Source organism: Sciurus vulgaris (assembly GCF_902686455.1).
Source record: "Sciurus vulgaris genome assembly, chromosome: 5".
In the NCBI taxonomy this organism is placed as follows: domain Eukaryota; kingdom Metazoa; phylum Chordata; class Mammalia; order Rodentia; family Sciuridae; genus Sciurus; species Sciurus vulgaris.
This window is the reverse complement of record NC_136465.1, coordinates 44,621,632-44,765,810: the sequence shown is the minus strand read 5'-3', so window position 1 is coordinate 44,765,810 and position 144,179 is coordinate 44,621,632.

Here is a 144,179-nt window from a genome sequence, read left to right as displayed (position 1 = left end):
GAAACCAGAGTCTTCGCTCAAATCGTAATACCTAATTTCTACAATCAGGGTCTCATATGACTTCTAGATGTATTTAGGAACAAATCACTGTGTATATAATAGACTGTTGTGTATTTTCTGCAAGATGGTACTACAGTCTCCCTCAGTTGTTTTCTGTTTTGAGGACAAAGAAGTAAGAAACAAAATTGTTACTACTCTTATAAATAACCTGCTGAAGGAGGTTAACTATATTCAAAATGACCAAATCCTGTTTCTCCCAACCATTCAGGTAAATAGAAATTGCTTTTTTTCCCCCCTGTCCCTGGGAATAGGTATGTCCAAAGGAATCCAAGGGATTAAATATAATCTAAATCCAGGGAGGTCACTTCCACAGGTGTAGACAGTGAGAGACAAAGGCTTATTATTGTTCAGAAGGAAAAAGTAAAAAAAAAATGTATATTTAAAGAAGAACTGGGAATAAATCTACCTTTTGTTTATGAAGAAGATTATTTAGTGAGGAGAGAAAGTTATGGTGGAATGATTTTATGATTTCCTTTTGTCCTCAACAAGTCCCTGTTCATTTATGACAAACGTTAAGTCCGTGCGATGGACAAAAATGTTAGAAAATTTATCGACATAATTCTAAAGAAGCTTAAGAAAACAATGTTTAATAGAATAATTTTGAGCTTTTGTAATGAGTTCATACTGAGCAACTGCTTAGCACAGTTTCTGGTAGAAAAGGTAATAAAAGTACTGGCATTTATTCTTAGTAATACCCACTAGTTCATCTTATTACAAACCTGTTTTCAGTGGAATGATCCACTGGGACCTACAGTGCCTGTGGGAAGAAAGTATATTTACTGAGAAACAAGTTCAAAAAGAGGTAGGTTATATACTGGAAAGGAGAAAAAGAATTAGTATTTAAGGTTCCCTACCATGAGTCAGTCACTGAGCTGAATCTCATATACTTTTTTCATTTAGTTGGAAACTGAAAAGGAAAAATTCTTTGGAATGTTTCTAAGGCCACATCTGTGCAGCAGTGTAATGTGGAGGTCAAACTCCAGACTCTGCAGGTCAGGCTGGAGCCTGACCCTGGGCCCTGGAGAGTCACTTAAACCTGGATGCCTCAAAGTGTGCTTAGGCATATAATAAGGATCAGCACTGCTATCACACATGCTATGGGACTAACTGGGATAATCAATGTAGTAGTCCTAGAACATAACACATGCTCAATGAAGTTAGCTTTCACTATTCAGTAACAATTCACTTTTAAGTACCACGTATCAAAGTACTTGATGTGCTTTCTCTTATTTGATTTTCTCTACTTTCCCATTTCATGCACATACACTCACCCTCACATCTGTAAATGGATCATATAGTTATGACTATCATTCTATGCTCTATGAGGCTTAGTTTGGTATGGCTTGCCATGGATAGTATATGATCCAAAATCACTATATCGCGTCTTAGTCCAGTGCTTTTTTCACTGTAATATTCTGCTTTAGGAATCACTTGAATGATTGACAATTTGTATAAGATAGACAGACAATCTAGATAACAAAGGCCCAATTCTTAAGAAGCTGATGTACACCTTAAAGGGAACTGGATTCAATATTATTTAAACATGGAAATAAATCTCTTTCTAAGAGATGATAATATAATGAAAGAAAATGTTCTGGTGGGTTTATACAGTACTTGTGACTATGTTATGTCAAGTAACTTGTCAAACCACTGAAGCCCATGGGTTTCTACGATGTGAGATAAGAATGAAAAATCACTATGTTTTCTATAGTAATTTTCACATGCAGTTTTATGTTAATCTGTTCATATTCCTCAAATGGAGACTTAGTCTTTGTTATAATCATTCTAATAATGAGGTAAGTCTAAAATGATATTATCAAAGCAGCATGCTACAAAATTTCAAGCAATTCATTTAGATACTCTCATCTAAATGAATATCTAGCTATCAGTACATGTTTCCTAGGTGTTAAGGATATGTGGGGAATAAGACAGACATCTTTCCTGTCTTTCATTTTAGTTAGGAAGACGGAAAACAAAAATGAGACAAAAAAATGTGATAACTTCACATTGTATTAAATGTCACAAAGAAAAAGTAGAATAAAGGAATAAAGAATGATGGTTGGGGGTGGGGCAAGTGATAAGTGAACAGGTAAATCAGGGGCAGCCTCTTTGAGGAGACAGTGGTACAGCGGGGAGCTGCACGAAGGGAGTAAAGAGCTGGATAAAGGAAAATTTCTGGCAGAGGAAAAAAGTGGAAGTCTCTTGTGGCAGAGATAAGGTGAAATGTCTGGGTACCTGGGGCAGCTGAGCAGAAGCTAGAATGACCAGAGGCAAGGTTGGACGCTGGCAGGGTGGAGTCACGTGAGCTCCTGATGTCCGTGGTGGATTTTGTCCTGTCCAGGACAGAGACAGGTATGTGAAAAGATGATTCTAGAAGCTAGGTAGTGAATAGATTGAAAAGAATCAAGTAGGTGAGAAGGAAGAGCTGTTGTGGCGTGACTGACAAAATCCAGGTGAGAGTTGGTGGCGGTGGTGGAATTCTCCAGAAATATGGAACTGATAGGATGCTCACGTGCATAGGGAGATGAGATCAAGCCCATAGGGCTGAGGAGACAGTGTGCAATGGAGAGCTCAAGGTGATCAAAAATGTCACAGTCTGCTCCCTCTGTGTGTGGAGGACAAGTCCCTTCCTGTGAATTCACCAGCATCTTCCCTCCTTCTTCCCCACTTCTTCCTCTCTGACAAATCAAATCACAATTATCTCATAGACTACCTAATTAATAATTACAACTATTTTTACATTCTATAATATTGTGAGTGGCAAAAATCAACAAAAATTAAAAATAAGTAAAACTGCAAGTTTAAAGTTTTCATCTTGACAAAAGATATTAAAGGAGGTAAAAAATAACTGAGACAACATTTAAATTGTCAAATGTGACCTGGAGGATTTACATGCAGTAGGTGAAAATAGTCACAAAAGAAAATGTATAATGGCAGAAACTAAAATTTGATATGAATAAATTGAATAAGAACCAAATATTAGTTGGAAATCTTCAATGGAAAAAAACTGAAACTAATAATTTTAGTAAGTTATTAAAAATGAATCACAGTATGACAAACATATATCATTGATAGGAAACTAAATCAGCCTAATGGAGCTTATTTCCAGAAAATAACTTCTGATGAAAATTTATCAATATCGGCATGATTGTCATTAATATGCCATATTAAAAATGGTTTGGGAATTCCAAATAATGGAGCCAAAATGTTTCTTTCCACCTAACTTGACATATAATGGAAATGGAATACATATTTTCAACTTTTAAAACTTTCTCCGTACTGGGAATATAAAGGTAAGTAAAGAAACACCAAACAAACAGAAAACCAACCAGTTCCTGCCCCTGGATGCTATAGGCTTACAGAATAAATAAATGAACACTCATAAAAATTTCAAAATGTAAAGTACTCTGAAGGAAGCAAACACAATCCTGTTCTATAAAATAACAGAGTGGTTATGCTGGGGCCACTTAGAAAGTATAATAAAAAAATGCCTCAAGGACAATGTGACCAAAGATGTCTCCTAAGGTGGAGAAAAGCCACAGGATTTTAGCATGAGGAAAAGAATATTTGAGTGGGAGCGTCTGCATGCCAGCAATATCTCACAAAGCTGAGCCTAGGTATGAAGAGTACTAGAAGCAGATGGTGCTAGAATCACACAAAGGATTTATTATTAGATGTAAATACCAGGGATTTAGACTTTATTATGTACACAAAAGGGAATCAGTGAAAGAGGCATGCTTCAGGGAAATTGAACAGTAGTTTAGAGGGAAGACAATAAAATGAAGTAATTCAAACAAAAATGGTCAAGAAATAAGAAGTCTACAGGAGTGGTATAGAAAATGAAGGGGGGAAATAGATTTTGCAGATGTAGTGAAGTTTAAAAAATAAAAACAGAGGACTTGGATATGAAGAGGATATAAAGGGTAAGAGAATGGGAGGAGTGTGAGATGATCCCGACCTGAGTCTGTTGGGAAAGTGATGCTATTTACCCAAAGAGAATGTAAGACCAGGAGCAGGTTTTTAGCCGAAGCTTTTGAATTTGCTTACTTGCTTTGACATGTTCAACTTGATGCATTCCTGAGATATACAAGTGCAAAATCCAGCAGAGAAGTGATTATTAGGTCTGCAGCTGAAGAACTCAAAGGAAGGATTGATAACAGCCTGAGAAATATGAGTAGATGAGCTTTGCAGACGGAAAAGGAAAGCAGAGGGTAGAACTACTGGACGGTCTTTAGGGACTGTCTTCTTGAGGTCTCCGCCTAAAACTGTGCCTTGTAGTATGTGTAAGTAAATCTAATACATTTAGAAATGGAGAACAGAAGTGGGTGGAAGGGCCTACAAGGATTGTCGGATGGGGAGATTATGGCGGCATGGTGGCTAAGCTAGAGAAGTTTGAAGGGAGCCTTGAGTAGTGCAGCTACAGTGGGTTTAGGGGTGGGTTCACTGGTTTTCCCTGGTACTGTTCTGTAAGTGTCACTACAGCACTGTTGATAAAATACAATATCCTTGGACACTTGAGACTTTGGTTAGGGTGCTATATATTTGAAGAAGGAAGGAAGACTTTGATAAGCCATTTGATTAGTGAGTTAGAACCAGTATTTGGGACAATGCTCAAACACAAAATAGATATTACTAATCTGCTGTCAAAGGTATGAGCCTGGTTTATCTTTATTTGGTTTTGCTAAGCAGGGTATTCAAGTTTGGGGTAAAAAAATCAGAGTAGCTAGGATTCTAGAGGAGACAACATATGCAGTTGCCTTCTTTCTCTTCCTCGGCCTCTAGGCCTGTCCATGAGGACTCTGCTCCTCTGCTACAGAAAGCTGATGAAATATTTAATCATCTTGGTTAGAAGATGAGCTGTTCCAGGAGAACTGTATTTATATACTCATTTGATGAAGACATTAACACTGATCATAACTAATTACTGCTAAAAAATATGATTCTGGAATTTGGGAATTCTTTGTTGAAGACTTAACAGAGATTATCATTACCCCTTAATAATAATTCATATGTTGGTTTGGAATAACATGCTGTCCCTGAAAATAGAAGCTTTATATTAAAAATTACCTTTAGCTTGAGTTCAGTGTTTACTTTTGTCCCCACATTTAATTCAAAGGTTTGGTACTAAGTTGTCAAAATAGCGTTTTAAAAAGGGGAATATATTGGCATTTTATAATTATATTTTGTTTTCTATAGAAGTATAAGAAAAATTGTTACCTTCATCTTAATAGATAAATGATGCTTTGCTATAAAAAATTTTGAAAGATTTCTATGTGTTCTTTTTAGATATACATGACAGTAGAATATACATACTACACATATATGGAGTATAACTTATTCTAATTAGGATCCTTTTTATGTGCTTGTATATGATGTAGAGTCACCCTATATTGAATGACTTTTAGAACAAGGAGCACTTTGGTTCCTTAGTAAGGGGTAATGTTGGGGACTTCTAACAATCTTGTGAATTTCATAGGCCAGACCTTTAAGTAAGTTAATAAAAAATATATATTTCTTATAGTTTAAAAGTATGAAAAAAAAAAAACTATGGTCTTTAAGAATTTAAAGGGTAATTTTCTTAGGGGAATTGTACTAAGGCAAGTCTTTAAAAACTCTTATTTTAACCTTAGAAAGAATAATAAGAACCAGAATCTCTTGGTCTGCAGTCGCAAATCCACATCTCACTTCTAATTACCTCTCTAAATAGATAATGACAACATTGAGATTTATTCCAAAATATAAAATTATTTTATGAAAAATTGAAATTGATTTCCTATATTTTTCCTTATGAATAAAATGACCCAATCCATAAAGATATTAGTAGTATAAATACATTAAAATTATTAAGCTGATCTGGTGAGATGGTTTTTATTTTTTCAGGGTGATTGGTATCGAATGGGCTTTCAAAGAAGGGTAGAAGATTCAGTTACAGGTCATCGAATGATTTGATAATTTGACCTCAATGTAAAAAAGTATCATTGCAAAGTATTTCCTTTAATCTACTTTTGTAATCCCTCATATATTTCTAATTGGTATTTTTAACTGCAGTTTTATTCCTTCAGAAGTAATGATGCATCAATCAATAGCTGTGTTTGCTGAAATTCTACAGACTTTCATCTTAAAAAACACACATACACACACACACACACTCACACACACACACATTCCACTTTCATTAGAGGAGAAACTGCTAAAGTGGACAAAACATTTCAGAACAGTTTGGCTGGCTATGTGAATGTGGTTTCTTCTGAGAAATTTTACAATTTAGCAATATTTTTTGCTTTTGCAGAATGAAAATAATCTTCCTATAATTGTGAAGCTCTTATTTTGTAATGAAACAAGCACTGTATGTGCTATTAGGTATGCAACTTCTTTAATTCCGTCTTTTCCCTTCTTGCCTTCCTCCCCTCCCCCTCCCACCTTTTTTATTTTTTGTTTTTATTTTTGTAGTGTAGGGAATTGCACCCAGGGTCTTGCCCATACTAGACAAGTGCTGTACCACTGAGCTACATTGGCGCCCTAATATTCTGTATTTTCTTTCACAGCATCTGCTATACTACATTGAAATCTTCATATCCATCCTGTTTTACAGATGAGTAAACAAATCCAGATTCATGCAACTTTCTGAAACTCGTCAAAGCAAGCAGCAGAGCCTAGACTGACTCTTTCTAATTGCTCAGTTTCTGGATATTATTGTATTATATTCTCTTTTGGTTTAGCCATCATTTCTACTAGACTGGGAGGTGTTCTAAATAAAGGGCTTTAAAATGTAACAGTCTATTCTATGTAGAAATTCTGTTGAGATTTTACAAAGTTTTATGCAATGTGGTACTACCTTGACATAGGAAACAAATTTACAAACTAGAAGTAGTACTATTTATATAATATAGACTTAAATGATTGAAATTGTGAAGGAAGAGAGAAATAACTTATGTATAATGAATAATTATGTATCAAAAGCAGAACGTGAATATTGATTAGGGAATATTTCCAAAGCAATGTAATTTATTATTTCATAAATAAATAAAAGTGTGACAATTACAAAGAATCTGATTCTTCCATTTAATGATTTGGGAATATTTCATCAGTGCATTTATAAGTATTTATTGGGCACCACAGAGACATAATTTAGTTTTAGGATTTTGAGAATATCATCCTGTATTGAAAGAGTTTGAATATCTAACTAAGGAAACACAAAATAAATAGAATCTCAGTGCTTACGCAATGATTCAAAAAGTGAATTGAATGCAAGGAGTCAAAAAAGGATGCTACGTCTAAGGACCTGTAACATGAGCTAGGAGAATGGAGGGATGGGGTTTGAGGGAAAACAAATGGAGTGATATTTCAGGCAAGCTTGTTCCAGTGCAGATGTAATATCTCACTGTGGCAACTTCCTTGACAATCAATTGCTACTTGGTATTGTTCATATTATTGAGTGTTCCTTTCTCTGTAACTTTATAAAACTGGGGATATGACTTTAATTGTTCATATCTTGTTTTAATATTTAAATTCCAAGTGCATTCTCTGTTGCTTTTCTTGTGCCGGACTAGCTCAGTCATGGGGTAAGTGGCACAGAGTCAAGACCCAGACTCCGGGAGTAGGATGGAAGCAAGCTTATGGTGATCAGCTTTCAAACTTGCTTATTGTGGGAGCAGTAACACATTATATAGGTTTCTTGCCCAATCATAATGTGCCACCGAGGGTCAGACCACCTGGTTCCTATATGGGTTCCCTTGGTTACATTGACATCAATTTGGGAAAGAAGTGGCATGTCTTACTAGTTGACTGAAGTGGAATGCTCCATCCTGCAGGTGTCCCTGCTAGGCCTGAATGTGCGTAGGTTTTGCTAACACACTGAGAGAGAACATCCAGAGAAAATGTTAGCATCCTTGCTCCTTCCCTACATCCTACAGAGGATGTGCAGTTAAATAGATTAGCTAGTTCACACAAGTCTATTTTCATTCCATAGAATATTATTCAGTCATAAAGAAGAATAAAATTATGGCATTTTCAGGTAAATGGATGGATGGTAAATATCATGCTAAGTGAAATAAGCGAATCCCAAAAAACCAAAGGCTGAATGTTTTCTCTGATAAGTGGATGATAATACATAATGGGGGTGAGGGGGTATAGGGTAAGAGAAGAATAGAGGAACTTTGAATTATATAGAGGGAAATGAGATGGGGGAGGAGACAGGGGAAAGAAAGATGGTGGAATGAGAGACATCATTACCCTATGTACACGTATGATTACACGAATAGTGTGAATCTACATCATGTACAACCGTAGAAATGAAAAGTTGTATCCCATTTGGGTACAATGAATCAAAAAATGAAAATAAATAAATAAATAATTTTAAAAATAATTCATTAATACAGACTACTTACAGGTACCCATCATTTTATGTGATGTCATGAATATGGAGTTAAAAATCAAAGTCTCTAGTTTCAAGATACTAATCATTAATTGGAAGATAGATAATTAAAATTAAATCTTATTAACTATTACATTAGAAATGGGCACAGAAAGCTATAAAGAACATAGGATGTCACCTGATAAAGCTGTAGGGGTCAGTGAAGACTCTTTACTTTGAAGAGGTATATACTGAGCTGAATCTCTATTTTGCTACACAAAGAGGGTGAAAGGACAGAACAACAAAGGAAGTAGGATGAACAAAATATTTGAACAAGGACAGCATGACCATTAGGAGGTTGATAAAAGTCTGGTGTGGTTTGGCAATGGATTTTTTGGGGGGAAGGTGGAATAGGGATAGGGTTGAAAAGAAGGAATGAGGGTGTGTGGAAGAATATGAAGTCTGAGATGTGTGTTGTCAGACTGGAGCATGACAGGTTTTCCATGCCAGCTTTATCTTTGACACATCATAGGACACTTGAAAGAATATGACATCATCAGATTTATAGTTCATAAAATTTGCAATGACAGAGTGAAGAATTGATGAAGAATGGTGCAAGTGGAGGCAGGAAAGGATTATAGTAAAATATAGCAATGTTTTAGAGAAAAGGGTGTGGATAACGTGGGAACAATGAGAATGCAGACAATATACTTGAGAACTATTTAGAAAGTTAGAAGAGCTGATTAGGTTTGGAATGGAAGGAAGTAAAAGGGATCTTGAAAGATAATCAAAAGCCGAAAAAGTAGTATCAGGTTTTGTTTTCTTTTTCTTTTGGTGTCTGAACAAATAAAATTCACCGAGGTGAATAATTTAAGGAAAAGTTTTTTGGATTCCAGGAATGGTAATTATTTTAGTTTTATAGATGTTTTATTTAAGATGCTATGAGTACATGACTTTTAGCAAAAAACACTCTCTATCTTTTCTCCTTTATCTTATATCCAAGATGAAGAGGGCAGAAAATTGGGATTAATATCATCTAACTTTGGAAACAGTAGTCATATCAATTGTTTTTTAAAATCACTTCATTGAGTACTTCATAAATAATTTGAAATTGCATACCTACTGAATACTGTTCATTATTGTAAGATGAACCTATAGACAATGATTTCAGCACTTTCTTCAGGCACAAATGGAAAAGAGCTGTTATGGTCTGGATATGAGGTGTCCCCCAAAAGCTCCTGTGTTGATGAAGGAATATTCAGAGCTAAAATTATTAGGTTAAAATAGCTAACCAGCATAAGAGCTAGGTATAAACACAGTTGTATTTTGTCTCTGTAGTACAAAATATGATAAGAAAATTTTTGTAAACAGGAGTTTCATTCTTTTAAAATATTTTTATTAGTGCATTATAGTTATGCATAATATTGGGGTTCATTTTGACATAATCATATATTCATGGAATATTATTTGTCCTACTTTAGTCTCCAATACCACCTCCTCCTTTCCTTCCCGCCTTCCTACCCTGTTCTCCTTTCTCTATTTTACTGGTCTTCCTTCTATTTAGTTTTTTAAAAAATATGTATATATGCATATATATATATATATATATATATATACACACACACACACACAAACACACACACACATACATACTTGTATATATAAATATAAAGGTAAAAATTACTGTGCTATAGTCATATAGATACAAAGCATAATTTGGTCAATTTCATTCCACATTTCCACCCTTCTCCTGTCCTTCCTTTCTCTCCCTTCATTGCCTTCCTCTACTCCACTAATCTCCCTTCTATTTTTATGGGATTCTCTCTACCTTTCCCCCCCTAATTTGTTCTAGCCTCCTCATATGAGATAAAATATTTGATACTTGATTTTTTTTGTCTGTCTTATTTCACTTAGCATGATGTTGTTCTCCAGCTCCATCCATTTATCAGCAAATGACATGATTTTAACTCCATTGTGTATGTATACCCCATTTTCTTTATCCATTCATCTGTTGATTGGCATCTAGGCTGGTTCCATAACCACCTAGTGGGAATTGTGTTGCTATAAACATTGATGTGACTGTATCACTATGATATGCTGACTTTAATTCTTTAGGGTGAACATGAATGAGTAGGATGTTTGGGTCATATAGTAGTTTCATTCCTACTCTTTTTTTTTTTTCTTTCCCCCCTTCCACCCCATTTTTCTCTATACCTTCCAAAGTTCTTTCATTCTTCTCTTCCCGCCATCACCCCCCTTGTTATATATTGTCATTCCTAGTCTTTTAAGGAATCCCCAGACTACTTTTTAGAGTGGTTGTACTAATTTGTGGTCCTACTCACAATGTATGAGGGAACCTTTCTCCCTACATCATCAGCATTTATCATTATTTGTATTCTTGATTGTTATTCTAACTGGAGTGAGATGAAATCTCAATGAAATCTCATTTCCCTAATTGTTAGGGATGCTGAACAATTTTTTTCAAGTATTTGTTGGTCATTGTTATTTTTTCTTGTGAGAAATGTCTGTTTAGTTATTTTGACCATTTATTGATCAAATTATTTGGTTTTTCTTTTATGGCATTTTTTCAGTTCTTTATATATTCTGGTTATTAATCCCCTATAGGAAAAGCAGCTGGCAAAGATCTTCTTCCATTCTGTAGACTCAGTTTTCATACTCCAAAGCATTTCTTTTGATATGCAGAAGCTTTTTAATTTGTTGCCATTTTACTTCTAAGTGAGTATGTCCCTGTGACTTCTATTCAGTTGGTCTTCAGGTCTGTTTCCATGATAATACCATGCTGTTTGTGTTAGTACAGCTCTGTAGTATAATTTGTGGTTCTGTGTTGTACTGCCTGCAGCATCACTCTTTTTGCTCAGAAAGGTTTTTGGTTATTCTGGATCTTTTATTAAATCCATGTGAATTTTAAGATAGTTATTTTCTAGTTTTGTGAAGAATGTCAATTGGTATTTTGGTGGAAATTGCGCTGAATCTCTTTAACACTTTTGGTAGTATGGCCATTCTAACAATATTATTTCTCCTTATCTATGAACATGTGAGGATTTTACATCTTCTAAAGTCTTTATTTCTTAAACATTCTCTTAAGCTAATAATTTTCATGGAAAACTGTTCATAATAAGAAAAGGAATAAAAACTACTTGTGAAATATGGCACTTATGTTTTTAAATACATAAAAAACATGAGTAATTAGTAATTCTACATATATCATGTGTATTTATATATATAACATGAATAATTTTACACATATCATTAGTAATTATTCTAAATGAATCAATAGTTGCAAAATTTGAAAAAAAATATGACCTTGGGAAGACATTAGCAATCGAGTTGGCATAATAACTTAAGAAAGAGGAGATATATTAGTGCATTTATTAAATGATTGTACTTCCTGAAACCATGGTATATTGATTTTACTCTCTGTCATGTTGCCACCCAAAGGTATTGCCATTTACAAAGAATAGAATGTGTATTAATGAGGGTTCTACCAAAAAATAGAATCATTAGGATACATTTAGATAGACTGGTAACAGTCTGAAATCAGCACCTTTTTTAATGGGGAAACCCAGAGACATTTGTAGTATTACTATATCAATTAAACATCAAAGTCGAATCATTTGTCTTAAAATGAAGAAAAATAATTAGGGTGATAAGAATGGGGAATGAAAATGTAAAATCACCTCTGTGCAGAAAGTACAGTGTAGATCTAGAAATCCCAAAAGGATTATTAAGAATAAACTAGTACAAACACTAAGTATTTCAGTAAGGTAGCAGTATATTAAATTCATACATGAAAATCAATAGTCTTTGATACATAAACATCATTCAGTAGAAGATATTAGGAAAGTGAAGACTCCATCTCTAATAGAAGAAAGATACAAAATCTAGAAATAAAATTAGTAATAAATATGTAAAGTGTACATAGGAAAACACAAAAACAGTATCAAAATGCACAAAAATGTATTTGAAGAACTCAAAACACACCCTTACTTTTTGACAGAATGCCTTCCCAGGTAATTTATTATTTCAGTGTGGTCCTGAGAAAAACACTGGTAATTTCTGAAGAAAACAAAACAAAATGAAACAAAATTCCAATTTTAGAGTTCACATAAAAACAAAACAAAACCCCCCAAAAACCGTAAAATATCCAGGGAAACCCTGGGAAAAAAAGAAAAGGAGCAATGGGTGTTGGCCTTACCAGACACTAAAGCATAACATAAAACTTTGGTTATTAAAACAAACTGGTATTGTTATAAAACCAGACCAATGAAACACAAAATAATATGTTAAGCTGACCCAAGTACATATGAAAAGTTATCACAAAGGTAGCTCTCTCAGAGCACTTGGAAAGGGCTGTGCCTTTAAGAAAGTTTTATTGTTAACACTCACTAAATATATGGAAATAATACAATTGGTTATTTACCTCACTGAGTGAGCAGAACATGATCCAAATGAACTAGAGATACAGACGTGGTCTATAGGGTAGGGAAAAAACTAAATCAGGTAAATGCTAGAAAAAAATAAAAATAAAAAACTTTATAATTAGAGAGTAGAGAAATAGTCTTAATTATAAATTTAAAAAGGACTGATATACTCTGATGGTTTGGATGTGAGGTTTGTCCCCAAAGCTCACATGTGAGATAATGCAAGAAGGTTTGGAGAAGAAATGATTGTGGGTTATAGCCTTAACCTAATCAGTGAATTAATCCCTAATGGGATTAATAGAGTGGTAACTGGAGTCAGTGTTTCATTGTGGGCGTGGCTTTGGGGTATATATTTTGTATTTGGAGCCTGGAGTCTCTCTCTCTCTCTCTGCTTCCTGATCACCATGTGAGCTGCTTCCCTCCACCATACTCTTTGGCCATGATGTTCTGCCTCACCTCGAGCCCTGAGGAATGGAACCGGCCTTCTATGGACTAAGACCTCCAAAATTGTGAGCCCTCTAACAAACTTTTCCTCCTCTACAATTGTGCTGGTCAGATCTTCTAGTCATAGCAGTGAAAAGAGCTGACTAAAACAGATACTTAACATATTGAATAAAAAACATTTGCAGAGAAAGAACAACAAAGTCAAAAGAAAAATGATATAAAGTAGGACAAAACATTTGGAATTTATAATATAAAATATTATTAGAATCTTAACTCAGTGGGGACCTGATCTGAAGTCTGGCTATTTGTTCCAGAAACCAAAAGGAAAAAGTAATGGTGAGATTCAGGAAAGATATTTGTTGTCAAGCACTCTCTCATCCCGAGTTGAGGTCCCCCTTTTTGGTACCTCCTTGAACTTCCTCCAGGGACAACTGGACATCTGTAGGTCCAAATGAAGAGTTAGAATTTTCAGCAAAGGCAGTTTCTAACATCCCTCTTGTAAAAAGACCAATTCCTAAAATAGGGTTCTTAAAAACTAATTTAAAAAATCTAAAATCATAAAATTTGGCAAAACACATGAAAAGACTGTTCACTATAAAAGGCAAATATTTTTCAATTTTACTTATAATAGAATGAAATAAAACCCAAAACACTTCTGACTGTCCAACTGCCAAAATTTAAAAATTGATAAAGTATTCTTATTTTGAAATGGTATAAAAATAGGCAAATTGTTGGGAGTTGAAGGAAATATATGTATTACAAAACTATTGGTACATTTATTCTTTAACCCAGAAGTTCCATTTCTAGAAATTTACCCTAAAGATATGCTTTCATGAATACAAAAAAAAAAAAAAAAAAAACTACTACATTATTTATTGCATTTGATTTGTTAGGATGTTACTGAGACTGGCCCTATTCAAAGAGGCTTTCATAAACTGAGAAATTTTTTCTTTCCTCCAAACATTGGGAATGCATTTAAGGCATTAATACTGAAATCAACTAAGACCTGAACATACCCAGACGTAATTTATTTAAATAGCAAAGTTCTGAAATTGTCTTTCAGGAAAAGCCTCCAGACTTTTCACTAATGATTCTTATGGTTTGGAAGTGGGTTTTCAAGAATGGACATGAACCGAAGAAAGCCAGGTCATCTGGTCAATAAGCTTAAATTCTCCCAGGCAGAACCTAACTCCCCTGAAAGAAACATGTGCTACCTTGTCATTCACCTGGCAAGCAAGGTCTCCTTTTCTCCCTTGCTATAAATTCCCCCCACTCTCCACCTGCTATCAACCAATAGAGCGGGTAGCAGATTAGAATTAATAGTTTCTGGCCTCTGCTAGTTGGCCATACAATAAAGCTTTTTCTTTTTGCAAAAACTTTGTGCTTTATTGTCACTAGACCAAGACTCCCTTGACTTGCCACACTATGGAAACCAATTAGTTGAGTGGCAAGGTGGTGGTAGAGAAAAGAACTGTGTTACAATGAGTTTAGGTGAATAGAAATAGCTTGTCTATTGTGCTAAAGATCATCTTAGTTAACAACAAGTAAAGAGCTCATATAGGAAATTTAAGAAAGTTAATCCTGCAGTGGTCCACTTCTTCGACACACATTCTGATGTTATCTGAAGGTCACCGGAAGTTTTTAGTTCTGAAAACCTGAAGAAATTGCCACTGGTTAGGCGGTCTTATGATAGATTTTTCTTTTGTTCCTTTTTGCTGGAATGGCTGAGTCTAGCGGTTAATAGGTTAATATCTTAAACATTTAGGTGTAGCTTTACTTTAGAATTTAGAATGTTGGGCAAAGGTAAAGAAAAAAAAGTAATTTTGGAAAGGACAATTTGCAAAGGTCAAGTTAATTCATGAGGCAGCTCCAATTTTCTTGCCTTCTATGTGCTCAGGGCAGTGAGTCCTTGCTTGATAACAACATGAGAGCAACTTGCTTTTTAAAGGTTCACTCTACAGTCTAGAGAGTAGAGTTAGAGGAAAAAGATTGCAGAGATCAAATTATTAGAAGGTTACTAGGATGATTATTAATATGCAAAACCATACTACCAGAAAACAGAGGGCATGTAGCTGCCATAGTCTTGGACATTTTATCTGTCACATCATGTTCTGGGGACCATAGGAATTAATCTTAAGATGAGGAAAGATTTGTGGGAGACAGTATAAATTCCTACATAACCATAGCTTTCTAGATGTCCTCTCATTTTCCATCTCTGATAAGTGGAGCCAGTCACTGTTGCTGTAGACTACTGGGGAGGAAAAACTTTTTCTTCCCCTTCCAAGGTTCAGTATTTGGGGGCATGTGAATTTTTAAATTGACAAAAGACAGATTAGCAAGGAAAAAGACAAAGTGTACTTGATACGTACACAAGAGATCAGAGAAAACAGTTAAAAGCAGGTTTAGAGGGCTGAGGTTGTGACTCAGTGGTAGAGTGCTCACCTAGCACCCGTGAGGCCCTGGGTTTGATTCTCAGCACCACATAAAAATAAAGGTATTGTGTCTGCCTACAACTAAAAGATTAAAAAAAATTTAAAAATCAAAGCAGTTAGAATTTGAAACTTATGTTCCATCTTAATAGGGAAAGAGAATGGGCACTTATGGTCATAGAGATGACTTTTAGGCAAAGTCAAATGGGTCTTTAGGAGAAACGATGGGGACATGGTAGTTAAGTGACAATGTCTGTACAGGTGATTTCTCACCTTGCTGCTGAATTCTCCTGCCCCATATCTCTGGTGAGGAAAGTCAATCTAAACTTGTTTGCAATTCCTAGGGAGGGGATTAATGGCAGGTCAGTTCTTTGGGGAGGCTCTGTTATTAGGTAGATGAGTAGAGTTCAGAATAAAAGCTTTTTTTGCACCTGTCGATTCTCAAATTTTTTAGCAAAAAGTAATCCTTAACACCGCAATGGTGGATTCTGGATGTCTTCAGGGCCATCACCACAGTCCTTCATGACTCATGCCAAACTTTAAATTTTAGACATTATATAATAATTTAAAATGTCATCTTCCCCTCCCTTTTCCACGTGTGTGTGTGTGTGTGTGTGTGTGTGTGGTGTGTGAACACACACACTTATTACTACGTGGATAATTTAAGACAAGGGTCAGCAAACTGTCATACTGCACATTGTTGTAAGGTTTGAGAGTTAATAGTTTTCCCATTTTTAAATGGTGAAAAAATATCCAAGAATAATATTTAGTGACATGTGAAAATTAGTCCAAAGTTTTTTTTAACTAGTGTCTTGCTCATTCATGTATTATCTATGGATGCTGCCACACTCCGATAGATTTGAGTAGTTGTGACAAAAACAGCTAAATATTTACCATATTTTCCTTAAAGAAGTATGCCTAGCTGGGTCAAGTATTCCATTTGTTTCACAGAGATATTCCGACTTGAATACCAGATAGAAAATGTACAGAAGTTAGTTATGTGCAAATGCAATTTATTTAAAGTAGTTATCTTACCTTTCTTTGAGTAGATGTATGTAATATGTTTATAAATACAAAATGTTATATAAAAGATGTATAGTTTTTTCTTGGTATCCACAGGGGACACATTTCAGGACTTTTTGTGAATATCAAAATCTATGCTATGCAAGATCCTTACATAAAGTGGCATAGTATATGTATGTAACCTACACATATCTTTCCTTATGCTTTAAGTCATCTGTAGGTTACTTATAACACCTAATACAACACCTATACATCATTTTATTTGAATGGATTCAGTAAAGCATTTTTTACTTTTTTGGAACATTCTGAATTTTAAAAATATATTTAGCTTTTTGGTTGGGTGAATCCATGGATATGGAACTTATGGATATATAGGGTCAACTGTAGTATATTTCACAATCCAAAACAGATTTCTACTTTAGGCATCAATTTTTATGATTTCTGATTGGACTGTGGGAATCATGACATTTGGGTTCTCTACTTTTTTGGGCTTATTTGCAGCTAGATCTGTCCATATGACCTCATTCTGGCCAATGAAATATAAGTACAACTCTGTTGAAGAATGTAAATCCTGGGGGAGCTTTTGTTTTCCTAAAAGTTCTAGAATCTCTTAGCTTTCTGTTACTCTAACAAAATATTGGTGGCAATTAAATTATAAAAAGAAAAGTTTTGTTTGGGCTCATGGTCCTGGGCATTCCATTCTAAGATTGAGTATTCTCATTGCTTTGGGCCTCTGGTGAGGGCACCATGTAATAGCAGGAATCTGAAGCTGAGCAAAACTGCTCACGTCATGAGCCAGCAAGAATATAGCAAGACAGGAAGAGGAAAAAGTCAGGGTCCCATAATCTCCTTTGAAGACATACCCTCTGTGTTAGTTTTTCATTGCTGTCACAAAATGCCTGAGAAAAATAAAGAATGAAGTGTTTATCATGGGTCACAGTTACAGTCTAGGTTGGCTGGCTCCATTGCTTTGGGTCATATGTGACAAGGAAAATCATGGCACTAGCATGTGGCAAAGTTTCTCAACTTATGACAGTAGTAAAGCAGAAAGAAAGCAGAAGGGGTCAGAGATAAGATAAGATATACCCTTCCAGAATGTGCTACCAGTGACCTACCTCTCCCTAAAAGAAGGGACTTTCTTACTTACTCAGAAGGGTTTTTTTTTTTTTTTTTTTACCTCCCAATAAAACCATTAAATTATGAATGTACAAATGGATTAATCCATGGTTGCAGTTAGAGCCCTCATGATTCAATCACTCCCTGAAGCCCCACCTCTGAACCCTGCTGCACTGGGTACCAAGCCTTTCACACATTTCAGATCCAAACTGTAAGTCCCCCCCCCCCCCCAACAGGTCCTACATCCTACAGGTTCTACCACCTCCAAACAGCACCATTGGGGACCAAGACTTTAACACACAAACCTTTGGAGGACATGCATCTAAACCACAGCACCCAATTACCCCTGTTTCCTAAATGCACTCACTTAGAAGACCTATTCCTTTTCCCCCCATGTTTGAATGCAGAAGTAATATCTGAAGCAGTAGCAGCCACACCATGATCATGTGGCAATGCCAAATGAATAGCAAAAACCTTGGTCCTGACATCTTTGAACTGCAGGGATAGTAAGACCTTGGGAAACGAGTGCTAGAATTGGTACAAAATGCACTTATCTGTCCAAGTCATCTGAGATCACAGAAACTTCCTCAAAAAATTAAGAATGTTCATCTACTCCCTTACAGCGAGGAATTCAAGGTACTCACAAGTAAATTTATTTACTTAGAGACTAACACTAAGAGGGAAAATTGAGACAAATGCTGACCTCAGAGATTTCAACTACAATCTTTCTCACAATGTCTTTCCCATCTTTCTTCTGGGTCTTCCGGTTCCTTTGCCTGAGTGCTCTTTGGTGAATCTATTTCTTCTTTTCATCGTGCTATTGCTCAGTTCTTTGCCCTAAGCGGTGTCCATGCTAATTCTTAATAATATGTAGCAATCTCTATTAACTCTAACCAATATCTGATATGTCCATAAATTGTACACTGTAGTGTGAGAATGATTCAGGCAATACCTTTTTTAATTTTTTTTTATTTGTTCTACATGACAGTAGAATGAATTTATGCATTTTGATAAATCATAAATAAATGGAGTATAATTTCTCATTTTTCTGATTGTACATGTTGTAGGATCACATCGGTCATGCAGTCATATAGATACATAATATAATAGTGTCTGTTTCATTCTACTATCCTTCTTACACCCATACCCCCTCCCTTCCCCTCACTCCCCTCTACCTAATCTAAAGTGACTCTATTCTTCCCTAGCACCCCCACCCCTAATTGTGAATTAGTATCCACATATCAGAAAAAAACAATGACCTTTTGCTTTTTGGGATTGGCTTATTTCACTTAGCATGATATTCTTTCTCTAACTCCATGCATTTACTTGCAAATGCCGTAATTTCATCCTTCTTTAAGGATGAGTAATATTCCATTGTTCATATGTACCATATTTTCGTTATCCATTCATCTGTTGAAGGACACCTAGGTTGGTTCCATAGTTTAGCTATTGTGAATTGAGTGCTATAAACATTGATGTGGCTGTATCACTATAGTATGCTAACTTTAAGTACTTTGGGTATAGACTGAGGAGTGGAATATCTGGTCAAATGGTGGTTCCATTCCAAGTTTTCTGAGGAATCTCAATACTGCTTTCCATAATGGTTGTACTAATTTGAATTCCCACCAGCAATGTTTGAGTGTATCTTTTTAAAATGGGATGGATTCAAACTAAAAAACAACTTTTTCTTAGCAAAAGAAACAATAATGTGAAGAGAAAGCCTACAGATTGGGAAAAAATCTTTACCACATGCACCTCAGATAAAACATTAGTCTTTAGGATATATAAAAACTTAACAGTAAAAAACTCCAAATAACCCAATCAATAAATGGGTTAAGGAACTGAACAGACACTTTACAGAAGAAGAAATACAATCAATCAACAAATATGTGAAAAAATGTTCACCTCTAGCAATTAGAGAAATGCAAATCAAAGCTACACTGAAATTTCATCTCACTCCAGTCAGAATGGCAATTATCAAGAATATAAGCAACAACATATGTTGGTCAGGCCATATTTTTCTAATATTACCCCAAATCTGTGCCCATCAATCCTTCTGGGAATCTTAGTCCCATTGTTTAAAAAATTGTGTAAAAGTCTTCCCCCCCGCCCCCTGGCAAAAGAGGTCCAAAACAAAGTACTTGTTCCTTAAAGATGCAAAAACATATAAGAAGAAAAACGCTACTTTTGTAAATAAAAACCTGTGATCAATGGATTGCTTTAGAACTTAAGTATTTACTGATTAATATCTTAAACCAAATATAATTTTTCAGAGGATTTGGTTATGAAAAGATATCTATCATCCCAATTTAATATTTTCTCAATGTCCCAAAAGCCAGTCAGGTATATAAATAATCACAAAAGTTAATATGAGGAAAAGAATACTAAATTTACAAATGGACAGCTTATGTTCAGAAAATTCTAGAAGATAATTAGTTCATAAAATCTTTGCACAAAATCTGGATGACTCAATGAATCATAGGAGTCCAAAGGTAGGTAGATCATTGGTTATTATTCCAATGATATAGAATGATTATAGAATCCTAATTGCAGCACCATATTATGTATCTAATGTCATTTAAATTATTTCCTATTTTTATCACAACCCCAGAATGGTTCAAACAAAATGGTAACAGAAAAAGCAAAGTGTTGTAGGCATTTTAGGTTTTAGCGAAAATGAACACATTTTTTGAATTGAATGAAATATACCATAAATATATTATATATAAAACAATTATAGTGTTTGTACAACAATTAGAGAAATAAAATATGTAGCCATTTAAGACAAAATAATGTACCAATGATACAATTAATATAACCATGTAAAGGAGATTTAAAAATTGGGAAGGATAACATTCCCCAATAAAAATATGTCATCTGTTTAATGAACAAATGAAATTCAACAACGTGCCAAACGAAATGAGCTGCTTCAATGTATTTGAGGAAATTCTCCACCTGCCTCTTTGAAACTTTAGTAGTTGTAATCTTGCTTTTGGCAGACTTATAGCATCTTTTAATTTTTTAATATATCTGAAGGGGAAAAATATCTCCCAGAGACAAATTCTAACAAAATAAAGCCAATTACTATAAAGCAGTGAATTCATGCTGAGATAGTATTCCATTTCTTTCTGTCTTGTATGAGAGCAAATACATTAACAATAAATAAGCATCTTGGACATCAAGTATTGAAGAGAAATTCCTTGTCTGCTGCAAGTTTTAGCAGGCAAGAGGGACCTGCATCAAATGTAAAATGTAGAAGTTTTCCCCCAATTTAGAAGGGTATAATACCAAGTAAATAGAAATAAATTTAAAGATGATTTCTTCTTCAGAAAGGAAAATAATGCTGGCATGTCCATTGTGTAACTCAGGGTAATTCATTTGCCTGTAAAAGAAATGGAACTTGAACTAGTTAAACAAATCAGGGGAAATTAATGTCTTTTCCAACTGGAAACCAGACAACAGAAAAAGATCTGGTTGTAGGAAGTCCTGGATCCAAAGACTCAAAAATATAAGAGCTTTCTTTGTGTCCCCACACACTACTTCTGTCCAGTTGTGTTCATTATTACAGATGGACTTTTCCAGGACCCCAGAAGGAAATTCTTGAAATCTATGAGCTCATGCTTGCAACTTGCAGAGTTGTAAGGATGACTACTCTCTATTGCTGGACTGTGTCTCTCCTTGAACTATTTCCCATTAACAAAGAGATTGGGTAATATGTGACTGCCGCTTGGGTTCCATCTCTGGAGGCACTAGAGTAAACTACTGTGCTTGGTAACTTTCCATCAGAAGCATCTGATCAGGGTGAGGATGGAGATTCAATAAATATCAAAATATTGTCACCCCTTGCTATCCATGGGAGTTTGGTTCCAGGACTCCCTGTGGCTCCAAAAATCAGCAGATGCTCAAATTCCTTACATAAAATGTGGTAGTATTTCCATATAACCAAGACCATCCTCCCACTTAGTTGAAATGATCTCTAGATTACTTATAATACTTAACACAATGTAAAGGCTATGCAGATTCTTATTGTATTCTTTTATGTAAGGAGTAATGACAAGAAAAAAGGTCTGTATATGTTCAGTACAGGTGCAATTTTTCCCAAATATTTTTCATCCATGGACAGTGGAATACATGGGTTTGTAAGCCACAGATGAGGAACCTATGAGCGAAGAGGTCCAACTGTATTCATACAAATATATTAAAGTTTCTTGAAGTTTGCACAATTTTGGCTTTATCCTGTAGAACAATTTTTTTTAATAGTACTCTTAAAAGAGTCAATGATTTAATAATCCTGCTAGTTTCTGTTTTTTAGTTAAGCCCAAATGAGTAATTTTTAGGCTATGAACATCAAGCTGTTCTTAAAGTTGTTCCTCACTTATAAAAGAAGTGAGCTCACATTTAGAGAAATACACTTGAGGAAAATGTTAATATATGAGCCCCAAGTCTGTTCATATCTCCAAGGCATTATCTGAATTCCTAAAAGAGCCTATTAAATGCCATCCGCAGGTCACACCAACCTTTGCTGTGTCCTTACTTCTGGCTTTTCATGTCAAGAATTCAACACAGCCACAGTGCAAGGCCCCACATGTATGTGGAGATTGCCCAAAAAAGCATTTGCCCTTTTCACTAACAGAGTAAAGGTGAGTTAATTAAAAAATGAGGATGCTTTCCACTCTTCCAATTTTCCTGCCCTTTTAAACAACTCAGGCAGGGACTAAGTTAATTAAAAAGAGGTAGTTTCTAGTTTTCTAATTTTCCTAAGGGTTAGAGGACTCCTTGTTATTCTCTGTGAGCATAAATGATGGAAGTTGTTTCTTCTTCTTTTACATCTTTCTTGCTCTACTGAGACATTTCCCCCTGACCTACCATTCAAAATGTAGGAGGACATATTCTTCATCCTTTTATTGAAGGATCCAGCAGTATGTTCTAAGTGTTTCTGACCCAGGATTAAAATTTGCAGACCCTTCTACTTACCCTCTGCCCTTTAAAAGGCATATTATGTAGTTAATTTTAAAACTAGCCACAAACTTTTCCCGTTCTTCTATTTGTGCTGATTGGTAGTGCTCATACTGTCTGACCTACATTTAATGATTTGTTATGGTCAATGGAAACTTAGGAAGTCTGACACAAAGGGAAGCTTGAAAAATCATGTGCTTTGGGGCTTTCCCTTATACCTTGAGCACCATGGACCACGGGTATAGCCCAAGCTAGTCTACTGGAGGATGAAAGATATGTAGCCCAGTCAATCCTGTCACCCTAGCTAATACCCAGACCCATCCTCCAAGCAAAGACACAGGTAACTACAGTTACATGTATGAGTGCATCTGAACCCAGCCAAAATTGCTAAATCAAAAAATCATACTATATTAATGGCTGTTGCCTTAAGTTTCTAAGTTTTGGTGTGATTTTTACATAGTAATATCTAATCAATAAAAAGTGCTATAACTAGATGTTGGCAACTCTCAAATCATGTGACTCAGGGGTGTGTCTAAGTCTCTAAATGCCATCCTCCAAAACTACAAAAAAGAAACTAAAATAGAGAATGAGCAAGAATAAATAAATTAGGAGTGGGAAAGTAAGTGAAATTTCAGAAATAGAAGTGAGTCACCATATGGAGGCTCTGGAAACAAATTTGAAAATGTAAAGTGATGTAAAATCTCTTAGAAAAATAGAAAATAATGGAAGCAAGTTGACTAAATATGATGAAATTAGTTATTTTACCAACTACATATGATATTCTAACTGACAAAAAGCATGTCACAAAAGTCAGGGTGCAGAAAGTGTTAGCTTCTTCCTTACTAAAATTATCTTGGCATCCGTAGTGAATTTGGAAGGAGAAGAAATTTTAAAATGGAATAGCATCATAAAAGAAGTTGAGTTTATTTTTTTAAATTTTTTTATTTTAATTAAAAATCATAAATTTACATAGGGCAATGTTGTTTGATTCATTCTGTTATTTTTTTCCCTTCCCCCTCCCCCCCACCCCTCTTTTACCTCTATACATTCCTTTCTTCCTCCATTCTTACCACCCTCCTTATCCCTAACCCTAAACCTAACCCTAACCCTAAGAATAACCCCTCCTACCGCCCCCCCATATGTCCTCATCCGCTTATCAGCGAGATCATTCCTCCTTTAGTTTTTTGAGATTGGCTTATCTCACTTAGCATGATATCCTCCAATTTCATCCATTTGCCTGCGAATGCCATAATTTTGTCATTCCTCATGGCGGAGTAATATTCCATTGTATATATATGCCACAGTTTCTTTATCCATTCATCAACTGAAGGGCATCTGGGTTGGTTCCACAATCTGGCTATAGTGAATTGAGCAGCTATGAACATTGATGTGGCTGCATCTCTGTAGTATGCTGATTTTAAGTCCTTTGGGTATAGGCCAAGGAGTGGGATAGCTGGGTCAAATGGTGGTTCCATTCCAAGCTTTCTGAGGAAGCTCCATACTGCTTTCCAGAGTGGCTGCACTAGTTTACAATCCCACCAGCAATGTATGAGTGTACCTTTTTCCCCACATCCTTGCCAACACCTATTGTTGTTTGTGTTCTTGATAATCGCCATTCTAATTGGGGTGAGATGGAATCTTAGGGTAGTTTTGATTTGCATTTCTCTTATTACTAGAGATGTTGAACATTTTTTCATATGTCTGTTGATTGCTTGTAGATCTTCTTCTGTGAAGTGTCTGTTCATTTCCTTAGCCCATTTGTTGATTGGATTATTTGTATTCTTGGTATAGAGTTTTTTGAGTTCTTTATAGATTCGGGATATTAGCGCTCTATCTGAAGTATGACTGGCAAAGATATTCTTCCACTCTGTAGGCTCTCTCTTCACATTACTGATAGTTTCCTTTGCTGAGAGAAAGCTTTTTAGTTTGAATCTATCCCAGTTGTTGATTCTTGCTTTTATTTCTTGGGCTATGGGAGTCCTGTTAAGGAAGTCTGCTCCTAAGCCAACAAGTTGAAGGTTTGGATCTACTTTTTCTTCTATAAGATGCAGGGTCTCTGGTCTGATTCCGAGGTCCTTGATCCATTTTGAGTTGAGTTTTGTGCATGGTGAGAGATAGGGGTTTAATTTCATTCTGTTGCATATGGTTTTCCATATGTTCACCATTTGTTGAAGAGGCTATCTTTTCTCCATTGCATATTTTTGGCACCTTTGTCTAGTATGAGAAAATTGTATTTATTTGGGTTTGTGTCCGTGTCCTCTATTCTGTACCATTGATCTACCTGTCTATTTTGGTACCAATACCATGCCGTTTTTGTTACTATTGCTTTGTAATAGAGTTGAAGATCTGGTATTGCAATACCCCCTGCTTCGCTCTTTCTACTGAGGATTGCTTTAGCTATTCTGGGTTTCTTATTCTTCCAGATGAATTTCATAATTGCTTGCTCTATTTCTGTAAGGTACATCATTGGGATTTTAATTGGAATTGCATTGAATCTATATAGCACTTTTGGTAGTATGGCCATTTTCACAATATTAATTCTGCCTATCCATGAACATGGGAGATCTTTCCATCTTCTAAGTTTTTCTTTAATTTCTTTCTTTAGTGTTCTGTAGTTCTCATTGTAGAGGTCTTTCACCTCTTTTGTGAGATTGATTCCCAAGTATTTTATTTTTTTTTTTGATGCTATTGTGAAAGGGGTAGTTTTCCTAATTTCTCTTTCTGAAGATTCATCACTTACATATAGAAATGCATTGGATTTATGAGCATTGATCTTGTAACCTGCTACTTTACTGAATTCACTTATGAGTTCTAAGAGTTTTCTGGTGGAATTTCCAGGTTCCTCTAAATATATAATCATGTCATCAGTGAACAGGGATAATTTGAGTTCCTCTTTTCCAATTCGTATCCCTTTAATTTCTTTGGTTTGTCTAATTGCTCTGGCTAGAGTCTCAAGAACAATGTTGAATAGAAGTGGTGAAAGAGGGCATCCCTGCCTTGTTCCAGTTTTTAGGGGGAATGCTTTCAGTTTTTCACCATTTAGAATGATATTGGCCATGGGCTTAGCATAGATGGCCTTCACAATGTTAAGGAATGATCCCACTACGCCAATTTTTTCTAGTGTTTTGAGCATGAAGGGATGCTGTATTTTATCGAATTCTTTTTCTGCATCTATTGAAATAATCATGTGATTCTTAACTTTTAGTCTGTTGTGTGTGTATCTTCAGGATACATCCAGTTACAAACAGACAAAATGACAAACAAAAAATCTCTCTAATTAGTAAGGGAGTCTGATAAGTCACCTCCCTGAAGCAGAGCCTCCTGGTAACTGTAGTCACATGTGAGTATAGCTGAGGCCTGTAGAGAAGTCACTCAACTGAGCCAGCCTAACACAATATCTAATACACCAGTGACCATATAGTTTACCCATAGTAGCAATAGGTATATCAAAATGGAAAAGCAAGCAAACAAAACCCAAACTCCACATCCCTCACAATTGTTAATGACTTATATGAAGAAAATGAGACCGAAGTACAAAAACATGTTTTGTCACAACTACGAAGACATACTCTGATAGAAGATTTATTTTTTTTGTGTCACTTTAATTAATCAATATTTAATGGAATTCCAATTATAAAATAATTCTTTTTAAAACTGAAAAATTATTTTAAATTTGTTATAAAAGGATAAAGACTTAACCTCAATAAAAGGAAAAACAAAAAACAAACTATGAAAATAAACTTCATTAATTGATATTTGAAGTAACTATAATTCTGTAATGGAATCTATACATTATCAGCATAAGGATAGATCCTAGATCTATAGTAGAACAGATAAATCAACTTTCCCCCCATACGTTCATGTAACATGTTACACTTGTTCAAAGAGAAAAAGTATAAAATGTAAGGATAATAAAAAAAAAAATATTTGGAAGAAAATAAGCCTAGTTACCTAGAACATTTATAGACATAAATGTAAAGGACAAGATAGCAATAACAAAGATATTTTCAGAAAATAAAAACTGAGACCTACTTTACAAGACTAAGGAGAGATCCTTCTTGCCCAAGGCACCAATGCAGATATGCTAAAGATAAATAACTGTAAACAAGATATAACTTTGTATGGATAACATACATCTATAAAAATGGAATTTTCCTACATATAAGTGGAGTTAAATTTTGTATAGATAAACTAAATTTTGTATGAAGAAAAAGAAGAGATGAACAAATGTAGAAAATTAGTTAAAATTTCATTTTAAGTTTTTTGTAGGGTGAGAGGGGTTTAGTTTCATTTTGCTGCATATGGATTTCCAGTTTTCCCAGCACCATTTGTTGAAGAGGCTATCTTTCCTCCATTGTATGTTTTCATATTTGTCTAGTATGAGAAAACTATATTTATGTGAATTTGTCTCTGTGTCTTTTGTTCTGTACCATTGGTCTACCTGTCTATTTTGGTGCTAATATCATGCTGTTTTTGTTACTATTGCTCTGTAGTATAGTTGAAGGTCTGGAATCTCCTGCTTCACTCTTCCTGTTAAGGATTGCTTTGGCTATTCTGGGTGTCTGATTTTTCCAGATGAATATCATGATTGCTTGCTCTATTTCTATGAGGCACATCATTGGAATTTTATTTGGAATTGAATTGAATCTGTATAGCGCTTTTGGTAGTATGACCATTTTGACAATATTAATTCTGCCTTTCCAAAAACATGGGAGATCTTTCCATCTTCTAATGTTTTCTTTACTTTCTTTCTTTAGTATTCTGTAGTTTTCACTTTAGAGGTCTTTCACCTCTTTTGTTAGTGATTCCCAAGTATTTTATTTTTTTTGAGGCTATTGTGAATGGGGTAGTTTTTCTAAATTCTCTTTCAGAGGACTCATCACTCATGAATAAAAATGCATTAGATTTATGAGTATTGATTTTATATCCTGCTACTTTACTGAATTCATTTATGAGTTTTAGAAGTTTTCTGGTAGAATTTTTTTTGGATCCTCTAAATATAGAATCACATAATCAACAAGTAGTGATAGTTTGAAATCTTCTTTTCCTATTTGTATTGCTTTCATTTCTTTGGTCTGCTTAATTTCTCTGACTAGAACTTTAAGAATGATGTTGAATAGAAGTGGTGAAAGAGGGCATCCCTGTCTTATTCCAGTTTTTAGAAGGAGTCCTTTTGATTTTTATCCATTTAGAATGATGTTGGCCTTGGTCTTAGCATAGATAGTCTTCACAATGTTGAGGTATGTTCCTACTATCCCTATTTTTTCTAGTGTTTTGATCATGAAGGGCTGATGTGTTTTATCAAATGCTTTTTCTGCATCTATTGAAATAATCATGTGATTCTTAACTTTAAGTCTATTGAATGACCAGAGACCCTGCACCAAATAGAAGAAAATGTAGGCCCAAATCTTCATCATGTTGGCTTAGGACCATACTTCCTTAAAAAGGTTCCCAAAGCACAAGAAATAAAAGCACTAATCAATAAATGAAATGGATTCAAACTATAAAGTTTTTTTTTCCACAAAGGAAACAATCAATAATGTGAAGAGAGACTCTACAGAGTGGGAGAAAATCTTTACCACACGCACTTCAGATAGAGTAGTAATATCCAGAATCTTTAAAGAACTCAAAAAACTCAGCACCAAAAATACAAATAACCCAATTGATAAATGGGCTAAAGAATTGGGCAGACACTTCACAGAAGAAAATAAACAAGTGATCAACAAACATATGAAAAAAACGTTCAACATCTCTAGTAGTTAGAGAAACGCAAATCAAAACTATGCTAAGATTTCATCTCACTCCAATTTGAATGGTTATTATCAAGAATGCAAGCAAAAATAGGTGTTGGCAAGGATGTGGGGAAAAGGGCACACTCACATATTGCTGGTGGGATTTCAAATTAGGGCAGTCATTCTGGAAAGCAATATGGAGATTCCTCAGAATACTTGGAATGGACCCACTATTTGACCCAGCTATCCAACTCCTTAGTTTTTACCCAAAGGACTTAAAATCAGCATACTACAGTGAGACAGCCACATCAATGTTTATAGCAGCTCAATTCAAAATAGCTATGCTATGGAACCTACCTAGATGCCCTTCAATAGATGAATGGATAAAGAAACTGTGGTCTGTATATATATATATACACACACACACAGAGGACTACTAGCCATAAAATAGAATAAAATTATGGCATTTTCAGGTAAATTGATAGAGTTGGAGAATATCATGCTAAGTGAAATAAGCCAATCTCCCCCGCCAAAAAAGGCTGAATGTTTTCTCTGATAAGTGGATGCTGATACATAATGGTGGGGGGAGGGGTAAGAGAAGAATGGAGTAACTTCGGATTTTGTAGAGGGAAATGAGGAGATGGGAGGGAGTAGGGGGAAGGAAAGATGGTGGAATGAGACAGACATCATTACCCTATGTACATGTATGATTACACAAATGGTGTGATTCTACATCTAGTACAACCAGAGAAATGAAAAGTTGTACTCCATTTGTGTACAAAGAATCAAATTCATTCTGCTTTCATGTATAACTAAATAGAGCAATAAAAAAACTAAAAAAAAATTCAAAAATTTGAAAATATCATGTAGCACATGTGATAAGCCAAATATCACTCTAAATATTTTTTACAGGTATTCAGTCACTTATCGTTTAAAACAACTCTTGCAGGAAATTACAGTTTAGTAGATTTGGGTTGCTGTAACAGAATATCATTAACTGGTCAGCTTATAAGGAACAGAAATTGACTTCTTAAGGTTCTGGAGGCTGGAAATCTGAGATCAGGGTGCCAGCATAGTTAACTTCTGAGGACTCTCTTCTGGGTTCTACTCTGCCAGTCCCTTCATATGCCCTCATGTGGAGAAAAGAGTTAACTGGTTTTCTGTCCTCTTCTTACATGGGCACCCATCCTATTTATGGGGCTCCAACTCATGACCTAATTATCCCCCAAGGGCCCACCTCCTAATACCATCACACTAGGAACTAGGGATTCAACATATGAGTCCTGAGGGGGGACCCAAGCACTTGTTCACTGCTCTAACCTTAAACCCACTTACAACACCTATTCTCAAATCAGAAAACTTCCAGTAGTTGGTGTGGCTCTCCATTGCTCTTCAGTGAAATATGAAGTTACTCTGAAATTCATAGCCTTTTACAATGCCCCATTTTCCATTGTCTTATCTTCTATTCTCTTACATGAATCAACTCTAGATTTTTCAATCTTTTTAAAAATTATTTATTTTTAAATTTTTTACAGACTACATTTTGATTCATTGTACACAAATGGGGTACATCTTGTTTCTATGTTTGTACACGATGTAGACTCATACCATTCGTGTAATCATACACGTACATAGGGTAGTGATGTCTGTCTCATTCCACCATTTTTCATACCTTCCCTTCCTCTCATTTCCTTCTACATTATCTAAAGTTCCTCCAGTCTTCTCTCACTCCCCACACCCCCACTCACATTATATATCATCATCCACTTATCAGGGAAAACATTTGGCCTTTGGTTTTTTGGGATTGGCTTATTTCATTTAGCATGATATTCTCCAATTCCATCCATTTATTTGCAAATGCTATAATAGTATTCTTCTTTATGGCTGAATAATATTCCATTGTGTACATATACCACAGCTTCTTTATCCATTCATCTGTTGAAGGGTATCTAGGTTGATTCCACAATCTAGCTATTGTGAACTGAGCTGCTATAAACATTGATGTGACTGTGTTACTATAATATGCTGATTTTAAGTCCTTTGGGTATAAACCAAGACATGGGATAACTGGGTCAAAAGGTGGGTTCATTCCAATTTTTCTGAGGATTCTCCATACTGCTTTCCAAAGTGGTTGCACCAATTTGCAACTCCACCAACAATGTAAAAGTGTGCCTTTTTCCAAACATCCATGCCAATTTCTATTATTGTTTGTGTTCTTGATAATAGTCATTCTAATTGGAGTAAGGTGGAATCTTAGAGTTGTTTTAATTTGCATTTCTCTAATTACTAGAGATAAGTGGGCCAAGGAACTGGACAGACACTTTACAGAAGGCATACAGGCGAATAATAAATGTATGAAAAAGTGTTCAGCATCTGTAGATTTTCCATTCTTAACACCTTTATTTCTGTAGTGAATCCTGATTGGGAGGGTATCTTTCTTGACTTAAAATCTGATGATTTCCTCAAGTTCCATTTTCCCAGGCAATTTAGGTGTAATCTCACCCACATTGTACCCCCAGGACATTTATGGTGTGTTTTTCTATGTATGCATAGTGAATTCTGTACTGCAGGATAAGCTCTTGGAAACAAAATGGTTTACTTGTTTCTGCAGTGTTTAGGAAAGAGTAATTGCTTGAGATATATCTATTGAGAAATGTGTAGATTTTCTACTCAGAAAATTTCAGTGGCTTCTTGATGCTTTTATTCTACATTTTCTAGCATGGAATTTGAAATCTGCATAATATACTATTCTAGTCCTTTACAGATATACACCTTTAAAAGTTTTTATTAGTGGATTATAGATATACATAACAGTAGGTTTCATTTTGACATAACCATGCATGCATGAAATATAATTTGCCCACTTCAGTCCCTAGTACTTCCTCCTATCTGCCCCTTCTCCCTCCCTCTGTTTGCCTTTCTCTACTCTACTAGTCATCCATTTATTTATTTTTTTAAAAATTGGCATTTGTAGATCTACATGTGATTCACAATGGTATATTCATATATGTATGTAGTATAATTTGATCAATTTCATTCCACTATTACTCCCTTTCTCATCCCTTTTCTTTGCCCTCCATAAATACCCTTTCTCTATTCCACTCTTCTCCCTTCTATTTTCATGGAATCCCCATCCTCCCCCCCCCTTTATTTTGCTCTAGCTTCCTCAAACAAGAGAAAATATTTAAACTTTGCCTTTCTGATTCTCGTTTATTTCACTTAGCATGATGTTCTCCAGTCCCACCCACTTATCAGCATATGCCATAATTTCATTCTTCCATATAGTTTAAACTCCATTATGTATATATACCACATTTTCTTTATTCATTCATCTGTTGACAGGCACCTAGACTGATTCCCTCACTTGACTATTGTGAATTGCACTGCTATAAATATTGATATGCATGTATCATTATAATAGGCTGATTTGAGTTCTTTAAGATAAATATCAAGGAGTGATATAACTGAGTCATCTGGTGGCATCATTTCTAGTCTTTTGAGGCATCTCCATACTGCTTTCCAAAGCAGTTGTACTAATTTGCAGTCTTACAAATCATGTATGAGTGTGTCTTTCTCTCCATGTCCTCACTAGCATTATTATCATCACTATTTATATTGTTGATGATTGCTACTCAAAAGAGTGAGATGAAATCTCAATGTACTTTCAATTTGCATTTCCCTGATTGCTAGGGATATTGGATGTTTTATCACATATTTGTTGGCTATTTGTATTTCTTCTTGTGACAAATGTTTTTTGAGTTTTGTGCCCATTTATTAATTGAATTGTTATTTTAAGTATTTTGTGTTATTTGCATACTCTGGTATGAATACACTGTCCAAGAATTTTTCTCCCATTCTGTAGCCTCTCGCTTCATGCTCTTGTTTACTTTGATGTGAGGAAGCTTTTTAATTTGATGCCGTCCCATTTATTGATTCTTGCTTTTATTTCTTGACCTTCAGGTGTCTTTATTAAGGAAGTCAGTGCCTGCACCAACATGTTGGAGTGTTGACCCTATGTTTTCTTCTAGCATTTAGGGTTACATGTTTGTTTGAATCTTTTCTGCTTTAATTATTTATAGTTCATCAAATGCATGTGCCTTTCTCAATTTTCCTCTCTTTGTGATTCTCTTTTCTATAAATTCTTTATGGTTAGGGGTTGTATTTTATATAGCTTAGTATTTTTATGACTCTACTGATCAATGACACAGTAGTGACTCTGAAATATTTCTTGAATGAGTAAATGCTGTTCCACTAATCTATTATGTTTTCCCATCTACTTGCTAATCACCACATATTAATTGTTCTCTGAAAATCAGTTCAAATACTACATTGATCTGTAAGCCTTCTCTGACCACTTCACTCAGAATTAATCACATTTTCAGCTGTAAGTACATTGTGTCACTTTAATTTGGAGATTTTTAATGCAACTAGTTGATATCTTAGTTTCACAGGATTTAAATATTTCTTCTAAGTAGATAAAGCCCACCACCAATATTTCTTTATTTTCCAAGTCTGACCAATGACGATGTCTAGTCTAATTTCATTCTATTCCAATGAGCAAACTGAGCATCTATCAATTTCAGAATAACGCAGCACATTTTTCTTATGATATTTTGTAACATTTTATATTTTTAAATCACTTATATATGTAATATCTCTCTGATGAACCAAAAGGTCCTAGAAGCCATGAGACCCTGTATCCGGTCTATCATTTTATCTCTTCAGTCTTAAAAGACATATTAGATATATTAGAACCTTTATATAGGAATTAAAATAGAATCCTAAGATATATGAATGAGCTTTTTAATATTTTCTCTTATATAACTATAAGATAATAAAAGTTATATAAGGGAAGTATTCAATATACATGTTACCAATATATCTTAAGGGTGCATGGAATCAGGAGTCTATTATTCTATTTTCTACACTTGCTTGCATGAATTTTGTCATGTCATTTAGGTAATTTTTTAAACACATTAGTTTCTCCAACTATGAATGAACTGAAAATTATGAGACTGTCTTGGCTACAGGTGGCTATAATGCTTTGTAACCATAATGGAAAGTGATTCAAAAGTATAAAATGTTTATAATAACAAAGCTAGCTGTTGTTGACATTTTTCCCCTTAGAGCCTAGTATTCTTTAAAATGATGTTTATTGTGGAAAGTAGGTTCTATCCTGTTTTGAGTTACTTCATGATGTATAAAACAGTAGTTTTCAAGCTGTGCCTAACCCTGAGTTACTCCATTTCATGAAACTGTAGTTTGTCATGAGTTTCTCCATTTGGAGTACAAATTCCAAGGTATAATGAATCTACACCTTGTTCTTACAAGTAAACGACCACCATCTGCCTGGCATAACTATAAGGCAAAAATTGACACATACTTGTGCCAACTTATCAAACTAAATCAGGGGCACCTGGACATGTAGACATCTCAAATCATATCAGGAACACTGGATACAGGAACTTATCAAACTCATCAGATGCAACCCTATCACCTAAGACCAGTAAGAGGAGGGGCCCCACCCCAAGACCAGACACTGCTGCATCCCAGTTACCTGGTCATTCATTATGACCCCTGGCCAGGAAAATCACCACAGTGATGAACCTGTTTCTGTCCTTTCAAGCATCAGCACAGTATGGTTTCTCCTGTTCATGACATCTCCTCCCCTTTATGCCATGATGTCGTACTCAGAATGACACTGGACTCTCAGAAACTGCCATCCATTTGGACCCTGTACCTTGATACCTCTGTGGAACTAGCTTGTTAAAATTCATATCTATCTGCAGTTACTCTAACTCTGTACATTCATATCTGCTCTCTGCCTGTGCTCTTGGCACAGCATCCTGTAACCCTGCAGCTACCTTAACCCTTTCTTAGACTTTTTGTGACATTTCACATCATACTTCATCCACTGATATATCCATATATATATGAATGATATATAAATATCTAAAAATACGTTATTGGGCAACTTGAGTGTTAACAATTAAGATTAGAATGGAACAAAAGAACTTGTGATTGTTCAGCTTCTGATTTTTAGTAACCCACAAGTATTTGGTAAATTGCCACCACTGAAAGTGGTGTAGCTTGTGAATTTATTGTTATTCAATACATTCTGACATTGTGGAAGGGCAAACATATTTGGTCTATGTTAATGGCATAACTGTCACAAAAATTATTTTATTTAAAAAAATTACCAGGGTCATCTCTTTTTAAGAAATGATACATAACACATTTCAACTCTAATAAAAATTACAACTTATCATAGTCTATTAAAAGAGTATAAATTAGTTCAAATGGCCTGCTTAACTTTTTGTAGCATTGTGTTTACCACTTTTTTTTAACCAAGAGATGTTCCTCACCTTTTTGTTGTTGTTGACATCTATTAATACCTGGAGGAATTAAAAGTTTCTTCCTATGCATTATGAGCAAGTTTGGACTAGACCCTAAAAGCTTAATCTTTTATTTAAATTAAAAGAAAAAACAAGCAAGTGCTTACTACAGTCTAATACAACATTTAAAATGCAAATTAGCAACATTGAGTTAATTTTGTAATTTGGGGAGATATTCTAACTCTCTTTGGCCCCTCTGGTGCTATAGGCCATGCTGGAGCAGTAACATCCTCAATGACACCCTTGTGGCCAGAAGGCGTTAATGCTCTACTCAACATAATTCACTCCCAGATGTGATTTACACACTGGGGTAATCCCAACGAATATATAGCTTTTTCGAATTTTCCCCAAATCTGTAAAACTTTGAATGATTCACAAAGGATGAATTATCAAGCTGTGGATTTTAACAATCATCAATTTAGTTCAGAACTTTAAAATAATTTTTTGAGAGCAACTTGTAATACAGCTTTTAAGACACACACATACACATACACACACACAAATCATAAGATTTAAATAAGTTTTCTGAAATAAGAAAATACTCAATTATTTTCTCTTTTATGTTAGACCCAGAGGAAAAAGATCAAAGTTTGGAGTGCCATCTTAGTGATATTTATTAATGATAAAGATTAGATCACCTTCTTTCAATTCACATGTTGGAAGGGCATTAGAAACTTATTTATTTATGTGGAGTTGAATAGATGGAAGAGTTGAATCCCATTTTCTACCTAAGGGTCTGGGAAAGATAAAACGTAGAAGAAAATTAGTCAAAAGTTATAAAGTTTTTGCTTTATTTTTAAGTTAAACTGAATTTTTTTTCTTTCAGTTCCATTAGAAGAGGTAACAATTGCTATTTAATTATTCTTCAGAAAAGTCTTTTAAAAATGTGGCTCTTCACTGTTTCTGCCTCATTTCTGCTGAGTCATGCTGTAGCCTCCCAGCATTAAATTTGCTCATTAGTGTAGGAATTTCAAACAGAGCTGAGTCCTTTTTACCGAAGTTTATCAGAAGAAGAAGGGAAACTAGAGTATGAAATGACCTCACTGGTGATTTCAATGTGTCTGTTGGACATTTGGGCCTCTCCTTAACACCCTTTCATCCATTGCCACTAGGCAAAAATCATAGCTTAAAGATCAGGGTCACTTTGTGGAATGGTATTCAATGTTTATTAAATGCATAAATGATTTAGTTGAAAATCTATAACAACACTTATCCTTGAATACAATTGATTTTATTGTTATCAGATATAAACATGAACTAAATCATCACATAGAAATATAGATAATCGTGTTGACAAAATATTTTTTGAAAATAGTATCAAACTTGGCAGAAGTCTTCTTGAGAGAAACCATGCACAAGGTTTTATGTAATACTTCCTTGAACCCAGTATCAACTATGATTTTTTCCAAACCATCCTAATTGAACATGTAAGCTAAATAAATTAATGACAAATTTACAGGTTCTCCCTGTAAAGGACTTTTTGTGGCAGAGCAGTGAATAAACTGCTTAGTGGCAACTTGATTCTCTCCCTCTGTCTGGATATCATGGCTTCTTCTCCTTAGTTTAGATGGAAAATTGGGGAAGACATAGGCACCAATGACATATGGTCCTTACTTGGGCTACCTTTTAAAGGGAGAAGCAAGAAGTCCAGCCAGGTCAGAGAATCCCATGGAGATAAGCAGGATGTACCCTGCCTATGCCCAAGGTGTAAGATCTTCTTATAATTTCCACTTTCTGTTATTAGGAGCAATACTTTTCTTCTCCCTGCTAATTTCACCCAAGTGCCCTATATTGAAAACAGGCCCTGAACTTTTAGTGGATCAACTGCTTTTGAATTTTTTAATTGTAGGAAAATTTAATATAAGAAAGCAATATTTACTCTTTAAAAATGATTGGTATATGCTGCTGCTAACTCTGTTATTTTAAAAACTTATAATAATAATAGTAAATGTTCCAGGATTACAGTAGTTTCCCTTGTCCAAGAAGGTGTTTCAGGATCCCCAGTGAATGCCTGAAACTTCAGATAGTATGGAACCCTATAGGTACTGTATTTTTCTTAAATACCCTGAAATTTTGACACATAGTACAGAGGTAATCTGTCCTTACATATTTTATGCCCTGAGACCTCTTTTGCATCACTTCTCTTGCATTTTGGCACTATTTGCATTTGGGGGCCATTATTTTAAAATAAGGATACTTGAACACAACACTGTGTACAGGGACAGAGGATCTGATCATGGGGTTTGCTGCTAAGTTACTAACCATTAGGTAGAACATAACAGCATGAGATGCTCGACAAAAAGGCTGATTCACTATGGGGCTGGATGGAGTGGGATGGTGTGAGATTTCATTATGCTACTCAGGAGGGTGTGCAATTTCAAACTTAGGAATTGTTTATTTATAGAAATTTTCCATTTACTATTTTTGAAGCATGGAGTTGACCTTGGGTAACTAAAACCATGGAAAAATTAACCTTTGGATAAGTGGAGACTACCTTGTTTCTTTTCTCTCCTCCTCTCTTAGGACAGGAAGGAAATAGTTGGAACCAGTCCACCCAAGTTTAGAAAATGCCCTATCAACACTTTGGCTCTTGCTTTGGTTTAGATTCACCCACTTATAAAGTGTTTGATTTTGTAAGATACAAAACTGAATTGAGATGATGGAAATTCTTTCCTATGTGAGAGGAGTGGGGAGAAAGAAAGGAATAGGTAATTGTGTACTAGGAGTTTTGAAAGAGGTGACTGAGTAGATGGGAAAATGTGGTGGGGAATTAGGATTGTACCTTCAAATACCCATTTCAAATGCCTTCTGCCATACTTTCTTAGGTTTTATGGATTAGAAAGCTAAAGAAAAAAATCTATTTCTCAGATAACCTTAATGCTAGAGTTCTGGAAGTAATTTAATCCCTGTCAATCTCATAAATTGAATTTTATTAAAAGTTGTGACAATCATTAAGGATAAATGCTTTAGGATCCAATAGTCATTGGAGTCATTTGGTCTTTTAGCCCATGTTGCCTGCTTTTGCTGTCTCCTGATCATGGTGTAGGTGGATTGTTCTGGAACTTTTCCCTGTGGTGGGAGTCCTCTGATTTCGCAACTTCCTGATCAGTGGTAGAAGTAGCACATATCCTGGTGGTCTAGTTCTGTGATAAGACTGATACATATCATTTCTTTGAAATTAATGACTTGTTGGTAGATAAAACTCCAGGCGTCTCTTACATTTCTGTATGATTTGCTGCCTCCATTTATTGACTTTTCAAAGGTAAGAGTATAGTGGAAGATAGAGATAGCAAGTTCCTCTGGAAGTTAGAGATAGTGTGGTCCTCTATAGTGACCAAAATAACACTGTCAGGTTGTGAGCTGCCCCATGGAGAGGCCCACATGGCATGGAACTGAGGGTGGCCACCAGCTGACAGCCAACAGGAAATTTGGCCTTGTAGTCCAATAACATTAGAGGATCCGAAAATGTCAACCCCAAAAGCAGTAAGCCTGGGATCACCCATGCCTTGACATGAATGCCATCCTAAGCAGAAACTCGATTGCAGCCTTGTGAGAGACCCTGAAGAAGAAGACCAGCCAAATCATACATGGATTCCTGACCTACAGATACTCTGAGATAATAAATCTTGCTATTTTAAATCTCAATCTAAGGATAATTTATTATAGAGCAACAAATAACAAAAACAGTCCTTGCCTGAGTTTCTGGCCCTGGAAGACAGATGGCCTTCAGAAGATAGGGAAAGCCTCCATCTCTAAGTAAATGTTTAAAGAAAAACTGCCTGACCAGGAACATCTGTTTTGAAATTTTATGTGAGACTTATGCTTTTAATGCTTAAGTTCCTGAAATTGGGGATGGATAAATAGCATGGCTCAAATTATTTAATAAATCTGTTAAGACAGATCTTAGTTACTTTGTATATTCCAATTCCCACAATGTGCTACACACATCTCCCTACCATTTTTTCAAGAAACTTTTAATATTTTTGAAATTTTTGTTAATTTCAAAGTTATGTATTTCACTTACATTTATTCCAGCACTTGTCCTTACACTTTTAACATACGTATGTAATGAGTTATTTCTAACATTTGCTTTTCCTACTTTGGAGATGTATTTGACTTATGTAGCTACACAGCCTTCCTGTGACTTCAAAACTATAAGTATGAGAAGAGACAATGAATTTTAGAGATGGCAACTCAATACTGTTGAGCCACCTAATCAATGCCACTAACTACAGAGCTGGTTTTATTTTAAAACCTTGTAGTTTACAGTATTGGGTGTGACATGTCTGTGTATAATTTTATTTTTGCACCATCTTTCTGGCCATTCTTTATTCCCACTTCAAAATTTAACTCTTCTGTGCACTTCATGGACTCCCTCAGACAAAAAAAAAAAAAAAAAAAACCAAAAAACAAAAAACAAAAAAAAAACAAAAACAAACAAACAAAAAACAGTTCTTTCTTTCCTCTGTGTGCTGGAACAATTTATCACATTTTATTGTGACTCGTTCTTTGAATCTGCCACTCTCACTTGATTGCTCAGAAACAGGTGTCATGATTTGTTTTTTTAATCACAAAATAAATGTTTAACACTTAGTTAATGGATTAATCTATGTCTGACGGGCCTGGTTACAATGACCAAGCTCAAAAGCTTGTATTGATTTATTTTCTCTGGTGGCTCTCTTTGTCTGAGTATATTGTGTTTAGTGATCTTGATTATTCCTAGGGAACTTGGAAAATAAAAACCAAGATAAAGTAGAATGAGAACATCTAGGAGCAAAGTGATTTACCATTTCAAAATTAATTAACTGTTTTACCATTTGTTTAACGAGACTGGAGAATATTTGTCTTTGTATTCTTTGTATGGGTTTCGGTGAGTTTTCTAACTAGGACTTTCATTAATGTTTGATGTTTTTTTTTTCTTTTCTGGGACATTGCTTACAGTTAGGAAAAAAAAAGAAAAACTCTTCATATTTATAAGACAGTAAGCCAGATTCAGATGATCAGAGAATTTATCGTGAAAGCCCAAAGGCCTCTTACAGAACAGGACAGATATGGGAAGGATGAAGATAAGACAGATAAGTAACAATTTACTTAGACTAAAATAATTTATACCTCAGCATGAAAACTGTATTTAGAAAATAATACTTTGATACTACTAGACTAGTAAATGAAATTTATCATGATTTTATACTGAACATGAATAAAATATTTCAATAGTTGCTAGAAAATGTTTGAGAGATTGTTGTATTCTCCTTGAGTTGTCATTCTGACACAGTATGTATTCAAACTATGAATTCTTTACACATGAAATCTTTGGTTTTGTAGCTATTCACATATATTATTTTTAAGCTTCTACCTCCCAAAATATTATTTTCTATACAAATATTTTCCCAATATCATATTTCTCCATCATTCTATTCTAATTTCTGTTTGCTTGCTTTTTATTAAAACAAGTAAAATTTCAATTATGTTGTTTCCATTTGGGCAGAAAGTTCTACATGAATGTTACAAATTTGAAGTCCTACAGGATATTTGCAGGGGATATAAATAAGGAACTGGGTCAAGTGTAGGCCATTGGAACGTAGGCTTATGGTGATAACTGGGTCCAGAGAATCCATTTTCCTTGTAGAGTGGGTGGCTGCTAATTAGCTCTTGCAATGCTTTTGTAAATGTGTCATGCATCCAGATATTTCTGTGAGAACTTCATTTAAAAATGTTTCCATATGTAACTTTGAGCATCATGGACTGTTAATATCACATAAAGAGAGTGAAGGAAGAATAAATTGCTGGCTATGAAGTGGTTCTGTTTTAAAAAAAATAGAATGTGAACACAATGTAACTTCTAGATCCAGCTCCCAATTTACAAGGATACAGGAACACAGGGACTTGTTAAACTCCACCACAGGGATGCAATCAGCAGATCCAGACTGTAGGAAACTGTAGGACCAAGAGCATAGTTTCCTCAAGAAATAATTGCAAGGGAGGGAGCAAAGAGAGATGGAAGGAGAATTTATAGACCAAAAATAAAATAAAATAAAATAAAATAGTGAGAGAGATAGAGATTTAAAAGATATATTAACCAATAGCAATGTGTGGATTTGTATAGATACTGATTTTTAAAAATTATAATATTAATGAGATACTGAGTGGGTTCTTGCTATCAAGGAATTATTGAGTTTTAAAAATACAAGTTTCATGTGTTTTGTTGAAAAATCTCATCATTTAGTGATACACGATATAATATTGATGGGTGGAAATTTTAAAAATGCATTTGTATTTTAAACAGCAAAATGCTAGACAAACATACCATGGGTCTGTCAGTCTGGAACCTCTGATCATTGAGGATACATGAAACTAATTTATAATTCTTATTTCTCATCAGCAAAAACTAGAATGTTTTAATTATAGGTAAGAGATGTAGATATAGAGATGATGATTTTCTGTAGGAGAATAGATACATGAATCAAAACTTAAAGAAAATGGATTCATCACCTTCTGTTCTAAAGTTTTAATATTTAAACTCTATAAATGAATCTCTAATGACCAGACTGTCTGAATGTTTCCCCAGATGTTCAATCTTGTAACAGTTAATTCAGTGTTTCTGAGTAATAACAGGTTGAAGATAGTCAGTGGCTTATGGGTCACTTCTGCTCCAAAGTGTATTTCTGAGCAAATAGTCCCAGAGCTGTCAATCATAAAGCATGACACAGAATGCTTGCTGCCACAATACAACACGTTGCAAAATTACACCATTTGGGGACCAGTAATATCCTCCTTCAGTGTCCCTGGGGACAACTTAGCACATTACTTTCTTAGAATCACTAAATTGTGTCATATTCCCTAAATCCTACTTGAGAGAATTAAACTTAGAGATTCAGGAAAATATCTCTGCTACAGACCCTCCTGAGCCCCATAGAATGAAAAGTAGCCAGTAGAGCAACTGGCAGTTACATAGTGCTCAGTGTGGCTGGTTCCTTTTCCTTTGTCCTGCCTGCTGCTCAGGGAAGCTGGCTGAATGGATATGCTGGATGACTAATAAGTATTGCTTCTCATACTGGCGATGGGAAGTGCAGGGTGGGAGTAGAAGACACATTTCAAACTGATCTGGGTGGATCTTTTGGTATCTATACCCTCTCCCTATACGAGTTCTGAGAGGTGAGAGGGCACATGAAGTCTGACAAATCTCCCCCTATGATTCTAACATTTCATCTTTATGATGATGCTCCCAATTCCTCCTCTTCCATCCTTCACTCTCCCTGGCTAAGACCCATGCTGTAACAAAACAGGCCTCAAGTCTTAATGGGAAAAATTGAAAAGATATTTCTATTCCAATATCACCTATCCACCTTGGGAAATCTGTTATTCTGTATATTACTTCAGCCTACTCAATTTAAAAGGAAATCTTAAAATCATAAGTCATATCCTATTGAATTCATTTTATGTCACAAGTGTTAAGATGATTTTTATTTTTTAGAAAGAATTATCTATATGCCTAACATTATGAATATTAGAAAAATAAAATACTTGCAGTTAATTCAAAGAATGCTTTTCCTATGAAACACCATAATTTCAGTTCAAGTATAAAATAACTCATAGAAATACAGCAGAAGAAAATGCTATTTATCCATTATTAGCTGGACAATAAATTACAAAATAAGGAGCAAGAAACCAGCAATTGGTATGAGCTAAGAAACAGACCCCTTGTAGATGCAATGGTGACAATTTTACATATGGAAATAACTTAGAAATGGAGTATATGGCAGGGAATGGCCCAATGGACAACTAGACAAAATAACTACAGTTAATTCTGGCTTCTGTTTAGGGCTTCTATGATCTGTGGGCTGTAGTTTCATATGTATGGTTCTTGGACCTTTAATGCATTTATTTTAAATATTCCAAGGCAGTTCTATCCATTTCCCTGTAACACTGATTGTTTTTGCAGGGGGAGGCAGCCGTGAGGGCAGGGAATAGGATATACATTAACAGATTTTTTTTACTTTCTCTTCTGAAGCAGAGAGTCAAGATATGGAAAGTTTGAGTTAGGTTTTTCCTAAAATCCCTGCAAGACTTCTGTTCCTCCCCCTCTCTTCTTTGGTGTTTCTCCCACCTGGCTCTCAAACTTTTCTTAGGGGGTTCAGTAACAGCCTGAGCATGCTCCATCCTAGCAATGAAAAGTGGCCTTCTGGACTCTTCCAGACTACGCTGAGGACTCCAAGTCTGTTTATTTCCATGACAAAAATAAGACATGATGTGAAAATAAAATATCTAAATTCATATACCTTGTTCGATGCATGAATGTTTAGAAAATATGCCTCTAAATCTCCTTTAATTCTTACAATAATCTTGGTACTATCTTTAATTAATAAAGGAGGAATCTATATTTCACATAATGTATCTTATGCAAGGAAAGAAAATGTTTACATTTTTGTTACAAAATATAAATCATGAAATATTTAGCATTTGAAGAAAGAGCAAAAGGCACCCATGCAATATATGCACCCAAATTGAAGCAGACAATGTCTGATTGCCATAAGAATAACATTTTTAAAGTTTTAGAAGGCTGTAGCTATAGCTCAGTGGCAGAGCACTTGCCTAGCATGTGCCAATCCCTAGGTTCAGTTTCCATCACTGCAAGAAAAGTTTTAGCACAGTTCATTTATTATAATTTTTAAAAATGAGAAACTCAGGGGATATGTTTCTAAAATGCTTGTAATTTCCATTATGCTCCTCATTAAAAGAAAAAGGAAAACCAACCTACAAATAAAAATTCCTTTGAAGATCATAGATATTTGAAGTAGAAATCTCTATTGAAATCTCAGATGCCAGAAGTACAATTTCTTTAATTTCCTATAACCCCTCTCCATAACTACTTACACACCTTCACCCAGTATGGAAGGTGGCAAATTTGGGACTACAGTTCCTTTCCCTAGAATTGTGTGTTAGGTCTGGAAGACTTAGTGGTCCAAGCCTTTGGAGCTGAGAGGACTTGAACCAGGTTTTCTTCTGACACACCCTGTAGGCACTTGCTTCACAGGTGACGCACCCCCTTTCCCAAGGTCCACACACACAGCTTGCAGCTGTGTCACCTCTCATTCCTGTCAGAGGTACTGTTGTCCTCTACTCAGCAAGGGATTTATCTGCTGCTTCTGCACCATGCCGAGTTATGTAATTGCCTAAGAACCAGCTGTAAGGTTTTTTTCTCATTGCTCATAACCCTTGAAGCAGGAAACAATTTTTGCTGCCTCCAAGCCATGCTGGGCATGTGAACTTCGGTGACTCTCTCAGGGACGCAATATACTCTGTAACCTTTACCTTGGGGATCTTGCCTCCACAATGCTGCACCAAAGAAGCAAGGTATAACTTTACTTTCATCTTTATATACCAGAAAAATAGCTTCTGTTATAGAGCTTGATCTGATACAGGCTGCTCGTCCTTTTCCTCCTCCCTCATCTTCTCCTTTCAATCAACTTTATTTTGATATAATTTATGCACCATAAAATGCACCACTGTAAGTACTCAGTTCAATTAGTTTTGACAAATATTCATACCCATTTAATCATCACCACAATCAAGAGACAGGACATTTCCATCTCCCTCCCTCATATCCTCTGTAATTAGCAACTTCTCTAATCCCAGAACTAGGCAATCACAAAGCTGCTTTTTGTGACTGCAATTTATTCCAGTCTACAACTTCATATAAATGGAATTACATAATATGTACTCTTGTTTTTTTACTTATTTTATTCTCATAAGTACTTTGAAATCCTCACATGTTGTTTAGGGTAACAGTATTCCATTCCTTTTTATTGTTATTTAATAACAATTCATATTCTTATATGAATATGATTGTTTGCTCACTCAGTGCCTGATGATTGATATTGGTGTGGTTTTCACTTTTGAGGTACTGTTCCTGAACCATTTACATAAGATATTATTTGGATATAGGTTTTGATCTCTCTAAATACTTCCAAGGGGACTTTTCTGGTTTGGATGGTAAAAGTTTGATTAACTTAATAGAAAAATGTCAAACTGCTCTTCATGGAATGAGGTTTTACATTCAGCAATATGCATTCCAGTTGCTCCACATGCTTGACAGGGTTTTTATTTTAGCCCTTCTAATGAATCTGTAATGGTTTCTCATTTAGATATTAATTGCATTGCCCTGATGAAAAATGATAATGAGCTTTCCCACATATGCTTATTAACCATTTATATATTTTCCTTTGTGAAGTATCCATTCAAATATTTGACTGATTTTGGAAATAGGTTTCTGGCTTTCTATCATAAGAGTTTTGAATACATTATAGATACAAGTAGTGCTTTTTTTTTTTTTTGTCCGATACACAAATGTTTCAAATATTTTCTATCCATTCATAACTTGTCTTTATTAACTATTTTTCAAAAGCGGAGGCTTTTAACCTTAATGGGTCAAATTTTTTTCCTTTTATAGTTTGTGTCCAGAGAAATGATTATCTACATGAAAGTTGGATTTTCTTCTCTTGTAGAATTTTTATACTTTGTTTTTTTTGATATATACTATGGCTTCTTTTAAATTACTTTTTGGATATCATGTGAACATGAAGATTAAGATTCATAGTTCTTTCCATATAGATATGTAGTTGCTTTAGCATGATTTATTGAAAAGATTTTATCCTCGCCTCATTGAATTATCTTGAATATTTTTTGAAAGTTGGTTAATACTCTAAGTTATTTCTATGCTCTATTCTATTAATTTGTATTATCAAATAGAAAACATTTACTTTTTTAGTTTTATATGAGTAGATTTGTAAACATTTCTTTTTAAGTCATCTACATTTTCAAGTAAACTTTGGAAATTGTTTATTAAATTCTACATTACCACTTGCTCAGATTTTAACTGAAATTGCAATGAATCTATTACATATATGGGGAGCATTGACAAGTTAATAATGTTTAGATTTTTATCCCATAAAATTAATTTATCTCCATTTATCTTAATTTATCACAGGAATAGTTGACAGTTTTCTAGGTAAGGTCTTATGCTTTGTTGATTTTATCTCCAAGTATTTCATATATCTTTAGAAGAGACTATAAATAAAACTTTTAAAAAATGAAATTTCTAATTGTTAATATACAGAAATACACTGTATTATGTAATTTGCTAGCCTATTTATTATTCCTAGTATTTTTTTTTTGTAGATTCTTTAGGGTTATGCACATATTTATTTTGTCTGGGAATAGATGACAATTTACTTGCAATCTGTGTGTGTATTTTCTTTCTTTTTCATGCACCATTGTATTGGATAGGACCTCACATATAATAAATGGTAAACCTTAATTTTTGGTGTTCTGAGGAATAAAGGAGAAGTTTTATATGACATGTCTTTTATATTCCAAAATCAAAATAGATTTGTTATTATTGATTTGACTTCCCTGTTGGTATCTCTTCAAAATACTTCTGAACTTAAAACATATGATAATGCCTATATTCATAACTTTTGCTTATTCAATTCATGAATGTTTAGGAAATACATACCTAATACAACGTCTTAATTCTTACAACAATCTTGGTATTATCTTTAGTTAATACAGGAACATTCTGAAGTTCAGGTATGTTTACATTTTTCCATTACAAAAATAATCATAGAATATTTAGCATTTTAAAAGAGAAAAAGCATCTGTGAGAAAATAAAATGTAAATACAACTTTATTGTAAACTACCTACTAAGTAAACCAGAATGCTTTTGCTTCCTTTTTTTGACAAAATATAATATTCTGTCATTTGAGAACTTTTCATGTTTGGTACTAACCACATATTTTGATTATTATTTGAATAATTCTTTATAAAATTTTTAATAGAAATATATTAAATAAAGCCTTGATATTAAAAGTAGTTCCTATTTATTCCCAAAATAGTACAGTTCAAATACTATACAATAAAAATATTTAATGATCAACAACCTGTTTTTCCTATTTGACATTTACTGAATAATTTTGTTTTGCATACTTATAAAAGTTTCCATAGAGATGGCTCCTATAGAAATGTCAATTCTGTCTTTACATTTTAGACTAATATTTTGGTTTCTAGTTCTACCAGGATTTGGGTAAATAAAATTATTCCATTCTTTTCTATGTTCTATGTAACTACATCAAGAAGGTAGTAATTACAAATTCTATTTAGAGATTGATTTCTCTGACTTACCTGTTGAATGATAATGAAAAACGACAGCTGGGCATGGTGGCATAGGCCTGTAATCCAGCAGCTTTGGAGACTAAGGCAGGAGGATTTCCAGTTCAAAACCAGCCTCAACAACTTAGCCCCTGGGTTTAATCCCAAGTACCAAAATAAATAAATAAATAAATAAATAAATAAATAAATAAAATTTAAAAACCCAATGATTATGTCTTATTTTTAACAATGCTATTTTGGCATAGAATGAGTTTGTGCATACTGAACTGATAATGACTTATTGGTGACTTATTTAATAAAGATTATTGCTTAAAATTATTTCCAAACTAATATATTGATGATATTGATAAGGATTTCCTGCTAGTATTCTTTATATTCATTTAAAAACTATTAAATGCTCCTTAGAAATGTATATGCTGTGAACTACATTACCATGTCTCTCTTTTGGAAATTTACATTACACATTAGTGGATTAAAGGCTCTGAGAACTCTTTTAATAAAATGTCTCTAATTTTGTTCAACTCAGTTTTTCTCAAAAGAATTCAACCATAGATGCTGTTTTGCTTAAGACTCATTTCATCACGTGTAAAGTTCTGGGGAATACAGTGTTTAGAAAATGGTTAAATGCCAAGGATTAGGCTCACCGTAGGCTGAGTCCTTTGTTAGGTAGAATGGAATGGTATGCCATATGGTGTCTCTGATCTTGAGGATGAATGTGAATACCAGGTTCCCTTGGAGAAAACGAGACAAGAGGCAGAACTTGGGAATCTCACTTTGTTCTTCCAGGCATTCCACCCTTGACAGCTGGGTCGATAAAACCATTATGGTTCTGGTTATGGAAATCATTAGAATTTTTGTTTCCTGACAGTCTAGTAATGGACCAGCTCTCAAGGGTGGAGTGACTGGAAGAGCAAAGGAAGATTCCCAAGCAACAATAAATTTTACATAATTAACCCCAGCAGAACAAGTTCTGCCACTCGTCTCATTTTCTTTAAGGGAACCTGGTATTTGGTTGCATCCTCAAGTTTACAGAATCAATATGACTTGCCCTCAACACAGAGTTAAGGGGTCTCTGAAGGATATTAGAAACAACCTAAAGCCTTTTTTCCTGATCTTTTAATGTACAAGGTAAATGGAGATTAGAAAACTGCTTTGAATTAAATGAATGGATGGAAATGCTTATCTTGTCAGAGTGAGGTCTTAACATTGAAAAATATACAAAATAAAATAAAAACTGCTTTTAAGAATTTGAAAAATACACTAGAAGTGTCAGCATTTTAAAACCCAAGGTGACAGTCAAAGATGTGAGTAGAAATCATTTTGACTTCTGCTTATAAGCTTCTCTGTAGTGTGACAGTGCTATTTTTGGCAAAAATCAATGTAGGGAGATGGATGAATTTGTTTTGGAAAGTGCTGGGTTTTTTTAAACAGGGGCTAAACTTTACTGAGTTCACTGGCAGAACATCATGACGACTTACTAAGATGGCATATGGTGTGAGGAAATCCATCAGCATGGGGACTTGGGGTTCAGAGAAGGAAGAGGAGATTGAGAGAAGGCATGAGTGACCACTGCCAATATATTAAAGAACAAATAAATTTACACCTTCACTGTTGTGTTTTATTTTCCAGGACACTATTACCACATATACCTCATATCAGTTTTATACAGCCACCCTTATTCACATGCCACAGTTTCTCAAGATTATAATTGTCACTTTCTCTACAAGAGAAACAATTGGGTTTGGAACTAATTCAGATTGCTTCTTTAAAAAATCCTGTCCTCAGATTATTTTCTTTTTTTTAATGACTCTATCCCCTTTTGGAATCCATTAACTTATTACTATTGGAAGAGATGGTAAATATATTTAATTATACATGTTTTCCCACAGGGCAATGTATATTATTTCATTCAAACTTTGTATCAACCTCGAGAGGTAAGTATTATGTCACTATGAGTAACTAAAAGCTTAGTGAGGTTAGGTGCTTTCCTAAGATCACACATCATGGTGGTGGTGGAATTGAGATCTGAATCTACCTCTGACTGCAAATTAAGGTCTCGCTTTGTATGGTGCTTCCCTACAAGAAGGTGGGGTTTTGTTTTGGTGGAAGAAGAGAGCTTTTATGGAAAATGGAGACTCAGACACCTCCATTCTTGCTCTTATTTTCTTTCTAACTCATTCAGTGAAGCAAACAAAATAAGCATGTTGATGGAGTCTTAAGGATGTGTCTGACCCTGTGTTTCCCCTGGGAAAGAACACATGCTAAATAACCTCTGGTGAGAGGCAGAGACACAGAGCAGAGCAGGCATTTAGTCTTTCTAAAGCCTTTGGTGAAGACCAGATCTCCTGAAACCTAAGGAGGTTAACAGAGCTGTTCAGGGATACCTAAGCTAAAATATTTAAAAGAGATTCTAGAAGTGATTTTTGTTCTTAAGGAAAGTATGGCATAGATTTACTTGAATTCAAGTTTCTTTGGGCATAGCTTTGAGGTTGTGTAAAGAGAAGCAAGTATTTCCAAGTTTTGCCAACATCTATTTTTGAAAAGGAAAATCTATTTTGATGTTACTGTCAGCTTTGGAGAAACTCGGTACTGTAAGCAGCAATGTAACAAGTCTCATATAAAATGCATTCAGAATTCAAGTTGAGATGCATCAGTACCGTTCCCTCAAAAATTTCTTTTCCATTTGAATTCTGTGCAAGGTATCTTCTGCAATTTTTATATTTTGAAAATGTCCTCATATTTCCTCTTCTGTAATAACAACTCCCAAGGAAGCCATCTTGTTTTTTTTTTTTTTTTTTCTGAAAACATTCTCCAAAGAAGCTACTAAAGATGAAAATGAAAAACACTGTTTTGATGTTACATCTGGGAGTCAGCACTGTATCAGTTTATGACTTAAGGTCATTCAAGAGTCCCCTAAAAGGCACAGGGACAAACTGGTAGACAGGATCACATACTCTGGGAGAGAAAGTGTAGCCTGAGGAAGAACAACTCTGAAACTCTAGGTATCAGGGAACACAGTAGGAACATCTTTAATTAACGTGGTCAAAGAAGTAGACACATAGGTAGTAAAGCTAGGATGTTCTTCGACATAGTCTAAGAGCAAATCTCTTATTTTTCAGACATGGAAATAGAATCACAGAGAGGTTACATTTATTTGCACTTGGGTCACACAGTGAGCTAGTAATTCCACTGTGCTTCACTCCTTCTCCTCAGTTAATGACTATCCATCATCTTAGAGAATTGAATAGCAGACTGGTTTCTCTTCACTAGTTGAGAAGCAGCAGAAAGTCTTTGTAGAATATTTTCCAGCAGTGAATGGCATTTTTCATATACATATCTATGTACTTTTTAGACACATCTATGAACTACAGGAACAAAAAGAAATGACTAAGTTACTTCAATGACTAAAGCTATTATAAAATGACAAAAATATATAGAAGTTTCAGACATGAGTAAAATAAAAGTCAACATTATGCTATGGTTTTCCCTCATTGTCCTAAGTATGATTTCAAGTAGTAGAAAGTGTTATCTCAATTCTTACTTTAGAATTTCTTATGTGAATGTGGGAAATCCAAATTATGTAGATTCACATAAATACACTAAGAACCTCCATTTGTTACATTTTTCAAGGTGCAGGAGCTTTGCAGATTTTAGAGCCCCAAAATTTCCTGTAATTTTTATTTGCTTGCAATTGTCATTGTTTTCAGTTTCAAATACTTTTTCTAGAGTTTAGGAATATTGATTAGCCACAAGAATTAAAATAATCAAACATATTACACAGTGAGTTAATGCTTTAAAACAGCATTACAAAATATATGAAAATGTGCAACATCTCTAGTAATTAGAGAAATGCAAATTAAAACAACTCTAAGGTTTCATCTTACTCCAATTAGAATGGTCATTATCAAGAACACAAACAATAATAGATGTTGGCAAAAAGGCACACTTTTACATTGCTGGTGGAGTTGCAAATTGGTGCAGCTACTCTGGAAAGCAGTATGGAGAATCCTCAGAAAGCTTGGAATGGACCCACCTTTTGACCCAGTTATCCCATGTCTTGGTTTATACCCAAAGGACTTAAAACTAGCACACTACAGTAATGGAGTCACATCAATGTTTATAGCAGCTCAATTCACAATAGCTAGATTGTGGAACCAACCTAGATGCCCTTCAACAGATGATGGATAAAGAAGCTGCGGTATATATACACAATGGAATATTTTTCAGCCATAGAGACTAATAATATTATGGCATTTGCAAATAAATGGATGGAATTGGAGAATATCATGTTAAGTGAAATAAGCCAATCCCAAAAAACCAAAGGCCAAATATTTTCCCTGATAAGTGGATGATGATATACAATGGGGGTGGGGAGGTGGGGAGTGAGAGAAGACTGGAGGAACTTTAGACTATGTAGAAGGAAATGAGAGGGAGGGGGGTATGAAAAATCGTGGAATGAGACAGACATCATTACCCTATGTACATGTATGATTACACGAATGGTATGAATCTACATTTTGTACAACCTTAAAAATGAAATGATGTACCCCATTTGTGTACAACGAATCAAAATGCAGTCTGTAAAAAATAAAAAATAAGTAAAAAAACAGCATTATATAATTAATATCTCAATCTAAAGAGCATTCAACCAACAAACAAAGCCACAGATTTAAACTGCACTTAAAAACTAAAAATTGTATAGGTCCTACTTGCAGACATTCTTCCCCAAATCTTCTTTTAATTATGTGTAATGTGTCCTATGCTATATGAATTTTTTACCCATTACCATTTGTCTGACATAACTTATAAAAGATATCAAGCTATATTTTCTAAATAATATTTTCAATTGCTAAATTTCCTAACAGTTATTAGCCTTCAATTATTTAGATGATTAATTTCTAAGGCATGCTCCTAGCTTTCTAGGAGACTATTGAAGTTCTAGGTAAAAGTGAGAAAGGTCAAACCTCTCTCAGAAAAATAAATAAGTGTTGGATATAATTATGTAAATATGCAGGGAAGAGGCCTATGAATACATATGTTTATAACCAATATTTCATGACAATATTTTGTTGCTACCAAGCAAATGAGTTTGCTCAAACGTAGACAGCAAATGAAATAAATTTGAAACCAAATAGGTGAAATTCCTTTTCTCCTCTTTTGAACTCCTACTCATTAAACATGTTCTTACTCTGTTGTTGTTTTTAATTGTTTTCCATTGATTAGGCACCTGACAATTTAAAAATCTTGTTGGATGTAGAGTGAGAACTAACATTCATACACAATTCCCTAGAAGAAACTAGGTTGAGGGGCAGCAATCTAGTAAGAACAGCCTCTGTTTATTTCCTGGAGGTACCTCACAAGAAAACTTCAGAAAAAGATAAGAGAAAATTTTAAAAAGTGTCCAGAGGGGTTTTATTAAGTCACTATTTCTCGAACATTACCAGACATCTGGATCACCAGCAGGATTTTTGTTAACAGTGTAGAGTTTGGGGTTCCACCCCCAGAATTTTTCACCAAGATTGTGGGAGATTCAAGAATTTTCTGTTTTTACAAGTTCCCACTTGATGCTGTGGTCTACGCACCACTCTGGAGAACTGTTGTTGGGAGATGGTTTCCTTACTTTCCAGCAATTTTGTTTACATTGTCCTCAAAATTTTCCTCACTTCCAACCAGGCGGTTCCCCAACCTGTCTCCACCTGTCTCCACGTGGATTCCACCAGGTGGCCCATCTCTCTGGGCAAGGAAGAACCTTCTTCAGGACCATGGAGGCTTTGCAGCAGCAAAGAATTTACCACTCAGCTGGCAGCTTGTATGTTTTTGTTACTTATGCACTTTCTTTTCCCAAGGAGAAAAATGATTTCTTGAAGAGATGGATTTTATTGCTTAACAATAAGTGAGCTGTTTAAAACTAAAGTAACTAATTTCCAGAATGTCAAATTAAAAGACAAAGTAGCACTTGAGCCTGAAACAGCTGCAAAGGCAGTTGCAGAAGTCTGCACTCCATCAGTGGAAATCCAAAGCAGCTGAAGCAGCTCTTTCCTCAAACACTTAAGTGCTTTCTTCTTTCATATAACTCATATTCATTCAACTGCATTATGATACTCTAAAAAATGCCAACATTGTCATTTCTGTATACATTTGTAAACCAGTTCTACTGAAGAGATGAAATTAAATTTTCAGCCTCTAATGACATAAACCAGCTCTAACAAATATCTTGCTGTGTATAAAACACTCCCATTCTCCAAGACCTGAAGGGAATGATGACAGATGCTAAAGAAATGGAGAGGCTGCCTGTCGGTACACTCTGTGCTATTTTGACTCTTAAATTGAAATGATTTTATGATTTCAGCTTCCCCCCTGCAGGTTCCATGTTCCCTGGCCCTGATGTAGCTTCCCAACTGGGGTGATCATATTACCAATGTCTGTATTAGTTTTCTCCTGCTGCCATAACAAATCACCACCAATTTGACATCTGAAATGAATTTATTACTTCACAGTTTTGTGAGTTTATGAAATACTATAAAATTTCACCAGGCTAAAATTCAAGTTGCTGTTGTGTGTGGATTGTTCCTGTTTGGAGGTGCTAAGGGAGGATTGATTTCCTTGTTCATTTGAGTTATTGGTAGGATTTAGTCCCTTGTGTCTGTAAGACAAAAGATACCATTTCTTTATTAGTTGTGAGCAGAAAAATGTGCCCAGCTTCTTGAGGCAATATACATTCTTTGATCTTGGTCCTTGTCCTCCATCTTGAAAGCCAGCAAACAGAAGTTGACCCTATCATACTTGAAATATTTCCCCCTTATGTCATATCTCTCTGACTTGGTGGGAAAAATGCTCTGCTTTTAAAGACTCATGTAACTAGAGTGGGTCCACCAATTAATCTAGGATAATCTTTACATCTCATGATCCATATTCTTTAATCAGATCTGCAAAATCCCTTTTCCATGTAAGATAATACATTCACAGGTTCTAGGAATTAGACATTTTGGAGTATATTGTGCTTATCACACTGTTTAAATAAAGTCACCTCTAAAAATAACTGTGGCATGTGTGTTAGTCAGCTCTTCATCACTGTGACAAAATACCTGGGAAAATCAACATGCAGGAGGAGGAAAGGTTTCTTTTGGTTCACAGTTGCAGATGTTTCAGTCCATGTTCACCTGGATCCATTGCTTTTAGGCCTGTGGTGAAGCTGACACATCATGGCAAAAGGGGGTGATGAAAGAAAACTGCTCACCTCATGGCAGCCAGGATGGAGAGAGGGAGAGACTGGGGGTGTGGAAGGAAGAGGGAGGGAAGGATAGAGAGGGAGAGAGAGAGAGTGAGCACCAGTGCACACACAAGTGAGTGCACATGCAAGAGAGATCCTGGGGACAGGATATAGTTCCCAAGGGCACAACTCCAAAGATCTTGTTCCTCAACTAATTTCCATCTCCAACAGTCCATTCAATTATGACTCCATAGATTGATTTGATGAAGTTAGACCCTTGTGATCCAATCACTTCCCAAAGGCCCCCATCTCTGAACATCTCTGCACTGGGGACCAAGACTTTGATACATGAGTCTTTGGGGGATATTCCAGATCCAAATCATAAGAGCATCACAACATGAATAAACCAAGGCACATCATCACTAACGTGCAAACTAAAGGGTTAGAGTTAAGAGTCTAAAATAAGAGGGGTGTGTGTGTGTGTGTTTGTAATTTACTGGAGTAAATTAATTAGCTATATCATCAATTGGTTGAGTTAAAATAAATATTTTAATAGTTACTTCTATTGACCAGGTAGTGGAGATGAAGTGCCAAAGAGATGAAAGAAACAAGAAGCCTTCAAGAAGCTTCCAGCTAGTTTCCAATAGATGTGTTTAAGAATGTCCACCTGCCTTCTAAATATGCTCTAGTTACAAATGACTCAGTGGAGATGTACAAACATTTGATTTCAGAGGAAGGGCATTAGTTTCAGAAGAAAAATAAAATTTCCTTGACCATGAGGACACATGGAGAACAGGATGATGGGAATCTATTCTCTAACCATTGGGCTGGCAAACCAGGACCATTGGGTATTGCTGAAGAGAAGAGAAAATGAGTGTCCTATTTAGAACATTCCTTTAATTAAGAAGTAGACTATTGGGGACTCTGCTTTAATTAACCACACAGTACCACATTAACCTTTTCTGATGTTATTATAAATTTGAAACTGCCTTTCCTGAGGTAGAATTTTTTTAAAATGCATTCTGCTCTCCTTTAGGCATAAGTAGATTGAAGAAGAAATGAAATATGAAGATGCTATAGCTACTATTTCCATTAAAAGGTAATTAAAAAACTCAAATTATGCATATATTCATACATGATTATATAATGATTTAAAATGAGGCAATTAGTTCAAGACATTCATTGGTTCTATTTAGAAGTGCTTGCATATTTTATATGAATTAATGTTTTGTATTTATTTACATTTGAATCATTCCAAGATGAGACTTCCTGGCTTGATCATCTTAGTGCAATTAATTTATCATAATCCTATTTATACAAAAATGGCTATAATTTTGAGTTATGTATTATTTTAATATTCTCATGATCAAATGGCATTTTATGCATTATTTGAAACTATTTTTTTCATAAGCTGTTATAACATTTGTACAAAATTTAGGTATGTTTCTAGCTAAGTGTATTTAGTGATATGTATTGTTAAAAAGGCATATACAAAGTAGTTTAACAAATAACAATATACTTGCATGCTCATCACTAAACAGAAAATTGAACATTACTTTAAGCTTAAGCTCTTTATAATTTAAGAAGTTAGTAATGACATCTTATTTTGAATAACTTTTGATACCACATTATTTCTGGTAGATATTTTAATTTTAATTTCCAAAATTGTGGCTGATATGAATTACTGAGAGTAATGCCAAACTTGTAATAGATCTATGAAATAAACCAGTTTTATTACAGGAAAAATATGATAGCAAACAAAGAAAAAAGTTTCTTTAATTATGTGAAAACAAAGACATTGAACATGAATGTGTACATCGACACTGAAAATGATGTAATTTATATTGAGGAGTATAAATTTTTAGAATATGCTTACCATCAGGAGAGAAACACTATGTCAAAACAAATTTCACTTTACAAATTAGATAATACAAGTGTTGAGTTCTATTATCATTTTCTATTATATGCTCATAAATCATTATTTTTCAGGTTTTTTAAAGTTTGAAAAAAACATTTAACTCAAAATGCATATTTACCAAAGAATGTATTTATGTAATGCATGTAATTACAGAGGAATTAAAATTTCTTTTCATCTGGTGTAAAGCACCACAAATAGTAAACTGCATTTGGAATAGGTTTGGAAGCAGCATGTCATGAGGGATAGAAACTGAATATGTTCTGGGAGAGCAGTTGAGGGAGCAAGGATACTGAAGACAGCAGTAAATAACATTGGCTGATAATGAAAAATTGGAAATGGCTGGGTCACACAAGAGTTTGCAGAGCAAGGGTCTGTTGCAAAAGGTCTTCAGAATAGATTTTGAATTTAAAAAATGGCAGGGGGAGTATTTTAGTGTACCTAAGCAGTATGTTGTCAACCAAAATATTAGGTTCAAAATGTCTTCATTATTTCAATATTAAAAAGTAAATTTAGGTATTTAATGCACATAAAAAGCATGTAGTATAAACAAGATAATAGGCTAAACATAAAAGATGCAAATAGGAGTTTGACATGATCTTGTATTTCTGATAAATTAGTGAGAAATAAACATAAATATTATAACATGAAAGTCTCTAAAACAAATGGGTACCATATAGTATGACACTATGCTACAGAAGGGGTTGATAATCAAGCATGTACCTCAGCATGGCACTACAGAGTGGTTACTTAAGGTTTAAACTGTAATTTACAAGTTTAAAGGCAGAGTAAGGACAGAATACCACAGGCAGGGAGAAAACTGATTACAAGCACAGAAGTCCAGGGATGCATGCAGGGACCTGGCAGATGATGTCAAAGTGTTTGTAGAAAACAATTAGGTCTATTCTAAAGGGTTGTGGGCTTTACTTATGGTAATGTAAAAACAGCACAGATGTTTTTGCAGGGGATTTGTATATCAGATGGTTCAAAATAGACTGGAAAAAAAAAATGAAGATTTACAGAGAGGGTAAACTGTTAGAAGGGCTGCCATGGCCCAATGAGAGCTGGAAACAATTGCTAGGAAAAGGGCTTAGCTTGTATAGTGAGAAGAGAAAGGCTGGAGAAAAACTGGTGGAGATATAATTGGGTTGTTTAACGTTACCCACTGAAATAGGCCTGTATGAATAATAGCCAGTTTAGAGACAAGTTGGAAAAGAGATCAGAAGTCAGTTTGATTTTATTCATGTTTAATTTGAATTGCCCATGGGCCTTCCCAGTAGATGTATTCAGTAGGCAGGTGAATATCTGGTTCTTATGCTCAGAAGGGAGGTCAGAACAGAGATACAGATTTGGGCATGTGGTAATTGAACCTTTGAGAATGGGATGAGATTACCCAGGGAGAGCCTATACATCAAGAGGTGACCTCAAACATTTAGAGGGTGAGTAGGTGAAAAGCTGTGAAAGAAGTTAGAAATAGGTTGCCAGAAATGGAAGGGAGTCAGGAGAGGTTAACGTAAGACTGAGTCAGTCAATCCAAGACAGTGTACAGCCTGTTTCAGCCCTCTCGCATAGACTGGTGTAACATCCACAGGTTAATGCACTCTCTCCTTACGTACACAGAATGTCCTTAGTTACTGGTTGAGGATCAGCATCCAAGGGACTGGCAATCATTTTCCTTTTAAGGATGGAGTTGTCAATTTAAAGAAAATAAAAATAAAAAGCCTTAAGAAGCAAGTCTCATCTTTATTCTAGTGTCTCAGGTTGCAGTTAAGCAATTTTATAAAGTGGTCCCCAAATACTGTTATTCAAAATTGCAGTCACAATTCTACATATCTATTGTTATTTTTATGTGACAGGGGTAACAAGATGCTCAGATACTTCACAACTCCTGTTTCTAAGCACACATTTTCTCTGGTCCCTGTTAGCACTAGCAGAAATGGTTTAAAAGAGATATAAACAAAAGTTATGGTGCAGACACACTGCCGTTTATCTTTACCTCACTTACATTGTTTGTACAACCAATACGCATGCTGTACTTCTACATACTCTTTTATTTTCTTGTTTTCTATATACCTGAAGCATCCCAAATTTGCTCTTCCCTGCAATACTGTCACCTAAAAGCACTACCTTTTAAAAAGTGGAAGCTTTATACAGTGTTTTGTTTTTTTCTTGCTAACATATTTTAAAAATATTTTGTTGTAGTTGTAGGTGGACACAATACCTTTATTTTATTTTTATGTGGTGCTGAGAATCAAACCCAGGGCCTCACGCATGCTAGGTGAACACTCTACCACTGAGCCACTGAGCCACAATTTTAATTATACTTTCCATCTTTTTTTTTTTCTTAATGTCATCTCTAAATATTTCTTTTTGACCTCAGTGTTGCTTTTTCAGAGACCTTCTTATTTCTCGATTATTTTAGCAGGTAATTTTCATATATTCCATAAGCACAAAGAGAGTAGAAATTAAAAAGAATAAAAAGGCAAACATACCCTCTGACACTCGGCCAGCACTGTCTCTAACACAACTGGCTACCTGAGCAGACCTGGGAATGTCCACAGATCTGATGACCCTTCACTCCCTGAATATTAGAGATAAATGGGGAAGACATAGTAGGGTCTCAGGTTTGCTTCCTTGTTTTAGTCTTGGAGGTTTGTCAGGGAGCATTTTTGGAGAAGTCAGGGAACAATTTGACTCTCCTATGGATATATAGGGGAGGCTTTAATAACTCTTTATATACTTTCCTTTTGGTCCCCTAATACTAAGGGTAGTCAAAGTTTAAAGGGACAAAGGATAGAAACAAATCAGAATATTTAGTGTTGGGGGCTGTGCCATGTTGGCGGCACTGGGATGGCACCTGATCACATGGGCAGCGAGGAGGTCGATTGACATAAGCGCACTCAGGTGATTTTCTCGTCCACGCACACAATGTATGCATGTGTTCTCGAGCACTAATTGCCTGCTCCAAGCGTCTTGCCTAATCTTTGCGTAAGAGGTGTGGCCCTGCTCTCCGCCTCCTGGAGGTGATATAAGCGTAGGCGGAGCGAGACAGACACGGCATTAGCACACAGAGAAGCAGAAGAACACGCCCGGCAGCAGCCAGAGGGAAAAACACAAGGCAGTAGCTAGTAGGGACATACGCAACAGCAGCCAGAAGAAAGGAAAAACACGCACGGCAGCAGCGAGTAGGGGCAGAAGGCAGATCGCAGAACGGAAAACTGAGAGGCATCACTAAAACACCTTAGGTAGAGGCACCCTTAGTTCACAGGATGCAGGACGCACCAGTGGGAAGCAGCAGAACTTAAGTGAGGCGTAGCAAGTCTCTCTTCCTCTAAGCTCTAAGAAAAGCCTATCTTTCTCTCAAAGTTTCTCTCTTAAGCAAAGTCTCTCTCTCCTCTCAAAGCAAGTAGCAAAGTCTCTCTCTCTCTCTCCTTTCAAAGCAAGTAAGCCTCATTTCCTCTATCCTCTATAAACAAACAAGCAAGAAAGCAGTGCACTAAAGAGAAAGATAGAAGTGCCTCAGTTTCCACTCCACCACCCATAAGACCCGTGCAAGTTGTTGCTGCAGGCGGTGACAAATATCCATGGATTTTGGAACCACAAAGAGCCAGCGACATTTAGCATACAAACTGGACTGCCAGAGTTTTATAAGGAGTGGGGGAGCAGTAATGGTGCCATGAAAGAATAGGCATGTGACATGTGTGAAATGGTTTTCTACATACTTGGAATTGGGTTGCCTAGAGAAGACTTATGGAGAAAGTGCACACGGAGAACTGGAATGATCAGATGTTAGTGATACAGGGACATTCACATGTTCTGTTCTCTAAGAAGCAGACCCTAAGATGTTAGTGTGTGGGGATTTTATTAGAAACTGCTTTTGAAAAGTGTGTTAGTCAACTTGTGTGTCACTGTGACCAAAATATCTGACAAGAACCACGTAGCGGGAAAGGTTATTTGAGGCTCACTGTTTCAGACGTCTCAGTCCATAGATGGCCCACTCTATTGCTCTGAACCCAAGGTGAGGCAGAACATCATGGCAGAAGGGCCCCTCAGAGGAAGATGCTTAGTTAATGGCAGAGTCAGAAAGCAAAAAGTGAGAAGGAAGGGGGAAGGTAGAAGGGTTTTCAGGAAAGATGAACCCTTCTAGAACACAAACCAGTGACCCACCTCCTCCAACCATGCCCCAACTGCCTACAGTTACCACTTAATCCATTCAAATTGGATGGACCGATTTGCTCACATCAATTATAATCTAATCATTTCATCTCTGAATATTCTTGCATTATCACAGGAGCTATGGGGGACAACTCATCTCCAAACCATAACAAAAAGAGAAGGACAAAGGATTGGCAGGAGAGGAATAGAACTGCCATACTGTGATTTCTTTTTTTCTTTTGTATTATTTATTTTAATTAAAAATCAGACATTTACATAGGACAATGTTGTTTCATTCATTCTGTTATTTTTTTCCCTTCCCACCCAACCCTCCCACCACTCTTTTCCCTCTATAAAGTCCTTCCTTCCTCCATTCTTACCACCCTCCTTATCCCTAAACCTAAATCTAACCCTAACCCTAACGCTAACCCCTCCTACCCCCCACCCCTGTATGTCCTCATCTGCTTATCAGCAAGATCATTTCTCCTTTAGTTTTTTGAGATTGGCTTATCTCACTTAGCATGATATCCTCCAATTTCATCCATTTTCCTGCAAATGCCATAAATTATATCATTCTTCATGGCAGAGTAATATTCCATTGCATATATATGCCACAGTTTCTTTATCCATTCATCAACTGAAGGGCATCTAGGTTGGTTCCACAATCTGGCTATAGTGAATTGAGCAGCTATGAACATTGATGTGGCTGCATCTCTGTAGTATGCTGATTTTAAGTCATTTGGGTATAGGCCAAGAAGTGGGATAGCTGGGTCAAATGGTGGTTCCATTCCAAGCTTTCTGAGGAATCTCCACACTGCTTTCCAGAGTGGCTGCACTAATTTGCAACCCCACCAGCAATGGATGAGTGTACCTTTTTCCCCACATCCTCGCCAACACCTATTGTTGCTTATGTTCTTGATAATCGCCATTCTAATTGGGGTGAGATGAAATCTTAGGGTAGTTTTGATTTGCATTTCTCTTATTACTAGAGATGTTGAACATTTTTTCATATATCTGTTGATTACTTGTACATCTTCTTTTGTGAAGTGTCTGTTCATTTCCTTAGCCCATTTGTTGATTGGATTATTTGTATTCTTGGTGTAGTGTTTTTTGAGTTCTTTATATATTCTGGAAATTAGTGCCCTATCTGAAGTATGACTGGCAAAGATATTCTCCCACTCTGTAGGCTCTCTCTTCACATTACTGAGAGTTTCCTTTGCTGAGAGAAAGCTTTTTAGTTTGAATCTATCCCAGTTGTTGATTCTTGCTTTTATTTCTTGTGCTATGGGAGTCCTGTTAAGGAAGTCTGATCCTAAGCCAACAAGTTGAAGGTTTGGACCTACTTTTTCTTCTAAAAGATGCAGGGTCTCTGGTCTGATTCCGAGGTCCTTGATCCATTTTGAGTTGAGTTTTGTGCAGGGTGATAGGGATTTATTTTCATTCTGTTGCATATGGAATTCCAGTTTTCCCAGCACCATGTGTTGAAGAGGCTATCTTTTCTCCATTGCATGTTTTTGGCCCCTTTGTCTAGTATGAGAAAATTGTATTTATTTGGGTTTGTGTCGATGTCCTCTATTCTGTACCATTGATCTACCTGTCTATTTTGGTACCAATACCATGCCGTTTTTGTTACTATTTCATTGTAATAGAGTTGAAGATCTGGTATTGCGATACCCCCTGCTTAGCTCTTTCTACTGAGGATTGCTTTAGCTATTCTGGGTTTTTTATTCTTCCAGATGAATTTCATAATTGCTTGCTCTATTTCTGTAAGGTACATCATTGGGATTTTAATTGGAATTGCATTGAATCTGTATAGCACTTTAGGTAGTATGGCCATTTTCACAATATTAATTCTGCCTATCCAAGGACATGGGAGATCTTTCCATCTTCTAAGGATTTCTTTAATTTCTTTCTTTCATGTTCTGTAGTTCTCATTGTAGAGGTCTTTCACCTCTTTGGTTAGATTGATTCCCAAGTATTTTATTTTTTTTGATGCTATTGTGAAAGGGGTAGTTTTCCTAATTTCTCTTTCTGAAGATTCATCACTTATGTATAAAAATGCACTGGATTTATGTGCATTGATCTTGTATCCTGCTACTTTACTGAATTCACTTATGAGTTCTAAAAGTTTTCTGGTGGAATTTCCAGGTTCCTCTAAATATATCATCATGTCATCAGCGAACCGGGATAGTTTGAGTTGTTCTTTTCCCATTCGTATCCCTTTAATTTCTTTGGTTTGTCTAATTGCTCTGGCTAGAGTCTCAAGGACAATGTTGAATAGAAGTGGTGAAAGAGGGCATCCCTTCCTTGTTCCCGTTTGTAGGAGGAATGCTTTCAGTTTTTCACCACTTAGGATGATATTGGCCATGGGCTTAGCGTAGAGGGCCTTTACAATGTTAAGGAATGTTCCCACTACTCCAATATTCTCTAATGTTTTGAGCATGAAGGGATGCTGTATTTTATCAAATGCTTTTTCTGCTTCTATTGAAATAATAATGTGATTCTTAACTTTAAGTCTGTTTATATGGTGAATGACATTTATTGATTTCCAGATGTTGAACCAACCTTGCATCCCTGGGATAAAACCCACTTGATCGTGGTGCACTATCTTTTTAATATATTTTTGGATGCAATTTGCTAAAATTTGTTGAGAATTTTTGTGTTGATGTTCATTAAGGATATTTATCTGCAATTTTCTTTCCTTGATGTGTCTCTGTCTGGTTTATGTATCAGGGTGATATTGGCTTCAAAAATGAGTTTGGGAGGGTTCCCTCCTCTTCTATTTTATGGAATACTTTGAGAAGTATTGGAATGATTTCTTCTTTAAAGATTTTGTAGAACTCCCCTGATAACCCATCTGGTCCCGGACTTTTCTTTGTTGGTAGGCTTTTGATGACCTCTTCTATTTCATTGCTTGAAATTGATTTATTTAAGTTGTGTATGTCCTCCTCGTTCAGTTTAGGTAATTCATATGTCTCTAGAAACTTGTTGATGTCTACAAGGTTTTCTGTTTTGTTGGAGTATAGATTTTCAAAATAGCTTCTAATTATGTTTTGTATTTCACTTGTGTCTGTTGTGATATTTCCTTGTTCATTCCGAATTTTAGTAATTTGAGTTTTCTCCCTCTTTCTCTTTGTTAGTGTGGCTAAGGGTTTATCAATTTTGTTTATTTTTTCAAAGAACCAACTATTTATTTTGTCAATTTTGTATTGTTCCTTTTTTTTTCAATTTCGTTGAATTCAGCTCTGAGTTTAACTATTTCCTGTCTTCTACTACTTTTGGTGCTGGTCTGCTCTTCTTTTTCTAGGGCTTTGAGCTGTAGTGTTAAGTCGTTTATTCGTTGGTTTCTACTTCTTTTGTTGAATGCGCCCCATGAAATAAATTTTCCTCCAAGTACTGCTTTCTAGTGTCCCAGAGATTTTGATATGACGTATCTTTGTTCGCGTTTACGTCTGAAGTTTCTTGTATTTCCCTCCTGATATCTTCTGTTATCCATTCATCATATAATAATGTATTATTTAATCTCCAGCTATTGGAGAAGTTTCTGTTTTTTATTCTGTCATTTATTTCTAATTTCAATCCACTATGATCTGATAGAGTACAAGGTAGTATCTCTATCTTCTTCTATTTGCTAACAGTAACTTTGTGGCATAAGACATGGTCTATTTTAGAGAAGGATCCATGTGCTGCAGAGAAGAAAGTGTATTCATTCTTTGTTGGATGGTATATTCTATATAAGTCGGTTAAGTCTAAATTGTTGATTGTGTTATTGAGATCTATGGTTTCTTTATTCAATTTTTGTTTGGACGATCTATCCAGCGGTGAGAGAGGTGTGTTAAAATCACCTAGTATCATTGTGTTGTGGTCTATTTGTTTTCTGGAATTGAGAAGGATTTGTTTGATGTACATGGATGAGCCAATATTCGGGGCATAGATATTTATGATTGTTATGTCTTTCTGATTTATGCTTCCCTTAAGCTGTGTGTAATGTCCTTCTTTATCCCTTCTGTCTAGTTTGGCTTGAAGTCCACATTATCTGAAATGAGGATGGATACTCCAGCTTTTTGCTGTGTCCGTGTGCCTGGTATGTTTTTTCCCATCCTTTCACCTTCAGTCTATGGGTATCTCTTTCTATGAGATGAGTCTCTTGCAGGCAGCAAATTGTGATTTTTCTTTTTAATCCATTCTGCCAGTCTATGTCTTTTGATTGATGAGTTCAGGCCATTAACATTCAGGGTTATTATTGTGATATGATTTGTATTCCCAGTCATTTGACTCATTTTTGTTTTTTGACATGATTTGGTTTCTCCTTTATTTGGCTATTCCTTTAGGCTAGTTCCTCCCGTTGCTGATTTGCATCATTGTTTTTCATCTCTTCCTTATGGAATATTTTGCTAAGAATGTTCTGTAATGCTGGCTTTCTTTTTGTAAATTCCTTTAGCTTTTGTTTATCATGGAAGAATCTTATTTCATTGTCAAATCTGAAAGTAAGTTTTGCTCTGTATAAGATTCTTGGTTGGCATCCATTTTCTTTCAGGGCTTGGTAAATGTTGTTCCAGGCCCTTCTAGCTTTTAGGGTCTGGATTGAAAATTCTGCTGATATTCTTATTGGTTTCCCCCTGAATGTAATTTGATTCTTTTCTCTCGTGGCCTTTAAAAATCTGTCTTTATTTTGTATGTTAGGTATTTTCATAATAATGTGCCTTGGTTGGGTCTGTTGTAATTTTGTGTATTGGGAGTCCTATAAGCCTCTTGTACTTGGTTTTCCATTTCATTCTTCAGATTTGGAAAATTTTCTGATATTATTTCATTGAATAGATTGTTCATTCCTTTGGTTTGTTTCTCTAAGCCTTCCTCAATACCAATAATTCTTAAAATTGGCCTCTTCATGATATCCCATAATTCTTGTATATTCTGTTCATGATTTCTTACCATCTTCTCTGTTTGGTCAACCTTGTTTTCAAGATTAAATATTTTGTCTTCAATATCTGAGGTTCTGTCTTCCAGGTGATCTATCCTATTGTTTATGCTTTCTATGGCATTTTTAACTTGGTTTATTGTTACCTTCATTTCAAGGATTTCTGTTTGGTTTTTTCTCAATATCTCTAACTCTTTATTGAAATGCTCTTTTGCTTCCCTTATTTGCTCTTTTAACTGTTGATTAGTGTGTTCATTTAGTGCCTGCATTTGTTCTTTCTTCTCCTCGTTTGCTTCCTTGATTTTTTTAATTATGTACATTCTCAACTCCCTTTCGGACATTTCTTCTGCTGTGCTGTCATTGGGTTTTATTGATATAGTATCTAGGTTTGTTTCGGACATTTTCTTCCCTTGTTTTCTCATATTGGTCAGATGACAATGGGACTCTGTGATATTGTAGATTTCCTCTATTTGCTTATAGTGACCCTGTAGATTTCCAGTGTATCACCTACCAGCCTTCAGTAGCCAGAGCTCTTGGATTAATTTGATAATGATGTGCTTCCGAAGAACGCTGCCCTAGCCCACTACTGGTTCCAGGGAGAGAGACCTGGAGAGGTCTCTTGTTGCCCAGCCCTGGTCCCAGAGGCTGGTTGTAGGTCGGAGGTCTCCACTGACTTGCGGACTTGTGGCTGGCTCTGTGTAGACAGGCTCTCACTGGGCGGTTTGCCCCGAGAAGCTAGCCTAGAGAGGTGCTTCCCGCCGGAGGGGGGCTGGGCTGCTTGGGGAAGTCTCTGGCGCCCTGTGCTGGTCACTGAAGCAACCTGCCGGTGGGCCAGAGCTGGCAGCGGGGCGGGCCGGAGCTGGCCAGGGTGGGCCGGAGCTGGCCCCACTGCTTCTGTGCAAAAGGGCTCTCACTGGGGGGCCTGCTCCGAGAGGCTGGAGGATCTGTCTCTGTGGGAGGAGCCCACCGCCAGACTTCACAGAGCTGCTTGGGGGAGACGCTATCTGCCCTGTCCTACTCTAATAAGCCACTCGAATCCTGGCCTGCCACCCAGCTGAGCTTCGCTGGGTGGGGGAGACTCACCCCGTGGTTCTATTTTAGTCCGAGTCTCTCAATGCCTCCCCTTCTTGAATCCTGGGTTCTGGGGCAACTGGAGATGCATTCACCCTCTAGTCCGCCATCTTGGATCACCCCGTGAGAAAAAGTCTGCAGCTGGAAGGGGACAATGCTGCCTGGAGAGGTCTCTGGCTGCCCAGCCCTGGTCCCAGAAGCTGCTTGCGTGTTGAATGTCTCCACTGGCTTGGGGACTTGTGGCTAGCTCTGCATCGAGAGGCTCTCACTGGGCGGTCTGCCCTTGGAAGCTAGCCTAGAGAGGCACTTTCTGCTGAAAGGGGCTGGGCTGCTTGGGGGAGTCCCTGGCACCCTGTGCTGGTCTCTGAAGCAACCTGCGGGAGAGCCGGGCAGGCTGGAGCTGGCCACGCTGCTTCTGTGCAGAAGGGCTCTCACTGGGGTGCCTGCTCCGTGAGGCTGTAAGATCTGTCCCTGTGGGCGAAGCCCACCACCAGACTGCACAGAGCTCCCTGGGGGAGATGCTATCTGCCCTGTCCCACTCTAATAAGAAACTCGAATCCGGGCCTGCCGCCCAGCTGAGCTTCGCTGGGTGGGGGAGACTCACCCCATGATTCTACTTTAGTCTGAGTCTCTCAATGCCTCCCCTTCTTGAATCCTGGGTTCTGGGGTGACTGGAGATGCAGTCACCTTCTAGTCCGCCATCTTGGATTGCTGATACTGTGATTTCTATTGTTAGGGTTTCTTTCTAATTTGGTCTTGATGTATCTGCCTTTTGAGTGACTATAAGCTTTTGCCCTGCCCTTCCTGATGTCCAAATATCTGACCTATGACCAGGTATCCCTTTCTCAGGAATCTTATTTGAACTGTCAGATGCTGTTGTGACTTCTGTCTGATGTATCTACTCCTGCCAGTATATACCCTCTCTAAGAGAGCTAGTGTGCTGGTTGGGGGAGACTCATGAATAAATAAACCCAAACTGCATGAAATAGGAGAGATCCATTACTTACCAGTCCCAGAGAGTTCAAGGGTGCTGATGGGAGGTTGGTGGGATGTCTGGAGTTTGCTGGCTCTCAATTGGTTGGGTGAAAGGAGGTAGGCAGGCAGGGAGGGAGGAGAGAGCATATGGGAATTTGCCTTTATTGGGAGTTTTCCCTTAGGCTTTCCCAGTGGGGATTGAGGATTAGCTATTAAAAAAAAAAAAAGAAAAAAAAAAAAAAACTCACATGGGACATGGAATGGGAGAACTAGTTTATATGATTCAGGTGTGGACTGTTAGGTTTCATTATTGTCAGCCGCTATGGGACACGTTAGGCTGTGGAATGAGTAACACTCAGGATAGAACATGAATAACCATAGAGGTTACATTAAAGGCAATGAAGCACAACTTGGTTTAAAACAACATATTTCAGGCCTAAAAGTGGATGCTGAGGCAACAACTTCATTAAACAAATCTATGATAGATGCTATGTCAATCAAGTCCTCAGCCAACCTTATGGAAGCTCAAAACTGAGATGGTCCCTGCAGCAGCCATCCTATACGGCTACCCCAGGATGGGTTAGGCTCCTCAGGTAGGGCATTTCCTGAAGAGATGTGAGAGCTAATGGCTTCCTACCAGCAACATCCTCAATGGCTGATGGAATAAGTTCTCAAGTCCACAAGGGAAATCTGTAACACAACATGGTGTCCACTACAGTCTGTCAAGCTTATCACTCAGACCCATTTTTTCATAAGTTCTGAGAGCAGCTCCCTTGAAGATTTTGAAAGCCTCTTTTCATGAAGAACTTAGAAGAGAAGGTTGGTAGAACAAATCACAGCCCCAAAGCTTCAGATGGTCTTAGAGGAGCAACTGATACCATCACTTTCCTCTGCCCACCATTCTAAATTTTCTTTTCCTATACCTACCACCTGTCCTAGTCTCAGCAGCTGGCCTGGTGGTATGGCCTACTCCCTCATTGGTGAGGAGTCTGAGTCCCTGGTACCAAACTCTTCTTAGGCAACAACTTGGTATGCAATGCTATACCAAGGAGACTCAAGGGGATAATCTGGATGCAAAACATATTCTTCCCTGCCCCTGTTTATAAGCACATTTCTATCTCCCTCTCCGTTGATCAGTTCAATCACACCTACCAGCATGACACCTTGTCTTGCTAGCCAGTCTCTTGGAATGAAACTCCGACAGTGCCATTACCTTCTTGTTCAGTGGTACCCTTGCTGCATCCGCTGTAGAAGCACTATTGCTTTGCAAATAAAGGTATCTAATAACATAGAATTCAAGTATGTGAGGATGAGAAGCACAAGTGAGTCACCAAGAGTGATGGTTAGCAAGGCCAACCTGCTTCCTACCCTTGGTTCCTAGACACATGAACTCTACCTAATGAGTACATGTCACCATATTTAGGCTGCTGACTTAAAGCATACACTGCATTCTGGAGAGTGTTGGTAGTTGAATGGGTGCTATAAGTGAGTCAAGTAATTTTATCTGTCTAGTGCCTCTTCTGTGGTCAATCTTTTTGGTGGAGATCACTGCAATAGGTGATATGGAGATCATAGCACTCCTATATGTCCATTCTAATCTCTCTATCCCAAACTTGTGTTCAATCTTTCTCTTGCCTTGAACAACTTGCCAAACCTTTCTCTAATGTGCACGAGTTTACTGTATATTTTAACTTCAGATTACTTCTGAGAAGGTATATAGTGTAGCTATTGTCTATTAGTGGCTGACACCCACATATTGAACCAACACATTCATGAACCCAGCTTGTTGTTTTCTTCCTCCTCCTTTATCAGGTCATATACTGCTGTCCCAGTGTGAACTAATGTGACAAATGGATGACCTGTAGGTCTGGATTACTTGGTTGTGTGGCTTGATTTTGCCCTCTGGCCTTTCCCATGCTCAATCTTGGCGGTAATCCTTCCATTTTGTAATAGAATTCTGAGCAGGGTACCTCATCTTAGGACTTGGGCAGGTCTAGATAGATGGACAATGTTTCTTTCAGGGTTCGTCTCCCAGGAATACTCTGGGAGTTGTTTTATTAATTGCTCAATACTTCTCCACCAAAGATAGTTCTGTTACTTACTTTTAAAGGTCTGTGTTATGATTCTCCAATTGGAATCTGCAATAAACTTCACATAATAAATTTTCCACTTACTCATACCCTCTACTATCATAGAATTTTCTGGTTTTATGGGCCAAGTGGCAGAACTGCTTTTACCACAGCCTGAAACAGCTTCAGGGCCCTTTATTGTTCTAAATCCACAGAAAGTTGGCAGCATCACCTGTTTCCCAGGTACATGGTTTAAAACAGTGTTTCCAGGTGTGAAATAGGCAGTCTCTAAAACCCAGAGAGTCCTGGCAGGCACTGTGCTTCTTTACCTTACAGTGGAGTTGCAACTTACCAGGAAGGGAAGTGCTAGAATATCCCAGACCACGTGGCCCTTAAAATTTTGCTGAGTAGATAAGCCATTGAATCTTCATGGAATTCATCCTTCACCCTGAGGCATATTGCCCAAACACTGTCAGTTTGTTAGAAGTTTACTATGAACTTTCTCAGACGACACTCATGGAAAGAAACGAGAGGAAGCTGGGATGGGAAAATGGAGAACTCCATGGTGAGAAAACTCTGAAATCGAGGTGACCCCTGTACTGACTGGTTATGGGGCGGAGCCTGCTCCAAGCAGGTGTTGTTCTCTTGGACACTCTTCAGCTGAATGTCGTCTGCTGAGAGCACTCAGGCAGTCATCTGGGAACCTTTTTTTTTTTTTTTTATGAAAGAGGATTTGGGCAACAATGATAGTGTCCACCACAGGCCATTATTGACTCCTTCAAATTGCTCACATTTACATTTTCTTCTATCTTCTACATAATCCAAATAGTGGAAACAGCATTCTGCCTAGGATTCTCTCCCTAGACTTCAAATACCAGTTACTTCCAAGCAGTATCAACGCTCCTTTCTCCCCTTTATTTATGCTCCTTAACACAATGCATTCAACCTGCCTCTTTTTGTGTCTTATTCCTCTCTAGACTGTGAATAAAGATGGGGGCTATATTTTTCTGTTTTCTGCTTGATTTTTTTTTTAAAAAAAGTCTTTATTTAAAAAATTCGAGCGCTATTTCTGGCAAAGAATTGTACCCAATAAAATATTTATGAATCAGTTCAGTAAGGTACAGGATTATGTATATATTTATATGTAATATTTCAACTCTCCCAAAGTCAGTCAAAACTATAAATAACTGTTGGTTCAATTCATAAGAAAGTGATTTCAAAAAAATAATTTAGGCACTGCTCAAGCACAGATAGTCAGGCCTGAGAGTTATATAACCTGAGTCATGAAAAAATGTTTGCTGGCCCAGATACAATAGTGCTTAGTTCTGCATGAGATTTCATCGTTAGTAGTTCATTTCTTTGGATTAAAATTTACTTTTCCCAAAGCAATTTATAAAATGTGTTGGAAGACTAAGGCATTATTAGCCATTAATATTTTTAGTAAGATGATTTCATCAGAATGCTTTCTAAATGGCAACCAGCTAGGAATATAGCTGGAATATAGAATAGAGAAGTCTAGATGTTAGTGAAAGTAAAACTGAGTAATGCTCAGTGATCTCAGTGATGCAGGAGCATTAGATGTGAGTCACCTACAGGAGGAGGTGATGGAATCTGGGGCAGAAGAAACCAAGAAGTGCAAACTAGTGTGCTAAAAGAGGAGAGGGTGGCTTCTAAAAATGAACTTCAGCTACTTGAGAATTTTGCCCTGGGCACTCATCATTTCTGAATTTATAACCTTTATCCAATACATTTATAAAATATCATCTTTTCCTCATAGAGGGATAAGAGAAAGCATGTCAATTCAGGTCAGAAATGAAGTATCAATGCAAACAAACTGGCATAAAATCAGAGAACACAAGACGGTAAAGGTGGTGTTAATAATTCTTTCCAATAACTTCTGAATAAAGTATCAACAGAATAACATCCAATGCCCAGGACTCAAGTTCACAGCAACCAAATTGGTGGCAGTCACACACTCAAACAAAACAAATCCAAATAGCCCCAGGTCATAAGTGATTTATGTTCTTATTACTTTATGATGTCTTCCAAAGTTATAGCTGTTTTGGTTCATGATTGAACATATTTTCCTGTCTTTGTACTCTCTGAGTAAAAGAGCTCTAAATTTCAGTTAGTAACCCAGGAATTTTATGAAAAATTCAATAGACTAATAGAAATGAATTGCTTGCTACTCATTTTTAGGTCTAGCAAATACCTGAAAATTGTAGACCTGTGTTGTGATAGCATCATAAGTAACATCTCTTTTTTACTGCATTATTTATCCTTCTACTAGATCAGCTGAAATAGCTGTTTAAAGAAAAAAAATTTCTGACCATGGCCCCAATTATATTCATTTCTTTAATCACCATTGATGCTCTCCTTTTTTTTTTTTAAATCAAAAGTAAAACCATAATAATGAATTGAAATTTGGATGTAAAATATATAAACAAATAATACAAGTTGTGAATATTTAATTGAAACATGAGGCATGATGGGGCAATCCTATTCCTAAGCATTAAGAGAAAGAAAAATAATTTTTTCTGTAACAAGTTATTTCCCAGGCATTTCTTTCTCCAAACACTAAAGGTAGTGAGGACCTTTGAAAAGCAAGGATGATTCAACAGCATAAATTTGGCGGAAAAAAAAAAAAAGAAAAACCTATTTTATTCTGCCAGCCTTCCCTAGAGAAAGCAATAGAAAGAACTAGTGAGGAACAAGCCTAAGGCACCTTTACATATATTTCTTTCCACTATGTCACAAAATCACAGTGCAGCCTGAATGGCCTAGGAGACAACACTTCTAGATGAGAAATTTCTGAAATGAATCCAAGTAAGTAATAAGTGAAATTAGTACTCTTGTTAGAATCTTTGAATTTCACTTGAGTGAAAGAAGACTGTTTTGAAACATTTTCAGCCTGAATGATAATTATCACCTACTTCCACGACTCTTCACATCTTTTCTTGGGACATGGATGGAGAATTTAGAGCCAGAGAATAAATACAATCTTATGACATATAAAGTAAGACTTCCCACAACTGGGAATTTTTAAAAATCCTTGCTGTTTATAAAGATAATGAGGATATTAAATGAATCAGTTAAAGTTTCAAGGGGAAGATTTAGAAGTGTTTAAATGTAAATGCCTTTTTTGCAGGTAAATAACTCAGAAGATGTTTCCAATTAGAATTTAATCTGAATATTAACCTAAAAATCATGTTAACATTTGCTTCATATTTTAAATCATGAAAGCAAGCAAAGAGGGCAATGTCTCCAACAGTTTCTTTGTTCATTGAATTGTCTTTTGATATACCACCTGCTCTGATCCTTAGTGTTGAGTCTATGTTCTCAAAAAATAAAATCAAGACTGATATATTTTATAGGATTCCTTCCAATGAATCTGTTCTCATCCAGGTTTTGTGGCACTCTCACAAATTTCCAGGGAAAAGAGACATTTGTTTTATTGGTTTCATATGGGCATGGTCAGTATTATACCATAAGTCAATTATTATTTCCCCTGCCAGGTTATTTTGAAAAATGTGTCTTTTGGCTATAAATTTAAAGAATCATAAGAAAAATATGAGAAAATCTATGGGTATTATTTTGCATGCGGTCTGTATAATACTTGTTTCTTCATTCTTAAAGTTTCTATAGAGAGGGCATTTTATTTTAGGATCTTGACAGAGAGAACTTAAATAGCACTGGATTTTGGGAGATTAATGTCTACACGATGTTATATGGTAACTAGAAAGTTGTATGTATTCGTGTGTGCGTATGTGTGTTTATGTGTATGTTTTACACAAAGTAAGGTGGCAAATTTGGTAACAATGTAGCAGGGTCTGTGCTAAATTTAACTTTAACTTATATTCACAAAATCTTCACCTTTTGTTGAATAGTCATGCAGATATTGAATGTTTTAAAAAGATCAAATATTTAAAATATAATAAACTCACTATTTGAGGTATTTGAGTTTATTATATTTTAAATATTTGATCTTTTTAAAACATTCAATAGTTCACAAGTGAGGTGAATTCAGCCTCTTTGTAGAGTATTCTTTGAGAATAAAAATAGGTTATTGAGGTGGATGAAGAATGTTTCATGAACATCAGTAAACATACTCATGTCTATCAAAAGCTCTGTACTGGTCTGTGTCACCTTTCAAACTGATCTTTGGGAAAGTTGTCAATTTCTCATTTGTAGACAGCTCTAACTGTCATCGTCAATGACATTTTCTTATAAGTCCCTGTCTTTCTGTATTTTCTTATGTTAGTTCTTTCCAAACCATTAGGATATATGATTATACTGTTGAATAGCATCCATTTCCAAACCTCTCAAAGTCAAGGAAAAGAAAAACATGCCTAATTATCCCTCCTTTGAAAATGGCATCAATACAAAATTTGGGGTTCATAAAACTTGGCGAGCTTATCTCACTTTATTCCTTTTGAGTTTCAGCAGTTATTTTGTGGATGAATTTTCTGACATGTCTCAAGAACCTAACTTTTGACAGTTCCAATAGGTGGTGCAGGCCTTGAGATGCACTCAGTTCTCCACACTTTCTGCCTGTTGCAACTTTTAATCATCCTTTTCCGTTCTCCCCAGAATCATGTATTTACTCTCTATCGATCTTATTATCATACATTTATGTCTCTTGGGGTTTGGTGAAAGCTTCCAAGGTAGAGATTTATCTCTGGGAATAAAACAAGTGTCATATTTTCTAGTATTTTGTAATTTTTATTTTCATATCATCTGTAACTTACAGAACAGTTGCAAGAAGTGCATCAATAATTTCATGCATTCTCTATGTAGATTCATTAATTGTTTACATTTTGCCATTTGCCTCATCTATCTCTCATGCTATTTATCTATCTGCAACTTTTATGAACTTAAAGTAAACTGGAGATGTTGCACCTATTTGCTCTGACATAATTATTTATTTCTTATGAGCAAGGAATTTTTTTTAACATAACCACACTATAATTCTTAAAACTGGAACTTTTGGCACTGGTACAGTAATATTACCCAACTTGTAGCCTGCATAATAATCATCATTGCCTCCTGTGTGTCTTTCAGAGCTATTTCTCCCATTAAGAATCGAGTTCAGTGTTATGTCTTGGATATGCTTGCAACAGTGCTTTAATTTTCCTTAGTCCTCAGTCGTTATTTTTCTAACAAGGACATTTTTGAATAGTGCAGGCCAGTTACTTTGCAGAACGTCCCCCAATTTAGTTTGTCTGGCGTTTCTTCAAGATGACATTCAGGGATTCATTTTGAGCAGGTATACCACAGAGAATAATGTATCTCTCTCAGCACATCACTTTATAAAACATGATTCAATCAGGCTGTCTTTTTTTTTTTTTTTTTTTGAGTCTTTCTATCTTTTTCCATTTGAACAGTTAATGAAGAGTCCTCAGAGTCACTCACCACGACTATATCAAAATGTCTTTAATGAAGTTTCTATTTCTCTTTAATTTCTAGTTCAGATGAATTTTAATTCCAATTCTGTTTACGATACTGCACCTTTTGCTCCATTTACCATTCCTATCATAAAACTTCCCTAGATGTCCACAGCCTCATTCCCTCCTGAGTCACCTTGTAGATTTCTGATAACTCCTGGTTACTTGCTTCAGTTGGTTACTAACCAGTGCTTCCAAATCACTGCTGTAGTCTATCCTTCCACATGTTCTCCCTGAATAATCATCTTCTCTGAGATTAGTATCATCCCTTCCGATTTTCCCCTGGAATCCCAGACCCATATTTATAATGCCGTCTAGAAATTTCTACCTTTTGTTTTACAGCTACCTCAAAGTCATCCCTACTGCTTGCCTTTAACTCTGCTTTGCTTCCCATAATTCCTATACAGGTTATAGCATCCAACCACTTGATGATGAACCACTGAATAAAATGTCTCCATTTACTTAACACAATCATGTTCCCTAGCACCTGGGAATATTGGCTGCTGACAGTGACCATCTGAGTCCCTCCCCAGAAAGAGCCTGATGCTGATGCGAGTGCTTGCTTTTCAAGGTTATGTTCCTTTCCTGGGAACAGCTTATATCTGCTGATTGGTCCTGGGAGTTCTCCTAGCTTCCAGTTAGAACATGCAGAAAGCACCCCAAGACATTGGCTGCTATTGCAACCACACCTCAGTCAACTTCTCTTCCTGCTAAACCCTGCAGCCTGCACCACTCATTTGTTCTAAGAGCAGTTGCTAATAAATGCCCTGCATGGAAATCTCTCAAAATCTTCCAAGGGATCCCAACATACGAAGCAACTAATTTGTCAGATTGGGAGAAAACAGAATTTAATGATGTTATCAGAGAATATGACCTAGAATAATGTTTTACAGAATTGGAGGCTATTAGTGTTTTAGTGTTGATTGGTGAGAAATTGTTGAGTAGCATCCCTACCCAGAATAACCGTGCAGAGTAAATCTGCCACTCCCCACCTCCCATCAAAGCAAGTGAAAGTTTCACACAGATTCCCAAAGCAGGATTCACAGAACAATACAGGACCCTGAGCTCTACAGCAAAGAAAGTGTCCTGTTATTTCAACACTTAATGCTCTCCTTTCTGTGCAGGCTCTGCTCCTTGAGGGGCTTAGAGAATGAAGCACTTTAAAGATTCATTTTGAAACTTCTAGACACAAAAGTACCTCCCCATGTACTTTTGAAGTACTGCAATGGTTGATAACATATTTAAACATTAAAATATCTTGTCTCTTCCTAAGCCATAAAGCTGAGAATAGAGTGACTCCAAGAAATGAAGGAAAGCGAATTTTTCAATGTATTAAATATTAATTGTATAAAATGGATTTCTATTAAATGTGTTTACTTTTATAACATTTTGAAGCAGTTATGAAGGAGAAAAATATGATTTGTCGTTGCATTGATAAACAATATGCACAAATATATATTATACTTAGGCATAATTAATTACTAGAAAGCCATTCAATTTGAGTATTCTAAAATATATGAATTTATAAACTATTATTCTTTAGACTCTTGCCTCTATTGAAGCAAGTTTCCTTTTTATTGAGACTGAGTAAAATCTATACCAAATCTGTTTGTTAGGAATGGGTTTTATCATTTCTATGCCCAAGTATGAATAGTTTTACATTTTCTCATCTTTTGTAAAATTTGCAGTTTGTATCAATAATAGATTAAAATAGCAGATATATTTTGAGTACATCATATATGCCAGGCACTATGCCAAGCTAAATCATGGGACTGGAATTCAGAGTCAAGTAATATGACCCTTTAATTGCCACAAAATTGTTTTTTTTGAAATTATGGATTTTATTGGAACCCCAAAGGAATTAAAACAGAAAATATTCAGAAAGCATTGATAAGGTTCCTAACTATGAAGACATTTTTGTGTGGTTAATAGTAAATGACTAAGCTTTTACTTGATGCTGCCAACTCTTGCCAATGGTTAGAATCCATTTCTCTTTATTTTTCCTTCACTTAAAAATATATCATGTGTGATATATGTGTATATATGTAAATTTGTCATACTTGGGATTGGATCCAGGGTGTTCTACCACTGATCTACATTCCCAGCCTTTTTCTTCCCTTTTTAAAATTTTGAGTCAGGGTCTTGCTAAGTTAACCATGTTGGTTTTGAACTTATGATCCTCTTGCTTCAATGTTCCCAGTTGCTGGGATTGCAGACAAGCACCAGCATACCTGTCTGTGCTTTTATAATTTTTGAGGGGAGGCACAGCTTACGCCAAATTTCTTAGGTAATATGTACCATACTTTTTTAGTCATACTTAATATGTCTTTCTGATTTCTGTTAAATATATGTTTACAAGAAGTTTTTCTATTTAAAATGAGCTGTGCTGTTAAAAAGGTAGAATTTTAAAGAAGTCTCTACATTTTCTATTAAAGATAGTATCAGTGTCAGCTCTCAAGCATAGAACAATATCTTAGCACCACAGATATAAAACGAAATATATGAAACATATAGAAACATCTGCCAGTCTCCAGTGAATATTCTGCAATCAATCTGTGCTATCATAAAATAAGAATAGAGGTCTTTGCTTAGAATTACTAGCACACAGTACCTCATTAACTAACCCAGCCAATCAATTAGAGTCACCGAAAAGAGCATGATAGGACTTTGGGGGAATATAACCATTTTCCTCATTAAGTACTAACAAGCCAGTTCTCATACTTTTCTGATATCATTATGTTCTCTACGTTTCCTCCCTGCCCATTAACTATAATCCTAATAATCACATATCTGCTTATAGCAGCCTGTCTTTTTAATTTAGCTATGGTATCACTTTTGAACACATTTCCCTAGTAGTTAACAGGTTTTCTTCCTTTGGCAAAACTGTCAATCCAAAATAATCTTACCTTTTCTTTATTAACCTGCTTGAATCTTTTAAACTATACAGTGATAAAATGCAAAATGTTGAAAATTTGAGTTCAAAATGAAGTATGGTGGAAACTGGTACAGTGACGAGGTGCATTAATAATGTCAGGCTGAGTTCCACATAGGACATTCTTCTAATTACCCAGGAAGTCCCCTGTGAATTGGCAGAGGGCATTCTGTTTACACAAGGTTCTATAATGATGTTGTTGCCATGTTAGAGAACTTTCTTTCCACTCTTAACAATAGGATATAAAATCCTCTTGCAGAGATTATTTACACAGTTGAGATAGGGTACATATCCATAAGTGACTGTTACTATTCAGAATCTTTTAATTAAATGTATGTGTTTTTTTTTCTTTGAAATGCGATTTAATAGAGATAACTTATTTATATTTGAATCTGAGACAAAATTATGTATTACTGTGTGTGAGCCCATATCCTTTTTAAAATACAGGTTCTCTTTTCCTGCTTGCTCTCGCTCCCCTGTCAACCCTGCCTCTTTCAATGTAAGGATATGTGTTTGATTACTGTAGGTAGTTAGGCTCAATCTCCCATCTGTGAATTCTTTAGAATATAATAATTGACCCAGCCTGTTTTGTGAAGAGGAAGTACAACCTGGAGCAGAGTCATTTATATATTTTTTTCCTTTTATCATTCTTCTAATTTACACATTTTCTCTTTTTTTGCGCTATTACTCCCATGTAAAAAAGACAAAATTCTTAGCAAAATTAAACATCAGATATCATCTGATATCAGGCACATTCAGTACCATTTTTTGGGTGGTCTTTGGGGTCAGAAGAGTCATTTGGCTTCTTTATTGTATTTGGAGGATGCATTCAAACCTGCACATAGCTCATTGACAGACTGTCCAGAGTCTAAGAGACTTCAAAAGTGGTCATTTTGTCTGAATTATTTAAATAGTTTCTATCACTTCCCAGATTTACTTTGCCTATAGACCTCTTCTCTACACAAACCCAATAAGTGATGGCTACTAATACTGAATAATACATTGTAAGTGACTAAAAAGTAACAGTATTTCCACGGGTGGTTTGCATGAGTTTTAGATAACTGACTGGTACAGTATCACTTGGCAAAATTTATTATTTAGTATGTTTACAAGGTCCATCTATCACATTCCATATTTAATCAGGTCCAATATTGTTAAAACAAAAAAAAAATAAATCTCACTCAAAATCTCTGTTCATAGGAATTCAGAATATTTAATGGGAGTAATCAGTTGTAAAACTTTAAAAATAATGATTAAATTGGACAATAATACAATATGCAGAAGTGAAAGTTATATTTATTTATAAATTCAAGTCAGCAAAAATGATGATAATAATATTTAGTATAATTGGATATTTCAGATACAATGAGATGTTACATTTAAAAGATAAGACTACATAAAATCATAAAATACAAATAAAATAGTATGTTAAAAATTGAAAAACTGAAAATACATAATCATTATTAGAGTTACTCTATAATATAATGATAAATTGCATCATAAGTGAAAAGTTGGAAGAGAGGAAATTACTCTTAATCCTACCTCTCCAAAATAGACATTGATATTATTTTGATGTTCATCCTTCCAAATTGTTCCCAAGCATATATATTCTTATTAAAATCCTACAATAGCAGTATATAAGGATTGCTGTTGATAAAATGTTTGTGCTTCTCACACCAAATTCAAATGCTGAAATCTTAAGCTACTAAAAACTCAGAGGGATGTTAGTATAACATTTGGCAAGGACTTCTTCAGCTGGAAAAGTCAGATTATTAATTCATGATTGTCATCTCAGTAGCTAACAGATTTACTAGGAAAACCTGGTGGACTGCCTGAAATTCAGGACTTACTTGTGGCCTACCCATGGGTCAAATCTTGTATGCTACAGTGCTTTATTTTCTTAAAAGTAGGACTGAAGGCCTGATTTAGCTATTTAAATTTGGCAGCATTGGACAAGACTCTTCTTCCTTGAATTTTCAGGGTGCTGTTCATTATCCTATCACGAGGTTAATGACTTTTTATTCTCACATGACCTCTCTCCCTTCTCTCCTGTTCTTATTCCTACCCTATAACCGTCTTGTGCTTATTAGACTGCAGACTTTTGAATGGGGAGGGGCTTGCTCTGTTGTCCCCATGGTAGTGACTTATCAGTATATGGTTAATGTAATTAACTTTCTGAAAGTTATTTATTAGGGATGAAGAGAGAGCTGTCTTTTTAATTCCTTACTTCTTTTCAGCATTCATGCTAACTGTTGACTTTAATCACATGAAGAGTTAAGCATCCTGGTGGCTATGTTTACTTTTAAGGACTCTTTTTGACTCTGATCAATGAGGTGAAAAGTAATTTACATTTGATGTGTGGCTCCCTTATCTTAACCAAAATGACAGCTGCCTGAGTGATAACTTGTTAAATGTAAACTATGTAGTTACCCCTTGCTTCCACAATATGCTTTGTCTTAATATAATCAAATGTAAATACAGGCCTGTAATTACTTTCTGTTATGCTTCTCTGCGTTTATGGTGCTGAGTATATACAGATATTTCAACAAATTACTGCATGGTTATTTACCTCCAATTTGGTGTCAGAAAAACATCTTTTAGGGATTCAGGGCTTAAGAAGATGCTTCTACAAATAAAAAAGATTTCCAAACCAGTTTAGCTAGTGTACACTTATCACTATTTCATTCAAGATCAAATGAACTTTGATCATTAAATATCTGACAAACCATGGTGATTCAGTTGTACATCTCGTGAAGGCATTTAATTACTTTATTATGAAAATCATCTCACACACTTAGAAAGTCATAATGGTGTTTTTAAAGCAAAGTGAACTTTGATGTTTGTTAAGTCGCAAAAATTTTTATTAATATTCCTAAATGTATTATGCTCCTTGAGGTCTTCAGCATGAATGATATGTCTCTGGCATGATTAAATATGTTGTATTTAAGCAAAAGTCATATTGAATGATATTTGTCTAGAGATTTTGTAGGTTTGGAGGTCTTCTATATCATACAAAGAAGTTGGAATACCTGTTGCATCCTAATGAAAGCTTTTATGAAACACAAAGGCCAGCGATATCTCCAGTGAAGTATTACTGTTTAACATATACAAAGCTCTCAATATTGTCACCATCTAGTTCCTCTGTGACTGTGTGTTTGTGTCACAACCTCATGACTTTTGACTACAAAAGACATACAAATGAACAATATTGGTGACAAAAGAATAGTAATTAAGAGAAATGTCACTTCAGATGTTTTATTTCAATCTTCCTGATATTTTGCATTACCTTATCTGGAATGGAAGACACTTTTTTTTTTTTTTTTTTAACCAGGACCTGATGTATCTTTTCTTTCATTGGCTTACTAACAGGTACAGCTCTGGTAGGAAATTCTGAAGACCTTCACCTAAAGCTGCATTCTCACAAGTATACATGTACATTGCTCTTATTTTAGTATTAAAAATATGCTTTTTTTTTCTGGAAGGGTTTTTACCTGTTTTGCAGAAAGGCATTGGCCATAATGGATGACTGTGTAAAAGGCACATATTGGTGAGGAAGAGGAAGGAAGAGTTTTCCTTGTCTCTTACAGAGGCAGGCATAATATTTCATCTTTTGAAAGTAATGACCATCTATGGCTTGGATATGGATAAATTTGCCCTCAAGTTTTTATGCATTGAAATTTATTTCCCATTGTGAGGTGAAAACTTAATCTAAATATGGTGTTTAGAAGTGGGGATTTTGTGCAGTGATTAGAATTAGGAATTAGATTAAGATTAGTAGGGTGGAGCCCCACATAGTTTTTTTTTTTTTTTTTTTTTTTTTTTTTTTTTGGTACTAGGGATTGAACCCAGGGGTACTTAACCACTGAGCTTCATCCACAGTCCCCACACCCCCTGCTTTTTAAAAAATGTTTTTCATTTTTGAAATAGGGTTTTCCTAAGTTGTTTAGGGCCTCTGAGACTGGCTTTGAAATCATGATCCTCCTGCCTCAACCTCCAGAGCTGCTGGGATTATAGCCACACGTCACAGTGCCCAGCTCCCACATAGCTTTTCTGAGAGGAGATAGACCAAAAGAGACACACTCTTGTGTCCCTGTTTCTTTGCCAAGTGATGCCCTGCAATGCATGCCCCAGGACTCTACCAGCAAGAGGGTCATTATCAAATGTGGCCCCTTGATCTTGAATTTCCAGAACTTTGAGTTGAAAATAAAACCTCTTTTCTTTTCTTTTTTTTAATATATAATTTTTTTTATTACAGGCAATATTGGTCCATATACTACATGATACCAACAGTACAAGTTTAGTCTTTCAAAATCATTGTTTAAACAGCAAAAGACCAAGAAATAAAATTTGAGTCAGTTGATTATTTTTCAAAATTATTCTCAATGCACATTATCCTCAGTTCCCTTATTATAGTGAAACATACAAATACAGAAAAATACCCCATTTAACATATACTAGTGTTAAATGGTTATTTGGCTTAAAATTTGAGTTCAGAAAATCCTTTTCAGCAACCTACATACAGATAAGTAGCAAACTTTATTATATTAAACAAATTCGTTCCGCTAAAACACGTAAGGACTTCATCCGTCATGTATCCTGATCCCAGTACCAGTGTTGATTCTCTTACCGTCGTGGTTCCTATCTGCAGGACCAACTCAAAGAATTGTCCTAGACACAACGTTAGCCTCCCTCTCCCAACACACTCCATCCAAAAGTCCGTTCGTAGCAGAGGAGCTGCAGATTTTCTGCTTGTATTGGCGTGTATTGTTCCTCCTGAGCAGCAACCCACAGTAGGTAGGAAAACGGGCTGTTTAACAGGTCGGGCCAGGCTCTCACGGAACCATTGGCATCAAATGGTGAAGTGACTGCCACCCAGGTGCCCTCTTTTCTTTATAAAGTTAGCCTGCCTTGAGTATTTCATTACAGGAACAAACAATGTAACAATACATGACCTAAGTCTTAAAATAGTTATCAGATCTGAGTTTGAGAGGAAACCAACCATACTAAAAAAAAAAAAAAAAAAAAAAAAGAGTATAGAAAGGAAAATGGATTCCTTTGTTAAGCTATATTTTTAGCCTGCAGTTAGATAACCCTTGAGAATTGAGCTTGCATTGCAGAAATTTGGTTTGTCTTTCTACTCTGATTTATCAGCACACTGTAACTTTACCTCTTATAGTCATAAGAGGTTTTTTATGTGGATGCAATTTAGATAACTTAATGACAAATAAGGCATTATTTTTCATGTCACTTCATTATTATTATATACAAATTGTACACAGGAGCTGTGTCAGAATTAGAAAGGTTTGTGATTCATCTCTGTACCACAGTACTTGGGTAATGCTTCATTCTGCAAAGAGAAGCCTAACCTTTTCATATTTTCATATTCGTAGAGCAATTTACTTTAAGTTTTTAGCTTATATTTTCATTATTTCTGATTTATAGGTAATAAAAATCCATTATGTTGATAATGAATATTCTTAAGTATATTGTAACTTAATGTTGGTAATTAGACTTTAAAGATGTGTTGTTTACTTGAATTTAAATTGAGTTATAAGCACAGATCTGCGTTTATAGTAATTTCAAGGACACCCTTTCTGAAATCCTCTTGAAGGCAGGACTAATACCTTACTATAACTTCCCCTGCTGAACATGTACTAGGTTATTAACACACATCCATTGAGTGAAAAATGATATTACAACTTTTAATTTTAAAATTATAAATAAAAACTGCCATGAAACAAATCAGATCCTTAAGATTTTGGTGATGTGAAAAAGTAACTGATTTTTTAATTTTTTAATAGTATGACATTCAAATAAAATTACTAGGAAGCACTTGTTACACAGAACACTGTTTTAACCACTATAATACTCTTTGTTTATTAGCACGTTTAATCATCTTTAGGACACTATGATATACTCACCCTCATTTTACAGATGAGGAAACTGAGGGTACAGAGGAATTAAAAGACCTGGCTAAGAACACAGCTAATTAGTGGAAAAACGAATCCACATTCAAAGAGGTTGGTTCAGGTATCCATGTTCTTAAAAATACTTTAATCTGCCTCCATAAAACTATCTTCCTTTAAAAATATAAATAATAAAGACTGGTAGTGTAGCTTTGTGGCAGATTGCTTGCCTAGCATGTGTAAGGCCCTGGGTTCAATCCAGCTCCAGCCCTGCCAAAAATGAAAATAATACCTTGTATATGCATATTTTGTTTTTGGTTTATAAAACTACATTAGTTTGGAAATTTAAATTGTTAACATAATTTTTATGGATTCATTTAGCAACTTAGAGATTCATTTACTTAGTAATTTTTAACTTTGCTGAAGAGAATTATATACATTGGCAAACTTAGTTATTATTGGGGGACTTTATACATTTTCAAGACTGTAATAATTTGTTTCCCATAATGCAAATGTATAATACTATAGAATTATACTATAGAACTGGTCAGCAAGATTTTTCTGTAAGAGACAGATGTTTTAGGCTTAGTGTTCTACATAATGGTGTCTGTCACGTGTTCTTCTTTGTTTGATTTTACGACCCTTAAAAATAGCAAAAAACATTCTTAGCTCACAGATCTCATTAAAAAGAGGCTGCAAAGGCCAAAATTTGCCAGTCTTTGCAATATAGCATAGATATGGAGGTTCAGGCAAGCAATACTCTATCTATATAAGCGATTAAAATACTGGACTCCCAGGTTGCACAGAATGGTAAAGAATTTCTATTAAAAATTATATTCTACCTTTGTCTCTCTTGGAAAGATTCTGTTTATTTTTTTCAAGTGTGATGGATAGATTTCAGAGTACCAAAATCTCAACAAGTCTTTTTTTTAACATAGACAAATTTAATCTAAAGCTGATAAAAAGAAGCAGAGGCTCTGAACAGCTGAATCTATTCTTGGAGGAAATGGATATATGAAAAGGAAAAACAAAAACAAAAACAAAAGGGAGAGGAGTCATTCTAGCTGATATTAAGGCCTGCAATATAATTTTAGTCATCAAGACTGTGGTATTGGCAGATAGCTATATTGGGATAGAAAGATTGGGATAGATACAGGTCAATGGGTCAGAATAGATAAATCTGTACAAGAATGCTCTATTTTTTTTTTTTTTTTAAGTAATGCAAAAGTAATTCAGTGGAGGATGGACAACCTCAGGAACAAATGGTACTAGGGCAAAAAAGCCTTGTAACCTCATGACATATATGGAAATTGTGATACAGTATGGAATTAAATGTAAAACATAAAGCTAAAGACACTAGAGAAAGACTTGGGTCTAGCCGAAGAGTACTTAGCCTTGACATGAAAAGCATGCCACTTTTGGAGGAAGTTCATAATCTGTACCTGTCAAAATGAAAATTTTACTTTGTGAGAGAAAGGCACTGTTCAGATGTAAGAACAATTTATGAATTAGGAGAAAATATTTGCAACCAATATGTCTGACAATGGATTAGTATTCAGACTGCATGAGAGAACTCTCGAAAGTCAACAGCCAAGAAATGAAAATGAGAACAAAACCCAATTAGATATTGGGCAAAAAAATGAAGAGACGTTTCACTGAATAGAATATACAGATGGCAAATAAACAAATGAAAATATGCTCAACACCACTATTAACCGCTAAATAAATGCAAATTGAGGTGACAAGGAGATAGTGCTCACTGTCACTGAGTACCTATGAAAATGACTAAAAATTCTACAAGAAGTGGTAACAACAATGCTGATAAGGATACTGAGAAAGTCTATCACTTTTACTGCATCAATGGAAATGTAAAATTGTATAGCTGAGCTACCTTGGAAAATGGTTTGGCAGTTCTTTATACAACTAAGCATGCAAATACCACATGACCCACCTATTGCACATGGGCAATTATCCCAGAGAAATGAAAGCTATGTTCATATAAAAAAATCTACATAAAAGTTTATAACACCTTTATTTGTAACGCACCCAAAGTGGAATGCAGATATCCATCACTGGGCATAATAAACTTTGGTGCGGCCACGGAACACTCTCAGTAGTAAAAAGTAACAAACAATTGCTTTATGCAATGACTTGGGTGAATCTCAAGACAATTATGATGAGTGAGAAAAAGCTAGTCACAAAAAGTTACATAGAACATGATTTCACTTACATAACATTCTTCAGCTGGAAAAGAATAGAATTGGATTACAGTTCAGTAGCTGCCAGGTTTTAGGAAGAAAAAAATGGGACTGTAAAAGAGCAGTATGGGGGATCCTGTGATGATAGGACTTTTCAGAATCTTGACTGTATCAACATCAATATCCTGGTTGTGATACGGCAGTATGTTGTAAGATACTTTCACTGGGGAATCTGGGAGAAGTAGATGTGATCTGTCTGTATTATTTCTTACAAATGTATATGCCTCTATTATAATCTCAAAATAAAGAGTATAATTTTAAAAAACTAAGATGAATACATGGAAAGTCAAATAAAGGTATACCCAAGAGTCTTAATCCTTAGAAATATTTGCACTCATTTTGGGCCATCTATAACTTTCACCATCTGTCTCTTAGAGAAAGGCTATTATTAAGGGTGCATGTGATCATAAAAACCATCATTCATGAATGGAATGGGCAAAAACTAAAAAACTCTCAATGGAAGTACTTGCTGTATTTCCTCTGGTGTGTACAATATTTTATTTTTTTTAACCAATCAAATATTTCAGAGCCTACAAATTGGCCCATATACTTCAGATGAAATTAAGGACAAAAAGGAGGCAGTGTAGAAAGAAGAGTAAGTTTAGATAAAGTTTATTGTATATTCTTGTATTCGCTGAATAAATTTGGAATTAGGCAAGACATTAATCAATGTGTGTATACAATATCCCCCAGGAACTCTCTCCCAATTGTTTATTCATTTGTAAAAGCAATCGGCCATGAATTGCTTTGGGTTTATATGATCATTCAGTTTTAGCAAAATCATACTGTTATAGAAAAATTAAGATAAAATTTCATAAATTTCCAATATTAGTTTATCTCCTCTTATACATCAGAACTATTTTGAATTAAATGTGTGGGGATTTCTTTATGTAGTACCTAGTGTTTTGGGGTCTTTGGGAACCTTCCCAGTCCCTATAAAAGAAGATTTGATTTTATCAGATTGCCTGTGCCATATTGACTGTCAAATTATTTTGACTGGATGAGGCTGTTAGTCAACAGATCCTAGAGATTCTAGTACCAATTCTCAGATATATACCAAGAATCACGGAAAAGGGTCACGATTGCCCCGGAGTATTGAGGAAGGCAGAGTTTAAGGCAGTGTAGACCTGCCAGTACTCAATGGAGGCAAGATTGTGATTGGGTAGTGTATATGCCTTGCCAAGTGTTAGAAATTTTGAGTGTTGCCCGTTGTACCAAAGCCCTGACAGTCCAGATTTTGTACTCTGCATTCTTCACCTACTAACTTTCAATATCGTCTTAGAGGATGAATGTGGAGGGCAATTTAGTACAAAGGTTCCCAGTTAGAATACCATAGCACAGTGCCTTTCAAATATAGCATGTATCCGAGTCACCTGGAGGGCTTGTTTCAATGTATATTTCTGCCCACCCTCCATTTAGAATTCCGTAGGTCTGGAGTGGGGACCAAGAATTTTGCATTGCTAACAACATTCCCAGTGATGTATTAAGTTGTATAGCAGGTGGATGATAGATATCTATTCCCTTTTAATTGCTGAAATACTTGGGCTTGATAATTTCAGGTCGCAAGCATTCCCTGTCTGATTACTCCAGTGTGGCATTCAAATATCGTCACAAATATTGTGCCATATGTGAAAAGTTTGGTCGATGCTGATTTCATGGATTTCTGGATAAAGGACACATGATAAAATAAAACACCAACAGCTTACCATATTGAAGAAATAAAAGTAAAACTTTGTACAGGCATCTTTATGTTTTAATCATGGAGGTAGTATATTTACTACATGGAAAAGGAAGAAGAAATTGTGCATCTGAGGAAGTATATCTTGTTCCAAACACGTAGTTCTGATAACAAGACTAGATAAGGAAACAAAAATAACATGGCAAAAGCTTAATAAATGAAAAAATGGTTCAGACGTGTGTGTTGGGTCATGGTGTGAAGGTGGTGCAAAGCAGATGGGAGGAACATAATGTAAATTTCCAGGTGACAGCTTGAAGAGACATGCCTGGATTCCAGCTCTCCTATAGAATTTTATCTCCTTTCAGATTATGGGATAAAAACACTTTAAAGATTCATATATGGATGTTAGTATTTATTAAGGTATAGAAATGCCTTAGCAAAGGTAGTGTTGTATAAATCCTTGAATGTCTGAAGCAGAAAAGCTGGCAGTTGCCATGCTGCATCATATGCTCTGTTTCCTGGTCATGTTCAACTACCAAGTCACCATCTGTTGAACCCTAAAAAACAATCCCACAGAAAAGCTTCTCTTGCAGTATTTCCCTCCACAGAGAACATGGCTATCTATTGGAGAGATCCCAGTTGGCCTAGCCATAGAGGATGAATCTGGAAAGAACTAAGTGACAAAATGTGGAGCCATTGGAATTCTTCCAGAAATTTGCATGTTAGAACAAAGGTGAAGTTTGCCTGGTGGTGGGACAACTGGAAGGGAAGCTGAGGGTCTATCGACTCTCATGCTATCCTTCATGTGAGGAAGTCAGTCTGCAATAATGGAAAAAGAAACCAGCCAACAGACAGAAGGAGAGACAAGACACGGAGCAAGAGTCTTGGCCACAGCTGAGACCCTTTCCCAGCCATCTTTGGGGAAAAGTTTTCTCTCTATCTTCCCCATCTATATTTTTGTGAATGTACAGGTATTAGTGGGCTTACTAGTGTTCGATTAATTATTCCAACTTAACACTTCTTGACTGAGCACAGTGGCACACACCTGTAAACCCAGTGTTGACTTCAGAGGCTGAGGCAGGAGGATCAAAGTTCAAATTCATCCTCAACAATTTAGTGAGGCCCTAAGCAATTCAGTGAGACCCTTTCTTTAAATAAAATACAAAAAAGGCTGAGGATGTGGCTTAGTGGTTAAGCATCCCTAGGTTCAATCCATGGTACCAAAAAAACAAACACAAAAACAAAATTTAGGACTGGGGAGATAGCTCAGTTGGTAGAGTGCTTGCCTCGCAAGCACAAGGTCCTGGGTTCAAACCCCAGCACCGCAATTATCACTTTTGGGTAAGTGAGGGGTTTTGTTTAAGGGGATGCGGGTTCTAGTTCTGTTAAATATAGTCTTTATTATTATCTCTAAACAAAGTTGGTCATTCATTTATTTATATATATATATATATATATCATATGTATATCTTATATATAAAGATTTGATATATATAAATTAATTTTGTAAGTTATTTTCCTCACATGCTACCCAATTGGAGGAAGATATTATTTCTCAGTCATTGTAGTAACTTTTATTATTCTACAGGAGGGACAATGTGGATCAATATGCAAAACCCACTGCCTTCATTTAATGAATAACTTTCTTTCTACAATGTATGTTCAGAATGTAATGGGTTAAGTAGCAATACTGTGGAATTCCTTCTTGTTGGTCATTGTTCCTCATCTACTTGGAATAGTTTTTACTCAGTTGATGGTACTTTAGTTCCTTTTCAGACCCTTGCTTCAGAATGGATGTTCTTTATTTGATCAGGTATCTCCTATATCCTATGCACACTCATGCTAAAGTTTCTCCCTCTTAAGATAATCTATAACTGAAACTAAACTCTGCATTTTTCTCATAAGTCTTTTTTAAAGGAAAATTCCTGCTCCAGCTATCAGTCACATCAAGGATATCTTCAAGCAGCATATTATTAGAGAAGCTACTCAATGTCTTGCAAGTGATCTCTCATCAAGATCTCTTCACTGGGTGACACAGCACAGTGATATATTACTGGAACGTCAGACGTTGGAGCAAGCATTCAAAAGGTGGTACATAGACTGGTACATTTTGAAAAATCACCAACATGTTTTTCTTCAAATTTCAGGTTGATTTAGGAGGTGAAAAGATGCTTTTGATATAGAAGTTTCAAAGACTTTTCTGAGTCTTATTATCAGATCTACAGGTATACAGGAGGAATAAATCAGCAATGAATCAAAAACATTTTTGCTAAGACTCTGGTTTTGATATTATTTAAAAAATTCAATTTCCTCTGAGATCTAATCTATAAACACCATACAATTTTTAAATTTCCCAAACTGTCAATTCTTCTAGGGCTAAAGGATGCCCATATTCTTTTATCTTTTGTAGAAGAGAATATATACTATAACAATGAGTACATAGGAGTTCAAAGAAGTGAAAAATAATCTTTCTTTACATGGAATATAAATATTAATTTTTGATGTATTACTTTCAATCTTTTCCTCTCAATATTTTTCACATCATTGCAATCATGGTATATGTAAAAATTTATTGTGATTTTTCCACTGAATTTTGTAATACCAGCATGATTTTGTTTTAAAAATTTATAAACATTCTAATGGCTGTGTAATTGCCCATAGTATGAATGAAACTAAATTTGTTACTGTTTACCTATTGTTGGTCATATATGTTATTTCCAGTACTTTAAGAAATGTAAATAGCTCTGCAGTAAATATTTTGACATGAGAATTTTTAATTTCTTTTGAAGTATTTCTTTTGCATAGATATTTTAATGTATACCATTCTCTCAATGATTATAAACATTTTTATGCTTCATGATCATGCTGCAAAATTGCTTTCAATATTGTTCAAGGAACCAAAAGAAATGATGGTTAATTTCAGTGTAATGAGGGCCTTATTTTATCAAGTGGACATAAAAGGGATAACTTGAGAAAGAGAAATGGACCTCAGTTTCACAAGATAATTTTAGAATCCCCATGAAGGACTTCTTTCTCCTTCCATATCATTCAATTTCTGAAAATCCAGTAAAAGCATGTAAAATTAAATATTAAAATATTAAAGATAAAGTACCCAATGTAAATTCTACATAAATATTAATATAATGTTGACTAATATAACATTTCTCAAAAAGTGATTTTATAGCATTAGTTCCTATGCTACCTATTTGTTCCAGGTAAGCCATTCGGCCATCTCTATCAATTACCTTGCTAAGCTCAGAAGTTGAGCACAGAAATACCAGTTCAACAAGGCAAAGTGGAGAAGAAGACTACAGTGAGTCCTTTGAGCAGAGCTATATTGGAGCTTAGAGTGTAAGGTAAGACTAGCAAGGGTAATTTATCATTTGATTGAATGGATTATAATAGAAAGACTGACACTATAGATAAGATTTCCTATTAAACATGTATTCATCATACACTTCTCTACAATTAGCCTACTATTAGCAGATATAACCCAACATTTCCTAAAGGACATTCACCAAGATGTTACAGTTAACACAGGTTCATTGAATACTATGAGACAGGTGGTTTGAAGAGCTACAAGGACAGACTTTTCCCTATATTTTTTTCTAACCAGTCTTTTTACTACCCTGCTACTTGTTTTGACATGTTCAAATTTAAGCTCACAATTTGGTTAGGTAAGAAGATTGAGTCCACGAGGACTGGTACCATCAGAAGACTTTGATTGGATTGCACATCACGTTCTCAACATTTATAAACCACTCTATTGGATGGGAATACTTTCTAAAGCTATCACATTTTTCAGTGTCTGTATTGTATTACCTCCATTTTACATCTAGGTAAAGACATGTTCTTGGAGTTCCCATTATCTGTCCAAGGTCATTCCTTTAGAATAAAGAGATCTGTCTTAGCAAACTTAGTTCCTACCAATTTGGGTCTTTCAATCCACTAACCTGGCAACAGTCTGCTAGCTTGCTATTACTGGATCCTTTAACGTCGTAGTAAACTGACATTTTGAGAAGTACTGGTTATGTATGGATAGAGGAGGAACTGGCAAAAATGAACGAGGAAAAGGAGAGCCTACGAAGAAAACCAGGCATAGGCTGGTCTGAGGGTTCGTAGTGTATCACACTGGTTGTTTACAGTCACGTCTTTGAGTGCTGATTATGTCTTTCAATTCTAATTACACAATACCTGAGAATTTTTCTTAATATTTTGAGTGTTTTTTAAAAACAGATCTGCCTGGCAGTTAAGAAGCAAGAAAAAGGAGATGCGGAAGTCCAACTATTGGTTTAAACAGTAAAATAAAACACTTAATTCTACTTTTTTTCTTTTTCTGAAGTGACTTTTTCTCTACCTGTACTGTTAAAAAGACAATGTGGCACATAGCGTCTGTCATGATAATGTGGCCTGAACAATAGAGGTATATCCCCTTGGTTTCTCAGCTTTTCTTTCTGTTCCTGAGGTTGTTTGTATACACAATAAACAGACATTTCGTTATTCTCCTAGATATCATCTTATCGACCTCTCTCTGCCTGACGCTAATTGCCATCCTTGTCAACAACTTCATTGGCAAATCCAGAGCTTGTGGATGCACAGGTTGAATCCATCTCCCTGGGCCGAGTCTGTACTGCCAATTACTAATCTGTACGTATGGATTCATGAGAACCTACTGTCTCCAGAGCTGTCAGTCTGTGAACTTTCATGAACACTAAAATATATTCAATTAAAAAGAAGAAAAAATCAAAAAGAAGGAGAAGAAGGAAGTCTGAAAAGGTCAGTCAACAAACTTGTCAGTTTATTTATAGAAACTGAGGACGTATGCTTGATTTGCCATTTCTTTATTGTAATCATGCAACCAAATAAGTTCAGTCAGCTAAGAAAGCATATTGGTTATTTAGATCATGATTTTGGACAAAAGTCTTATTTCTGCAAATAAAAATTTGTCCCTTATAATTGATTCCAGTACTGTTTAGCATCCTGTTCCCCTTTGATAACAAAATGGGAGCATTCTGGGAAAATACACATCATTTTATTTCAGAACAGGAACTCAATCATGTCAATTGCTCAAGTATAAGACACTGATGGCTTTAATGAGCTGATCATCATGTAATGAAGACACAGTTATATTATTTCCTGCTTTATGGACTTGTTGTCCTTCACCAGTGATCTGCTTGAGCTATAATTGTACTAACACATAGTGAACTAACAGATCTTTTAAAAGAACACTTTAGAGATTTTCTTGATTTTCGTGATTTTGTTTCATAACAATCTCCTGTTGATTACATAAAAGTTCTGAGAGGACGGATTGAATGTTAGGCCAGTTTAAAATTTGCGTCATGTTTATCTGGTTGCTATAGATTAGTAGAGAAATCGATTCACTCTTCTTTAAGCATTAATCACTGAAGAGGAATGCCTTCAAGAAAAAAACTGTTTAAATTGAGATAGTTTATTAAATCACTCTGTAAAATTTACTGCTACCAAGGAACTATCTAAAAGACAAAACTATCTGTAACAAAGAATATTATGCTTTTTTCCTGACAAAAGTCCTAGTTGAAAATTTGTCATGTAAGACAAATTTAGGTTGTGATTTTCTTTTCATGTTTCCCTAATTTCTAAGTAGAGTTGAAGAAAATTTTTAAAAATATCACATTATTTGATTTTTCAAGTGTGTTTTGCTGATAATTATGGGAAAATAAATGAGGCAACATACTTTTTTTCCATTGAGAAAACTTTTCAGACTTCTGGATTCTTTTTCAAAAAATTCATTTTTATTACAAACAAATGGGATACATCTTGTTTCTCTGTACATGAAGTAGAGGCATACCATTTGTGTAATCATACATTTATATAGGGTAAGAGTTTTTGATTCATTGTTATTTTTTTCTTTTCCCCGACCTCTCCCATCCCTCATTTCCCTCGATACAGACCTCCTTCCTCCATTCTTGCCCCCCTCCCACCCACCATTACGTGTCATCATCCCCTTATCAGCGAAATCATTTGTCCTTTGGTTTTCTGAGATTGGCTTATCTCACTTAGCATGGTATTCTCCAATTTCATTCATTTGCCTGCAAATGCCATAATTTTATTATTCTTTATGGCTGAGTAATATTCCATTGCATTTATATACCACAGTTTCTTTATCCATTCATCAATTGAAGGACATCTAGGTTGCTCCCACAATCTGGCTATTGTGAATTGAGCAGCTATGAATATTGATGTGCCTGTATCTCCGTATCTCTGATTTTAAGTCCTTTGGGTATAGGCCAAGGAGTGGGTAGCTGGGTCAAATGGTGGTTCCGTTCCAAGTTTTCTAAGGAATCTCCACACTGCTTTCCAGAGTGGCTGCACTAATTTGCAGCCCCACCAACAATGTATGAATGTACCTTTTTCCCCACATCCACACCAACACCTTTTGTTGCCTGTATTCTTGATAATCGCCATTCTAATTGGGATGAGATGGAATCTTAGGGTAGTTTTGATTTCCATTTCTCTTATTATTAGAGATGTTGAACATTTTTTTCATATGTTCGTTGATTGCTTGTAGATCTTCTTCTGTGAAGTGTCTGTTCATTTCCTTAGTCCATTTGTTGATTGGGTTGTTTGTATTCTTTGTGTAGAGTTTTTTGAGTTCTTTATATATCCTGGAAATTAGTGCTCTATCTGAAGCATGAGTGGCAAAGATTTTTGCCCATTCTGTAGGCTCTCTCTTCACATTGCTGATAGTTTCCTTTGCTGAGAGAAAGCTATTTAATTTGAATGTATCCAGGTTATTGATTCTTGCTTTTATTTCTTGTGCTATGGGAGTCCTGTTAAGGAATTCTGATCCTAACCTGACATGTTGAAGATTTGGACCTACTTTTTCTTCTATAATCTGCAGGGTCTCTGGTCTGATTTCAAGGTCCTTGATCCATCCTGAGTTGAGTTTTGTGCAGGGTGAGAGATAGGGGTTTAGTTTCATTCTGTTGCATATGGATTTCCAGTTTTCCCAGCACCATTTGTTGAAGAGGCTATCTTTTTGCCATTCCATATATTTGGCACCTTTGTCTAGTATGAGAAAATTGTGTCCATGTCCTCTATTCTATACCATTGATCTATCTATTTTGGTGCCAATACCATGCCATTTTTGTTACTATTGCTTTGTAGTATAGTTGAAGTTCTGGTATTGCAATACCCCTTCCCCTGCTTCACTCTTCCTGCTAAGGATTTCTTGAGCTATTCTGGGTTTCTTATTCTTCCAGATGAATTTCCTAATTGCTTGCTCTATTTCTGTAAGATACATCATTGGGATTTTAATTGGAATTTCATTGAATCTGTGTAGCACTTTTGGTAGTATGGCCATTTTGACAATATTAATTCTACCTATCCAAGAATTTGGGAGATCTTTCCATCTTCTAAGGTTTTCTTTAATTTCTTTCTTTAGTGTTCTGTAGTTCTCATTGTAGAGGTCTTTCACCTCTTTTGATAGATTGATTCCCAAGTATTTTGGTTTTTTTTTTTTTTTTTTTTTGAGTCTTTTGTAATGTGGTAGTTTTCCTAACTTCTCTTTCTCAAGATTCATCACTTATGTATAAAAATGCATTAGATTTATGAGCATTGATCTTATATTCTGCTACTTTACTGAATTCACTTATGAGTTCTAAAAGTTTTCTGGTGGAATTTTCAGGTTCCTCTAAATATATAATCATGTCATCAGCAAATAGGGATAGCTTGAATTCTTCTTTTCCTATTTGTATCCCTTTAATATCTTTGGTCTGTTTAATTGCTCTGGCTAGAGTTTTCAGTTTTTCACCATTTAGAATGATATAGGCCATGGGCTTAGCATAGATGGCTTTTACGATGTTAATGAATATCCCCACTATCCCTATTTTTCCTGTTTTGAGCATGAAGGGGTGCTGTATTTTATCAAATGCTTTTACTGCATCTATTGAACTAATCATGTGATTCTTGACTTTAAATCTGCTGATAGAGTGAATTACATTTATTGATTTCCGGATGTTAAGCCAACCTTGCATCCCCGGGATAAAACCCACTTGATCGTGGTGCACTATCTTTTTAATATAGTTTTGGATGCGATTTGCTAAAATTTTGTTGAGAAATGTTGGATCAATGTTCATTAAGGATATTGGTCTGAAATTTTCTTTTCTCAATGTGTCTCTATCTGGTTTAGGTATCAGGGTGATATTGGCTTCATAGAATGACTTTGGGATGGTTCCCTACTCTTCTGTTTCATGGAATACTTTGAGAAGTACAGGAATGAGTTCTTCTTTAAAGGTTTTGTAGAACTCGGCTGATAACCCATCTGGTCCCGGACTTTTCTTGGTTGGTAGGCTTTTGATGACATCTTCTATTGCACTACTTGAAATTGATCTAATTAAATTGTGTATGTCCTCCTGGTTCAGTTTAGGTAATTCATATGTCTCTAGAAACGTGTTGATGTCTTCAAGATTTTCTATTTTATTGGAGTATAGATTTTTAAAATAGCTTCAAATTATTTTTTGTATTTCAATTTTGTCTGTTGTGATATTTCCTTGTTCATTCCAAATTTTAGTAATTTGAGTTTTCTCTCTCTTTCTCTTTGTTAGTGTGGTTAAGGGTTTATCAATTTTGTTTAATTTTTCAAAGAACCAACCATTTATTTTGTTAATTTTTTCTATTGTTCCTTTTGTTTCAATTTCATTTATTTCAGCCCTGATTTTAACTATTTCCTGTCTTCTACTACTTTTGGTGTTGGTCTGCTCTTCTTTTTCTATGGCTTTGAGCTGTAGTGTTAAGTCGTTTATTTGTTGATTTTTTTCTTCTATTATTGAATGCGCTCCATTAAATAAATTTTCCTGTCGAGGCGATCCAAGATGGCGGACTAGAGGGTGACTGCATCTCCACCCGCTCCAGAACATAGGATTCAAGAAGGGGAGGCATTGAGAAACTTGGACTAAAATAGAGCCACAGGGTGAGTCTCCCAACCGGGTGAACCTCGGCCTGGGTGGCAGGCCTGGATAGGGGTGGCTTAGCAGAGTCGGGCAGGGCAGCTTGAGTCCTCCCCAGGCAGCCCTATGCACTCTGGCGGTGGGCTCCTCCCACATGGCCAGCTTCTCAGAGCAGGCCCCCCAGTGAGAGCCTTTCTGCTCAGAGCCAGCTCCAAGCCCTGGAATCAGTAGTGGGCTAGGGGCAGCTTTCTTCGGAAGCACTGCATTTTCAAGTTCCTCCAAGACTTCAGGCTACTGAAGGCTGGGAGCTGATACACTGGAAATCTACAGGGACACTATAAGCCAATAGAGGAAATCTGCAATATCTCAGAGTCCCATTGACATCTACCAATATGTGAAAACAAGGGAAGAAAATGTCCCAAACAAACATAGATACTATAACAATTAAACCCAATGACAGCACAGCAGAAGAAATGTCAGAAAGGGAGTTCATCTATAAGATGCAGGGTCTCTGGTCTGATTTCAAGGTCCTTTATCCATTGTGAGTTGAAATCTTCACCTTGTTGGCTTAGGATCACACTTCCTTAACAGGACTCCCATAGCACAAGAAATAAAAGCAAGAATCAACAACTGGGATAGATTCAAACTAAAAAGCTTTCTCTCAGCAAAGGAAACTATCAGTAATGCGAAGAGAGAGCCTACAGAGTGGGAGAAAATCTTTGCCACTCATACTTTAGATAGAGTGCTAATTTCCAGAATCTATAAAGAACTCAAAATACTCTACACCAAGAATACAAATAATCCAATCAACAAATGGGCTAAGGAAATGAACAGACACTTCACAGAAGAAGATCTACAAGCAATCAACAGATATATGAAAAAATGCTCAATATCTCTAGTAATAAGAGAAATGCAAATCAAAACTACCCTAAGATTCCATCTTACCCCAATTAGAATGGTAATTTTCAAGAATACAGGCAGCAATAGGTGTTGGTGAGGATGTGGGGCAAAGGTACACTCATCCATTGTTGGTGGGGTTGCAAATTAGTGCAGCCACTCTGGAAAGCAGTATGGAGATTCCTCAGAAAGCCTGGAATGGAACCACCATTTGACCCAGCTATCCCACTCTTTGGCCTATACCCAAAGGACTTAAATTCAGAGATACAGCCACATCAATGTTCATAGCTGCTCAATTCACCATAGCCAGACTATGGAACCAACCTAGATGCCCTTCGTTTGATGAATGGATAAAGAAAGTGTGGCAAATATATACAATGGAATATTACTCTGCCATGAAGAATGATAAAATTTATGGCATTTGCAAGCAAATGGATGAAATTGAAGAATATCATGCTAAGTGAGATAAGCCAATCTCAAAAAAGTAAAGGACGAATTATCTCGCTGATAAGTGGATGAGGACATATAATGGGGGTGGGAGGGGTTAGCATTAGGGTTAGGGTTAGGTTTAGGGTTAGGGATAAGGAGGGTGGTAAGAATGGAGGAAGGAAGGACTGTATAGAGGGAAAAGAGGGGTGGGAGGGGTGGGAGAGGTGGGGGGAAGGGAAAAAATAACAGTATGAATCAAACAACATTACCCTATGTAAATTTATGATTACATAAATGGTATGCTTTTACTCCATGTACAAACAGAGAAACAATATGTATCCCATTTGTTTACAATAATAAAAACAAAAGAAATAAATTTTCCTCTAAGTATTACTTTCATAGTGTCCCAGAGATTTTGATATGTTGTATCTTTGTTCTCATTTACTTCTAAGAATTTTTTATTTCCCTCTGAATCTCCTGTTTTTCATTCATCATACAATAGCGTATTTTTTAATCTCCAGGTTTTGGAGTAGTTTCTGTTTTTTATTCTGTCATTTATTTCTAATTTCAATCCATTATGATCTGATAGAGTACAAGGTAGTATCTCTATCTTCTTGTATTTGCTAACAGTAGCTTTGTGGCATAAAATATAGTCTATTTTAGAGAAGGATCTACATGCTGCTGAGAAGAAAGTGTATTCGCTCTTTGTTGGATGATATATTCTATAAATGTCTGTTAAGTGTAAATTATTGATTGTGTTATTGAGATCTGTGATTTCTTTGTTCAATTTTTGTTTGGAGGATCTGTCTAGTGGTGAGAGAGGTGTGTTAAATTTGCCTGGTATTATTGTGTTGTGGTCTATATGATTTCTGGAATTGAGAAGGATTTGTTTGATGTACATGGATGAGTCACTGTTCGGGGCATAGATATTTATGATTGTTATGTCTTGCTGATTTATGCTTCTCTTAAGCAGTATGAAATGTCCTTCTTTATCCCTTCTGACTAACTTTGGCTTGAAGTCCACATTATCTGAAATGAGGATAGGTACTTCAGCTTTTTTGCTGTGTCCATGTGCATGGTATGTTTTTTCCCATCCTTTCACCTTTAGTCTATGGGTATCTCTTTCTATGAGATGAGTCTCTTGCAGGCAGCATATTTTTGGATCTTTCTTTTTAATTCAATCTGTCAGTCTGTCTTTTGGTTGATGAGTTCAGGCCATTAACATTCAAGGTTATTTTTGAGATATGATTTGTATTCCCGGTCATTTGGCTTCATTTTTGTTTTTTGACACAACTTTGTTTCTCCTTTATTTGTCTATTCCTTTAGGGTAGTTCTTCCCTTTGCTGATTTTCATGGTTGTTTTTCATCTCTTCCTCTTGGAATAGTGCTGATAATGTTATGTAGTGCCAGCTTTCTTTTTGTAAATTCATTTAGCTTTTGTTTATCATGGAAGGAATTTATTTTGTTGTCAAATCTGAAGGTAAGTTTTGCTGGGTATAAGAGTCTTGGTTGACATCTGTTTTCTTTCAGAGCTTGAAAGATGTTCCAGGTTCTTCTAGCTTTTAGGGTCTGGGTTGAAAAATCTGCTGATATCCATATTGGTTTTCCCCTGAATGTAATTTGATTCTTTTCTCTTGCAGCCTTTAAAATTCTGTCTTTATTTTGTGTGTTAGATATTTTTATTATAATGTGCCTTGGTGTGAGTCTATTGCAATTTTGTATATTTGGAGTCCTATATGCCTCTTGTACTTGATTTTCCATTTCATTCTTCAGATATGGGAAATTTTCTGATATTATTTCATTGAATAGAATGTTCATTCCTTTGGTTTGTTTCTCTAAGCCTTCCTCAATCCCAATAATTCTTTAATTTGGCCTGTTCATGATATCCCATAATTCTTTAGATTCTGTTCATGATTTCTTACCATCTTCTCTGTTTGGTCAACTTTGTTTTCAAGATGAAATATTTTATCTTCAATGTCTGAGATTCTGTCTTCCAGGATTCTGTCTTCTATCCTATTGGTTATGCTTTCTATGGAGTTTTTAATTTGGTTTGTTGTTTCCTTCATTTCAAGGATTTCTGTATTGTTGTTTTTCAGTATCTTTAACTCTTTATTGAAATGATTTTTTGTTTCCTGCATTTGCTCTTTTAACTGTGGAGTGGTGTGATCATTCAATGCCTGCATTTGCTCTTTCATCTCATTGTTTGCTTCTCTGATCATTTAAATTATGAACATTCTGAGCTCCCTTTCTGACATTTCTTCTGCCATGCTGTCATTGGATTTTATTGATATAGCATCTAGGTTTGTTTGGGACATTTTTTTCCCCTTGTTTTCTCATATTGGTCAGGTATCTACCCCTCTAGTAATAAAACTCTGAGATATTGCATATTTCCTCTATTGACTTATAGTGTTCCTATAGATTTCCAATAACTCACCTCCTAGCCTTCAGTAGCCTGAAGTCTTGGAGGAACTTGATAATGCAGTGCTCCACAAGGAAGCTGCCCCTCTAGGGGTGGTGGCCTTAAGGTGGGGTATATTTCCTGCTGGTGGGCAGAGGAGCCTCTGCTTGTTGACCGATGGTCAGTCAAAAAGCGGGCTAAACTGCAGGCTTTAGCATGGCTGGTCTGGGCCTGTGTCTCTGGTTCTACCACCCTGGTGGAAAAGCCTCGCCCAGTGGGCAGACTCACCTGGTGGGGTGTCTCACTGGGCAGCTCTCCTCCAAGAATTTTCCTTTGGTCCAGAACTACCACCTGGGCTGGGCAGCCCTCCTCTGCAATTTTCCCTGGGTCCTGGAACTACCACCTGGTCTGTGGAGCCTGGCCCTGCGAGGGACTCTCTCCTAGCGGCCCTCTTCTAAGACGTTCCCTGGGGACTGAACCTACTGCTCAGGCCTGGGACCCTCGTTCTGGGCTGAAGCCTCTTGCTGGGTGGTCCTCCTCTATAATACTCCTGGTTGTCTGGGTTCATGTTTCCAGTGGGGGTGTCTCACTGGGCAAATCTACTCCACGAATTTCCCTGCATTCCATGACTACCGACCCATCCAGGGAGGCTCGCCCAGTGGGAAAGACTCATCCAGCAGCTCTGAGTTGGTCCCGAGTCTCTCAATACCTCCTCTTCTTGAATCCTGAGTCCTGTCAAAGGGCCTCCAGTCTCCTGTAGGTGTCTCAGGAAGGGAGCTGCCCTTCCGATGATGGATGATGATGGCCATGCCATAAGAAATAATTCAAAATGCCTGCACCAGCCTGCAAAGAAGCTGGGGGACCCCAGCTAGTGTGCACTGAGTCAGCACAGAGGGAAGTGTAGTGTCCCTCAGCAGGATGGGAGCAGGCAGGCTCGCTCAGCGCCATGACATCCCACCTTGGTGTGGGGGTCTGCTGGCTGGCTAGTTCCACGTAATGGCCCAGACTTCTGGATTCTTGAGCAGGTATTTCATCTTGATATTTTCTTATGTATCTTAACTTTTCCTGAAACACAAACCTGGCTGCCATTTCAGAATTTCCAATAGTAAATGAAGTCAGCAATGGCTCCACCTTTCTTTTCTTACAGTTCTGAAGGATGGTAAGTCACAGATCAAGGCTTGCCTCTCCTAAGGGTCTGGCTGCTGTGCTGGGACATGGTGGAAGGTGTCGTAACAAGGTAGAGGGGGCAAGAAAGAGACACACAGAGAGATAAAAGAGGGCTAAACTTTCCCTTTTAGAATAAAACTTCTCAAGTGAGAGTGAACTTACTCCTGCAATAATGGCATTAATCTATTCATGGGGCAGAGTTCTAATGGCCTAACCATCTCTTTCTTAAGGGCCCCACTTTCTAATTCTGTTCAATGGCAAATTTCAACATGAGTTTAAGAGAGGACAAACATTCAAATCCTAGCAGGGCCTCAAGTCAATTCCTTATGAGCATTATAGTCCACCCCTCACCTGTAGGTAGACTTACTCTAACTCTAACTCTAAATCTTAGTTTGTCCAGTAGAATGTAGCACATCTCAGGCCACCTCATTGAGATAACACTTCCTACTCTGGCTCTTGTAATCTCTGGGCATTTCTCTTGCCTACCTCACTTTCTGAGTCTGACTCCAGGGTCAACTCCTGACAAGTAAAGCTGCAAGAAATTTTAAAGACTATCTAGTTCAGTCATATGATGGAGAGTTCTGAACTTTAAAGTGACTTTTTCAAAATCATACAGTCAAAACTAGGTCTAGAACCCAGGTCCTTGTTCTGAGCCCCTACATATCATTTTGGGCAAAGTAAAGCCAGTGCTTAGATACCTGATATCTGGTATTTCTTTAAAACAATATTAGGTTTGTGGGCTGGGGTTGTAGCTCAGTAGTAGAGTGCTTTCTGAGCATGCATAGGCACTGGGTTCCATCCTCAGCATCACATAAAAATAAATAAATAAAATAAAGGTATTGTGTCCATCTGTAACTAAAAAAAAAGTTTAAAAAAGCATTATTAGGTTTGTGAGAAACTGGTTGCAAGTGGAATTCTTTATGATGAAGAGAAACACCACTCAGTATATGAGTAATTGAGAAACAGTAAGCTTTCTTCCTTTCTCCTAAAAAGAAATGAGAGGAACATCTCTATGTAGATCAAATACTGGTTAATCTAATTTTTACTATTTTCTAAGTATGGATGTTCTATTAGAATCTACTTATATGAATTATTTATCTGAATTTAGAAATGGCTAGGATACTGGAAAACTAAAAGAATTTCTGACCTTGGAAAAATAAAGGAGTCTTTGATTTTACTTTTTCAAACTTTCTTTAATAAAATGCACTGTTTATGATAAAAGTTTGCTTTCTAAAATGTTGAGTGGAGCAGAATGTTATAGGCTCTGTTGAAGAAACTCATAGCTGATGAGGTTTGATCTGATCTTTTATATCAGATACTCCTTTATGGGAGTTTTTGGGGATTAGTGCTATTGGGTGAGTATTTTGTACACAAATGATAATGGCCGTGCACAAGATTTTTTAAACTCCAGTTCGTAGGTAACTCATGATGATAGTAGTTTAGTATTTGGAGAGCAAACAGCCTTCCATACTGAATAACATAAAATAATATAAAAAGTTCTGGTCCATTTTGAAATGACACACAATTTTTAAAATATATATTCTTGATCTTATTTTCATAATTACCCCAAAGTGGAATTATTTTTCAGAACAAAAGTTATTTATATTGAAAAATTGATCATAGCTTCTGAGCATTTAAATGGAATTTTTGAGTTAAAAGCTGGTCCCCACATTAGTCAAATAATCTAATTGGCTGCAAAATATTTCGAAGAAAATTATTTTATAAAAATAAAATATTACCTAATACACTTCTTGATACAGTTAATCAATTCTTTAGTACTATTATGACTATTTCAGGTTCATGCAAGGAAACAAAGTTTCAAAAGTAATGTTAGTGGCAAAATAATTAATAGCATGAATATTAAATGCCTTGAAGACATTGAATACTTCCTAAGATATTTCTTTTGACTTTGTACCATTGAGGTATCTCTAAAATCAGAATTATCAATTATTCTTATTGTTGGATAGATGTAACTATGTACTCTGCTGGAAATCAGTCAAATAAATTATTTTCTAATTGAAAAATAAGAATTACAATAAAGATAATAAACTCCATTGCTAGCCTGTACATATGTGTTATGTCACTTTACCCTCACAGAAACCTTGTGAATAGAGACTATCACTGTCCCTATTTTATAGATGAGGAAAATGCAAACTTCTCTATAAAAGCTAAGACTATAATGCCACTTTAAAAAAATTTTTAAGGGCATTAGGATAAGCATAAGTCAACTAGAGAAACTTGAATATTTTGAAATCTTAATAAGTACTCAATAAAATTCATCAGATAAAATATAAATGAATGCTGTGATGTTTTCTTATAAAAGTTGTATTTTAATTCATTTTATTTAAATTATCAAAGGTATTTAAAAATTCATTGATATTTTCCACTATAAAATGGGCATTTTTTTGCATATTTTCCTATTTATATATGTCAACTAAAGAAATATATACCATAAAATTTTCTTGTATCATTAATTGTCCTACAATAAAGATTTTAATTATTATTAACAGCAGTAGTTCATGGCTATTTATTAGCTAATCATTTAGTATTGAGTTTTTCCTCTACTAATGATAAATAACTTGATAACCTTTATTATACCTAAAATCTGATGAATATCTTTGATGATTTCATTAGCCTAAATTTAGATGTGGGACTATAGGTTCAAGAGGCATGAATATTATTATATTTGATATATTCTCTTTATTTGCTTTCTTGAAAGACAGAACCAATCTATCCTCATTTCACTCAAATATAGGGGCATTTTACATACCTCATTTACACAAAGTGAAATGTTTACTCCTAAATAAAGATGGCATTTTGATAGCACACTTTTATGTAGATTTTATATTAATTTGATATCTATTTTAATGTGTTTACATGAATTTTATTGGCTTTTTGTCTTCTTGATTATCTGTCTACATAAGTCCTTTTCCAAGTTAAGTAGGATAATCATTTGCTCTTATTGTTATCTCTATTACCTATAGTTTTAAAATTATTGTATTACTAGTATTAGACATTTACCTTTCAAATATACTGCATCTTGAAAACAGACATTTGTTTATTTTCTTATAATTCAGCTTGGGTTCCATTTTATAGAAATTAAATCTTAATTCTTCTGCATTTTATATTGTGAGATCATTATTCAGAGTCATACTCAATTTTTTTGCCCTAATAAACAAATGTCATAGCAGCATTTGTTGAATAATTTATCTTTTTATTACTGCTTTGAATTGTCACCTTTACTTTAACCTACAATATTTTATATACCAAAACATGTTTCTGAATTTTCTGTTTTGTTGATTGGAACATTTTATTCTTATACCAGTTTCACATTATTTAATTATTCATCTACAAAATTATTGATGTCTGGTAGTGTGAGTTGAAAAATTCATTGGTTAGTCTCACAGATTTATTCTTTTAGAGAAATTTAGAACTGCTTTGTCTTATATTTGTCTGAAATATGGTTGGTGTTTACACTGGGATTGCTTTACACCTTGAAATTAAATATTCTTAAAAAGTTCTATAATGTTTTCTATTGCTTATTCCTATCATTTTAGTTTGTTTCCATTGTGAATGGAGTGTTCATCCTTATTTTATTTTTAATTATAAGATAGTTCCAATATGAAACAAAATATCAACACGTATAATGCCCAGATACAATGTATGTGAATATCTTGCCATATTTACTTTAGAAAATTTTGAAGAAATCAATCATTACAGATAAAGCACATACCTATGTCTCTTCATCTCTTCGCCTGACTTCCTCTCCCCAGTAACTTCTCTTTCCTTGTGTAGTATGTATTCTCATCCAGTATTTATAATTTCATGTTATATGTTTCATAGTGAATATATATTATTTTTGTCTGTTTAAAATAACCATGCATACTATTTCATTATACTACTTTCAACTTGCTTTTAGTTTCTAACAGAATGTTGCCAACCATAGTACATATTAATTTTTAATGTTTTTATGGTAAATTCATTCCTCTTACTGAATTATTTTATTAATCATCATAGTCTCTAAATTGTTCAATTAAATTTTCCAGGTAGAGTCACATATTTTAAGAAAAAAAGGATTATTTTGTCTTCTGTTTTTTGACACTTATTTTGTATTTTTTTCTTTTACAGTGATTTATACTTCAGATTGGCTATTTTATCATCATTGAGGAACCTCTCTCCTCCCTCCCCACCATCTGTACTGGATTTTGCTGCATCTCATTAATGCCTGTAGAGTTGGTGCAGAGAAGGAGGAGGTGTTTATAAATAAAAGCCTCAGTTCTATCCTTTCTGACTTCTTTAATTCCTTTCCAAACAGACTTCAAAGTATTATTTTTCTATGTCTCTGACATGGACCATGTGTATGTCTTTCATGAAAAAAAGAAAGAAAGAAAAAAAGAGAGAGAGAATATATTTATAATGTCCTCAAAATGTCCTCCAAACATTTTGTTTAATCTTTTTTTCCCAAGACAAAATGATCAATTCCTTTGGTTCCAATTCTTACAGCCTATATTAATATAAACATCCTTGCTTGTTGTTGTTGTTGTTGTTTTCTTGAAGTCAGGATGTGTTTATATCACCACAGTCTTTCTGGAATTTCTAATACTTTTGAGAAATGAATTTTGCTATCATGGGTTTTGTTAAACAGCTGGTTCCAGGACTCCCACAGATAGCAAGTACTCAGATGCTCCTGTCCCTTTTGTAAAATGGCAGAGTCAGGTGTGGTGGCACATGCTTGCATACCCCTGTTATCCCAGCTACTACTAAAGGGAGGCTGAGCCAGGAGAATCAGAAATTTGAAGCCAGTCTAGGCAACTTAGTGAGACCATGTTTCAAAATAAAAAAGAAAAGAGCTGGGGATATAGCTCAGTAAGAGGGCACTTGCCTAGCATATGCAAGGCCCTGGTTTTAATCCCCAGTAACACACACAAACACACACACACACACACACAAAAAAAAAAAAAAAAAAACACACACAAATAATAATAATAAATGAAATAAAATGGCATAGTATTTGTATACAACCTATACACATATTCTTTAAATCATCTGGGTATTACTTATAGTACCCAATGCAATATAAATGCTATATTAACAGGTGCTGGACTATATTACTTAGGGAATAATGAAAAGAAAAAAAAGGCCTGTACACATTTAAAACAAATGTAGCCATTGTAGGCCTAACTACTAAGGGTACCCTAACAGCAGTGTAACCGCTTTTCTCAATTATTTTCAATCTGGGGCTGATTGAATCAGCAGATGCAGACTGACAGTCTTCTTATGACAATGAACAGATTTTTCTTCAATCATCTTGATGTTTTGGTTTCTTCCAGAAAATATGTTAGGAGGTAAAGTTTCATGTCATAGAAAACTCCATCATTCTTCACCTGGTTTTTAAAATGCTAAACCTTAGAGCCCCAGAGCCCAAGTAAATTATTAATTCTAGCCAGTCCTAAACCTGATTACTCAGGCTTACTCGGTCCCTTCTGCCCACACACCACTACAAAGCATCTTGCCTGTGGCTTATTTTCTCCTTCTGCCTCCTGATCTACCTTGGTGCTTCCCTGTGCCCCTGCCTGGTGTTTTACATTTCCTATTTCTAGTGAAATGTGCATATAAAACTTATTACTTCTTAAACATCAGTTATCTCCATGTCTAAAGTACCATAGCTGATTGAACCAAATCCCAGTTACCCTTACAACAACCCACATGTAGTATTTAATGCAATGGGGTTTAAATATACTATTTTAATATTTATTTGCTATTTGTCCTTTCTGTTATTTCCTTCTATCATTTATATTCTTTGGTTTAAATGAGATTTTGTTTTGTTAATTTCAATTTACCCTCACTATTGACTTACAGTACCTCTTTTTACAGTGGTGATTGATTCATGGCTGACAATATACATCTTTTACTTATGAGAGTCTAGCTCAATAAGCATTATTAAATTTAATGCCTACCATTTGCAAATAAATGGATGGAACTGGAGAATATCATGCTAAGTGAAATAAACCAATCCCACAAAACCAAAGGCCAAATGCTTTCTCTGATAAGTGGATGGTGATATATAATGGAGGTGGGGTGGGTGGGGAGTGAGAGAAGAATGGAGAAACTTTAGATTATGTGGAAGGAAATGAGGGGGTGGTATGCAAAATGGTGAAATGAGACAGACATAATTACCCTATGTACATGTATGATTACACAAATGGCATGAATCTACATCATGTACAACCATAGAAATGAAAAGATGTACCCCGTTTGTGTACAATGAATCAAAATACAGTCTGTAAAAAATAAAAATAAATAAATAAATAATTTTAAAATATTCATGACTAGTATCAAAAAATTACAACAGGCCTAGTTCAGTGGGGTGCACTGTAATCCCAGTGACTTAAGAGGCTGAAACAGAAGGATCCCAGGTTTGAGACCAGCTTCAGCAACTTAGCAAGACTGTCTCAAAAAAATAAAATGGCTGGGGTGTATTCAGTGGTACAGCACCTCTGGGTTCAATCCCCAGAACCGTAACCAATGACAACAACAATAACAAACAAACAAACAAAAAAACGCACTATACTTTCAATTCCTTTTTTTCAACCTCAGAGTCATTGTTGAAATACATTTTATTTGTATAAGTCCTACACCATTATTTTATTTTATTTTTTTGCAGAACTGGCAACCAAACTCCCCACACGGTATTGCTAATATTTTAAGACATTATCTTTTAATATGCTTAAAAATAAACAAACCTTGCATATTTAATCTTCATTTTTACCATTTTATGTTTCATTTCTTCAGAATTTTCATGGGTACTATTTTCCTCTTCCAAAAAGTTTCCTTTAACTTTTTATACAACAATTTTTATTTTTTTTTGCCAGTAAAAATCTTATAGCTTTATCGTTCTCTCAAAATATCTTTTTTTAAACCTTTGTTTTTGAAATACATTTTTGCTGGACATAAAATTTTGGTGTAACACCTTTTTTCTTTCCGTGCTTTAAAGACCCTCTTTCCTTTCCCTTTGTTTTTTACTGATAGGAAGTTGCCTGTAATTCTTATCATTCCTCCTCTATATAATGTATTGTTTTTCCTCAGGCGTTCTTCAAGATCTATCTATATTAATTTTGAGCACTTGACAATGAGGTTTTTAGTAGTGTGTGTGTGTGTGTGTGTGTGTGTGTGTGTGTTCTGTATGCACATGCTTGGTATTCATCCTATTTAGGATTCTCTGACTTTGTGTTGTTTGAAATGTAGTGTCGCTTATTATTTTTGAAAGTTCTCTATCATTACCTTAAAATATTTTGTCTCAATTCTCCTTACTTCCTTTATTGGGGATTCCAGGTCCTTGTATATTGGACTACTTGCTTTTGTGACACAGCTCTCCAATGCCCAGTTCTATTTTTAAACTTGTTTGATGATTTCTATTGACCACTGATTCTTTCACCAGCCATGTCAAGTATATCAATAAGTTTATTGAAGATGTTCTTTATTTCTAAGATTAACAGGTCTTTCATATATTTTCACTTGATTCTTTCCTATAGTTTTTACTTTTCTTCTGAAATTCCTCATCTGTTCATACATTTCCAACCTTTCCTTAGATACTTTAACTTAAGACCCTTGTTTGATACTTTCAGCACCTAGATCATTTGTGAGTCTAGTTGTATTACTGTTGTATATCTTGATATTTTTTTCTTTTTCTTTGTGGTCTCTCATAAATTTTTTTATTTAATTTTTTTGTTCTAATGTGTCTCATAAATTTTAAGAATGCTATATACTGTGTGTAGAAAGCAGAAAGAAAGTAAATAGTATCTATACCTGGTAATGTGCCCACTTCTTTAAATAGTATCTATGCCTGGGAATGTGTCCATTTCTTTAGATAGCTCTTATAGGAGGTCAAGTTAACTTGAATTGACCTGATGCTTTTGGATTTGGCTCAAGCATCAGTGCCAAGAGACGTCACATTTATTCAGCATCAGATTCTGTTGATTTGTATTTGGGGAGTGATCTGGCTTCTTGGAGGGGTTTTCTCAGTGTTCATATCCAACCCTCAGCTTTCAGCCATCATGCATGCATGTTCCATAGACCAGTCTGCCCCTCCCATTGTAGATGCTGCTGTATTTTACTTGGTACTAGACTGGTGGTGATGGAGGCAAGATTATCTCTGATCCTGGTCCATTCTTGGTTTCATGCTCTTTGTTCTGGGGCTTTTGAGCTGGGGGTTTCTTGGCATTTCTGCCCTTTCTGCTTATAAAAGTCAAACTCAGTCTTGTATTTGTGTTTGTTCTTTGGTAGGAATTTTCTTTTCCTTTAATAGCTGTAGCAGATGTCTGCTCGGGATTGGTGCAGGATTCTGGGTTCACAATTATTTTGCATCCTTTTCCAAAAGTAGAGATTTTTTTCCCCCTCCAGTCAGCCACAATGGATTCAGATATACTTCACTTCTTAATCATTAGTGATCAAATAAATTTTTCATGATTTTCTCAAAGCCTGTAAGGTATTTATTCTTCTACTTACAAGGATCAGGACTTTGAAGCTCAGATGCCCTTCAGGGGCAGAAATATCCAAAAGCCATTGGTTCTGTATACAAGTATGCAATATTTCCTTCAGGAAATATGTAAGTATATTCTTGCAAGTATGCAAGAATATTGCAAGTATGCAATATTTCCTGAAGGAAATATTGCAAGAGTTCTCAACTAATCTTAACTGCAAAGAATAGAGCATGTGACTACTCAGACCCAATTGATACTCAGCAAACTCTTCTCCTTTACCACAGACCCCACCCTTAGGACTTGTGTGTGTAACTCTAGTCCTTGTGTAATAAAGTCTACCCAACCTGTTCCTGTGTTTTATAATAAGCTGCTTTTTGTCTTACCAGGATTTATTTATGGTTCAGTATTACTAATGCTGAAGTAAATGAACTATGTGACCACTTCATAAGTAATGCTTTGAAAGAAACTCTTGTTTGTTTAATGGAAATGTGAGGTATTTTGTACCCATTCATATCCACATTAGCTCTAGATCCACCATATTTCTATTTTCCAAACAGGTCACTCAATTTTGCTTTGTTAAAAGGAAATGGAAATAGGATTTGTGTTGCCTTTTGTTTTATATCCTTTTAAATGGTGGACATGCTGATGACTGTTCCTGAAGAAGAACTGTAATACCAAGAAAGGGTACAAAATGTCATAGAATGTGGTTGTGCCATTCCTCTTCCCAGATCATATTTGAGATTTAATGAATTCTTAGGAGTAAATTTTATTCTTGCTGACAATAAGAGTAATTGCTGTCTTGAAGAAAACTGCTTAAATATTAAATTTAGTTTGCCTACTCTGGACATAAAATTATTTGCATGGATTAAAAATATTCAACTTTAATGTTCTGTTGCTCTTGGTCACAATATGTATTATTTTCCACACACAGCATGTGCTGAGTCTGTTACTATAGAAGGAAAAGGCATTCAGTAAGTATTTCTACTGATTTTATTCTCTCTTACATCCTTTTATTTAGAGTTATCCATTTATGGGAAATTGTGAGCCAAATGCAGAAAGTAGTGTTGCTGCCTTAATCTTCCATTTTAGACAGAGAAACAATTTGAACATGGAGTCATAGAAATGATTACCCTTAAATACTTTCACAAAACTTTCAGTTATTTCTTTATGGGTTTTCTGTGTCAGATAAATGCTGTATAGACAGGGGAAATATGTGAACTATTCAAAGAAATAAGATGAGATCACTTCAAATTGCTTGGAAAATGAAATATAAAAACAACCAAGTGAATGTAGTAATACAGTGGTTTCTTGAAATATTATAATTTTAAAAGTGTCATAATAAACACATACATATATACACCCAAAATGGAAAGAACTTCAACGTTCACAAATTGGAAGACTTAATATTGTTGAAATGTTTGTAATACCCAAAGCAATGTATACAATGATTGCAATCTCCAGCAAATAATAATGATATTTTTCATGGAACTAGAAAAAATCCTAAAACTCATATGGAAGCACAAGAGACTGAAAATAGTCAAAGCAATCTTGAACAGAAAGAACAAAGTCAGAGGCATCACAATTCCTTACTTTATGACACATATCAAAACCATAGTAACCCAAGCAGTGTGGTATAGTTGTAAAAATGAAAACAGACCAATGGAACAAAGATCCCAGAAATTAATTCATGCATCGAAAGTCAACAAATTCTCAACAAAAGTACCAAAAATATACATTGCCAAAATGACAGTCACTCCAATAAATGGTGCTGGGAAAACTGGATATCCACATGCAGATTAACCTTGACTTCTATCTCTCATCTTGTATAAAAACCAACTCAAAATGGATCAAAGGCCTAAATATAAGACCTGAAACCCTGAAATAATGAGAAGAAAACATAGGGGAAATATTTTTAAGACATTGGTATAAGCAATGATTTTTTTATACAGAACTCTCCAAACATAGGAAACAAAAGCAAAATAGACAAACGGAATTCATCAAACTAAACAGCATGTGCACAATAAAAGAAACAATCATCCTATGAAGAGACAATCTAAGAATGGGAATAAGTTCATCTGACACATGATGTATAAAGAACTCAAAAAATACATATAAGGAATTAATAGACACACACACACACACACACACACACACACACACACACACACAGACTCAAAAAAATCCTAAAAAGAAGAAAATAAGTAATCCAATTTAAAAATAGGTCAATGATCTGAGTAGACACTTCTCAAAAGAAGAAATACAGATAGCCAATAAATACATGCAAAAATGCTCACTATCACTAGCCATCTAGGTAAATGAAAATCAAAACTACAATGAGACACCATCTCATGTGTGTCCTGTAATGCACTCTTTCTTAGAACTGGCCCCTTTATTTCAGATTTGCTGGAATTAGGGACCCTACCTGAACATTTTTCTGGTTGGGGAGATTTCTGGAGGGACTCCTCTTTCTCTTCCACATTCCATGAGCCTCTCCATCCCAAATGTTGACATAGACCTCAGACTCCTTCTAAAGTGTATATATTTAAAACTGGATCACATGATTCAGAGATACCCAGAGAAACTCTGCCCCGTGTTCATGCCTATTCCCATAAGCCCCCCCCCGGCCAGTCCACTCTAGTGGCACAATGCTTTTTCCTTGCTTTCCTCCATAAGACCCAGTTGTTCTGTTGTTTGTGTTACTCTTAGGATACAAATATGCCTTGATTTATGACAGTGTCACATACTGAAAAGCCAATCATAAGCTGAAAAATATCATGAGTTGAAAATGCCTTTAACACACTTAACCTACTGAGCATCCTGGCTTGGCAGTATAGAACACTGTAGGGGATTTATTGTTCACTTTGTCACTGGTTGGTGACTGGGACCTGTGCTGTGCCACCGCCCAGGACTGTGGAAGTATGGTTCTACATTTTGCTAGCTCCCCCACAAAAAGATGAAAATTTAAAATTCCATTTCTACTAAATGCCTATCATTTTTGTACCATTGTAACACTAAAAAAACTTAAGTGATTGTAAGTACCTCTTGTTTTCAACCATTGTCAACATTCCTCAAGTCCCTATACCACCACCACTGTTGACTAAAAGCATATTACCAAGAGGTCTCTCTTGTTCATTTCCAGCTGCTATCCATTTATTTTTCAGATTTGAGAAATTGGATTTTTAGAACACATTTGGGAAAGCTATGGAATCTATATAGCCTTGCTCATGGAGATGCAGTGAAGTCATATTTTGTCTTGCTGGCTCCAATCTACCACAGTCTGGGGTTTTCACCTTACTTTTTAAGAAAGAGTAAATTTATCCTCTAAGCACTTCCTTAGGACTACATTTTCTCCTCCCTACTGCAATGCCTACATTGTTTTTAGAAAGCAGTTACTAAGTAACTGCTTTCTAAATAAGTAAAGGCATAACTCCTGAGAAGTGACAATCTAAACAAAGATGGTCAGTGTGATGTTGCAGGAAGGGAAGGATTGGGAACCAGGCAAGTGTGGAAGAAAACAGACTCCTTCTCTATGTGGTAAGCCTATTAAGAAAGACCTTGTCTGCATTTTATTTTTTCTTATCTGTAAAATGGGACTAAAAAAATGATCCTAGGTTAATTAAGACAGATAAATATGAAGATAAATGGGATAATTAACATAGTACCTGATACACTGGTAAATATTTTGTTTTCTTATTTTCTTGCTCCTCTTCCCTACCACCCTCAGGGCACTTAAGTTGAGCTCTAAAAAGAAATTGTGAAAAACAATTTTAGGACAACTGACAGAGAGAAGTCTCCATGTCTGATCAAAATCTCTGAAACCACACTCATGTTGACATTAATCACTTTCCAAATATATTTTGGTGACTAGTTGCTATGATTTCTGCCCTCAGTTGTGAACTGTGCTAATGTTATCAAAGAAAAAAGCATATAAAGTGAACATATAAAATATTTTATGTTAACACTTACCCCAAAGACATTCATTTAAAAACCCTTCTGATCAACATCTGTATCGTCACAGAGAAACTACAGATGGACTTACTTCTGCATCCTTAGATGCTGTGAAAACTGAAGGAAAATTTCGGCTATAACCAAAGTTTAATCTCTCTTGATATTTTTATTTTCTCTATTATTTATTGATGTGAGTCTGACTTATGTTAGAAAACTAGTTGACAATTAGGAAGTACATCAGTTTCAGGATGTTAGTAACTGTCATAAAATGAACTTGCCAATGTGATTACAAGTTATCCCTCTTTGACCCTATTGTATCTGATAATTGAACTGTCATGTACTTGTTTTATTCATTATGATAATGGATGCAATTGGTAAATGTACAAAAAGTGTAGAAAGGTTTGGGCTTGTTTGAAAGACTATTTGATATGCCATAGATTTGAGCATTTTGGAGATGTCAGTCAAAATTTAAAATCCTTTTAAGCAGACATCTGCATTTGACAGGAATGATAACCCATTTAAAATTCCTGCCGTAAATAAATTGCTCCATTACCTCAAGATACTTGTTGGGTTAATAAAACACAATTCAAAAAGCATTCAAATTTCCTTATCTTCTTTTTCTTCCCCATGCTCCCCTCTGGCTCCTCCTTTTCCTCCCCGATTTCCTTTCTGCTTTGCTCTAGGAATGTATGGAAAAGATGACTTGCCAAACACCTGTACATCCTTGCTCTCATTTTGAGTTGAATAACTCAAATTTATTTGCTTTAGATGTATCCCATCTAAAGTATTTCATTTTCTTGCACTTATTTCCAATGAAGCATTAGTGAATGCGTTTTGTGGGTTTTTTGGGGAATGCTGTTAAAAGAAGCTGATTCAATTGCTTCCTGGAGAATAAAATGGTAGCGTTTTTGGCAACTAATATGAACTGCCAGTGGAGCTTGAGAACTGAAGCTGTAGACAAAGAGGTAGAATAGAAAACTGAAAGAAGCATGAACCCAAATATCTCTGCAACTTTCACAGTATTAACAGCACACACCAGATTCCTTGTGTCTGAGGGAACAGTAAAATAGCGTTTTGTTGAATTCCTCTCTACTTATCTTTCTGTAACATGGACTAGGACCAATGCTCAGAAATAGCACTGTTATTCCATAGAATACTATTGTGTTGAGTTTTGATCCTTAAACCAAGCAAACTAGAAAACCTGCCATGAACAAACGAACACATTACAATAAAATAAGAACAATGGAGGTAAATCAAGATTGTTGAATTTAATTGTATCTAATACACACATGACCAATGCGAACACTACAGTCTACAGGAGCAAATTAAAGGCTCTGTGATTGCTAAAGAAAACAACAACAGCAATAAAACCTGGTTAACAATGACCCAGACTGTCCCAGGTTTACTTATGCATGCATGGATCACTTTCTTATGAAACACTTGTTCATATCTTATAGAACAGTGATTTTACTTGGGTCCATTTTAAGAAGCATCACTTTTGAGACTGCAGTGAATACTAGGAATAATGAAGCCTTTGGCTGTAACAGGAAAAATGAGGTTTGAACCTCAGCTATGTCACTAACTAGCCATATGAATCTATCCTTGAAAATAAAAGACTTTGAAAGAGTTCAATAAGAAAATTTTAACCCTAAAACTGATGGATTATGTTTCAGCAAGTAGGTGTTTCTTGGGTGTTTCTGGGCTTTGGCATATGTAAATAACTTATTTTATATTTTAAAAAAAGCAGAAAACAAAGTCCCATATTTTAACTTCTTTCCTAGTACCAAGAAACTCAACCAAAGGAGAGAGGAATTAGATCTAATAATCTAATGAGGCAATTTCCTCATTTTGTTCGCTGAATTTTCTTACATTTCAAATTTTTATTCTTAGATGGTTATTAGGACTAGTGATTACCTAATTATTTAGTTGGAAGGTGGAACATATCAATAATTCAGGTAAGTCTTATGGGATAATTTTTATCTTTTCACTAAAACTGAAGACTGTTGACATTCCTGATGTTTGACTTGAAAATTGTTGATTAAAGCAATTTCAAACTAATTCTCCTTATACCAAAGTTTGGTTTAAGTCCTTGCAATCTTTGGAAATATAATTCTCTATACTCTACAAATGTCTGTTTTGATCTGGTTGACTTAAGACACTCAAAAACATTGAACAAGAAGAATACAGACTGCAATTGTCCATTTGGCAAAAATTCTTGTATACTCAATTTTGATAGTTTTACATTATAAACATAAAAAACTAAAGATATTTTAAATTACACAAGTCAATTAAATTCAGACTAAGTAAATATGAGACGTGCACAAATCTGAATTCACATAAAGGAAAAATTAAGAAGGGATCTTTTTTACTTCAAGAAAGATTTTCTGGAGGTTTCAAGATGACAGGTTAGAGAAGGTCACTTTCCTGGCGGCTCCATGACATGAAACCAAGAAAGCACCCAGGCAGCTTTTCAGCAAGGTGGGAGAATGAAGAAAAAAATTGGGGACACTTTACTGAAATTTAATATTGGAAAATCAAAGCAGATCAGGGACTCAGGAGGTTGGATATAAGAAAATAAGGAAGAAATCCCCAACACCATAGTCACTGCTGTGGCCGGGGGCACCAACCATAGTGTGTCCTCGAGCACAGAGGAGAGATTACGGAATTAAAGCAATCCACATTTGTAGGAGGACTGAGGTGTGTCTGGGTACAGAGTGTTTAGAGATCAAAGACACAGCCTGACTAAACAGAAAGGTGTGCTGCACAATATCCTTGTAAACAAAAGAAACAGCATGTCTCCCAGTGGCACATGGAAGACAAAAAAAAAAAAAAAAGAACCATTTTGCAGCTGCAACAAGGGAGCTGGCAGCTGAAGGAGCCAATTCCTGGCAAACCAAGTTTGGCCTGAAATGCAGGCCTGGCAAACCCACATTGCACAACACAGCGTGTGCCTAAGTGACCATGAGAATATCAAACATGGAGAGAGGTTTTTACAGGGGTCAACTTGTTGCAAAATCCCACCTAGCAGCCCCCCACCCCACTCTTTCCAGCTGTTTGCAGGGCCAGCTGAGAAAGACATACCCAGCCAGAATTTTGAAAGGGGTGCTGGTGGGAGAGGTCAAGTTTTGGGATTGAGCCCTGATGAGGAAATGTGCCATCCACAGGTGATAGAGTGGATAAAGAATTGGTTCTTCACCATAGGAGCTGAACCAGGAAAGATCCTTGGGTTGTACAGAGAGCCCTAGGATGGCGGCTGGCGTTGGGCCAAGAGGAGGCACATAATTAGTGTTAATACGGCGCGATACCTTTTGCCTAATTGGTTAATGTCTCTTCTGTGCTAGTGGTCAACAGATGTTCCTCATTCTTTCTTGATTGGTACCGTGGCACATGCTCCAACCGTGCTACTTAATCCTAAGCTGATTGGCTGCCTTAGTGTGTATAAGACATTCTCTTCACCTGGGAGGAGATCACAGAATGAAGGTTGCAGATCGCAGAACGCAGGACTAAGCAGACAACTCTAGGTCACAGATCGCAGAATGAAGATCGCAGAATGAAGGTTGCAGAATGCGGGACAAAGAACACACCTCTAGATGGCAGGTTGCAGGTCGCAGGTCGCAGGACGCAGGCTGCATGCCGCAGCCCGCACCTCCAAGAAGTGACCCACCTTTAAAAAGCTGTAGACCTTTGATAAGCGTAGACCTCTGAAAGAGTAGCATCTCTAAAATTAAGCAAAGTCTCTCTTCCTCTAAGCAAAGTCTTTCTTCCTCTCAAAGCCTCTCTTCCTCTAAAACTAAAAGTAAGTAAAGCCTCTCTTCCTCTATAAACTAGCGAACAAGCAAACAAGCAAGGAAGTAGCCCAGATAAAGATAACAGAAGTAGTTCAGTTCCAGTCCACCTCCAATAAATTACCACAAGATTGTTGCTGTGGGCAGCAACAGGGTTGCAGTCTTCCAGTGTGGACCAGCAATTAGTGGGCCCTGGAGGTGCACTGATTTATCATCTCCAGACCAAATGGCATCCAACAAAGAGTCTGGAGCCTACCTAAGTCTAAACCCTGACTCCAGGAGCTCCTTCTATAGGATTGTTTCTGACCTTAGCAACTCCACCCTGAGTGTGGAGCAAGCATCAGACTCCAGATAACCCCACATAACACTGCTGAGAAGGGAAACTAAGCATTTTTTGAACTCCCAGAGAAACAATTGTTTAACTTTTCATCAAGATTTTATTTGTTTGTTTGTTTATTTATTTACCTTTTCTCCCTTTTCTCTGTTTAACTGTGACCTTAATGGTTATGGACATTTATTAATATTCACATATTTTTTATTTTTTCTCATTTTCAGCATTTTTGAAACCAGTTATTTTTCATGGATCAGATTTTTGAGTACTAGGATGTTTGATTAGCATATTTCAATGTTGTTTTGAATTCTTTTATTTTTATTTTTTGCCATGACCTATGTGGTGTTTATTGTTTGGACTGGGAGAGGACTGGAAATAGGACAAGCAAACACAAAATATAGAGAAAGCAGGACTCAGTGGACCCACTAAACTCCTGGTGGGAAAGAGACTGGCCACAAACAGACTCTGTGTGTTTATTATATAGGTTTAAACATCGAAAGGACTTTCTGTGAGAAAGCTTCTTCAGGATAAGCAAAAAGAACTTGTGAGGGAAACAGCCTAACTGAGGTTTACCAGCTTACACCCATATCTCTTCTATGTCCCAGAGCTAGCATTTTAACTCAAGGCCATCAACCAATATTCTGTGAACTCCACAGAACTCCCTTTTAATGGGGCATCACCAGCAACTGAGCAGTCTCAATCAGTGAACAGTCTCAATCAGAACCTTGAGTTCTCAGGAGGTTATAACTTCTGCCTTGGGTAAAGAAACCTAATTCATTACCAACGCAACAATTTTTATTTTTTTATTTTAATTAAAAATTTTAATACATTTATATTTCTCACTTGTCTGTTTCCCTTGATTCTCTTTCTCTCTTTTCTTCTGCTAATAGCCAAACTCTATTGTTCTCTCTTTCATTGTTCCTTTAACTTTGTACTTCTAACTTCTCTCCTCTGCCATAATCATGACATCCTGTATCACCTCTGTTCTATCCCTGTCCACCCTTCAAAACTGTAAACACTTTTGCAAACTTACTGCTTTTATTGTAGGCAATAACTGTTCATATCATTTGTTTACTGTGACAACATTGTAGACATTATAGCAGGAACTATTTGGCTTAATGCTATGTGTTGTTTGCATTGGTTGTAGTGATTATTTGTCTCCCACAAAATGGTGAGATAATGAAAACATTAAGGGACACTATAAGTCTACAGGGTAGAAACTCTACTGCCTCAAATTCATACAGTTTAATAGGTAGACACACAAACAGGAGGAAAAATCAAGAGAGCAAATCAGCCCAAACAAACCAAGATACTTAAAAAAATAATCCATGAACACTGCAGTGGAAGAAATGTCAGAGAAGGAGTACAGAATGTACATAGATAAACTGATCTCTGAGGTAAAGAAAAAATTAAGGAATGAAATCAGAGAGAAAATATAAGAAATAAAAATCACTTCAATAAAGAGATAGAGATTCTGAAAAAATATCATTGAGAAATCCTCAAAATGAAGGAATCAATACACCAAATTAAAAATTCAGTGGAAAGCATCACCAACAGACTAGACCACTTGGAAGACAAAGTTTCAGGCAATGAGGACAAAATATATAATCTTGAAAATAAAGTTGACCATGGAGAAAAGACATTTAAAGACCATGAACAGAACATCCAAGAAATATGGGATAACTTGCAAAGAACAAATCTAAGATTTATTGGGATAGATGAAGACTCAGATATACACACCAAAGGAATGCACAATCTTTTCAATGAAATAATATAAAAAAATTTTCCAAACCAAGAATGAAATGGACAATAGATACAGGAGGATTACAGGACCCAAATACACATAATTACAACAGACCTATAACAAGTCACATTATTATGAAAATGCCTAACATACAGAATAAGAATAGATTTATAAAGGTTGCCAGAGATAAATGAAAGGTCATGTTTAGAGGTTCCTCAATCCAGAACCTCAAAGCTAGAATGTCTTGCAATAATATACATCAAGCTTTGAAAGAAAATGGATGACAACCATATTAATACCTACCAAAATTAAGCTTCAGAATTGATGATGAAATTAAAAACTTTCCATGTTCATCAAAAGTGAAAAGAATTCAAAACTAGAAAACTAGAAAGCCTATAAAACAAAACATACTCAATAAAATATTTTATGATGAAGAAATAAATAAAATTAAAAACCAGCAAAGGGAGGAACTACACTAGAAGAATAGTCAATAGTCAAAGGATAAACTAATTCAAATTAGAAACCAGAAATAAATAAAAATGACAAGTAATAAAAGTCATATCTCAATAATAACATTGAATGTAAATGGCCTAAACTCATCAATCAAAAGACATAGACTGGCAGATTAGATTAGAAAACAAGACATGACAATATGCTGTCTTCATGAGACTCACCTCAGAGGAAAAGACAATCACAGACTGAAGGTAAAAGTATGGGAAAAAACACATTATTCACAGGAATCGCACAAACAAGCCAGGGTTTCTATTCTCATAATCAAATAAAGTGGACTTCAAGCCAAAGTTAATCAAAAGGGACAAAGAAGGCCATTTCATACTGCTTAAAGGAATTATACATCAACGAGACATAACAATCATAAATATTTATGCCCTCCCCCAAAAGAAGTATCTATGTACATCAAACCAACCCTTCTCAATTTCAAGAATCAAATAGACCACAGCACAATAATACTGGGTGACTTTACACACCTCTCTTACCACTGGATAGATCCTCCAAACAAGAACTAAAGAAGCTATAAACCTAAAAAATATGATCAATAATTTAGACTTAACAGACATATATAGAATATTTTATCCATCAATGACTGAATATACTTTATTCTCTACATCACATGGATCCTTCTCTAAAATAGATCATATCTTAGATCATAAAGCAACAGTTACCAAATATAAAAAAATAGAGATAATACCTTGCAATCTATTAGATCATAATGGAATGAAATTAGAAATCAATGATAAAATAAAACATAGAAGCTACTTTGAAACCTGGAGATTAAATAATACACTATTGAATGGCCAATGGATAGCAGAATATATTGGGGATGATACTGATAAAATACTTAGAAGTAAATGAGAACCATGACACAACTTATCACAATCTCTGTAATGCTATGAGGGCAGATAAGTTTATTTCATTGAGCTCATTCATTAGGAGGATAGAAATTCAACAAATAACCTAACATTACACCCCAAAGCACTAGAAGAAAAAGAACAAACCAACACCAAAAGCAGCAGAAGACAATTATTAAAATTGGAACTGAAATATGTGAAATTGAAACAAATAAATAAGAATCCAAAATAATGATGAAACCAAACTTGATTATTTAAAAAAATACATAAAATTGATAAACCCTTTGCCAACCTAATAAAGAGAAAGACAGAGAAAATTTAAATTACTAAAATTCATGATTGATAGAAACTCTGGAAAGCAGTGTGGAGAATCCTCAGAAAACTTGGAATGGACTCACCTTTTAACCCAGTTACCTCACTCCTTGGTTTATACCCAAAGAACTTAAAATCAGCATACTATAGTAACACAGCCACATCAATGTTTTATAGCAGCTCAGTTCACAATAGCTAGATTGTGGAACCAACCTAGATGCCCTTCAACAGATGAATGGATAAAGAAACTGTGGTATATATAAAAAATGGAATATTATTCAGACAGAAAGAATAATAATATTATGGCATTTGCAGATAAATGGATGGAATTGGAGAATATCATGCTAAGTGAAATAAGCCAATTCCAAAAAAAAAAACAAAAGCTGAATGTTTTCCCTGATAAGTGAATGATGATATATAATGGGGGTTGGTGCAAGTGGGGGTAAGAAGAATGGAGGAAGAAGAATGGAGAGAAGAACGGAGGAAGTTTAGATTAAGTAGAGAGTAATGAGAGGGAGGGAGGGTATGAAAAATGGTGGAATGAGACAGACATCATTACCCTATGTACATGTATGATTACATGAATGGTATGAATCTACATCATGCACAACCACAGAATGAAAAGATGTACCCCATTTGTGTACAATGAATAAAAATGAAGTCTGTAAAAATAAAAAATAAAAAAATAAAAGAAATGCATCACATTCAGTATTAAGTGCCAGGGATGTGTAAGGAATAAGATTATTGGTATTATGAAACCTAAAAAAAAAAAAAATGAAATATCATGATGGATACTACGGAAGTACAGATGATAATCAGAAACTACTTTGAAAATTTACTCTAATAATATAGAAAATCTTGAAGACATTGACAAACTTCTAGAGACATACGACCTACCCAATTTGAATCTGGAGGATACAGAAATTTCAAATAATGAAATTGAAGACACTATCAAATACCTACCAACAAAAACGACAAGGAGCAGACAGATTCTCAGTCAAGTTCTACCAGACTTTCAAAGAAGAACCTACAACAATCACCCTCAAATTGTTCCATGAAATAGAAAAGGAAGGAACCCTTCTAAATTCATTCTATGAATATAGTATCACCCTGATACCAAAACCTGACAAAGACCCATAAAGAAAAGAAAACTTTAGAACGATATCTCTCATGAATACAGATGCAAAAATCTTAATAAAATACTGGCCATTTGCATTCAAAAGCATATTAAAAATACAGTGCACCATGATCAAGTGGGGTTCATCCCAGGGATGTAAGGTTGGTTCAAAATATGGAAATCAATAAATGTAATTTACATCAATAGATTTAAAGACAAGAATCACAAGATTATCTCAATAGATGTAGAAAAAGCATTTGACCAAATACAGCATCCATTCATTTTCATAACATTAGAAAAACTAAGTATAGTTGGAACATACCTTAACGTTGTAAAAGCTATATATGCTAAACCCAAGCCCAACATCATTTAAATGCAGAAAAAGTGAAAGCATTCCCTCTAAAAAGTGGAGCAAGACAAGAAGGCCTTCTTTCACCACTTTTATTCAACATCATCCTTGAAACTCTAGCCAAAGAAATTGGAAGAAAGAAATTAAAGGGATAAGAATAGGAAAAGAAGAACTCAAACTATTTCTATATGCTGATGACATGATTCTACATTTTGAAGACCCAAAAACTTCCATCAGAAAACTTCCAGTACTCATGTACTCATAGATGAATTCTGCAAACTAAAAAGATATAAAATTAACACCTATGAATTGATGACATTCCTATATAACATTGATGAATCACCCAAAAGAGAAAAAAAAAAAAAAAATTGAGAGTCAATCTAACAAAAGTGATGAAAGACCTCTATAATGAAAACTATAGAACAAAGAAATTAAAGAAGATCTTAGAAGATGGAAAGATCTCCCATGTTCTTAGGCAGAATTAATAATGTCAAAATAGCCACCAAAAATGTGCTATATAGATTTAATGCCATTCCTATTAAAATTCCAATGGTGTTCTTCATTGAAATAGAAAAGGAAGTCATGAAATTCATTTGAAAAAAATAAGTGGCCCAGAATAGCCAAAGCAATCCTTAGCAAGAAAAGTGAAGCAGGAGACATCACAATACAGGCCTTAAATTATACTATCAACCAACAGTAATAAAAATTACATGGTATTGGCACCAAAACAGATATGAAGACCAGTGGTACAGAATAGAACATACAGAGACAAAACCACATAAATACAGTATCTCATCCTAGACAAAGGTGCCATAAACATATATTGTAGAAAAGCTAGTCTGTGCAATAAAAGGTACTGGGAAAATTGGAAATCCATATGTAGCAAAATAAAAGTTAGAACCCCCCCATCTCTCACCCTGCACAAAACTCAACTCAAAGTGGGTCAAGGACATAGGCATTGGACCAGAGATCCTGTAACTACTAGTAGGAAAAGTAGGCCCAAATCTCCACCATGTCAACTTAGGAACTGAATTCCTCAACAAGATCCCTAAAGCAAAAGAAGTCAAATAAGAATCAATAAATGGGATAGTATCAAACTAAAAATCTTCACAGCAAAGGAAACAATAGAGAACATGGAGAGTCTACAGAATGGGAGAAAAATCTTTGCTACTTGCATCTCAGATAGAGCATCAATCTCCAAGATATATAAAGAACTCAAAAAAACTTGCACAAAAATGCAATCAATCAAAAGTCAAAGGAAATGACCAGACACTTCACAGAAGAAGAAATACAAATGGTCAAAAATTATGCAAAATGTTCAATATCACTAGCAATTAGTGATATGCCAATTAAAACTACCTTGATATTTCATCTAACCACAGATAGAATGGCAATTATCAAGAATATGAGCAACAATAAAAGTTGGCAAGAATGTGAGGGAAAAGGTACACTCATATATTGCTGGTGGGTATTCCTCAGGTAACTTAGAATGGAAGCACCATTTGACCCAGGCATTCCACTCCTCAGCATATACCCAAGGGACTTAAAATCAGCATACTACAGTGACACAGCCAAATCAAAGTTTATAGCAGCTCAATTCACAATAGCTAAGCTATGGAACCAACCTAGGTGCCTTTCAACAGATAAATGGATAAAGAAAATGTGGTATATATACACAGTGGAATATTACTTCGCCATAAAGAAAAAAGACATTATGGCATTTGCCAGTAAATGGATGAAACTGGAGATTATCATGCTAAGTGAAATAAGCCAATCCCCCCAAAGCTAAAGACTGAATGTTTTCTCTGATATGCAGACACTACTCACAATAAGCAGGGGAGGGAGCAGGGGAAGAATAGTAGTTCACTGTTTTAGACAAAGTGAAATGAAGGGAAGGAAGGAGAGATGGGAATAGGAAAGATAGTAGAAGGAATTGGACATAACTTTCCTATGTTCATATATAATAAACGGCCAGTGTAATGCCACATCATGTACCTCCATAAAAATAGGAAGTTATATTCCATGTATTTATGATATGTCAAAACACATTCTATTGTCATATATAACTAAAAAGAACTAATAAAAAAATTTTAATAAAAGATTTTCCTAATTACTCATTTCTCTCAGTTTTTCTCTCACAGTAGGTAGCTCATCCATCAATTTAAACCGTATTTCACTTGATAACAACATATTTTTACACACTTATTTTGCAAAATGTTAAGCAACCTGTAACAAAATCTGTATGTACATTTGTCAAGTCTACATAGCCCCTGCTTAAGTGTTTTGTGGTAGTGCAAATCTATGGAATCTTGCTGAGCTGAGTAGTTTAGAACCATCTTTCTTTAATACTGTATTGGACTGATAGAATTGCAGATGCAGGTGATATATCAAACACTTTTGCCGAGGCCTTAAGCACAAAATGAACATTGCTAGAATTGTTATTATTTATTCTGCACTTCTTGGTAGTATTCTTAATTGCCTTCAAAGACTGAATTCAGATTTTAATGTTGAGCACAGGTCACAGCCTCTGTTTGTTATATTATGCTTTAACAACAGAAGTAACATACCAACTACTTCTGGTTTCTGTGGCCAACAATCAGAATGATAATAATGACTAGATCACATTGCTAGGGGCCACCTAACTTGGACCTGGATGATTTTACTGAAGATTGCTTAGATAATGCATTCATAGCCTTGTTCTAAACCTTCTCACTCAAAATCATGCCACCATATACAACATGATATCTGGATCGCTTTAATTTCTCCCTTCTTTCTTCCTCTGACTATTCAGTTACCACATCTTGGGAAAGATGCACTCTCTCACAGTAGAATAATCTCTAGTTAGCCTTTGTCATGGTGGTCCTGCTCTGTTGGTCAGTTTTTTGTTGATGTGACCAAAATATCCAATAAGAACAACTTGTAGGAGAAAAAGACTATTTTGGCTCACGGTTTCAGAGGTTCAGTTCATAGTGGGCTGACAGCATTGCTCTGGATAAAAGGTGAGGCAGAACTTCACAAAAGAAAAGCATGGTAGAGAAGTGCTGCTCTGTTCATGGTGAACAGGAAATAGTGGAGAGGGGCTTCAGGGAAGACAGACTCTTCCAGGGCATGTCCAAGTGATCCACATCCTCCAGCCATGCCCTACCTGCCTTCAGTCACTGGATTCAAACTAGGATGGACTGATCAGGTTATAACTCTAATAAGCTAATCATTTCACTTCTGAATATTCCTGCATTAACACAGGAACTTTGGGGGAACACCTTGTATCCAGACTATAACACCTGATTTCTTTGGGTTTGATTGTGTTGGGTTGGGCAAGTGACCCATATGAGACCAATAATCTTTTGGGGGATATCTAAGAGAATTTTTCTAACTGTTGGGAAATAGACACTAAAATGTGCTTTTTGTTCCATCCAAGTACCCTGTATATAGACCTAACACTGTTGGGAGCCTCTACAGATCTCTTATAACAATTAAGAGTCAAAAATCTGAGGGTAAAGACATCACAGAGGTTGATAAAACAGAGAAAGGCTCTAACCTTATTCCTTGATAACATGTCCTTTATGATTATAAATGACCTGAAGCCACCACAGCTAAGAATCTTTTGTTATGAGCAACATGCATTTCCTTATGCTTACAGGCAATTTAGGATATTCAAAGTCATCATAACTTATTAAACACAATTTAATCTTATAATTACATTACAGAATTTTAGGATTTATATTAGAGAAACAATCAGTAGGATTATTATGCATTTATACCATTCATATACACACAATTTTTATTTATGTATTTTTGACTCATGCAATTATGGAGGCTGATGAGTCCCACAATCTGCTATTTACAGGTTGGTGTAATTCAGTCTGAATCCACAGGTCTAAGAACCAGAGGAACTGATGATACACATTCTAATTTTTCACTTCTCTCTGTACTTCATCTCAATCTATTTGAGGTGGGACAATTAATAATGGTCACGGTATAGCAAACCAAAGGTCTTGTCAGTCATCTGGCTTCATCCAGATTAAGAATGTCTTTCCAGAGTTCTACTTTTTAGGCTTAATCCTGGCACCAAGTTTGTGTGACTTCTTTCCAAAGAGAAGAATCTGACATATGAAGTTGGGTAAGGGTGATTTATAACTCCAGGAAGCCTATGTGAGAAGAAGGAAAAGATAGGATTGAAGAACTAATATAAAGGGTCATTACACAGCATTTGATTCCACTGATATCTCCCGAGAAGAATATAGAGCGCTTCCCTGAATTTTCCACCTGAAAGACAACAAGCAGAGATGATAGACCATGAGCATATGTCTCATGTTCTTAAGATTTCTGGGAATATGAACTTAAATTATCAAAATGCAGAGGGAATTTAGGTGTGGGGATACTCCGAAAAGGTGACATCAAACCTCCAATAAATGGGAATGAATTTAAGAAATTTCCCAATGTCAGAGTTGTATCTGCCCAAACACCTCCCCTTGAGAGGTGTGAATTCTGGAAGGAGGTATCTGTCTATAGTCAGTGAATACTCAACATTCAGGTTCACAACTTTGGTGAAAAGTCTCTGATATTCAAATTTACTCCTGTGAAAAAAACCTTCAAGATTGCTGCTGGTATTGGCTGGACCATATGGACCCAAATAGGGAATCCCAATACTCACAACCAGGGCCTATCTTGCTTCTCAGGATGCCTTAAAATATGAAGCAGGTCCCTGAGTTTTTATAAAAGAAGTGAAAAAAGAAGCATTGGAGAATGATCTAGCAATGAAAATCCCACTATTAGTCTGGATATGTTACCAAAAATCTTATGTGTGAGAAATGCAGAATGTTCAGATGTGAAATGATTAGATTAGAAAGCTATAACTTAATCAGTGGATCAATATACTTGAATGTATTAATTGGGCACTATCTAGAGGCAGATAAGGTGGGGCTGGAGGAAGTAGGTCAATGGGACCTTGCCTTTGAGTTTATGTTCTGTTCTTGGTACCTCTCTCTCTCTCTCTCTCTCTCTCTCTCTCTCTCTCTCTCTCTCTCTGCTTCCTGACTGACATTTCCTGAGCTGCCACGCCTTTCCACCACAATCTGCTTCACTTGGCACCCAGAACAGTCGAGGCAACTGATGTCAATTGATCCTATGAAACTGTGAACCAAAAAATATTTTGTTGTTCTTTTTCATTTTTTTTTTAACTAAGGATTGAACCAGGGGTGCTCAATCACTGAGCCACATCCCTACTGCTTTTTTTAAAATTTATTTTTATTGTAAACAAAGGGGACACATGTTGTTTCTGTTTGTACATGAAGTAACAGCATACCATTTGTGTAATTATACATTTACACAGGGTAATGATGTTTGAATCTGTTATTTTTTTCCTCCCCCCCATCCCTCCCACCCCTCTTTTCCTATTATACAGTCCTTCCTTCCTCCATTCTTGCACCCCTCCCACCCCCATTTTGTGTCATCATCCACTTATCAGTGAGTTCGTTTGTCCTTTGGATTTTTGAGATTGGCTTATCTCACTTAGTATGATGTTCTCCAATTTCATCCATTTACCTGCAAATGCCATAATTTTATTAATCTTTATAGTTGAGTAATATTCCATTGTATACATATATATACCACAGTTTCTTTATCCATTCATCAATTGAAGGACATCTAGGTTGGTTCCACAGTCTGGCTATTGTGAATTGAGTAGCTATAAACATTGATGTGGTTATATCTCTGAAGTATGCTGATTTTAAGTCCTCTGGGTATAGGCCGAGAAGTGGGATAGCTGGGTCAAATGGTGGTTCCATTCCAAGTTTTCTAAGGAATCTCCACACTGCTTTCCAGAGTGGCTGCACTAATTTGCAGCCCCACCAGCAAAGTATGAGTGTACCGTTTTCCCCACATCCTCTCCAACACCTATTGTTGCTTGTATTCTTTTTTTTTCTTCTTTTTTTTATTGTAAACAAATGGGATATATGTTGTTTCTCTGTTTGTACATGGAGTAAAGGCATACCATTTGTGTAATCATAAATTTACATAGGGCAATGTTGTTTGATTCTTTCTGTTATTTTTTCCTTCCCCCCTCCCACCCCTATTTTCCCTCTATACAGTCCTTCCTTTCTCCATTCTTGCCCCCCTCCCTAACCCTAACTCTAACCCTAACGCTAACCTCTCCCACCCCCATTATGTGTCATCATCCACTTATCAGCGAGATCATTCATCCTTTGGTTTTTTGAGATTGGCTTTCTCACTTAGCATGATATTCTCACAATTTCATCCATTTGCCTGCAAATGCCATAATTTTATTATTCTTTATGACTAATATTCCATTATATATATATGTATGTATGTGTGTGTATATATATATATATATATATATATCACAGTTTCACATTCATCAATTGAAGGGCATATAGGGTGGTTCCACAGTCTGACTACTGTGAATTGAGCAGCTATGAACATTGATGTGGCTGTATCTCTGAAGTATGCTGATTTTAAGTCCTTTGAGTATAGGCCAAGGAGTGAGATAGCTGGGTCAAATGGTGGTTCCGTTCCAAGTTTTCTAAGGAATCTCCACACTGCTTTCCAGAGTGGCTGCACTAATTTGCAACCCCCACCAGCAATGTATGAGTGTACCTTTTTCCCCACATCCTCACTAACACCTGTTGTTGTTCTTGATAATCACCATTCTAATTGGGGTGAGATGGAATCTTAGGGTAGTTTTGATTTGCATTTCTCTTATTACTAAAGATGGTGAACATTTTTTCATATGTTCATTGATTGCTTGTAGATCTTCTTCTGCGAAGTGTCTGTTCAAATCATTTGCCCATTTGTTGATTGAGTTATTTGTATTCTTCCTGTAGAGTTTTTTGAGTTCCTTATATATTCTGGAAATTACTGCTCTATCTGAAGTATGAGTAGCAAAGATATTCTCCCACTCTGTAGGCTCTCTCTTCACATTGCTGATAGTTTCCTTTGCTGAGAGAAAGCTATTTAGTTTGAATCTGTCTCAGCTATTGATTCTTGCTTTTATTTCTTGTGGTATGGGAGTCCTGTTAAGGAAGTCTGATCCTAAGCCAACAAGTTGAAGGTTTGGACCTACTTTTTCTTCTATAAGATGCAGGGTCTCTGGTCTGATTTCAGGTCCTTGATCCCTCGTGAGTTGATTTTTGTGCAGGGTGAGAGAATAGGGGTTTAGTTTCATTCTGTTGCATAGGATTTCCATTTTTCCAAGCACCATTTGTTGAAGAGGCTATCTTTTCTCCATTGCATATTTTTGGCCCCTTTGTCTAGTATGAGAAAATTGTATTTATTTGGGTTTGTGTCTGTGTCCTCTATTCTGTACCATTGATCTTACCTATCTATTTTGGTACCCAATACCATGCCGTTTTGTTACTATTGCTTTGTAGTATAGTTGAAGTTCTGGTATTGCGATACCCCCTGTTTCACTCTTCCTGCTAAGGATTTGCTTTAGCTATTCTGGGTTTCTTATTCTTCCAGATGAATTTTCATGATTGCTTGCTCTATTTCTGTAAGGTACATCATTGGGATTTTAATTGGAATTGCATTGAATCTGTATAGCACTTTAGGTAGTATGGCCATTTTGACAATATTAATTCTGCCTATCCAAGAACATGGGAGATCTTTCCATCTTCTAAGGTCTTCCTCAATTTCTTTCTTCAATATTTTGTAGTTTCATTGTAGAGATCTTTTACCTCTTTTGATAGATTGATTCCCAAGTATTTTATTTATTTTATTTTTTTTTTTTGAGGCTATTGCAAATGGGAGTTGTTTTCCTCATTTCCCTTACAGCTGTTTCGTCGCTTGGGTATAAAAATGCTTTAGATTTATGCGTGTTGATTTATAGCCTGCTATTTTGCTGAATTCACTGATGAGGACTAGAAGTTTTCCCTACTGATTTTTTATATTTTTATTTTGAGACAGGGTCTCCTTAAGTTGCTTATGGCCTCCATATGTTACTGAGGCTGGACTTTGAACTCATGATTCTCCTCCCTTAGTCTCCCGAGTTGCTGGGATTATAAGTGTGCACATCATGCCCAGCTCTCTAAGTCATTCTTTTAGTACTTTTGGTCAGCAGTGATGAAAGCTGATGAAAACATCCACCAACGTTGGTGTATAGAGACTTTAACCAATATTTAAAAATTGACATTATCATAATCTAAGAGATAGGGAGCAATTCATTTCTGCTATAGAATAGTTTTAAGGAGAGTTAATTCAATGAGAAAACTCCTGGTACTCTAGAGGTATCTGGCTCAATATACTCATTTTCATTCTATTTTAATAAAATAAAGCAGGCAAAATAAATTGATTTCTTGTCAGTGTTAAGCTCCTACCCCTCTGACATGTCAAAAGTCAATGTTGCCTTGTACCAAGCAATGCATGGATGCATGAGGTACATATTAGTGTACTTCCTGTTAAGAAATACTGCAATGTGAATAAATGAATGCTGTCTTTATGTAAATATTTTAATTGCAAAAAACAAAGAAAAAAATATTTTTCTGCTGTTGACCACTGGGAAATGGACTATAGCAGAAAACAGCATGCTATTTTTCTTAACTTAAAACAAAATCTTTTCTTCCTCCTCAAGTTTCTACTCTCTTCTCTCCTTTCCTGTCTACACAAACTCCTTGCAAGAATTTTCTATAATCTTTTCTCTTCTATCCTCTTGTCCACAAAAGTGTAACTTTCCGTGCTCATATTAAGGTCTGATTTAATATGATTTTAGGGGAGGATCGAAATTTATTCATGTATTCAGCAAATGTAGACCAGGCTCTGTTTTGGGTACTGACACAGCAAGCAATAAAACAGATAGGTCCTGATGCTCATGAAACCTGCATTGTTGTGTGCATGTGTGTGTGTGTCTCTCTGTGTGTGTGTATGTGTGTAATTAGGCAGGGTAGTTAGGTGGGACAGATAATGAACAAAAAATTGTACAATAGTTACATGGCGATAAGGGCTATGAAATATAATAATAATAAAAGGATGGAGAAGAATGTGATGTGGCATATATTTTAGATCAGATGATCGGTAATGGTCGGTGGTGGGAAATGAAGTTTTAGCAAGGCTTGGAGAAAGGCAGGGAAAGAGTTAGGCATATTTCTAGGGAAAATTATCTAGGTAGAGAACATAGGTAAGGTGTGAAGCACAGTACCTACTTTGTTCCTCTCTCCCTGCCTCTTCCCCACCCTCTTGTGGATACCATGATAGGGGAATCTTTGCAAAAATATCCAGCATACCTATGAAATCATATAATTGTATATAAAGAAGATTTCATTGTATATTCTCTGCATTTTTCTGTATCTAAAGAAATCAATTATTTGTCTAGGTAAGAATGAGAACACAAATGACAGCCCAAACCATTCTAATGGAAGCATCAATCAAGACAGCGAGATATTGTCTGTGGGTGCACAGTGCCATCGATGAGTATGAATGCAAACGTGCAAGCTCATTTCCATTGCTGCGAAAAACTCAGCACAGGATGTTTTCTTGAAGGCAGAACATTTGTCAAACTGTGTTTATGTCCAGGGAAGTGGCATCTAGCTGCTGATTTGGACAGGTTCTTGTTTTCCTTTCTCCTCTCAAGAACAATTTAAATTAATCTAAATCAGAATGCTTCAATATGGCTCTTCCTTTATTACACAAAGTATTCTAATTTGATATGATTTAATTTTGAATTGCATTTTCTGGCACGTATTTTTTCAATGTTCCGATCTCACCATAATACAAAGTCTATTGGTTACTTTGGAGTATTTGGAGATTATGGCTGAGGAAACAATTATCTATATTACATTGCTGAAAAAAAGAAAAAGAGCTGTACTTATCTTCCTGGGAAATTCATTTTCTTAGTCAAAATAGCAGAAGGAAGAAAGTGCAGACTTCCTTGCCCGAGAGTGTGTTGTTCAAATCACACAAAGCAACTAATGCACAGAAACAGTCCAGCCAAGTAATCCAGTTTCCTATATTAATAAGGATTTTTAACATTTCTAGCAGAGGTTTTCTATAATAGAGTAGATGAGTTAATTCAAAAAAAGAGATTTGACCTAGTCATTTTTGTATAAAACCTTTGTTTCTTAAATTACTGACTTAACTGTTAGAAATGACTTTGACTTGTTCTTTCATTCTTCATTGTCTTCAAACTAAACATTGTTTATTTTTAGTTCTTTATGCTGCAGAGCTCCAAAACAGAACATAATGATGTATACTGCTACTTAAATTCTCTTCAGACGTCTTTTAGAGTTAAGTTAAATCAACTCACTACCCTGTACTGATAATTATTAAAATCCTCCACATTCTAGAGGTTAAGAAAATAATAATTGAGATTCTCCAGTTGTGTCCTACATGATAAATAGTACTTTACAACAAACGGGAGGTAAATATGTCATTTAGATTATTAACACTGTGCATACTGAATTTAACTGCAAAGGTTCTCCAGTGCATATTTCATAATAAAACTCCCACTCACAATTTGTTACCCTACATATATGTGTCCACAGGCAGATCAATAGTTGGATAGAAGGATTGCAACTCCTTCTGTTCAATTAATAGAATTAATTTCATTCTACTTGCTGGATTCTGAGAATTGGTGAGCAGAGGGTCTGAGAGCTGAAGACTTTACTGATTGAAGGGCAATGTTGAAGTACAAGGGAAGATTATTATAAACAATAATAGAGCAGGTTAACGGGACTACACTTCTTTTTTTTTTTTTTTTTTTTTTTTCATTCACAGTTGCCTGCTGGGGGGCATTGGCAAAGACTGCCTTAACTTACAGTTGGGTTTGGCCAGGCCAATACAGTAAAGGAGAGATTAGGGAATTGATGGTGATGGATTGTGGAATTTAAACTGGGCCAGGGGAGAATGGAGGGCATCCCAAGCCTGCTCTCAGGAAGTGTTATCCTTGTATTGTTCCTCCCTTAGCATCATTTCTACAAATTCTATTTCACAAGAGTTAAAAACACTGGCAACACTATTCATAAAAGTTCAGAAACAATAGGAAGCGGTACCTGATAAAGGCAGGCCCCTTTTGAGTAGGCACAGGGAGGAGAGGGTCTGAAACTATAATCAATTGTTCTGATTTGTTTTTTCTTATTAAAACTCTGTGATTTTTGAGCACATTTTATCAGTGAGGAAACAGAAGCAAAATGCTGCATTAGATTCTAGCAAGTTAATTATTATTGGTAAACACAGAGTTTAAAACATAACTCTTTCCTAGATCTATGACTCAGGTACTGGGCACAAGTCTGCATTGATTAGGTAAGACAAATGTGTGAACACGAGTTTCTGGACTCTAAATCCTTAGACATTTCTACATCTCTATTTTATAGATAGATATATATAATACAGTGTATATAATACATTGTTGTATGTAATGTATATAATACATTGTTGTATATAATGTATATAAACACAATGTTGGCATTATTTCTTAAAGATTTTGATTATGTACACTGATGTACATAATGATGAAGTCTTCAAATCAAAAAGCTAAGTTTGACAACATAGAATTACATGTTTGTGAAGTTACCTATTGTTTTAAACAACTGAGGGATACAGTGAGAACCTATTTTTTTTTGACAGTGAAGATGTACGAATGCTTCCTTGCTTGACCTCTTTTATCATGTCTCTACAAGTTCCGCAGAATCGTCTAGCTTTCCATGTGAAATACATAAGCAATGAGCTGTATTGAGGAACTTCAGCAAATAAAATGACCACATTTCTTATGTATTACCTTTGTTAATGATGCTCAAAAAAGCATAGTTTTCTTTTCCGTGAATTCATATGCCTACATGTACAGGCAAATAGGTCTGTTGTTTTGAAAGTCAGCCAGAGTCACTCCCAGTCTTGTCAACCTAAACTTTTTCATAGACTTGGATAGTTGTTAGAGCACTGTTCATTGAAAACTCATCTGTAATTTGCTCCTAAGGATGTGGGTTTTCTCCCATAAATATCCCCCCCCTTTTTTTCACTTATAAACTGACAATAAATGCATTGTGTGTTTCCATTCTTCTATAAAATAGAACTTGATGATTATATTTTAATGAGAGCTGTAGTTTCTATGTGTGAGCAAAGTAATTGCTCAGAAACCCTTCTGCAGTCTTATTCAAATCAGACTAAAAATCTGAATACTATACCAGAAAAATAAGAGGACAATTTTCAACCATTCTTAGTCACTGAATAAATAGAAAGGAAATGAAATTGTTCATATCACACCTTATAATTATGTCTCCCCTGCTGAGGTACTCCAAAAGGTGCAATTAAAAGATAACTATACAGAAAATAATGGCTTAATTTAATATTTAAATAGACATACAAGAATTTTGAGTATCCAGAGACTGGATTGTTTCTCAGTTCTTCATAGTGACCTGCCCAATGTATAAAACCCTTCTCTGAACTAAATTATCATTAATGACAGACAACTTCAGATAGACTTACATGATGTCTTACTGAATTTAGGATTCAGAGAAATTCCAATTCTATTTATGTCAGACATAGGAGAAGACTCTTATATTTCTTTACTGTCTCTTTTTAAAAATAAGTACATTTTACCTTTGGGAATATTAAGATGAAATCAAAATAGTAAAATATGTTCAGTTATATTTGGTATATAGGTTTTTCCATTGGAAGTATAACAAATTACCACAAATTTAAAGGCTTATGACAGAATGTTTATTATCTGCTTTGTACAGCAGAAGTTTCAGATAGATCTCACCAGGCCAGAGGTGTTGACAGGGTTGTATTTCTTTGGGATGTTTTAGCAGAGAATCATTTTCCTTCTCTTTTTCAGCTTCTAGGCCTCCTTCATTCCTTGGCTTGTGCCCCTTCCTCTCTTTTCAAGGTCAGCAACTGCATATTGAGTATTTTGTTGATATGGCATTGTTCTCAACTTGATGTTTCCTTTTAGCCTCATTTATAATGTTTCCAGTGCAAAAAAGTTTTTGTATACCATTACATTCAGACATCCCAACTTTTAAAAACTATTCGTGTTCATATGTCTGTAAGTTATTTGTAATTACATATTAGCTGAATATTCTCCACTATTTCAAGTTTGATGTATCCATTTTTAAATTTTAACTAAAACACACATTTAGTATATTTGCATGTGTTATAATGCAAGCATTTAGAGAATGTTGAATATTTAATTTTCTTGATTAACTTATTGAACAATTCAATTCACCTACATTAATTTATATTTCTTGATATATCATGGCTATATCAGGGTATTAAGGACAGCTAATTTTTTTCAGGATCATGAAGACCAAAGGATGGTTCTTGTCTTGGGCTGGATGGAGCATGAGGGTGTGAGATTTCATCATGTTGCTCAGAATGATGTACAATTTTAAACTAATAAATTGTTGAGTTTTAAAAAATGTTCTGTTTAGTATTTTGGACTGAGATTGACCACAGGTAACTAAAACCATAGAAAGTCGAACTATCAATAGGTTGGAGAGGTATTGCACAAAACACTTACTATTAATTTATTATTCTAATCAATGATAGATCAGTGTAAAATAATTTTCAAGTTTGCTTTATTTTTGTCAAAATATGAAACTTTTATTTCCTAAATTATTGATATATTAAAAATTTGGGAGAAATTTAGGGTCAATGACGAAGATATTCATGTAAAAACAGTCTAGGATATTTAGTTTGCCAGATTCTAATTTTCTTGTAGGTCATTTTCCTGTTAAGTAAATTATATTGTTTTTAAGTAGTCCAATTATTTACTGTGTCTCTCAATGCCTACTACAGTTCCTCCTTGGTTATTTGTACATACTAGAAATATCCAATGCACTGTATTGACTTTCTCTGAGTTCTTAAAATACTGAAGATAATTAACTTATAAAGAAGAAAGGTTTATCCTTGCTGTCTGGTAGGCAGGCCAGGTGGCAATGTTATGTAGCACAATGTCATGTAGTGGAGCAAACTGCTCACTTTGTAGCCAGGAAGCAAAAAAGAGAGAATAGGAAGAGGCCAAAGTTGCACAATTCTTTCAAGGTTCTACCCTTAAAGTTCCATTAATCCCCCATAGAGCCCCACCTTCTAGTGGTCCACAGCCTCTCCCAATAGTGCCAGCTAGGAATCAAGCCTTTAGCATATGGACCTTTGGGGGACATTTATCCTAGCCATAGCATGCACTTTCATTGCCAAATGTACAATTGTGATCTGAAAATCACTAATCCTGTTACTTATATATTGCTTCATTTTCATTCAATCAATGCTCAAAATTTTATGTGTATTGTCACATACACAATAATACTAGACTTGCTCTTACCGGGGTTAATTCTGTGTGTAGTTTCTTTTTAACAGCCCTCATAAGAGAGAGAAGATTAGTATAGTACTATTACTTATATTTCGTAAATCATATTTTGCTAGCATTTTCTTCCCTTTTCTAGGTTAGTACCTCAACCTACTATGGAATCATTCACCACCAAATGTTTGTAGGATGAATCAGAAGTGTACCTATATCTAGTAGGTGCTGGACACTTCCATTTGCCCTGCTGTCCCCCCCTGTTGTCACTACTGCTTCCTCCAGGTAATGTGAGTATTTTGGTCATCTCTGTCCATTTCACTGGATTCTACTACATTCTCTATACTCAGGGCTTTTATAAAGGTCCACAGCTTCTTCCAGTGGGCATTTCCACACTCTTCAGGTACCACTGTTATTGCTTATAGGTCATTTCTGCAGATTCTTAGAATTCTGTCAGGTATCCCATAGCTGCAATGCAGCTAAGAAGACTTCTAGTTCTAAAGCATAATGAGGGAAGAGGCCATCTTTACCTTTGTGTAATACACTGTGATTAGGATTCCAAAGCATATCATGTATGTGCCAACTTCTTAAGGAGTTTTAGTGAAACATCTTCCCTTTTTAACTAACATCCTCCCCTCTAGCCATTTCTCTTAAACATCTTAGGCAGAGACACATCCAATACCAAATTCAAGTGAACAACATCAAGCAATGCTCACTACTTCCTTGCAAAATAAAGGGAATAATCGTTCTCTTTGGAGAACACTTGGTAGTCTGAGATTTAAGTAGTTGTCAGACTTAATGGAGTCAGCAATTCCCTGGACATAATCATATACACTAAGTAACACTTTCAGATACAGCATGGCTTCATAATGGCAATTTCTTCTCTTGACCACAAAAGATGTAATATGAAAAGTCTTAAAACTGGCATCTAGATCAAGTCTGAATTCTGTTTTGAGGAGGAAGAGATGACATTTGTTTGGGAGACTCAGTCAAGTCTTCTTGGAAATGTTTGCATTCCGGCTGACCTAAAAGAAAGATTCTGATTTTGCAGGGAAAGAATAAAAGCTTTTTTAGGGTTGGTGCAATCCTGTGATATATATCACAGAGACCATAAATAGTAGAACATGTGTGAGAAAAGAGCAAGTAGTGTTATTTTCTTAGAAAATGGAAATATGCCATGATTCATGACAGTAATTTTGAAGAGGTAAGTAAGGACTACAATACAAAGGAGAAATTAGTAAAAGGAACTTAACTTTCCTTCAAGTGAAACATCTCTTCTTGTCAGTCTTTCTTAAAAATTAGAGAAAGTTATTTTAGTACATTTCTTCTCTTTGCTATACTATTAGTGTTGTCTTGGTAAAAACAGGAAAATTAAATATTTAGAGACTGTTTGCTACCTTTTGATTATTTCCAAATTAGGCCAACCTTTTATTTTGCTTGTAAAAAATATGAAATATGCATACAAATTTTCATCTTGCATTACAGGAAGAAGTCAAGTTTTAATTTAGACGTGGTCTTTCATGTTGATTACTTTTTTCTCATTAAAATGCAAAGTGATTTTCGAAGGGTGATAGTGAAAACTGAAGAGTTTAATACAAAATCAAGTTTCTTGTAATATGCTTTATATAGAGTAGGTTACCTAATCCAGTCAGCAATCGTTACTTTTCCCATTTTTCAGATGAGAAAACCAAGAGCAGAGAGGTTATGTAATTGATCTGATTATTAAGCCAGTGAGCAATGGAAGGTTATGAACCAAGTCAAATCCTGTTTCACAACGTGCTGTGCCAGAGCCTCTGACATATCATAGAAATGCAAGAACTGTCTTCTCTTTCTGTTCCTTTTCTTTTCTTTCTTTTCTTCTTTCTCACATTTTACATTTTAATTTCAATTTTTGTTTATGTGGGCAGAGAGAAAAACATACTTTTAAAATCCCTTTCCATTTTTATTCTTTTTAAAGGAACACAACATTATCTTCTTTTTATGTCACACAAGCAGTCATATAATGTAAAAGTCCAACTACTGATACCAACATATGTATTTTGCAGAAAGAATCAATAGTAACAACTGTTTGGTATGTGAATGGAGTTACCCGTCATTTCTCATCCCTCCTCCACTAAGTCTTCCTAAGGGCACTAGGAATTCAAAGAATCAGAGCAACACTTCCAGGACAAATAGTAGCTGCCATGCTCCACCTGAATTTAATACCAGCACCTGAGGCTTAGAGGCCTGGTCAACACTGAAGGAACGCACAGCTTGTGGGAACTAAACAGGACATCTTCTTTACAAAAACCTCAATCTTAATCTTGTCAATTTACTTTCTTCTACCTGGCCCTACAATCCAAAGAATGACCAGTCAACTGGAGGAGGTAGCTGGTCCTATGATCTTAACATTTGTGTTCTTCCCAAAATCCGTATGGATGATGGTATTAGAAGGCTGTGCCCTTTTGGAGATGATTATGTCATAAGGCAGGACTTCATGAATGGGATCAGTGTCCTTTCTATAAAAGGGGTTGGAGGCAGCTTGTTAGTCCTTTCCCTTCTGACCTATGAGGATACAAAAGGTACCCTGCATGCAGCACAGAGTCCTAACCATATGCTGAATATATGGGCACCTTGATCTTGGACCTCTCAATTTCCAGAACTGTGAGCAATAAATCCCTATTATTTCTAAATTACTCCATCTAAGTTCTTTTGTTATAGCAACTAGAATGAACTGATGCCTCTGTAGTCCACAGGAGCTGGAGAGAGGACTTGTGTTCATTTCAGGTTGTAGTGATTTGCCCATTATAAACAGGCCAATTGGTTATTTGAAATATGATCAAGAAATGCAGAAAGTGGTAAGAGAGGGTACAGAGAATATCTTAACTTACAAAAATATCAACTTTTTAAGACAGTTTAAACTATATTTAAGTTCAGTTGGTAGGGAAAAGATATACAAGCATGGATCATGTTTATCATTATGGGGAAAACTACAAATAAACTTACTCTTCAACTGTCTAAAAGAAAAATGCCCCAATTACAAGACCATATTCACTGAAATTATTTTATAAATTGTCACAGCAGACGGAATTAGTGGGTAATAACTTATTTGGAGTTACATTAGTTTGGGTAGGAAAGGATTTTTACTTACTTAAGTTGATCTTGCACCTCAGAATTTCTTACATACAAAAAGGAAAATATATAAAAATGTGCAGGTTTGTGTGCCCACACAGACACATACCTATACAGAGTATTAATCCGAAAGACCATTTAAGGAAAAACTTGTTCTTCAAGATAAATATTACACTGAGATATTAAACAGATAAATATAACTATATAAATAAATGATAAAACAGATTTAACCTTTTTATATTTAGAAGAAATAGCTTCAGGATAGTATGATTCATATATCTTTAACCATGTTTTATGGTTTGCTTATTCCTAATATTTTTTAAAGTTCTCTGAGTTCAGACTTGAAAATGAGCAAAAGATATTAACAGGTATTGTCCAGGAACCCTTCCAGCAATGATCTCATTTTATATGTGTGTGCACGTTTGTTCAATTTTCTGTTTGTGGGCCATTTTATAATGTTGTTGGTTAGAAATTAATTTGTAGAGAACTGATAATATGCAACTAATATTTGTCCATAGTGATTCATACGAATTTGGTTCAATGGAGATTTGAGTTGTTTCTGCTACGCAGAGAAGATAACTATAAACATCACATTTTATATGCCCAAAGGTGAATTAAGCAGTTTAGCAAGAAATATTATATTTGTTTTAGTGGGTAAATAGATGTGTGTGTACATACATTCTTCACATTTTCTTTTGAATCAGTCTACATCTTACCTATTTACTGCAACTCCTGAGTTGAACAAAATAAATGAAATGTTTATTTTGTATTCGCATGAGATTGATAGCTTTAACTTTTTGGAAATTATGTATTACTACATACACACATATATCAATAAATATCACATTGATTGGAACAGATGCATTTTAATAATTTATTGGGAAGTGGTTTAGAGCAGATATTATAATAACATATTATAAGGTATTGGATTTCCTTGCCATTAATTTAATGAGAACATTTTTCTAATCTCTATAAGAAAAAGTGATTTCCTTTTCTAATGAAAATACAGGACAACTATCTATAGCTACATGAGCTGTAGTGAACCACATAACCCCGGGGGTACAATTCACCTGGATGCTAATGAAAGCAGCACTCCCAGAAGTTATATCATATGACAGCTCTGTTACAGTGGAATTATAGCTTTTATTGAACACTTACTATGTTCCTGGTAGTGTTTTAAATGCTCCACATATATTAATTAATTTTTGGTTTGATGTAGAAGAAAATGAAAATAAAGATGGTATTGTAGTACAAGGGAAAGTAGGCTGATATGAGCTCCACAATAAAACTAAGTGGCACAAGAAATATGGAGTGGTGATGATAGAAATGGTTTCTGAAGACAACCATTTGCACAGGAGAAGACTTTGTTATGTAATTACTAATCAAACAGTTCATTTCAATTATGGTGATTGTTTCTTCTTTTACCTTGCTCTTTGGTATCTTCTCCAAGGATACAAAAGTTCTTCCAGAAAAGATTTTTTTTTTTTTAATTTCAAAAAAAATGGGAACTATAGGCAAAGAAGATTTGCTTCTTTAAAACACTCTTTTAAGTTGATTAAAGCTTCACGGGTATACTGAAGCAATTGAAAATAATTTGACAGGTAACTCTGCTATTCATGTCGACAATAATTCATGCTGAGTTGAACACCAAGGTCAGCTGTCTAGAATATTTTAAATTAATGTTAGAATTCCTGAAAGAATGGCAAGGAAGGCCCTTTTTTGCACATATAACTATGGGATTTAAGTACTATATTTAACAGCACTTGAGACTTTAGAAGTAAAATTGTTTGAACATCATGTATTAAAATAATAATAGAATTTTAAGATTCAAAAGTGCTTAAAGATCATCCTATAAATTCACCTTGGTCACTTTTGAATATCAGCAAGAAAACATTTTTCAAGTAGCCCAAACTTTGCTTAAATAGTCCTAGCACCAAGAGTGAAACTCTCAGTACTTCCTTAGGCAATGTAGGATATCTTTAGAAACATCTAATTTTTAATCAATTCTTTTTCAGGTTGAACAATTTCTCTTCCCAACAACTGGAGAAAGAAGGTTGAATATAATTCTAATTCGAGTTCAAGAAAGACAAAATAGACAGGCATGGAAGAAAAATTAAAAAAAAAAAAACTACTCTAGAATTAGTAAGAGAAATGAATGCCAGACTCAGTAAAACCAGAACATCTCAATTAATATAAATAAATCAGATTTATTCTAGGCAATTGTAGTGAAATGGCAGAATATCAAGGGTAATAATTTAAAAAACATACAGAAAATAATTTATATTAAAGAACTAAACTGAAAGCTGACATCTTACTATACAATAAAAACTAGAAAACTATGAAATATTTTTCTGGGTACTGAGAAGTATTATATGTTAACATGGTATTGAGGCTCAGTGAATAAATTGAAAATATGAAGGTGAAATAAGAACATTTATAGATGAAAAGGCAGAGTCAAAGGACTTAAAATCAGCATACTACAGAGATACAGCCACATCAATGTTCATAGCTGCTCAATTCACAATAGCCAGACTGTGGAACCAACCTAGATGCCCTTCAATTGATGAGTGGATTAAAGAAACTGTGGTATATATATACAATGGAATATTACTCAGCCATAAAGAATGATAAAATTATGGCATTTGCAGGCAATGGATGAAATTGGAGAATATCATGCTAAGTGAGATAAGCCAATCTCAAAAAGCCAAAGGACGAATGATATCGCTAATAAGTGGAGGATGACACATAATGGGGGGGAGGGAAGGGTTAGTGTTAGGGTTAGAGTTAGGGTTAGGGAGGGGGGCAAGTATGGAGGAAGGAACTACTGTATAGAGTGTAAAGAGGGGGTGGGAGGGGTGGGGGGAAGGGAAAAAATAACAGAATGAATCAAACAACATTACTCTATGTAAATTATGATTACAAAATGGTATGCCTTTATGCCATGTACAAACAGAGAAACAACATGTATCCCATTTGTTTACAATAAAAAATAAAAATAAAAAAAAAGATCTATTAGACACTAAATTCCACAGTTGTCACCAAAAAAAAAAAAAAAAAAAAAAAAAAAAGCCATCCATGAATCAAGATCTCAAAAAAAAAAAAAGAAAAAGAAAAGTATATAACTCTATTGACTGCACTTCAGCAAGAAAGGGGAAATAATCGGAAATATCATATTATGCATGGTGACCACAAAAACACAATACCCTAGTGTCCTGCTACAGGAGTCATAGTTGACTGTCAGTCCCCACTGCTGCCGTCTGGATGGCATCGTGTTTTGTTGGGGTCTTACTAGCCTGGACTGATCCCAGCAAATGACCATGGCAGACATAGCCTGAGAGTTCCTTCCTTTCACTTCTCATTGGCAGCAAGGATGTCCCATGAGTCCTCAGGGAACTTTCTCACAGTTGCTCAGGGGTCTAAGAACTTTACTATCATCTTTCTTTCTTTCCCCTCTCTGTTATCCTTCCTACCTTATTAATGTTACTTTATTAGTATCTCTGTAAAGACATGGTCTACACTTGATGTGTCTTAAAAGACAATCAGTTGATAGTCTCTGTGGGGATAAGTGGTCTGTGATGTGAGGTGGGAGTCTTGGTGGAAATTCTTAAGGGATAGGTATCTTAGGATGTGTCCATTATGGCTGGAAACAAGCAAACTAATTGGAAGAAAGCAGACCCCAAAAGTGGGAAATTAGCAGGGGAGAAGGGGAAGAACCATTTAGTTCAGAGCCTGGAGAATCTGTAGGTGAAGGGAGATGCACCAAAGTCTTCTCCCCCATTTTTGATGCTTACTGCCCTGCAAAAGAGTTCCACTTATGTGTTTTGCTTATGGCTTTTCTAAATCATCTCAAGTACTGTTCCTCTGGGCAGGAAGAATAACTCCACTGATAGACAGTTTTGGATAGAGGAAAAGATTGTGAGTTACT